The sequence below is a fragment of the Salvelinus namaycush genome, chromosome 8 (genome assembly GCF_016432855.1).
Source record: "Salvelinus namaycush isolate Seneca chromosome 8, SaNama_1.0, whole genome shotgun sequence".
NCBI lineage: Eukaryota > Metazoa > Chordata > Actinopteri > Salmoniformes > Salmonidae > Salvelinus > Salvelinus namaycush.
This window is the reverse complement of record NC_052314.1, coordinates 24744928-24889106: the sequence shown is the minus strand read 5'-3', so window position 1 is coordinate 24889106 and position 144179 is coordinate 24744928. Positions and strand designations below refer to the sequence as shown.

Sequence of the window (144179 nt, the reverse complement as noted above, 5' to 3'; positions counted from 1 at the left end):
TCATAACATTCTGGAGTAATTGCCATCATACAAACTGAGGCAGCAGACTTTGTGAAAATTAATATGTGTGTCATTCTCAAAACTTTTGGCCACGACTGTAGTTGCATAGCAAATGGCTATCCACGTTTCACATTACTACGCATATTTCTCTGATCTGAATCTGGAAATGAGAAATCATTCATTATTCCTCAAGAAGACCAAATTGGGGAAAAAGGGAAAGGGGATACCTAGTCATTTGCACAACTGAACGCATTCAACCGGAATGATTCAACCGAAAATGTGTCTTCCGCATTTAACCCAACCCCTCTGAATCAGAGAGGTGCGGGGGGCTGCCTTAATCAACGTCCACATCATCGGCGCCTGTGGAGCAGTTGTTGTTGGGGGTTAACTGCCTTGCTCAAGGGCAGAACGACCACTGGTCCACTGATCAGTGATCAGTGCATTGGTTTACTCACTACCGAAACAAAAGTGCACCCATATTCTAGCTAAAACTATGTCTATTTTGTTCTCTCCTCAGAGTTAGCTATATCAGCTGTTAGTTTATTTGCACCCCTTGTATGGAACAGTCTACAGAGTTCTCTACAACTGGATGTACTGATGCCTCTTGGGCAGTTCAACATGTATATTGGGGACCTCTTATGAGGAATGTGATTCTTTGTTTGTTTTTCTTGAGTGTGTTTGTGATTTTGTATTCTATTGTACTTTTGTGTGCATGCATGGCTCCCCTGAGAAAGAGACATTGATCTCAATGGGATTCCCTGTTAAAATAAAGGTACAATACAAATTGTCTGAAGCCTCATGTCATGTTCCCTGCTAAGCTCACTTTGTACAGCTAAACTGGTGATCATTTCAATGTACTGATTGTTAATCAGCCAACCACTTCACAACGTGGTAAAATGATATAGTTCAAGCCTGAAAATTGCAATAAGCATACTTGGTAATTTATCTAAATAAATTGAAGCCCAACCTAGCCTTCTATGAAAAAGGGTAACAATATGGTCACATTAGGCAACCTATTTGCAAGCTATACTGCCCCCAATGCATGACCATGGTCGTGAAAGGCATGTCCTCCTCACTTTTTTAGCAGTATGATGCTATTTCAGGAACACGTTTCTGGGTCTGAACAGATTCAAAACACTGGTTCATTTCCTTTCAAGAATTTTTAGTCAGCTCTGTCAGAACAGGTACTTAAACTTGCCTGGAACCCCGCCTAGAAGACCAGCATCCTGGAGTCGCCTCTTCACTGTTGACGTTGAGACGTGTTTTGCGGGTACTATTTCATGAAGCTGCCAGTTGAGGACGTGTGAGGTGTCTGTTTCTCTAACTAGACACTCTAATGTACTTGTCCTCTTGCTCAGTTGTGCACCGTGGCATCCCACTCCTCTTTCTATTCTGGTTAGACCCAGTTGGCACTGTTCTGTGAAGGGAGTAGTACACAGCGTTGTATGAGATCTTGAGTTTCTTGGCCATTTCTCACATGGAATAGCCTTCATTTCTCAGAACAAGAATTAACTGACGTGTTTCAGAAGAAAGTTATTTGTTTCTGGACATTTTGAGCCTCTAATCAAACTCACAAATGCTGATGCTCCAGATACTCAACTAGTCTAAAGAAGGCCAGTTTTATTGCTTCTTTAATCAGAAGAACAGTTTTCAGCTGGTAAATTTAAAAAAAACTTAAAAAAAAAACAAAAAACTATGAGAGTATTTTCCCCAGCTCTTTCTGATGCACCTTTGAAGTACAGACTACAGACCAGAGGAACAATAGAGTGCCAGCATCTTCAAACCTGAGTGTATCCAATGATGACAATCCTGACACCTGTTTCAAAGTCCTCATTTGCACAGAAATTAGGGAAACAGAACAACAAACAGTTTATCTCAGAGTAGAACATCTAATACTCTCTGACCTGGTCTCATCCCAATTTTCCATAAATAGCATTTGTTTCAGATACGGAGAGGGGAATGTTTTCATTCTACTCTCAGATTAGTGTCTTTGTATATGCCTCTTTAATGCTGCTTTTCTCAAAAGCTTCCAACAACAAGTAACACAAAAACAATTCCCCATCAAGCTTGAGATTAGAAACAAACATTTAAACTTACATTTTCCCATGAAACTCAAACAGCTTTCAAGGCATTGTTCAACATTCAGACTGAAGTCACTGAACTTATATACTTTAGTGTGGACTTGTGCCAAACTTGGACACATTACTAATAGGGAGAGAGGGTCTCACTGCAGAGGAAGTGTATCCCTCCTGGACCAAGATGTTTCTGGCAGAGTTGTTGATATGTTTGAAACGGTCTGGACCCAGCAGAATCCCTCCATACCAGCGAGACAACCACCTTCCGCACATCCAGGATCTGAGGTGGGACAACAGAGTGGTGTTGGCACAGTGGGAATAGCAGTGGCACATGATTTACAGTGCATTCCGAAAGTATTCAGAACCCTTGACTTTTTCCACATTTTGTTACGTTATAGCCTTATTCTAAAATTGATTGAATTTTCCCCCCCCTCATCAATCTACAAAGAAAACACCATAATTTTTTGCAAACATGTCTAAAAAAATGTTTTCATTTTGTCATTATGGGGTATTGTGTGTAGATTGATGAGGAAAATGTTTAATTTAATCAATTTTAGAATAAGGCTGGGACGTAACAAAATGTGGAAAAAGAATGCACTGTATATGTGTGGATGTTGGTGATTGTGTGTGCTTGTGCTCTGTTGTTAGGACAACATAGGTTTGACATAGACCCAACGAGGGCTGGGAAAAAATCACATCATCAAATGACAGATATTAATTACATATAATGGCTGTTTGGAGAAAGATTCGAAAACCGATGTTTCTCTCCCTCTACCGCTTCTCTCTCCCGGATCCGGGATCCTCCTCATCAAAAAAGCTGACTAGCATAGCCTAGCCTAACGCGACAGGGATATCATATAATATAATTTTCATGAAATCACAAGTCCAATACAGCAAATGAAAGATAAACATCTTGTGAATCCAGCCATCATTTCCGATTTTTAAAATGTTTTACAGCGAAAACACAATATGTATTTCTATTAGCTTACCACAATAGCAAAAGACTCAACCGCATATTTTCACAATTTTTCTACCGCATAGGTAGCTATCACAAAACCGACCAAATATAGATATAATTAGTCACTAACCAAGAAACAACTTCATCAGATGACAGTCTTATAACATGTTATACAATAAATGTATGTTTTGTTCGAAAATGTGCATATTTGAGGTATAAATCATAGTTTTACATTGCAGCTACCATCAAAAATATCACCAAAGCAGCCAGAATGATTACAGAGAGCAACGTGAAATACCTAAATACTCATCATAAAACATTTATGAAAAATACATGGTGTACAGCAAATGAAAGATAAACATCTTGTGAATCCAGCCAATATTTCAGATTTTTTAAGTGTTTTACAGCGAAAACACAATATAGCATTATATTAGCTTACCACAATAGCCAAACACACAAATGCATTTATCAGCAGCAAAAGGTAGCGATCGCAAAAACCAGCAAAATATATAAAATGAATCACTAACCTTGACCAACTTCATCAGATGACAGTCCTATAACATCAGGTTATACAATACACTTATGTTTTGTTCGAAAATGTGCATATTTTGAGCTGCAAACCGTGGTTATACATTGTGAATATGTAGCATCGATTCACCAAATTGTCCGGAGATATTTTGGACACTCACCTAATCTGACCAAAGAACTCATCATAAACTTTACTAAAAAATACATGTTGGACAGCAAATGAAAGATACACTAGTTCTTAATGCAATCGCCGTGTTAGATTTAAAAAAATAACTTTACCATAACAAACAGCTTACGTTATAGCGAGACAGCGCCCGCAAAAAGGGCGGAAAATAGGACTCAACATTTTCCACAGAAATACGAAATAACATCATAAATTGTTCCTACTTTTGCTGAGCTTCCATCAGAATCTTGTACAAGGAGTCCTTTGTCCAGAATAAATCGTTGTTTGGTTTTAGAATGTCCTTCTCTCCTGTCGAATTAGCAACCTTAGCTAGCCATGTGGCGCGAACATGCCCATCTTCTCCTGACGCAAAGAAAGGAAAATACCAAAAGTCGCAATAAACGTTGAATAAACTGATACAACTCGGTTGAAAAAAACTACTTTATGATGTTTTTATCACATCTATCAAATAAAATCAGAGCCGGAGACATCCACCGTGTATACCGAACGCTTTTCAGAAGCCAATGTTGATGTCCTTCCCGCGCCTAGGTAGAGAAAGGAAATTCTGGTCACGTCATTCCAAGAGCTCTTGTTCGACCTCAGATCAAGCTAGACACCCCATTCCACCTTCCACTGCCTGTTGACATCTAGTGGAAGGCGTATGCAGTGCATGCAAATCCATAAATATTAAGCAATTGAATAGGCAGGCCCTGGAACAGAGCATCGTTTTCAGATTTTTCCCTTCCTGTCTGGAAGTTTGCTGCCAAATGAGTTCTGTTTTACTCACAGATATAATTCAAACAGTTTTAGAAACTTGAGAGTGTTTTCTATCCAATAGTAATAATAATATGCATATTGTACGATCTAGAATAGAGTACGAGGCCGTTTAAATTGGGCACGATTTTTTCCCAAAGTGAAAACAGCGCCCCCTATTCACAAGAAGTTTTAAGCAATAAACAGAAGAATACAGACATGTTTTCCTCTTCCATGACAAAGATATTAGCATACAGAATCAGAATCATTTTACAAAACCACTTGTGGTCGTAGTAGGATTGTTCCCATGGCAAAATATAGATAGACTTAATAACTGACATTATCTTCCCTCAACAGATGGTTTATGTCAACTCTCTAAGTGGTCCAACAACAGTGTGCTTGGCGATTTAGAAGAGCAACATTGTAGTCACTGGTTCATGTACCCAAGCACCTCCTCATCTGTCATACCAAAGACGATGTGATGATTAGCAAGATGATTGACAGGCCACAAGTGACAGGGGATGACTAGTGAACACCCCCTGGATGTCTGGTTTCAGCTCTGCAGCTGACACAAGTTGCATCGCAAAGAATAAGCCTTTATCCGGGAGAATATCTGCCTCAACCCCTCTGCTGTCAATCAAGAGCCCTCCACACAGCATGGGAGACAGCGCCAATGCCATCTGCCTATTTACTGTATTAAAAAACGTGTCCCTTTATTCTCCGCTACACACTTCACATCCGTACCCCAGAGTTGAATAAACGCTCAATTCTAAATGAGGAAATGGAGAAGGGGACTGAGAGGAAAAGAGACTAGAAAAGAACAGATTAAGAATGAGCCCTCGAAGTAAATTGCCTGTCAGTGTTGAGAAGCGTGAGTAGAACATTAATCAGAATATTACCCAAAGGCACTTGAGTATGAGGGGGAGCATTAGACGGAAGGTTCTGCTCTTCACACGTTGGGTCAGATTCAGTGGCAATGAGAGGATGATGACATATGACCAGCTCTTGACCATCCCTCATTGACACACACATCATATCCCTTGTAGGAGGGAAGCACATTTGATATTCAATATTGCATATTTAGTTAGCAACATACCTCACTAAGTAGGCCTCCATTGAACAGACTCACTGCGACCTATAATCCAAAATCAGATTGTCCAGAGCATAGATAAAGCAAAGTCTTGTGGGGTTCAGCTCAGTACAACTTCCTCTCAAGATGTCTTCTCCCAATCAGACATGGTCCATTGCTTTTGTTTCTGGCAAAGGGCTACAATCAAAGGCAGATTTATCTGAGAAATGTGTAAACAAGGCTCTGGACTCCAGCAGAGAAATGCAATGAGGCATTTCACAGTGGTGCACTTCCACTGTCATAGTCTGACATTTGTCATTATGCCGGCTGATGATGTGCGTGCATACGAATGCATGAAACAGAGGGAATGAAAACGATTTGGAAATTATTTAATTGTTGGAGCCTCAGTCTGTACCAACTGGTATTGACTTGGACAGGATTGAATGCTTGCTTGAATGCAACATTTAGTTTGGATTACAGCATCTTATTTTGTTTCCACTGACACCAATTACAGCACAGATTGGCCTTCAAACAGTGACAGGGTAAAGTTAGTAGACGTGTATAGGTGAGCGTGTATGTTTGTACTGTATGTGTGTGTGTGTGTGTGTGTGTGTGTGTGTGTGTGTGTGTGTGTGTGTGTGTGTGTGTTATGGTGCCAACCCACAAACCACTGTGTAAGTTCTCTCTGTCTCTTCTGAAGGCCCTTTTGCTTGAAGCATGTTTATAATAACATATTTCTGGTTTGCATGAATGTCTCAAGGGTTTTCCTGGACCTTGGATTCTTAAAACCATTTCACACTTTTTTGTTGGATTTGATTTTACCTGTTTGCCTTTCAATGTTTGTTTGGTCATAGTTTGTGGAGAGAATGTATGCTTTTGACTGTCATTGGCCTTTGCCCATTTGAATACAGCGAATAGAAGGAGGTAGGCTAAGGATGATGATGATTTTGAGGATGACGATGGTAATATGTTGTTGTTGATGATGAAGGTGATGTTGATTATGTTTTTTGTTTTTGTCAGCACATTGTTGATATGTTGTTGACCAGATGATCTAAGAATGCGAAGAGCACTTTACCTATTAGGCAACTTTGGCTTGCTTTACTTTTGTGCTGCTGCTAATGTTGATCACTAGTAGGCCTACTGTATATATTAGTATTGATAACTGTCTTGACTTAATGTCCTAGCTCAGTGTATTCACTAGAACTGTGTGTCATTGTCATCCATGTGGATTTTATGTTCAATTATGTTTTTATGCTCCTTTGCTGCAAAACTAAACGTGTTTGTTCCTCGTCTCAAGCCATTATTTTGGAGTAAAAGTTTACATAAAGTCACCTTGCAGGTTTTCATTTGTTTCTGGTGGAAGGGTTGCCTAGGAACAGACAGAAGCCCCCTTCTATATCCCAGTCAGTTTAAAGGGCATCTCATCATCACTGCACCCTGGGAATAAGCGTGCTTGGAGATAACAAGGACACATTAAGAATGCAGTATCCAAGTGAAATATTAAATAGGAGATAATGTATTTTACCTTGGACTTGACATAATATTCAAGTATATATATATATATATATATATATACAATGAGGGTCAGTGAACCCCAAGACCACAGAGGGTTGGGTTGAAAACTTAAAATGGGTCCCTGAGCAGGCGGGATATCATGAGGTAACCATGTGAATACTGAATAGAGCACCAAAGGGAAGGAAGTAAAGTGGACACAGAGCAAAGCACCTGTAGTAAGTGAAGCAATTGTCCTCCTGCTGCCGTATCTCCATCATCCTCACAGTCTTGCAGGAAACTCTGCTTGTCCTCACAGTATATCCTACAATAGAGACAATAAAAGGGAGACAGGTTGTAGATGGTTGACTTTTAGTTTCAGAATGTCAGTATTGTAAACGGCATGTCTCCTCAAAGGAAACATTTGACTGCTCTAAATGTCACCATATCCTACCAGGTTAATGGCTACTTATAAAGCATATCAAGCATCTCATAAAGGCTCTTGATCTAATTAATTAAACCTAGCATAGCTCCGTTCTGCCTACTTACAGCACACACACGCGCACACACACAAACGCACGCACGCCCGCATGCAAGCACACAAGGACACAAGGACACACACACACCTGTCATACCTCTAATTTTCTTCTATGAAAGGCTGTTATTTTCAGCCCTGTTTGTACTTGACCTCTAAGAGCTGTAATGAACTCTGTTGATAGAAATTACACACCTGTCTTTCTTTTTATATTAGCCTTAATCTCAATTACCCTGAAGTAAAATTATTGTGAAAGTTTGTCACTTCCTGTTTTACACGCAGAATCTGTCCGCGACAGATTATATTATCATCAAATAACAAGTGATCAACCGTGTGATTAGGTTGATTTACAGCAACTGTGAATATTATAACCTGTTATTATCTATCCTGCGGAGGCAGCTTGTTTTTAACAGAGTACAGGTTCTCAGAAAAGTAAACTTAGAAAAGTTCGCCACTCTCATCTTAGAACACTTGTGTGGATGAGGGTAATCATTTTCAACACATCTGCTTGATTACTCTTCAAATGGATGGCGTATCTAACAGAACGACTAAGATAGGTGTCTGAAAGACTGACAGGTGCTGTTGACTTACACTCATGACAATATGTAAAATAACTTTATTTCAAAAGTTTATAAAAACAGTTTTTGTACAAGAATAGGCTATTGGGTGAGTATTGTAATACTGAAAATGTACAGCATGTAGAAAGAGAAGCATACAGTGGTTTAATAGTTAACTTATGGTACCATGTGTACTGTAATCACATTGACACAGTTCATGTACTCTCCAGGAAATTACATAATTATCAAATTGCTTATGATGGAAGGTGAGATATGTTTAAAGCAGCTCTTTCTGTTTTTAACCTGAGAGCATTGAGCAGCAAAGTAAAGCCTGAGGGTGTTAGTTTTCCATATCAGAGTTACATTAGCATTGAAACTACATCCTCCCCACATGAGCTTCACTGACAGCTACTTTGGTCTCCCACCAAGGTTGCATTGTCTAGCATGGTCTTTTGAATATTCTCAGGAAAGTAGCTCACAAGCCTAACTGTGAGATGTGACAGAATAGGAATATGTTATAGTCAGCAAGAGGAGCGAGACAGGGGAGGGCCTGCCCTGCACAGCAGCTGTCTAGGTGTTACCACAGTGGGTAGTTGTGGCTGGAAGGTGCTGCGTCTGTCTGTGATCATTCCCCCCTGTTTAATACAAGGTAGTTCCTCATCTACAAAAGATTTATAAACACAAACAAGAGGCCCAAGTAAGAACCAATTGTCAATGGATTAACATATGGGCAGTAAGCACAACTCAGCTTATACACAACATTGAAACTGTTACTTCATTCAGATATGAGTATTAGAAATTCCACTTGTTTTTCAAGAATACAGCAGTTAGTGCCATACCAATTGAGTGATTCTCGAAAAGGTGTACACTCTCTGTGTTCAGCTTTAGAACCCAGTTATCTGGTAACATTATTTCTTCATCATCCTCCATTTCTGTCGTCATATTTCTCACCTTTGGTTGGTCCACTGTGAGAAAAGTAGAAAGATGGACAGGCTGTGAAATGAATTCAAGCTGTGCATTTATGTGTCTTTGTTTCTCTCTGTTGAGACTTTGCCAGTTGTATGAGTTTGAATGTCCTCGAAGGCCTTTTTTGACTCTTCCGCTGAAAATGTCCATTTGGCTGCAATGTTTTCCAAAATGTTACGCATTAGCTCACCACACCGTTGACATAGCAACAGACGTTAACAGCTTATCGAATCATAATGTGACACATGGGGGTACACGAATTGGCAGGCAGAGAGTATTTGGCATGACAGGCCCCATTTACAAGGACACCTAATGCGCAGGTCCCGTCATCAGCTTATTACCATTGGATGACCTTAAAATTAACAAATGTTAAAACAAGACAGATAAAGCCAGATAAGAGTGGAATAGAACAAATCAAATGGTATTTGTTACATGCGCCGAATACAACAGGTGTAGGTAGACCTTACAGTGAAATGCTTACTTACAAGCCCTTAACCAACAATGCAGTTTTAAGAAAAATAAGTGTTAAGTAAAAAATAAAGAGCAGCAGTAAAATAACAATAGCGAGGCTATATACTGGGGGTACTGGTCCAGAGTCAATATGCGGGGGGGCACCGGTTAGTCAAGGTAATTGAGGTAATATGTACATGTAGGTAGAGTTAAAGTGATATGCAAAGATAATAAACAGAGAATAGCAGCAGCGTAAAAGTGTGTGTGTGTGTGTGGGGGGATGCAAATAGTCTGGGTAGCCATTTGATTAGCTGTTCAGAAGTCTTATGGCTTGGGGGTAGAAGCTGTTGAGAAGCCTTTTGGACCTAGACTTGATGCTCCGGTAGCAGAGAGAACAGTCTATGACTAGGGTGGCTGGAGTCTGACAATTTTTACGGCCTTCCTCTGACAAGGGTTACTTTGAATGTTAATATACTCAAACATTTTGTAAAAAGGTACATGTATACTATACTGAAAAGTATATTAATGCATAGCAAAATTATGTTGTTGCACTTTATGGTACTATAATGATTATGGAGTCTAAATGGACATCTTGTCACGCCCTGACCTTAGTATTCTATGTTTTCTGTATTATTTTGGTCAGGTCAGGGTGTGACGAGGGTGAATATGATTGTTTTGTATTGTCTAGGGTTTTTGTATGTCTAGGTGTGTGTGTGTAGTCTAGGCATATGTAGGTCTATGGTGGCCTAGATTGGTTCCCAATCAGAGGCCGCTGTTTATCGTTGTCTCTGATTGGGGATCCTATTTAGGTTGCCATTTTCCAGTTTGGTTTGTGGGTTATTGTCTATGTGATGTTGCATGTCTGCACTCGTGTCATTTAGCGTTCACGTTCGTTTTGTTATTTTGTATAGTTTGTTCAGTCTTCTTCGTTATTAAAAAGATGTATTATCATCCCGCTGCGCCTTGGTCTCCTCACTACGACAATCGTGACACATCATATTAGGCCTTTTCACCAAATAATCCCAAATTACTTCTGAGAGTTTTTAATCTACATAATATTGTATTTAGAATATTAGGAGTTAATTAAAGGGAAAACATTGCACTGAGAATTAATCTAAATTGAAGGATCAGAGGGCATTAGCACCAACCATTGCCCAAATCTATTTCTCATTATGGAAGAGGACACAAGCTGCAATTTGAACACATTTCCATTTTCGACTTGCGTTTATACTTTAATGAATGTGTCCCAAACTGACTGATTTCCTTTAAAGCAGGGATGCTCTACGACCTATACCCAGCGTCTCCTTTTCACAGCATTCACATTCTCGGCTTTTAACCCAACTGTATACAGAGAAAGCACATAATTAAAATGATAGGACTACATCCATATTGATGGATTCAATAGTCATTCATTTAAATAGTACTCCATGAAAGAACTATGCTAAATTAGCTTACAAAAGCTTAAAAGCTTTAGAAACAGTGAATAGAGTTTTATTAATATAAGATCCTGTCTTTGTGTTCAAAAAGGTGAATAAATGGCATTAAGATTCACCATACATAGAAAACCATTTTCAATGACACTAAAATGACCAATGTACTTCTCTTTCCTCCGTGTCTCTTTTTATCATCTTTGACAAAGGTTTCGCCACAGGCTCACAGCACAGATACTGATCTTCATTCAGTTAAAAATGACAGAAACAGGAAGGAGGGCTTTTCATACCACCCACCAAGTCTTGTGTCCATCTTATCATGATGATGCGTTGGACCTCAAAGAACTGAATGAAAGACCCCAATAAATCTGACTGTCATTTCCATGAAAGGAAATTGATTGAAATCAGGCCTACTCAATAGATTTTCTGTCTGAGCTCACGAACATGCATTGATATCTACCTGTATGAGGAAGGCAATGGGTGCACAATTTTGTCATCAGATTTCCTTAGTTGGGAAGGATTTATTTCTAAGCAAATACTGCGCTCTAGTGAGAAGATAAAGTATCACATCAATCAGACGTAGTGTGTGATTCTCACCTGCGTCTGTGCTTTGGGATTTCTCCAGGAGGAAAGTGCGAGTGTTAGTGCACAAATTGTAAAAAAACAACAACAATTGTCTGTGCTTCATGTAGCGAGTGATAATTAAATCCACTTACACATACATGTAAAGCTCCTCGAGACTATTGAACAGGGCCATTTTATCAGGACCTCACAACCATGCTTCACTACAGGAGGAGAGAACACAGAATAAAATGATTCAGATGTTGGTCTTAATAACAAGCATGTTTTATTTTATGCATGTTTATCTGAGGTAGTGTAAGTGTACTGTAAAACCAACATAGACTTACTATATCTGTTAGACAGGTGCTGCATTAGGGTAATCATGTGGGAGAATGGTATAATTATGGAAATGGTACTTGAGTAATTATTGTCATACACTGCTCTGAAAACTGTTATACAACACTTTAATGAAACAATTTCCTTGTAAATATGTTTTCAGTTTTGGGTGGTCTACATCAGTTATTTTTTTATACAAAATATTATTGCTGCTTCATCAATAACACACTATTTGTTACCATACAGTCGTGGCCAAAGGTTGAGAATGACACAAATACTAATTTCCACAAAGTTTGCTTCTTCAGTGTCTTTGTCAGATGTTACTATGGAATACTGAAGTATAATTACAAGCATTTCATACGTGTCAAAGGCTTTTATTGACAATTACATGAAGTTAATGCAAAGAGTCAATATTTTCAGTGTTGACCCTTCTTTTTCAAGACCTCTGCAATCTGCCCTGGCATGCTGTCAATTAACTTCTGGGCCACATCCTGACTGATGGCAGCCCATTCTTGCATAATCAATGCTTGGAGTTTGACAGAATTTGTGGGGTTTTGTTTGTCCACCCGCCTCGAGGATTGACCACAAGTTCTCAATGGGATTAAAGGTCTGGGGAGTTTCCTGGCCATGGACCAAAAATATCGATGTTTTGTTCCCCGAGCCACTTAGTTATCACTTTTGCCTTATGGCAAGGTGCTCCATGCTGGAAAAGGCATTGTTCATCAAACTGTTCCTGGATGGTTGGGAGAAGTTGAGTTGGTACCATTCTTTATTCATGGCTGTGTTCTTAGGCAGCATTGTGAGAGTGAGCCCACTGCCTTGGCTGAGAAGCAAACCCACACATGAATGTTCTCAGGATGCTTTACTGTTGGCATGACACAGGACTGATGGTAGCGCTCACCTTGTCTTCTCCGGACAAGCTTTTTTCCGGATGTCCCAAACAATCGGAAAGGGGATTCATCAGAGAAAATGACTGCCCCAGTCCTCAGCAGTCCAATCCCTGTACCTTTTGCAGAATATCAGTCTGTCCCTGATGTTTTTCCTGGAGAGAAGTGGCTTCTTTGCTGCCCTTCTTTACACCAGGCCATCTTCCAAAAGTCTTCGCCTCACTGTGCGTGCAGATGCACTCACACCTGCCTGCTGCCATTCCTGAGCAAGCTCTGTACTGGTGGTTCCCCGATCCCGCAGCTGAATCAACTTTAGGAGACGGTCCTGGCGCTTGCTGGACTTTCTTGGGCGCCCTGAAGCCTTCTTCACAACAATTGAACCGCTCTCCTTGAAGTTCTTGATGATCCGATAAATGGTTGATTTAGGTGCAATCTTACTGGCAGCAACATCCTTGCCTGTGAAGCCCTTTTTGTGCAAAGCAATGATGATGGCACATGTTTCCTTGCAGGTAACCATGGTTGACAGAGGAAGAACAATGATTCCAAGCACCACCCTCCTTTTGAAGCTTCCAGTCTGTTATTCGAACTCAATCAGCATGACAGAGTGATCTCGAGCCTTGTCCTCGTCAACACTCACACCTGTGTTAACGAGAGAATCACTGACATGATGTCAGCTGGTCCTTTTGTGGCAGGGCTGAAATGCAGTGGAAATGTTGTTTGGGGATTCAGTTAATTTGCATGGCAAAGAGGAACTTTGCAATTAATTGCAATTCATCTGATCACTCTTCATAACATTCTGGAGTATATACAAATTGCCATCAAACAAACTGAGGCAGCAGACTTTGTGAAAATTAATATGTGTGTCATTCTCGAAACATTTGGCCACAACTGTATATGGAGGAAAGTGCCTAGACCTTTGCAATTTGAAGAAAATAGTGTAATATTCTGTTATAGTAATAATAATGTATTAATCTACAGTAAAAGCAAATTATCTTTAAGCTTTCACTCACTTTTGATATTTGAGTCAAATATATAAAAGTATGAGTCACCCACCGGGGAGCCAAGCCCAGCCAATCAGAATGAGTTTTTCCTGAGAAAAAGGGCTTTATTACAGACAGAAATACTCCTGTTTCATCAGCTGTCCGGGTGGCTGTTCTCAGACGATCCCGAAGCCGGATGTGGAGATCCTGGGCTGGCATGGTTACACGTGGTCTGCGGTTGTGAGGCCGGTTGGACGTACTGCCCAATTCTCTAAAACAAAGTTGGAGGTGGCTTATGGTAGAGAAATGAACATTACATTCTCTGGCAACAGCTCTGGTGGACATTCCTGCAGTCAACATGCCAAATTGCACGTTCCCTCAAAACTTGAGATATCTGTGGCCTTCCTTTTAGAGTGGCATTTTATTGTCCCCAGCACAAGGTGCAACTGGGTAATAATCTTGCTGTTTAATCAGCTTCTTGATATGCCACACCTATCAATTGGAAGGATTATCTTGGAAAAGGAGAAATGCTCACTAACTGGGGTGTAAACAAATTTGTGCACAAAATTGTAGAGAAATAAACTTTGTGCATGGGACCAACACTTTACATGTTGCGTTTGTTCAGTATATTCGCTTCTTTAAAATGGTAAAAGTCACCCTCTCTGTGCCATGTTTTAGTGAGATAGATGTCAAAGTCATTGTCAGAGACAAACAGAAGAGGAGACTTAATCGTTAAGGATTGTAGAGTGCAAAACGTGTGGATGCATTGGTTGGAAACAGATTCATGGCATTTTGGTTGGTCCACTCCGCTTTGTATGGACTGTATTGGCTAGGAGTGGGTGACGTTATATGCCTGAGGATCAGCCTGCAGAACTGGCAAGTGATCTTTATTGTCCAACTCTAGGGTGCATGTTGTACTGCTCGCATTGCGCGTGCACAATAGACTTTCATTTGCTGATCAATTTCCTACTTTCATTCGCTGTCTGCATGTTTTCCGTTGGATACCATATTGCATTAGGCAGCTATTGAGCTATTACTTCTTTGAATTTTTATTGGCAGACTCTAAAAGGTGTATTGCTGCCACCTACTGGGTGGGGTGAAAACTGAGAAACTTTAACACAGGAAAAAAAAGGAAAGGGTGAAAAACATACTCAGTATGTATTCCTTCATTCAGTTTCAAATGTCAACTCAGATCCCTACACAGGCTCTGGAGCCTGAGAGGGGGAGTATCTTCCGACAGTATTCCCTGCAATGTTTCAGCCGTGAAGTCCTGAAGATCAAATAACCTTTTTGCTGCTTTCACGGTGATATCCAGTTTCTTAATTTATTTGTTTCTCCTGTACAATTAATCACCAGCACAACGAACGTATTTAAAAAATAAATAAATAAACCTTCACCATTAGTATTTCGTCTGATGAACAACATCAACATCAACATCAACTGCCATAGCATCATCTACTCTCTTAATTTTTACTGCCTCCGTATAGGAGACCTGCTCGGCAGCCCTGATCCTCACTACTTTGACCTCCTTCAACCTAACAGTGATCTCTGGAACATGATTCCCATCACAGTTGCAGCATCGTGCATCCTCAGACTCTTCAACACTGATATTCCATCTGCAAATACTTGACACTTGGCCAACGTTTTACATTTATGACAGTGTAGCGGTTTTTGTACATACGCTCAGACCACATATCGTTATATGGGTCGGGAGAGACTTTTTACCAAACATCAATAGTACAGAAATGTCTTTCCTCCTTTCCATTCACTGTATGGGTTAATCGACATGACCCAACTATTCCCGTCATGTTGTCTCAATAAAAAGAAGCCTCTATCCAGCGAGACGCCAGAGATGACACATTTCCTCGGTGCCCTACTCTGAAAATCATAACTCTACACTTCATAAGTTGAATGTTTATAGAGCTTTCTCTTTTTGCTCTTTCGATACACATGAAATCACTATCATACCGCTCTTGGTCACTCTGACCGACTCCACTTTTCCCAATTCGTCCTTCACCATCTTCATAACGGGTCTCCCAAATAAACATGCTTATTCATGGAGCGTACTCCAACCAGAAACTGCTGTTCATTTCCAACTTTAGTTTTAGCTCCATTCTTCTTTATTACCGTCGTCCAGTCATAATTACCAACTTCACTCACGTCAACAAAGTCAAACATTGCATCAGCTGCCGCCATTACAATACCTGCCACCATCGGACCAGATTCAAGTTTGTCCATCCACCTTCCATATTCCTACACTCCGGAACTCTTTATTCTTCTTGTCCTCTGGTTGTAGCTAGCTCGGGTCTCCATTCTGTACGACATTGTTCCAAATCGGCGCCGACTTTAATCCCAGTTGATAGGCCGGCTAAAGCAAACCCCTCTGTTCTTGAGTTTCTTGCACATTTAATTTTTTCTTTTTTTACGGCTAAACCTGCCCAGTTCTACACATTATTTTCTTAAAATCAGATTTTAAACCTGAACTCTAACCTTAAATTTACACTGCTAACCTTATGCCTAACCCTATTTTTTTGTAGCCAATTTTGACTTTGTGGCTGTGTTATACAGGGGATACCCTGTGGCCACGGATTGCAGTTTCAGCTAGATACCACAACGTCAGATTCCACAGCCAGAAATCAACTCAAATTTTATTTGTCACATGCTTACTTACAAGCCCTTAACAATTGTTTTTCTTAACTGCATTGATGGTTAAGTAATTTTTTTTATTAGATACGGCCTTGTGAATGTTGATCTGTTTAAAGGTCTTACTCACATCGGCTACGGAGAGCGTGATCGCACAGTCATCCGGAACAGTTGATGCTCTCATGCATGCTTCAGTGTTGCTTGCCTCGAAGCGAGCTTAGAAGTCATTTAGCTCGTCTGGTAGGCTTGTGTCACTGGGCAGCTCGCGGCTCTGCTTCTCTTTGTAGTCTAGAATACTTTGCAAGCCCTGCCACATCCGACGAGCGTCGGAGCTGGTATAGTACGATTCAATCTTAGTCCTGTATTGACTAAATAGATTTGTCGTAATTTAAGGTTAGGCATACGGTTAAGGTTAGGTTTAAAGCCAGATTTTAATGAGATACATTTTAGAAATAGGCAGGGTTAAGCCATAATTATGACTTTGTGACTGGTTATAGTTTTACACAAAATAATATTGTGTATTATTTATTTGATGAAAGTACCGACACAACACCGGTGCATTAGTCATTCGCACCAGCTTGTCGTTGTGCATCCTGAGGGCAGTGAGGTTAGCTAATTGTCATGTCACATCCATATAAATCCTAGCTAGCTGTCATCATAGATGACGAAACCAATTGTATGGTTAAAAATAATATTTTTTGTCATCGCGGATGGACTCTAGCTAGCTTACTACTAAACTAACTTACCTCGAGGTAGCTATTGCCATAGCAACGAAAAACGGCAAGTTGCTGTCTAGCTTCAAAAACGTCCAAAAACAGATAGTTATAAAAAAATCTTTGGTCCAAACTATCATGGTATTTCTATGGTAAATCTCATCTTTAGCAGTATTGAATCTAGTCACGACAGGGATGTAGCTGGGGAGAAAGTTAATTTACTAGGATCCCAGTTAGCTACGCGCAAAATAAGGTTTTAATTTGACGTGTAAAATAACAAAATTATATTTGAAAATGTTGTGTATGCTGAATTTCCAAGAGCAAGCCAAGCGCTACCACTAGGGTCAGTAGGGCTGTCAATTTTGTTTAAAAATAAAACACTGCAAACAAGCTGGTCATAATACACCATTATTTGTACGACCAATGGGAAAACATCTGAGTACTTGAAATAAGAGCAGGATCAAAAATGATAGTTAGGTAGGCTTGTCCAACATTCTCCCTGCCATGCAACCATCCCAGAGGCAGGGGAGAAAGGATGATGATCCTGCTGCCTTCCTGCCAGCCAGACATATCCCAAGTAGTTACACCTCATTCATCCTAGAGTCAAAATCAATTGGGGGTTCTTGCATTGGAATTATGCTTATATCACACAATACCAAAAATAAACTAAGTTAAAATGCAGAGACTTCGAGAACATTGAATGCTTTTGAAGTGACAGGTTGGCACAAAATCTCCGCTGCACTGTGTCAGCATCCTACACAGTAAACCAAGGCTGTTTTGGTAATGAATATAGGCTACAAGATACACTGAACAAAAATATAAAACGCAACAAGTGTTGGACCCATGTTTCATGAGCTGAAATAAAAGATCCCAGAAATTGTCCATACTCACAAAAAGCTTATTTCTCTCCAATTTTGTGCACTAATTTGTTTACATCCCTGTTAGTGAGCATTCCTCCTTTGCCAAGATAATCCATCCATCTGACATGTGTGGCATATGTGCATCTCACCAATAATGCAAACAAAAAATTATGAAAGTAGTAAGTAGCCTAGTTATTCATGCATGCAAGCAGTTTGGCTTAGAATACTGACAACTGCGAATGCGACCAAAGGAATGCGAACAGAACACGCTACCAAGTAGTTGGCCTAGGAAACAAAATATCACCTCGATAAAGGCCTTATACAACCTATATTTAGGCTAGTTACATTAAGCGTAAACAAACGCAGTAAACAAGAGGCGAATGGAGATCCAAATAGCCTAATACAGTAAGATGCAGCCATGAACAGCTGTCTTACCAAATAAATAGGCATATAGGCCCGCGTAAACAACATGTTGTGATGTGGCACAATACACAAATTTAACCCACGTAAAAGAATTTAGTAATGCCAGCCTACCATAAACATGTTTCTAAAACATACAGTTTCATTTAAAACCACGAAAACCAATAGGCTCACCGTCATTTGGATTGTTGCATTGGAATTATATTGAATTCTATTCATATAATGATATACCACAATAAACAGAAGTTCAATTCGCACAAAATCTCTGCTGAGTTCTGTCAACATGGACAGTGCCCTACACACTAAAGCAAGATTTTGATAAAAACCAAACAGCTTTTCAGAAGGAGTTGGAGCATCCTTGATGCTCTGTAGAACTTGAGAAATTGACAATTCCATTCTCCCGAAATCTTCTTATAGATCTCCCCCCCCCCAAATGCCAGTTGGATTAGTTGAGCTTTCCTCGGGTGTAGCATACTTCTTCTGTGCAGACTAAACACGTTTGTCACGTTCAATGTCCCCCTCAGTGGTTGCTGGTTTGAAACAAGGAACTCAATAATGTCCACAATTGCTGACACATACATGGGATTTCTTGCCAGCTGCCCATCATTAACAAGACCTCAGTATAGCACTTCAAACTTGTTTCTCTTTCCACAGTGCAGTGCATTTCAAATGCTCTGTGTGTCACGAACGTCAGAGAGGAGACCAAGGCGCAGCGTGATTATAATACATACTTCTTTAAATAAAGAAATATACTGAATAAACTAATACAAAACGAATGTGACCGCTATAAACAATGAGTGCAGACATGCAACATCACATAGACAATAACCCACAAACCAAACTGGAAAATGGCAACCTAAATAGGATCCCCAATCAGAGACAACGAAAAACAGCTGCCTCTGATTGGGAACCAATCTAGGCCACCATAGACCTAAATATGCCTAGACTACACACACACACCTAGACATACAAAAACCCTAGACAATACAAAACAATAATATTCACCCTCGTCACACCCTGACCTGACCAAAATAATACAGAAAACATAGAATACTAAGGTCAGGGCGTGACACTGTGCTTGCCTAGCGAATCCTTTCGATATTGGAAACAAACTGTAGATGTGGCATTAAGCGAGTATTCCAGACACTCTCTTCCTATGAACCAGTTGCTATTAATATATCTCAATCGAAGTAATTTAATAAAAAAATCCCAATCAAAATCAGTCAATTTAAGCTAGACATACACACAAACGTATGTGGACACCCCTTCAAATTAGTGGATTCGGCTATTTCAGCCACACCCATTGCTTACAGGTATAAAACGAGCACACGGCCATGAAATCTCCATAGACAAACATTGGCAATAGAACGGCCTTACTAAAGAGCTCAGTGACTTTGAACGTGGCACCGTCATAGATGCCACCTTTCCAACAAGTCAATCCGTCAAATTTCTGCCTTGCTAGAGCTGCCATGGTCTTAAGTGCGTAGAGCGTCTGTCCTCGGTCGCAACACTAACTGCCTCTGGAAGCCATGTCAGCACAAGAACTGTTCATCGGGAGCTTCATGAAGTGGGCTTCCATGGCCTAGCAGCCGCATATAAGCCTAAAATCACCATGCGCAATGCCAAGCGTTTCAGCTGGAGTGGTGTAAAGCTCGCTGCTGTTGGACTCTGGAGCAGTGGAAACGCATTCTCTTGAGTGATGAATCACTCTTCACCATCTGGCAGTCTGACGGACGAATCTGGGTTTGGCGGATGCCAGGACAATGCTACCTGCCCCAATGCATGAAAAGAGGGTGAGATCATGTAGTTGGTGGGAAGTTTAAACGATAGGTTACCTCGTTGACCCTCCGGTGGACCTTGAAGGGCCCCACAAACCAGGGGCTCAGCTTCCGGTAGGGCAGGCGGAGTGTGAGGTTCCTGGTGGAGAGCCAGACGCGATTACCAGGATGGAACACGGGAGCCTCACTGCAGTGGTGGTCAGCCTGCCCCTTCTGGTGGCGGACAGCACACTGGAGCCTCACGTGGGCAGTGTCCAAAACTTCCTCTGTGCGCTGGAACCGCTCGTTCACTGCAGGGGCGTCGGTCAGGCTCACGGTCCCAGGACGTACTGGAAGGCAGTGACTTCTAAGGAACCTCTACAGCTCCTGCTTAGTCCTCTCCACCTGCCCGTTGGACTGAGGCCGGTACCTGGATGGGAGGTTGGCCGTGGCCCCCAGCTTCTCCATGAAGGCTCTCCATACCCGCAACCTGAATTGGGGGCCACGTCAGAGACTATGTCCTCCAGAAGGCCATAGTGCCGGAAGACCTGCTGGAACAGTGCCTCGGCAACCTGGAGAGCGGTAGGGAGACCAGAGAGAGGGATTAAAAGGCAGGATTTAGATAACTTGTCCACAACAACCATAATAGTGGTGAAACAATCAGACAGAGGGAGATCAGTAACGAAGTCCATGGACAGATGGGACCAAGGCCGCTGAGGCATGGGAAGGAGTTTCCCCGCTGGAGCGTGCCAGGGATATATAGTTTGGGCACATAGAGCAGGAGTTGACATAGCGAGCAACGTCATGCGACAAGGTGGACCACCAGTACTTAGCGGAGAGGGATTGAATTGTGCGGGTGATACCTATGTGTCCAGCGGCGAGGGATGTGTGCGCCCAGGTCAACAGCCGATCCCTTAACCCTGTGGGAACGTAGATGCGGGTTCACTCTCCAGAGCCTGGCGGATGGAATGATGGGCACCTGTGGAACCACAGGGTAAGGGAAAGCAGGTCTCCCGACATCCTCGTGCCCAGGCAGTGATTTTCATCCTCAACCAGGATATGGTGGGGAGGCTGAGGATGACATTGTGTACTGGTGCAGTGATGAGGAAGGGAAGGCTTTCTTGGTGCACTGGTCCCACGGTGAGGGGTGCTGTGATGTGCGTGATAGTGCCGGATCCCAATGGCTTGGACCAAAAAAGGAAAGGAGCAGGTACGAGGTGATGTTTAGGGAGGAGGCGAAGGCCTGGTCGATGAAATTCCAGAGGCACCGGAGTCCACTAGAGCTGTAGAGACAACACCCGAGGGACAGCCAGTGAAATGGAAACCTCCTGGTCTTTGGCGGAAACGATGACGGAATACTCACACCTACCCTGGGAGACAGATGATCACAGGAGCATCCCTCTGCCCTAGTGGACTCATCTGAAGCTGGTGCCCATCCTGGCCGCAATAGGAACACAGCCCCAGTGGTTTCTGGTGATGTCGATCTTCCGCAGAGTGGTGTGTAGCCCCTACCTCCATGGGTTCAGGCTCTGCCTCAGAACGGCCAAGGAGGGGGCGAGGGAGGTACCAGCGCTCCCGAAGAAGTTTGGTGGCCATCGTGATGAGCACCTCCAAGGAAAAGTTGTCGTCCCGGTACGCCAACTCCATCTGGACCTCCTCACAGTCCTCTACGGAATAGGGTGCAGAGCACCTGTTCACTCGATCCCATGGAGGGTGCCACGGTCCGGAAGGTGAGAGCTTACTCAGAGGTCTGGGCACCCTGCCAGATTTTGAATATTTGCTCACCTCCCTCTTTGCCCTCCAGTGGATGGTCAAAGACCGCCCTGAACCTCTTGTATGAACCCAGCACTTCCTCTCCTCTCTCCCAGACAGCTGTAGCCCTCTCCAACATCTGCCCGGTCAGCAGGGAAATGGCCGTGGCAACCTTGGACCTCTTGGCGGTGGGGGATCCCGACTGAAATAGAGGGAGCACTGGAGTAGGAAGCCACAGCATTTGGATGGAGTTCCGTCATACTTGTTCAGGAGGGACAGTCAGGCATCACCTCCCTGAGTGGACTGCTGGGTAGGCTGGGGAGCTGGCTCGCCTCATGGTAGGAGGCCCTCCGCTAGTTGGAGGTGACACCTGTCGGGTGGCGTCGAGGGGGTGGAGAACGCGGAGGACCTCATCCATAGCCGCACCCAGTTGCGCCAGCTGATCGTGGTGTTGGCAGAGAAGGTATCCCTGTTCACCGACCATCTGGGACAGGTCTTTCTCTTCTGCTGCTTCTATAATATCTGAGGCAGTATTCTGTCAGGAAGCAGGTGTAGAAGGTGAGTTTAATGATGAGAGAAGGCAGATAAACAGAAGCGTACTGAACGTGACCAAAACCAATACTGCCTAATGACTGAGGGCTAAATAAATGGAGCGAGGTCCAGGTGTGTGTAATGATGGGGAGCAGGTGTGCGTAATATTGCCAGGACCGGTGGTTAGTAGACTGGCGATGTCAAGCACTGGAGAGTGGCAGCGGAAGTAGGAGAGACAGCCAACTATCCAAAAGGTCAGTTTGTCAAATTCTGCCCTGTTAGAGCTGCCCCGGTCAACTGTAAGTGCTGTTATTGTGAAGTGGAAACGTCTAGGAGCAACAGTGGCTCAGCCGCGAAGTGGTAGGCCACACAAGCTCACAGAATGGGACCATCAAGTGCTGAAACGCATAACGTGTAAAAGTCGTCTGTACTCGGTTGCAACACTCAAATCAAATTCTATTGGTCATATACACATGGTCAGCAGATGTTAATGCGAGTAGCAAAATGCTTGCGCTTCTGGTTCCGACAGTGTAGTAATATCTAACAATTCCTCAACAACTACCTAATACACACAAATCTAAAAAAGGGGTGAATGAGAATATGTACATATAAATATATGGATGAGCTATGGCCGAGCGGCATAGGCAAGGTGCAATAGATGGCATAAAATGCAGTACATTCATATGATATGAGTAATGTAAGATATGTAAACAGTAAAGTGGCATTATTTAAAGTGGCATCTTTTAAAGTGACTAGTGATCCATTTGTTAAAGTGGCAGTGAATGGGTTTCCATGTAGGCAGCAGCCTCTGAGTTAGTGATTGCTGTTTAGCACTCAGATGGCCTTGAGAGACTGAACAGCTTCACGGTCCCAGCTTTGATGCACCTGTACTGAGCTCGCCTGCTGGATGGTAGCGGTATGAACAGGCAGTGACTCGGGTGTTTGTCTTTGATGAGCTTTTTTGTCTTCCTGTGACATAGGGTGCTATAGGTGTCATGGAGGGCAGTTAGTTTGCCCCAAGTGATGCGATGTGCAGACCGCGCCACCCTCTGGAGAGCCCTACGGTGGTGGGCGGTGCAGTTGCAGTACCAGGCTGCAATACAGCCCGACAGGATGCTCTTGATTGTGGATCTGTAAAAGTTAGTTAGTCAGGGTTTTGGGTGACAAGACAAATTTCTTCAGCCTCCTGAGGTTGAAGAAGCGTTCACCACTGTGTGTGGGTGGACCATTTCAGTTTGTCATTGATGTGTACACAGAAGAACTTAAAACTTTCCACTTTCTCCACGGCGGTCCCTTTGATGTGGATGGGGGGGGGGGGGGGGGGGGGGGGCTCCTTCTGCTGTTTACTGAAGTCCACAATCATCTCCTTTGTTTGGTTGATGTTGAGTGAGAGGTTGTTTTCCTGACACCACACTCCGAGTGCCCTCACCTCCTCCCTGTAGGCCGTCTCGTCGTTGTTGGTAATCAAGCCCACTACTGTTGTCGTCTGCAAACTTGATGACTGAGTTGAAGGCATGCAAGGCCACGCAGTCATGGGTGAACAGGGAGTACAGGGGGGGGGCTGAGCAGGCACCCTTGTGGGGCCCCAGTGTTGAGGGTCAGCGAGGTGGAGACGTTGTTTCCTACCTTCACCACTTGTGGGCGGCCCGTCAGAAAGTCCAGGACCCAATTGCACAGGGCGGGGTTGAGGCCCAGGGTGCTCACTACCGAGTTCCAAACTGCCTCTGGATGCAATGTCACCCCAAGAACTGTTCATCGGGAGATTCATGAAATTGATTTACATTGGCCGAGCAGCCGCACACAAGGCTAAGATTACTATGCGCAATGCCAAGCATTGGCTGGAGTAGTGTAAAGTACTTAAGTAAAAATATATTTTTTCAGGGTATCTGTACTTTACTATTTTTGACAACTTTTACTTCACTACTTTCCTAAAGAAAAGTATGTACTTTTTACCTGACACCCAAAAGTACTCGTTACATTTTGAATGCTTAGCAGGACAGGAAAATGGTCCATTCACACACTTATCGAGAGAACATCCCTGGTCATCCCTACTGCCTCTGATATGGCGGACTCACTAAACACAAATGCATCTTTGTAAATTATGTCTGAGTGTGCCCCTGGCTATCCGTAAATGTTTAAAGCAAGACAATGGCGCCGTCTGCTTTGCTTAATATAAGGAATTTGTAATGATTTATACTTTTACTTTTGATACTTAAGTATATTTAGAACCAAATAGTTTGAGTTTCCCCGAGTAACTTTCTATAAAAAAAAAGTATCTATACTTTTACTCAAGTATGACAATTGGGTACTTTTTCCAGCACTGGAAACGCGTTCTTTGGAGTGATGAATCACATTTTACCATCTGGCAGTCCGAGGGACGAATCTGGGTTTGGCGGATGCCAGGAGAACGCTACCTGCCTGAATGCATATTGCCAACTGTAAAGTTTGGTGAAGGAGGAATAATCGTCTAGGGCTGTTTTTCATGGTTTGGGCTAGGTCAGAACCCTGACCTCAACCCCATCAAACACCTTAGGGATGAATTGAACGCCCAACATCAGTGCTCGACCTCACTAATGCTCTTGTGGCTTAATGGAAGCAAGTCCCTGCAGCAATGTTCCAACATCTAGTGGAAAGCCTTCCCAGAAGAGTGGAGGCTGTTATAGCAGCAAAGGGGGGGGACCAACTCCATATTAACGCCCATGATTTTGGAATGAGATGTTTAATGAGCAGGTGTGCAAATACTTTTGGTCATTTTGGTGCACACCTACAGTGCATTCGGAAAGTTTTCAGACCCCTTGACTCTATCCACATTTTGTTACGTTACAGCTTTATTCTAAAATGTATTAAATAAATAGTCCCCGCCCCTCACAAATCTACACACAATTCCCGATAATGACAAAGCAAAAACAGGTTAAGACATTTTTGCAAATGTATTACAAATTCAACTGAAATATGATTTTACATAAGTACTCAGACCCGTTACTCAGTACTTTGTTGCAGCACCTTTGGCAGCAATAACAGCATTGAGTCTTCTTGGTATGACGCTAAAAGCTTGGCACACCTGTGTTTGCGGAGTTCTCCCATTCTTCTCTGCAGATCCTCTCAAGCTCTGTCAAGTAAGATGGGGAACGTTGTTGCACAGCCATTTTCAGGTCTCTTCAGAGATGTTTGATCAGGTTCAAGTCTGGGCTCTGGCTGGGCCACTCAAGGATATTCAGAGACTTGTCCCGAAGACACTCCTGCATTGTCGTGGCTGTGTGCTTAGGGTCGTTGTCCTGTTGGAAGGTGAACCTTTACTCCAGTCTGAGGTCCTGAGCGCACTGGAGCAAGTTTTCATCAAGGATCTCTGTACGTTGCTCCGTTCATCTTTGCCTTGATCCTAACTAGTCTCCAAGTCCCTGCCGCTAAAAAAACATCCCCACAGCATGATGCTGCCACCACGCTTCACCGTAGGGATGGTATTGGCCAGGTGATGAGCAGTGCCTGGTTTCTTCCAGACGTGACGCTTGGCATTCAGGCCAAAGAGTTCAATCTTAGTTTCATCAGACCAGAGAATCTTGTTTCTTATGGTCTGAGAGTCTTTAGGTGCCTTTTGGCAAACTCCAAGCGGGCTGTCATGTACCTTTTACTGAGGAGTGGCTTCCGTTGGGCCATTCTACCGTGAAGGCCTGATTGGTGGAGTGCTGCAGAGATGATTGTCCTTCTGGAAGGTTCACCCATCTCCACAGAGGAACTCTGGAGCTCTGTCAGAGTGACCATTGGGTTCTTGGTCACCTCCCTGACCAAGGCCCTTCACCAATTGCTCAGTTTGGCCGGGCAGCCATCTCTAGGAAGAGCCTTGGTGGTTCCAAACTTCTTCCATTTATGAATGGAGGCAACTGGGTTCTTGGGGACCTTCAATGCCGCCAACATTTTTTGTTAACCTTCCCCAGATCTGTACCTCGACACAATCCTGTCTGAGCTCTACGGACAATTCCGTCAACCTCGTAGCTTGGTTTTTGATCTGACATGCACTGTCAACTGCGGGGCCTTATATTACCTATGTGTGAGCCTTTCCAAATCATGTCCAATCAATTGAATTTGCCACAGATGGACTCCAATCAAGTTAAAGAAACATCTCAAGGATGATCACTGGAAACAGGATGCACCTGGGCACAATTTCAAGTCTAATAGCAAAGTGTCAACACCTATGTAAATCAGTTATATTTTAATGCATTTGCAAAAATGTCCAAAAACTTTTCACTAAAGATTTTTTAAAACATTTAATCCATTTTAGAATAAGGCTGTAACATAACAAAATGTGGAAAACGTCAAGGGTCTGAATACTTTCCACTGTATATTGCAATATATTACTTTTCTATATGGGTTGCTTTCCCCAGCCCCCTTACACATACCGTAGCACGCTCTGTCCATTGTGCTGACAGAGCAGTGGAGATACACATTTTGTGGCAACCTTTCACTCAATCATTACATTTTTTTTTTAATATAGTGACAAAACTAATACTGCGGGGCACAAGTGAATAATAGGGCTAAGCCCCCTTGTGGAACCGGGCCGGTCAAAATACAGAATAATAATCAAGCATTTTGTCAACAGTGATAACAGCTTGTTAACTGGATGTAAAGCGGTCTACCTACTATGTTGACTTCAGTTTGCAGAATAACAAAGTCACTCACAAATAGCTTTGATTCCGATGTTTTAGCAACTTCTGGGGTAGCTAGCGTCAATGGAACCAGCCTGAAAACAATGACCAGAAACTGCAATAATTTGATTTTCTTAGCAATAAGCTTCCCAGCTACCTAGCCCTGTTGCCCCGAGATACACTTATAAGCATGGCTTGACCAGACCAGGTCTGACAATCTTCAATCAAATACAAAAACTGTCTTACAAAATTAGGGGTTCTTTAGATGATGACACCTAGCTAGACAGTTATGGTGCTTTCAAGACAACTGGGAACTTTGGAAATAAACGAGGTCAAATCATGACATCATTGATCTTAAGGTCAGAAAGTTCTAAACGCCCCCCAGAGTTGCCAGTCGTCCCAAACAAACTGTAGTTTGAAGTCAGATTCCCGAGATCCCTGTTGTTTTTAACGCGGCATTTGCATTCACATGCTAGTCTGAACTAGGAAACGTTCTATTTGCTAATTCGTTCAACTCGGCACATGTACAACTACAACCAGTTAGCAAGTCGTACATTTTTGAGTTTCCTAGTTCTGACTAGCATGTGAACGTGGGACATAACTATCGCTAATGCAACAGATGATGTCATTTTGCTAGGAAGTGTGTATCTCCCTTGTGCGGCAATGGCAGTTGTGCAACAACTTTACCAGCACATTGCATCACTGACATGAAATATGAGTGCTAGTGTAATCAATGTGTAAAGACGATGTAAAAAAAAGTATTGTGACGTGCAGTCATATACAGATCATGATTGGTCAACAAGCGTTTTGACATGTATCCTTTTTGACAAGCAAAGATCTAAACGGCATTCCACACATGCAGCAGCTACTCTTCCTGGGGTCCACAAAGGATGTGGGACAGTAGACGCAAGACCATAGAGATAGACAGAGGACTCATCTTTGCATCTGTGCCATTTAGCGTCGGACAGCATGTGTGACCTGTTTCAAGAAGCTAGGTGTATGTTGCACATCACTACTTCACAGGAGAGGCATTTGAAATTTTCCCCCACGTTAATACAAATACAATTGTTAAGGTACAAGGCTAGTTGATTTAGCCAGGGAAAAATACAGGAACCTTATCGCTAGCCATGATTTGATTAGCAAATGGATGGGCTGGACATGCCAAGAAAGGAGTGCGGGTTAGTATCAGTCTATAACATGAGCTGCTCAGTATGTGTGGATAATCCTTTCTACCACTGCTTTTTTTTTTAAGATATGAGGAACTGAAAAAGTTTTGCTGTACTTTGAGGATGATCGTGCCATGCTGACTCCAATTCTGAAAATGAATCAGACAATGATTAAATCCCAGATTTACGTAAAAATATTTTAATTGAACCAGAGATTGTAGTCTTCTGATAACAGTGGCGAAAAAGAAACGGTGTCGTTATGAATGAAGTTGACCGAGTTTTTAAATCAGTGGAATGCCCGGTGGAAGCAGAGAGATGATTGCCAAATGCGGAGAGATTTCAAAAGAGAACACAAAAGGCTGTTGTATAAAAAACCTGTCTCCGGATTACATCTTCAAACTAAGGGCAACCATGGCATCGATGACAGAGGGAGAAGTGTTCATCCATGTATACGGACGGGTAAACGTCTAGCAACATTTTCAGATATACGTTTCTAATTTTGTCAGAAAGTCGTTTTCATTGCAAGTTAAAGCAAATTGTTGCCAACGCTGCAATACTACCATGCATGACTCTGCAGGTAGCTAAAGCTAAACAACTAGGTTCAACATTAGACAGCTAGCAACGCAAATGACTAGCTGGTTCGCAAGCTAACATTGTGTATGATCTGTGTAGTCTCAGAAAGCCATTTGCGTTGCTAGCTAAAATGTAACCTAGTTGTTTAGCTTTAGCTACTTGCAGATTCATGCATGGTAGTATTGCAGCATTGAAAACAACTGGGAACTTAGAAAAATGCAAAGTCAAATCATGACGTCATTGATCTTCAGATCAGAACGTCAGAGCTCTAGAACGTTTCCCCGAGTTGGAATTCTGAGTTGGATGACCATTCAAGTACATTTTCCCCCCCAGTCGGAGCCATTTTGCCCCCGAGTTCCCAGTTGTTTTCAACACAGCGTTAGAGTTGGGATTATGGTTCATTGTTTGGCTAGCTAGCTACATGTCTAAACAAAAGACTTCACTATGAAAGTAAGAATTTAACTATACCGTTTACACTTTCTCGATCCTGTGCATATGACAAGTAAACCTTGATTCTATTTGATATAGCGTGTGTTTACCAGAGACTGTAATGTTAAGAACATAGCCTGCAACAAAATCAGATTAGGATATAGGTCAAGGATTAGATAGTGTATTTTTACAACTATCACCACTTAGTCTTGAAATCTTTGGTTGTTGACTACACTGTGAATCCTTAAAGAGACTAGTGGGGCTAAGGCTTAAGAGGGTGTGAACGATGCTGAATGGGTGTAGACAAAGAGCTCGCCAGTAGGTGTACCAAAACATTCCCAGGCCAATTTCTCAAACTTTTAGCAATTTTCAAAGCAGAATTACTTTCCCATTAATATACAATTTTCTAGTTCTGAGTTTACTTTTATCCAATGTAAAAAACACAATTTCAAATGCTGCTATATAGGACCCAATAAAGGTGGTGGGTCACATTTTGAAGTACTAAATGTTCTTCACAATTGGCTGATCACTCCTGATGAACCGGTTGGATATGACTCCAACAGGGTCACCAGGAGTCCCACCCAGTGGACTACATATAAAAAAAAATGGTGGAAGCCCTTAATGGCGCTGCCCATGCCAAAATGGACTTTTGGCCACTAGAGGCCTCTATCATTCTCTATGGACGAGACAGACTTTGCAGCCGTCACATTAATAGGGACATAATTACTTCCACGTAATGGTAGAGATCATCTTTGATCACATAATCACACAGCCTGGATGTTTTGTGTAACGGACACAAGACCTGCCTGTAAAAGGAAATATTTATGGTTTGGGAAGGGTTTACGGGAATAGCGAGTTAGCCACCTTGCTGGCTACTTTGTATGACATTTGGCAAGGATGCTACTACGGTGGATACGGCAACAGCTGGTAAGTAAAGTATCCTCGTTTACTAGCTAGAAATACTCGTTAACTAGCTAGAAATATCCGCTAGCAAGTAGACTTTGCTATTGAGAAAGACGTTGATGCACATGATTTGATTTTGATTTGATTTAGCTACCTAGTTGCTTTGAAGAGTTAAGAATCCGACCAACTGGCTGCCTGTGTAAATTCGCCGCTGAGCTAGCTGGCTTGTTTATTTACCAAAGATGAGCAGGGCTAGCAGCTAGCTACTGCATTAATCCAACCAGGGCTCACTTATACATTCTAACGTAACTCAAATTTATCTAGCAAGTTGGCTGTTCTGTTATGCACGATGAGCTAAGCTGTTGGCCAGTTAGTTATACTAAACTAGCTAACTATAATTAGTTACATTTGAGTCATTTAGCAGACGTTATCGAGAGTTAGTTAATGTTACTTACAATCAGTGTATTCATCTTAAAGTGGAACTGACAGCGTTTTAGCAACATGAACTCTTATTAAATCTGTTCATAATACACCCCAAGCCCAGGAAGAATGACACGTTTTGTACATTTGACACGCAAGCACTTATGGGCATTCATAAATTCATGGAATGTTTGGGAATGACAAAGGCATTTGAAAATTCTATTGCAATACAGAGTGTGAACGCAGCCGTGCATTTGGACAATTAGACGCTAGTGGGATATTAACAAATTATGAGGATGTGAGACCCACGTATAGGTGCGGACCACACAGACGACAAAGCGTGTTTCACTTTTGTTACCTAAAGAATAACAAATATTTATATTACAATATTATGGGGAATGAGATGGCTACTTACAGTGTTGGGACGGGATTACAGCAGTGATTGAATGAGGGAATGAGGCATGAGTTGAGGTGTTCAGATTCTTGACTTTAGTTGAGGAGTTTATACTGTAGGCTTCAGTGCAGGACAGGCTCATCGTGGATGGTGTTGGAGAAGAGCTCAACTCTTCCACTGAGGGCAGGACAGGATTTGACTGGGAAGACAACAATAACACACATTTAGACCAGGGCTAATAATGAGTTAGTCCAAGCAAGGAGTAAAATAATTTGTAATGTGATTGACTCTACATACAGTAATGAGAGAATTGACAGGCCTACTCAGTGCTTGGAGAGGAAACAGTCAATGTGCCAGTGGATGAGAGAACACATGTGACCTTAAGTTCTTGTCAGGAGAGAATTGACAATGGTAGTGGATTGGAGGGGTAATCACCTCTTTAAAAAAAATAATAATCAGGGAACAGGAGGGGACTTAAATACAAATAGCAGACATTCCATTACAGCAGCGCCATGATAGGTTTGGGCAGCAACTTTCCATGAAGTTAAACTCAGACATCTCAGAATTAATAAAGTCTAACAGGCTGCGCATCGCTACCCACTTGACACAAAGTAGCCCAAGAAACCTTCCTGGGTAAATCCCTGATCATCCACATAGTGCATTCGGAAAGTATTCAGACCCTTTGCCCTTGCTGCACAGCGAAAAGCGTTGCTGCACAGCTTTTTTCAGGTCTCTCCAGAGATGTTCAATCGGGTTCAAGTCCGTGCTCTGGCTGGGCCTCTCAAAGACATTGATACTTGCCCCGAAGCCACTCCTGCGTTGTCTTGGCTGTGTGCTTAGGGTCGTTGTCTTGTTGGAAGGTGAACCTTGGCCCCAGTCTGAGGTCATGAGGGCTCTGGTTGGGTGGTATTAAGGATCTCTACTTTGCTCCAGTCATCGTTCCCTTGAGCCTGACCAGTCTCCCAGTCTCTGCCGCTGATAAACATCTCCACAGCATGATGCTGCCACCACCACCATGCTTCACCGTAGGGATGGTGCCAGGTTTCCTCCAGACGTGACGCTTGGCATTCAGGCCAAAGAGTTAAATCTTAGTTTCATCAGATCAGAGAATCTTGTTTCTCATGGTCTGAGAGTCTTTAGGTGCCTTTTGGCAAACTCCAAGCGGGCTGTCATGTGCCTTTTGAGTGGCTTCCGTCTGGCCATTCTACCGTGAAGGCCTGATTGGTGGAGTGCTGCAGAGATGGTTGTCCTTCTGGAAGGTTCACCCATCTCCACAGAGGAACTCTGGAGCTCTGTCAGAGTGACCATCAGGTTCTTGGTCACCTCCCTGACCAAGGCCCATCTCTCCTGATTGCTCAGCTTTAGGAAGAGTCTTGGTGATTCTAATTGTCTTCCATTTAAGAATGATGGAGGCCACTGTGTTCTTGGGGACCTTCAATGCTGCAGAAATGTTTTGGTAACCTTCCACAGATCTGTGCCTCAACACAATCCTGTCTCTGAGCACTACATACAATTCCTTCAACCTCATGGCTTTGTTTTTGCTCAGACATGCACTGTCAACTGTGGGACCTTTATATAGACAGGTGTGTACCTTTCCAAATCATGTCCAATCAATTGAATTTACCACAGGTGGACTCCAATCAAGTTGTAGAAACATCTCAAGTATGATCAATGGAAACAGCATGCACCTGAGCTCAATTTCAAGTCTCATAGCAAAGGGTCTGAGCATTAAAAACCTGTTTTCACTTTGTCATTATGGGGTATTGTGTGTCGGTTGATGAGGAAAACAATTAATTTAATCCATTTTAGAATAAGGCTGTAACATAACAAAATGTGGTAAAAGTCAAGGGGTCTGAATACTTTCCGAATGCGCTGTGCCTGACGATTACTGACAACTGCGAGCAGACTGGTGGCACCATAGGTCCCAGAGTGATGGGGCAATTCCCCCCCCCCCCCCCCCCCGGGGCCCGGAGTTTTTCCTTATCTTGTAACCTAACATTTGAAGCTGCACAAAAAACTGTAAGTCGTGGCTAATATAGCCGACAGCTATATATTTTATTACTTTACTAGTGTATCATGTAGGCTAATGTAACGTTTAATCAATGAGCCTCCACACGGTCAGTCAGTGCGGGAACGTTATCATTGCACCCAAGATTGAGCTACAACTGGCTAGGCAGTTGGTAGCTTAAATCTTGCCTGATGTTACTGCTGTTCCTAAAACCATTGACATACGTTAGCCTGCTGTACCCACAGAGAGAGAGTGTGTGTAAGGCTGGGCGATTGTGTACAAGCCTACATCGCCCGATTGCGCCCCATAGCGATCCTCGATAGTCGATCACTATGGGGTGTGTGTGTATGTGTGTCTCTTTCTCATGACTACCCATGTATTTCCATGTAAATATATAGATATTTTTTAAAAGCATTCATGATTTGCGTAAATGTAATATGCTAACTATTACTCTTGTTCAAAATATGAAATGGTATTACATTTGGTGAAGAGCACATTATGACTTGTTTAGGACTCAAAACTCAAAGTTTTGGACTTGAGACTTGACTTGATACTTGACGGTCTTGACTTGAGACTTGACTCGGACTTGTCTGTCTTGACTTGGGACTTGAGTGCTAAGACTTGAGATTTACTCGTGACTTGTAAAACAATGACTTGGTCCCACCTCTGTTTTATACTAGACTAACAGGGTTTATTCCACACAGAGACCACAACTGATGGACAATAGAAATCACAGGGCTGAATTTGCTTTATGCATGTTTGCGTCATACATGTCACTGTAGGTCTATGTCACTGTAGGTCTAATTAAAAATTCATTCAGTTTGTCATCACTATGTTGATTGATTCATTCCAGTTAATAATTTTGGATTGAAAAGGTATAGGCAGCCTAGTCAGCCCAAGTTTGAATATAAACCATTTTTTTCCACATTCACATTTCCTCCTGACAAACAAATGGACTATAAATACATAACGTTACCAATTTGTTTACCCTAGCCAGATGGACATGGCGCATAGGCTGTATGCAGCTGTTATTATTAGTAGCCTACAGTTGATAAGACTGAAAAATCATCTTGATTTCATCCCATACAGCATGTCAGATCTCTAATGTTTAGGTGTAATCTAGGCTGCTGCAACATTTATGTAAAGAGTGGAAAGAGAGTGGAGGAAAGTGGAAAGCCTACTTGAGCAAAAAAATGCGCTGCGTCAACCTTTTTAATCTCACTTTTAATGGAAGTGATCAAATCTTTCTGAATTGATTTCGAAAACCTAGAGAAGACTGTAGGGGCTTCCATATGCTCAGAAAGTAAAGCATCGTAATGTGCAATTACCTCTGCAAGCTCCTTGTATTTCCCCTTGTTAGCTGAACTTTTCCTCTCCTCTTGCCGATAAGCTGCTTGTGACCCTGACATGCTGACCACACCGCGCGCTCGCACAAAATACACCTGAATGGATTTCTTCAAATATGTTACATTGGGAACTTTACAGTCCTATTGATCAAACAACCTTGAAAAGGTAGGCTCTCGCTCCCTCAGTTATGCACATCAACAACTAATGCTATCCAGAGCGAGATCCAGAGCGAGAACAAGGGAACATTAGATAAACCCTCTCAAACTTTTTCAGCTAGTTGGCTGTCAAAATTGCACTTATAAACGATGGGGAATAGTAGCCTGCTCGTCTTTCTGCCGCTTGCCTGCCAATGCATGCTTGTCCCAACCCACGTTTTGACAACTGAATGGGAACTTGCCTGCCTGCCCATTTGATCGATGACAAGTACATTTGATTGACAACTAAGGATCCATTTGTAAATTGCCTCCTATGTGTTAGTGTGCCCTGCATTCGTGAATTCAGAGTGTTGTCACATTGTCTGTTCATAAATTCAGAGTGTACACTGCACTATTGACACTGGACGCTCTGGTTGAGGAGTATGGTTGAGCCAAGTGTTCCTAAACCAGAAATCAAGGACCAAGCTAACTGGCTAAAGTTGGCTAGATTGCTAGCTTATTCCAGACTCAAATGAGACAGAACATCACTGACCATTTTACTCGCCCTAGCAAAGCCAGTTTACATGTTATCTAGAGCTTTAGTGACTAACTGTGCTGCAGGCAACAACTTTTTGTATAACTTTTTTGCTGAAGTTTACTGACACCGGTCATATTCAGCGTGTGTTCGTAAATTCATCAGTTATTCTGCGCTCATGCACAATCAGATGAGTGCTCAAATCTGAGTAGATAGCTAGTGAATTTACGAGTGCAAGAGATGTGCTAACTGGATAACAGTCATTCAAGTTCAGCATAGCTAGCTAGCAAAGCGATTCACATTTCTTGCCAGCTAACCAAATAACACCTGCATCTCTAGCAGTAGCCACTAAAAAACGAGATGAGGGGAAAAGGTTGGTCAGACACCCACTCCTCCAATGACATGACATCCTCCCAGCAGATAGCTAGCTGGCTAATGTTAGGCTCCGTGTTTTTAGCTTGCTACATAAATAGATATTCTAGCCTATTAGCCACGTTATGACTGACTTATTATGATCATTGCCCTTGCTAGTTTGATTGTATTGACATTCCCAGCCTTAGTTACATTTGTCTGTTTTTGTCAAAAATATTGAGTAATTGAAACGGTGCATCCCGAATGGGTGGAGGCAGCAAACAATGTACCAGGCCAGCTGTAATTTACAACCTGATAGCAATTTTTCTGGACTACCAAGAAATGTATTGGTGAATTATATTAATCATACATTGAACTGCATCCATTCATTCTGCAAATAATGCCTTACTGTACATCATGGAATTTTGTCAAATATTACCTTTTTTGGGGGGGGGGGGGGGGGATTTGATATTTTTGACGGATTATGATTGTTTAATATCTTCAAAGTAGTTAAAATGCTGTCAATTCCACTTAAAGATCGATAGCTAGCTGGTAGTTATTAAATACATGCTATGGAACTTTGGCGACTACTAAGTATTTTTTTTAAATCCCCCGCTTTGGGCTGGATGTGTCAATGTGTAGTTCATAGATGCATAATCTATTAGCAGAATTACTGTTTTACCTCAATTAGCGAGTGTTTTTTCTGGAAGCTGTACAGCGCCACTTTTTCAAAAGATTTCCCCCACGTGGGCGCAGCCCCCCACCAATTCAAGTTCAACTATTGAGCTTCAGCTCCTTGCTATTTGAGTGACAGCTAGCAAGAGGCACACAATGCACCCTTTAAAAAAATATATCATAATTATAAAATAAAAATATTAACAAATATCAACAAACAAGAGGAATAGTCACATGCAAACAAGCATACATACAAACTATTTACATTGCCAGGAATCCTAAACAAACAAATCATATTCATTAATAATACAAGTTTTAAATATTGTTTAAATTCATTTATAAAATTTAAAAAAGTTAGGTTTTGAATTAGACCATTTGCTTTGTGAATATGAAATTTACCTAGTATTATTAGCAGTTGAATTAAATATACTACATTTTTATGTCAACATTTCTGAAATAAAGCATTATATCAAAACCATTAAATAGTACCGCCGGTCCTATTTTTTTTGTAACAAAATTCTGTATGTCAGTTGAAACAATTCTACTATAAATACAGGCAAAAAACAAATGCAAAATGGTCTCCTTCTCCATTCCACAGAAATCACATTTATAGTCAATATTCAACTTGAATCTTTCCAAAACATGTTTCACAAAATTTATCCTATGTAACATTTTAAATTACATTTCCTTTACCTTGTTACTGATACAATATTTGTTAGCATTTTTCCATGCTTTCCCCCATTGTGTATCACCATAGATATTTGACCAAAATAATCTTGCTGTGGGAATTGTAGTATCTGAAACAATATTCCTAATCTGTTTATTACTACATTTATCTTTGATGTTAATATTGCCAATGAGGGCCTCCCGGGTGGCGCAGTGGTCTAGGGCACTGCATCGCAGTGCTAGCTGCGCCACCAGAGTCTCTGGGTTCGCGCCCAGGCTCTGTCGCAGCCGGCCGCGACCGGGAGGTCCGTGGGGCGACGCACAATTGGCATAGCGTCGTCCGGGTTAGGGAGGGTTTTGCCGGTAGGGATATCCTTGTCTCATCGCGCTCCAGCGACTCCTGTGGCGGGCCGGGCGCAGTGCGCGCTAACCAAGGAGGCCAGGTACACAGTGTTTCCTCCGACACATTGGTGCGGCTGGCTTCCGGGTTGGAGGCGCGCTGTGTTAAGAAGCAGTAATACACACACACACACACACACACACACACAGAGAGCTCTGGAAAAAACAGTTTCTCTGGTTTTACTGTTTATAGGTATGTGTTTGGGTAAAATATTTTTTTTTGTTTTATTCTATAAACTACTGACAATATTTCTCACAAATTCCAAATAAAAATATTGTAATTTAGAGCATTTATTTGCAGAAAATAACAACTGGTCAAAATAGCAAAAAAGATGCAGTGTTGTCAGACCTCGGATAATGCACAGAAAATAAGTTCATATTAATTTTTAAACAACATAATACTAATGTTTTAACTTTGGAAGAGTTGAAATCAATATTTGGTGATTTTCAATCACAGCTTTCATGCGTCTTGGCATGCTCTCCACCAGTCTTACACATTTATGTTGGGTGACTTTATGCCACTCCTGGCGCACAAATTCAAGCAGCTCGTTTGATGGCAGCTTTGTTTGATGGCAGCTTTGTTCGATGGCTTGTGAGCATCCATCTTCCTCTTGATCACATTCCAGAGGTTTTCAATGTGGTTCAGGTCTGGAGATTTTGGCTGGCCATGACAGGGTCTTTATCTGGTGGTCCTCCATCCACACCTTGATTGACCTGGCAGTGTGGCATGGAGCATTGTCCTGCTGGAAAAACCAATCCTCAGAGTTGGGGAACATTGTCAGAACAGAAGGAAACACGTTTTCTTCCAGGACAACCTTGTACGTGGCTTGATTCATGCGTCCTTCACAAAGACAAATCTGCCTGATTCCAGCCTTGCTGAAGCACCCCCAAATCATCACCGATCCTCCACCAAATTTCACAGTGGATGCGAGACACTGTGGCTTGTAGGCCTCTCCAGGTCTCGCACCCACTGTGAAATCTGGTGGAGGATCGATGATGATCTGGGGGTGCTTCGACAAGGCTGGAATCGAGCAGATTTGTCTTTGTGAAGGATGCATGAATCAAGCCACGTACAAGGTTGTCCTGGAAGAAACTGATCATTTTGCAGTGGTCTCTTAATTTTTTTCCAGAGTTGTATTTCCTGAGCTTTAAAAAAAAAATGTATAGGAAAAACACTTCAAAACCTTGTTTCCTATGATTTATTTTTTTATATTATTGTTTTTTCATCTATGAATGTTATTCAATGGGTCTCTCTGGGCTATAGTAGTAGAGGCCAAATGTATTTATTTTTATACCTAAAGGGGTCCTAAAATACTAAATCAAATAGCTAAATGATCCATAGTTTGATCATCTTAACAATTCCATATGTCCCTTCACTGGAACTAAGGGGCCTAGCCTGAACCATGAAAACCAGCCCCAGGCCATTATTCCTCCTCTACCAAACTTTACATTTGGCACTATGCATTCGGGCAAGTAGCGTTCTCCTGGAATCCACCAAACCCAGATTAGTCCGTTGGACTGCTAGATGGTGAGGTGTGATTCATCACTCCAAAGAACTTGTTTCCACTGCTCCGGAGTCCAATGGCGGTTAGCTTTACACCACTCGGGCTGACGCTTGGCATTGCTCATGGTGACCTTAGGCTTGTGTGCAGCTGCTCGGCCATGGAAACCCATTTCTTGAAGCTCCCAATGAACAGGTATTGTGCTGACGTTGCTTCCAGAGGCAGTTTGGAATTCGGTAGTGAGTGTTGCAACCGAGGGCAGACAATTCTTACGCGCTTCATTTCTCAGCAGTCCCATTCTGTGAGCTTGTGTGGCCTACCACTTCGCGGCAGAGCCGTTGTTGCTCCTCTACGTTTCCACTTCACAATAACAGCACTTACAGTTGAGCGGAGAAACTCTAGCAAGGCATAAATGTGACAAACTGACTTGTTGGAAAGGTGGCATCTTATGACAGGAGACACTGAGCTCTTCTGTAAAGCCATTCTACTGCCGATGTTTCTTTGTCTATGGATATTGCATGACTGTGTGCTTAAATTTAAGCAACCGGGGTGTCTGAAATAGCCAAATCCACTCATTTTAAGGGGTGTCCACATACTTTTGTATACAGTGCATTCTGAAAGTATTCAGACCCCTTCCCTTTTTCCACATTTTGTTACGTTACAGCCTTATTCTAAAATGGATTAAATACAATTTCAAATCCTCAATCTACACACAATACCCCATAATAACTCAGCGAAAACAGGTTTTAGATTCGTTTTTGCCTATATATAAAAAATGAACAGAACTACCTTAACATAAGTATTCATACCCTTTGCTATGAGACTCGAAATTGATGTTTCTACATCTTGATTTGGAGTTCACCTGTGGTAAATTCAATTGATTGGACATAATTTGGAAAGGCGCACACCTGTCTTTATAAGGTTCCACAGTTGACAGTGCAAGTCAGAGCAAAAGCCAAGCCATGAGGTCGAAGGAATTCTCCGTAGAGTGCTGAGACAGGATTGTGTCGAGGCACAGATCTGGGAAGGATACCAAAACATTTCTGCAGCATTGAAGGTCCCCAAGAACACAGTGGCCTCCATCATTCTTAAATGGAATAAGTTTGGAACCACTAAGACTCTTCCTAGAGCTGGCTGCCCGGCCAAACTAAGCAATTGGGGGAGAAGGGCCTTGGCCAGGGACCCGATGGTCACTCTGACAGAGCTCCAGAGTTCCTCTGTGGAGATGGTTATTCTTCTGGAAGGTTCTACCATCTCTGCAGCACTCCACCAATCAGGACTTTTTGGTAGTGGCCAGACAAAAGCCGCTCCTCAGAAGGCAGATGAAAGCTTGCTTGGAGTTTGCCAAAAGGCACTTAAAGGACTCTCAGACCATGAGAAACAAGATTTTCTGGTCTGATGAAACCAAGATTGAACTCTATGGCCTGATTGCCAAGCGTCACGTCTGGGAGGAAACTTGGCACCATTCCTACGGTAGAGCATGTTGGTGCATCGTGCTGCGGGGATGTTTTTCAGCTGCTGGGACTGGGAGGCTAGTCAGGGTCAAAGGAAAGATGAACGAAGAAACGTACAGACAGAACCTTGATGAAAACCTGCTCCAGAGCACTCAGGATCTCAGACTGGGGCGAAGGTTCACCTTCCAACAGGACAAAAACTCTAAGCGCACAGCCAAGACAATGCAGGAGTGGCTTCAGGACAAGTCTCAATGTCCTTGAATGGCCTAGCCAGAGCACGGACTTGAACCCGATCTAACATCTCTGGCGAGACCTGAAAATAGCTGTGCAGCAACGCTCCCATCCAACCTGATAGAGCCTGAGAGGATCTGCAGAGAAAAGGCGAGAAACTCTCCAAATACAGGTGTGCTAAGCTTTTATCATACCCAAGAAGACTCAAGCCTGTAATCGCTGCCAAAGGTGCATTAACAAAGTACTGAGTAAAGGGTTTGAATACTTATGTAAATGTGATATTTCCGTTTTTCTTCCTTATACATTTGCAAAAATTATGGGGTATTGTGTGTAGATTGTTTTCCCCCCTCCCTCAATGTAATCCATTATAGAATGAGGCTGTTACGTAACAAAATGTGGAAAAGTCAAGGGGTCTGCATACTTTCCGAATGCACTTAGTATACAGTATATTATATCAAATCCTGACCTAAATCATACCTTCAATAAGATTGACAGACTTAGTATTAAAACAGGCACATTTAGAGAGCGTCCAAAGAGGCTGAAAATGTCATCTCTACAAATAATTTACAGGACACCTGGATTACTATTCCCAACTACAAAATACTATTCTTTTTTTCTCAAAGTAAGAAAAGCTATTCAAGAATTAACTATATTTTTATTTCCTAAAATGGATGTAACAATTTTTGGGATTAAAAATGCATGCTTTATTACTGTATCATTCTTAATTACAGCAATAGAAAATATACTTAGTGACAGAATTTGGAGAAGGTACAGAACCAAAATGTCTTTTGGACCGAGAAAAGCCGACCCCTGGTGAATATCTTGCAGCTCTCGCAAAACAAATCCACACTAAGCCAGTTATAATTTTAAAAGATACAAATGCGGTAATTAGAACCAACGCAATTAATAACAATTGTAAAAGCTTCATGAAAAATGTATGTAAATCAGAATTAAACAGAAGGACGGATCCTATAGCCTTCTTAGACTCAACAACCCTGAAGCAATTATCAGTAGACAAAGACTCACTAAAAACCAAAATCACCCCCCCGCCCCCCCCAAAAAAATATTATATACTGTTAAAACATTCACACGGAGAAAAGCACCAGGAATGGATGACTTTCCGATTAGAATTCTATTCAACATTTTGGAACAAAGTCCCTATTTACATTTTGGAACAAAGCCCCTATTTACACACAACAACATCAAGCAGTTTATTTCAGTTATATTAAAACCAGTCCCCTGCTGATTATAGACCTACATTTTAATACATTGTGACAAAATAATGAAAAAACTTATAAGCAATAAGATGGCTGAAGTCTTACCAGACTTGATACATATCAAACAAGGTTTATTAAAACTAGACACTTACAAACAAATACAATAACATGTTTCAGTTTAATACAATACGCAAAGAAACTGGATATAGATCAATGTCTGATGCCGAAAATAATTTTGACCCTCTTGAATTACCTTTGTTTTATTCCAAACTTTGGAAGCTTTCAACTTTCCAGTGGAAATAATAGATTTTATAAAAATTATTATAAATGTCCTTAAGCAAAAACATACACAAATAATGTATTCTGATGAATTTGCTTTAGAAAGGGGCACAAGACAGGGGTGTGCCCTCTCCCCCTTCCTGTTTGCACTGGCCATTGAACCGGTTGCAGAAATAATTAGACAGGACAAAAAAGTAACAGGTATCAGTATTGGTAAACATAAAAATAAACTAAACTTATTTGCAGATGATCTCTGGATTTATACCTGACCAATATTTTCTGAATACTCTCTAAAATCTCATTTTAAAAAAATGTAACCTTTTTTATTTAACTAGGCAAGTCATTTAAGAACAAATTCTTATTTACAATGATGGCCTAGGAAAGGTGGGTTAACTGCCTTGTTCAGGGGCAGAACAACAGATTTTTACCTTGTCAGCTCAGGAATTAAATTTAGCTAACTTTTGGTTACTGGCCCAACACTCTAACCACTAGGCTACCTGCCTCCCCTCAATTTTATTTAATTTTATTTTAAATATAAAATATATGTGGGGGGGAAAAAACTAATGGCAATAGGGGAAAAAACTCACAATCTACAGCAATCCTTAGTGGTGATACGTTCCCCAGCAAGAAAGGAAGGGGGAACTAACAAAGTCACTGACAACAACCAAAACGAAACAGGTGGGGTTTTAGGAGGGGTTCTGAAAGACACTCATGGGGGGTGTCCACTGAACGTTGATGAGCAATATGTGGGACTGAAGACACCATGAGCGCCCACAAACTTTTCCCAAGAACAGGCAAACAAAATAAATAAAAAACACACCAAACTTAAAGACAGGAAGCAAAGCAAAAACTGGAGCACAAAAATACCAGTGAAGACATTCTTTAAAAAAGTATGATTGGTCATAACAGATTTTATGGGCATATAGAATAAAAAATAAAGTTTCACATCTACCTAATCTGAGGGTGGTTTTAACCTTCCAGACTTGAAATTGTATTAACTTGCTACCCAAGGCTTTTACATGGGACATATAGTTAAACTTCTTTGGGCTGCAAGCCCGAAGCCGGGCACAGTATGACAACAGCCACCTCAAGTGCAGGGCGCGAAATTCAAAAGATATTTTTTAGAAATATTTAACTTTCACACATTAACAAGTCCAATACAGCAAATGAAAGATAAACATCTTGTGAATCCAGCCAACATGTCCGATTTTTAAAATGTTTTACAGCGAAAACACCACGTATATTTATGTTAGCTCACCACCAAATACAAAAAAGGACAGACATTTTTCACAGCACAGGTAGCATGCACAAAACCAACCTAACTAACCAAGAACCAACCAAACTAACCAAGAAACAACTTCATCAGATGACAGTCTTATAACATGTTATACAATAAATCTATGTTTTGTTCGAAAAATGTGCATATTTGAGGTATAAATCAGTTTTACATTGCAGCTACCATCACAGCTACCGTCACAAATAGCACCGAAGCAGCCAGAGTAATTACAGACACCAACGTGAAATACCTAAATACTCATCATAAAACATTTCTGAAAAATACATGGTGTACAGCAAATGAAAGACAAGCATCTTGTGAATCCAGCCAATATTTCCGATTTCTTAAGTGTTTTACAGCGAAAACACAATATAGCGTTATATTAGCTTACCACAATAGCCAGAAACACAAGCCATTTACCAGCAGCAAAAGTTAGCGATCGTAACAAACCAGCAAAAGATATATAATTTTTGACTAACCTTGATAAGCTTCATCAGATGACAGTCCTATAACATCAGGTTATACATACACTTATGTTTTGTTCGAAAATGTGCATATTTAGAGCTGAAATCAGTGGTTATACATTGTGCTAACGTAGCATCTTTTTCCCAGAATGTGCGGATATTTTTATGACACAACTATTCTGACCAAATAACTATTCATAAACGTTACTAAAAAATACATGTTGTATAGGAAATGATAGATACACTAGTTCTTAATGCAATCGCCGTGTTAGAATTCTAAAAATAACTTCATTACGACATCCAGCTTAGTTATAGCGAGAGAGTGCCCAAAATCTGGGCGCAAGCTACTAGTACACATGTTCGACAGATATATGAAATAGCATCATAAAATGGGTCCTACTTTTGATGATCTTCCATCAGAATGTTGTACAAGGGGTCCTTTGTCGGGAACAATCGTTGTTTGGTTTTAGAAAGTCCTCTTCTCCAGTCAATTAGCACGGAAAGCTAGCAAAGTGGCGCAAAGCTCTCCTTCGTGAACAAACGCAGACAAAGCAACACGCCTAACGTCCCGAAAAAATTTCAATAATCTAATAAAACTATATTGAAAAAACATACTTTACGATGATATTGTCACATTTATCAAATAAAATCAAAGCCGGAGATATTAGTTGTCTATAACGACAGCTTTACAGAAGGCAATACCAGGTCCCTTCTCGCGCGTTCCAGAAAACAGGAAATTGGGGTCACGTCATGCCAAGAGCTTTTATTCGACCTCAGATCATGTTATACACTCCATTTCTTCTCTCACTGCCTGTTGACATCTAGTGGAAGGCGTATGAAGTGCATGTATACTAATAAATATCAAGCACATTTATAGGCAGGCCCTAGAACAGAGCATCGATTTCAGATTGTCCACTTCCTGTCAGGAAGTTTGCTGCAAAATGAGTTCTGTTTTACTCACAGATATAATTCAAACGGTTTTAGAAACTAGAGAGTGTTTTCTATCTAATAGTAATAATAATATGCATATTGTACGAGCAAGAATTGAGTACGAGGCCGTTTGAAATGGGCACCTTTTATCCAGGCTACTCAATACTGCCCCTGCAGCCCAAAGAGGTTAAATGCACTAAAGAGGAACAATGGGTACATATTGAAGAATGCATGCTCATGCCCAGAATATTTGTACGTGTCCATTTTCAAACGGTAAAGCTAAGAACATTAACAACTTCATAGTTAAGCGCTAACAATATGGAAGAAAATTAAACATATTCTACAATAATCAATATCACTCCCTAAAAACACAACCCTATGGAACAATCCTTGGATATCTTTTCAGAATTCACAGATAAATTGGTCCACATGGAAAACTAAAGGCATAGAAACCGTAAATTACTTGGTAACAGGAAATAAATGTATTTCCATGACACAATTAAAAAGCAATTTTGGATTGACAAATGTAGATATAAAATACATATACAAATACATGCAACTTAAGCTACATATCACAAGCATCCTTAAGGGAGTGTTATTTAAGTCAGAAAATGCTTTTCATATGATAGGTAAGAATGTGTAAATCTGCAATTTAACACAATGGAAAAATCTAATGATTTATTATGCACATATTGAAATAGCATGGGCAACCAACGAAAAACAAATTAGTACAATTTAAGTTCATGTGGTAAAATATATTGCAGGCACTAGGAATGGGGGTGTGAGCATGCAGTTCTGGGCAGATGAGACGTAGTCGCTGTTTGTGTTAATCTGTAAATTGATGTTCTTGTGTGTATGTTTGTATCTTGGGTACTACAACAAATATGGCTGCCGTTCCACCCACGTTGAATGTCAACTTTATATGGTCATGTCTATTCTATTATTTATATGATTTCAATAGGTTTCCTATGGAGGATTGACAGTATATAAAAAATAAAATAAAAAAAAACAGGTATTCCCATTCAAGTCATCATTCTCTGATGTGTAGACCTCCATCTTTTTGGTACTATTTTTGAAATTCGATATTTGTATTTTGCTTAAATTTTAGTACATTTATTAGCCAAAACATGACACCCACCCTCTATTCAAGAGCATGTTGTGTCTCAACCGATGGCGGGCACAACCCAAAAACCTTAATGTAAAATGGGCAAATATGTATGGAAGGTTTCATTCTGTATAGCACTTTGAGATATCAGCTGATGTACGAAGGGCTATATAAATAAATTTGATTTGATTCAAATCGAAAGGGGTGCTGTCAAAAAGTGATTGAATTCAAATGGATTTACCCTGTTTGATTTATTACAGCTCCTCATTCATTATCCCCTCTATGTAGCTGGGCTCTGGGGGTTCCCTCAAGATATCATGGGAGTTGTAGGCTTTGTTAGAGCATGAAATAACTTGACAGTTATTTGGCGAATGAGGGGCACAACAGACCAGGTGACTAAAGCAATTTTGTTCAAGTAAGTAGTAGTTTGTCAAAGGTAGTAGGCCAAACCTAACAATAGAACATAATTATCTCAGAACAAGGAGTTACCGTATGCAGATGTCTATCAATGAATTAACCGTGTTGATGAGTCACTCATTCCCTGGCCCAGACAGCCATATTGACACTGATACTGGTTACACAAGAACTTCCAGAAACTCTGTCAACATGCCTGCCTGGTGAAAATATAACTGTACTCTTTGTAACATTGTCGGCTCCTCCCCTCTGACATTCCCCACTGCAGCACATTCTGTACACATAGCCTATGATTCAAACTAGTGACCACAGATGATGATGTTTGATCACCAAGGAGGACTAAGACTGTGCTTGGGGCTTAGCAGCACAGGCAGATCATAAGATGAGAGATTTTGCCTGGGTGCAGTGAACATGGCCAAGATGGGGAGTGCGATGTGTGAGAGTGTTGTGCAAACACAAAAGCCCATTGAGGAGGGCGGGCTGGGACAGTAATTGAATGCATGTGTTGATGTCTGGCATCGGTGACGTGGCCCACTCATTCTCAATACTCATGAGCAATGGACACACACAGTCTGTCTTCATTATTGTTCCCCATCATGTGACCGGGATTCATTTACTCTTTTGAAAATTGCGTACAGAAATGTAATTTTAAGATACGGCTAGCCTATAGCATTCTAGGATTAGACTTCTGGGATTTTTTTTCAGTTCCCTGCAATAAGGAAGTTATTGACCAGCCCACGAGAGAAGTGTCATTGACTTGAATAGGCTCATTTCAAATCAATTCAAATTGTATTTGTCACATGCTTCGTAAGCAACAGGTGTAGACAAACAGTGAAATCCTTTTCCAACAGTATGCGTGTGTGTCAGTATGCGTGTGTGTGTGTGGTTGTAAGTCGTGTTTGTGTGTGTGTGTTGGGATGTAAGTGTAAGTGCATGGTGCATGGGTAGAGTCCAGTGTGTGTGCAAAAGAGTTAGTGCAAAAAAGGGTGAAAGCAGGGAGTCCAGGTAGCCATTTTGATTGCTAAATAGCTAGTCTTCTTTAGTTGTCTTAGAAGCTGTTCAGGGTCCTGTTGGTTCCCGACTTGGTGCACAGGTACCGCTTGCTGTGCGGTAGCAGAGCGGTAGCATGGCTGGGGTGGCTGGAGTCTTTGACAATTTTTGGGCCTTCCTCTGACACCGCCTGGTGTAGAGGTCTTGGATGGCAGCTCGGCCCGAGTGATGTACTGGTCCGTACTCACCACCCTCTGTAGCACCTTGTGGTTGGGTGCCTTGCAGTTGATGCAGCCAGTCAAGACGCTCTCAATGGTGCAGCTGTAGAATTATGCTAATTCGGTCAAAGATATTTTGTTCAGTACAATGCTTGATCACTGGCTACAGACTATAATCAGGATATAATCTAGCCTGTGTGTTTCTGACAGATAATCAGAGTGCAAAGTAGTGTTTGCATTCAACATGTCTTAAATATAGACTTACAGACACAGTGCTCTTCAAAAATGGGCTGTAATTTTTCTGACCAGGCAGTCTCTAGCTAAAAGTTGTCCATATTGGTTCTGAGTAAGTTGTATAAGTTTGACCTGTTGCTTAACCTCTCTTCTCTCTCTCCTCCAGGGCTTTGACCCTCCCCATCAAAGTGATACCAGAACGGTTTACATCGCAAACCGCTTCCCTCAACATGGCCATTATGTCCCTCAGCGGTTTGCAGACAACAGAATCATATCATCCAAGGTAAGGCAGAGGTGTTGAATCCCTAGCTTTTGTGTCAAAAGTGTCAACAAATGTTCAAGTTACTCAACCACTTAATTTCAGTGTCAAACAACTCACACTCTGACGTTTCTGTTCTCCCCTCCCCCCTCTTTAGTACACCGTTTGGAATTTTGTTCCCAAGAATCTGTTTGAACAGTTCAGAAGAATAGCCAATTTTTATTTTCTCATCATATTCCTGGTCCAGGTAAGGGCTTTCCTCAGCACCCAGTCGACCATGTTTCTAATTGTTGCTGGCCTGTGTGACGTGACTCAGTTCTATTCAGTGGGCAGTAACCAACAATTGCTGTGTGCTGTTGAGCATACTGTGCCTGGAGGTCCCAAGCAGCTAACCTTCAGTATGTATCAGGCTACACAGAGACCACACGGTTTCTTCAGATATTCTGAAGCTTTCTATGGCCACTACTGTGTCCAATTCTACATGTGTTAATTCATTATACTTATTCATGATGCATTTTCTGCGATAGATGGCCAGAGTGTTTTCAGGTTATATGAGGAAACCACATTATTGCCAGCTGTTGTTTCCTTTGACATAATCTCTTTATTTTCCAGCTAATGATAGATACCCCCACTTCCCCTGTCACCAGCGGACTTCCTCTGTTCTTTGTCATCACAGTAACTGCCATCAAACAGGTGAGAGTATTAACATGTTTAATTCCTCTTTTTTTCTAAAACATCAACCGTATATTCAGCAAATTAAATATGGCTGCTTATCATATATACTTTGTCTAGATGTCAGAATGTTTAGATCAGGGCTGCCCAACCCTCTTCCTGGAGATCTACTGTCCTGTAGGTTTTCAGCCCAACCCTCATTTAGCATATCAGATTCAGCTAGTTAAGGTCTTGTTGAGCAGCTAATATATGTAGAATCAGGTGTGTTAAATTAGGGTTGGACTGAAAACCCACAGGACGGTAGATCTCCAGGAAGAGGGTTGGCCAGCCCTAGTCTAATCTCATCCCTTCTTTCCTTCCCTCCCCCCACCACTCAGGGCTATGAGGACTGGCTGAGGCACAAGGCGGACAACGAGGTGAACGGGGCGCCTGTGTTTGTGGTTCGCAGTGGCAGCCTTGTGCAGACTCGCTCAAAGAACATACGAGTGAGTCACCTCACTGTCATAATGAGTCCTGCCTTGTACAGCACACCGTCCTAACACTTAGCAAACCTTACAGCCACACACGGATGTCGCACAAATGGTTATATTTCATATAACTCCCACCTTTGGCTGGTGCTTTGTACCACTGTGTTAACAATTTGTCAGTAAACCAATTGGCCAGGCCAGGAATGTGAAAACAAGGTACCCCCCACAGACAAGTCTCAGTTGCTACATTATTTGCCTAAATGTTGGTTATCTACTCACCAGATAGTTATTGAATAAGAGGATTTGTTCCCAATTAACAAATGTTAGCCAGATGTAGCTAGCCAACTATACGCATAGTTCCCCGATTTCAAATGTTTAAGATGCAAGTGCATCGGTCCGCGGATTCCAAAATCAGTCAGAAAATAGATTCAAACCGTACGAAATTGCTGGGTTACACTTTTTCTTCTCATTACATTTTCTACCTCATCTTTTGTGACAACTGATGCGTCCTCTCCTCTTCATTGTCGAATTGCATGTAACTGTGTTGACAGTAATTGATCTACAAGTCATTTTACGTGACGAACAATCCCAGGCAATATCAGCAGCCTAGTCAAACTGCTCACTGTGCCCAGCTTTGCGCGCTTACCAACGCAAGGTACACCTGATATCAGGCTTTATTGAGTGACAACCTTTCTAATTTTCTAGGTTATTGTTATCTGTGCGCTATTGAAAATGGTGTTTTACCGGAATAAAAGTAAGCTACCGGAGACATAACTCATCTGTCTATACTGTACCTGCTGAACGGGGCTTAAAATACCTGTACCTGCCTCCCGGGTGGCGCAGTGGTCTAAGGCACTGCATCGCAGTGCTAGCTGCGCCACCAGAGTCTCTGGGTTCGCGCCCAGGCTGGGCTGGGTTCGCGCCCAGGCTCTGTCGCAGCCGGCCGCAACCGGGAGGTCCGTGGGGCGACGCACAATTGGCATAGCGTCGTCCGGGTTAGGGAGGGTTTGGCCGGTAGGGATATCATTGTCTCAGTATGTAAAAATGAAATGTAAAAATGTAATAAAATGTATGCACTCTACTGTAAGTCGCTCTGGATAAGAGCGTCTGCTAAATGACTAAAATATAAATATAAATATAATATATAATATAAATATAAAATAGATTTTATTTTGATTGTTCAGGTTCACAATCAGCAAATAGTTTTGGTAGTTTTGCTTTAAACAATCAATGTATATGGTCATTTTTAGATATACAGGGTGAAGTTGATCATTTCATAACGAGGACACCAATCTCTTTTGCGAGGCACACTGCATGGCCGAAGCGAGAGGAGAAAATCACTCCATTAAAGACTTCCAAACTTCAAGACCATTCGATTTTGAGAGAGGGGGTGTAATCCAAAGTTGTGCTATATATTCATTGGCAGTACCATAGCTATTTTGTAAACAATAAATATTGATACATTACGAGCTAAAACACTTAATGTGCAAAAATGACAAGTTAATTAGTGGGTGACGGTGATTTCAGAACCAAACTGTGGGTACAAAGGCTACATTGCCCCCTGTAATCTGATAGTGGTAGTGGGGTGGTAGATGCCTAGTCCAGCTTCGGTGCCTACATAGTGCATGCACCATAGACATACATCATTTACACACGCGCGCACACACACACACACACACAGTTAGAGAAGTCGGCTCAGACAGATCCATTTCATGAGTTCCAACAGCAACAGATTTTAATTTAGAATGGAAAATGAATGTGTTTTGCAACAAATGTTAGTATATCGCATCGATTCATTCTCTAATCAAACCGAATCTCACTGAATTGTTTCAAACTAAAACGCATTGTTCCTGTATCGTATCAGAGCGCATGTATTTAGATGCATATTGAATCATCTTGAAAGGGAAAGATTAGCACTAATATTTCGTTTATTTTGATAATCCATTTTGAAGGTAAAATAAATCGTACATTAAACTGCCAGAAGATTCCAGAAGTGTATTCAAGGGCTGTTTTAGTTTATTGTTTTAACAGTTCTGCAGCTGGAATGTATCAGTTTCCACATGGGAAAAACTGTACTATTTTTTTTAAACAGTGTATGGTGGCATTCACTATTGAACTACACTGTCCTTGTCTTCAGAAAAGATTGGATCCTGAGGTCGTGGATTTCATGGGGGAGTTTTGCTTATCATTCATCTGTTGTGACGTGTCTTTCTGTGCTGTCTGCTCAGGTGGGGGATATAGTCCGGGTGGCCAAAGATGAGACATTCCCAGTGGACTTGGTCCTCTTGTCATCGGACCGAGCCGAGGGGACATGTCACATCACCACAACCAGCCTGGACGGAGAGACTAATCTGAAGGTTGGGCTTTAATCTTCTTTCCCCGCTCTCGCTTTCGTTCTCTCTGAGCCCTAAAAGGATTAGCTTTCCCCTCTCATAGAGGGAGGACAAACTGCTCTTTTCATGGCCCGTCTCCTTCCTTTCATTTCCCTGAACTAGTACTTATGCATTCTATCGAGATATCGTGTTTTTGCCAGAGGCAATATCTAATTATCTGCTTCTAATCAAAATGCTTCTGCCATATAACTTATTTATCTATTTTTTTTATTTTAATAAGTTGGTCATATTATTAAAAGTATCAGGGAGCCCACTCTGTAAATGTGACGTTTGAAGAGTATATTGCCACAAACAGAAGATGTTTTGGACAACTGCAATGTATTCTTTCTTGTGCAATCTCAGGAGTGCAGCCTATGTCATCTTTCTGTGCCAGCTACTTGTCTTTTATGGCTGTTTGTGTTGCTGTAATGACATTAGAATCCAATGGGGGATGGACTAGCTTTCTCACTGAGGGGGTTAGAGCAACGAAAGGTTGCACATGGGTAAAGGCGTCAGCATGCTTCTGTTCGCCTGGCGCCTAGTCGACCTCTGCTAAGCGAACGAGTGTGCTCGCATACTCCCTTAAAAGACCTTCGCTTAAAAACAAAAAAGCGTAAATAATACTGTTTGTCAATCTTGAGACGCCGTAGCCAGTCCCTGCCACAAAATAGTCTATATTAATCTTAGACAACTCAAGAAATTTGTCATTGATGTTGATATTTTTGCAGATTACATCATAGTCACGCAATTTTACATCTAACACAATATGCTTTGGTGCAGTATTTCTCAAGTGCAAAAATTAGCATGAGAATGATTCAATAAAACACTTAATTGAAGAATCCCTACTGTTGACCAATCACCGACGAAGGGCCATAGACCTCGGCTACCGAATTCGGCTTGCCTCCATTAAAATGTTTGTGTGCACCAACAACTGAAAATGTCACAAAATGTCATCATAATATATGCACAAACTGTTTCAGCAGGAAAGCATGCGGATAGACTCCTTTAGCCACCAGATTGGATTTTGCCCCTCAAGCAGTCATAGAGTGGTTCAGTTCAATTATAAATGGAAACCTAACAAGCCTCGTGGCCTTCAACCTGTCAAACAGTAGACAGAGGCTGGAGCTGTGGAACGGTTGCAATTTGTACGGCACTATTAAGCTACATTCATTGGTAAATCATTACAATGTACTAGGCTATTTCTTTGTCGTCTAGGCTCACTGCGTCATTGTAAATGTTTTTATTTATATTCTATAAAAGTGCCATCTTTGTCCCTTTCCATGAAGATATCTCTACTCTCTCTTTGGTCTTGTAGACTCATTACTCTGTGCCAGAGACATTGGTGTCTCAGTCGGTGTCCAGGCTAGAGGCCCTACATGCTGTGGTGGAGTGTCAGCAGCCAGATGCAGATCTTTATAGGTACGGTATAGTCACAGCTACAGCCCAGAACAGAAGACCTTGCTCTTACTGGCCAGTCAGAACTCTGAGCTCTCCTTTCACTGTCCTCATAACTCAGTGTTACTCACTATTTTTTGTAACACTTTGAGTTGAGACAATCATTCAGAGGGCTGCACAGATCTTTAATTTGTTGTACTTTTTCTTCCAATATTATCAATTATAAATTGAGAGCAAATTCAGAGCAATAGAGCACATGCAATTGATTTGATGCCCAGCGCATCACAAATGTATACATACACACATCAAATAGGCTACATCACATGTATAAGACCCATATCAAGGGTTACCTCAGTAGTTGGATGAGCGAAAATGTCCCTTCTGCTCCTTGAATGAATTCATTATAAATGTATAGTCTGTTGCTGCTATCCTTGTGAGGTGATCCAGGTGTGCATTGGTCAGTCTGTTTCTCTGTTTTTGTTTCAACATGTTCATTGTTGAAATGTTGCTTCACGTGAATAAGTGCTGACAAAATGTCACTCTTTGCACACACTGCTTCAGAAGTGGATACTCTGTGTCTGACACAAGGCTCCAGAAATGGGTAACACCTGATCTTAGTTCACCTTGCAATGTGTCATTTGCCTGCAGCTCCACTATCTCACTCTATTCCTGCACGGTCAGGACAGAGGACTGTGATGACTGGGGCCAGAGATGACACTGGCACATGAAATGGGTTCTCAATGAAGTTGAAAAACTTCATGATATCCTTGAATCTTGACTTAAACTCCCAACTTCAACTCTTCCAACACACGCACAAATGCATCATAGATAAAATGTTGCAGTATGTCTGGGTTGGATGTGGTGACTGCTCTGAGTTTTGGGAAATTAACAAACTGTCAAGTATGAAGAGTGTGGTGATTTTATTTTGAAACGCTGTGACCACACGCAGCATTTTGCCCGGAGTTTTAGCTTTACCTTGGAGCTGGAGATTCACAGTGTTCGGGTGATGTCAGTCAAAAAAGCCAGCTTTAATATCCACTGTGGATCATCCAGCTCTGGCTTCTCTCCCATTGCTTGCAACAAATTCACAGATTTGAGGGAGGAGGGATGTTTCCAAAACTCTGCCACGAGACAGCCATCTTACCTCATTGTGAAATATCAAGTCGCCGTATTCTGTCTGATATTCCTCCAGCAACTCATGGAATTGCAGGTGATTCCGTGACCTCGCAATAATAATGTTCACCATGCGCACGACTTGCTGCATCACATTCTGTAAGTCACAGTCTTTGAGTTTAGCCACAAGTGCTTCCTGATGAATGATACAATGAAAATTAACAAATTCGGGAATATCCTCTCTTTCATCAGGCCTATGAGTCCCTTCTCCTTCCCTCGCATGTTTGGGGCGCCGTCAGTGCACACAGATAACAGATTTGACCAGTCAATATTATTGTAACGACCCTGGGTTTATAAGCGCGGAAATCGACTCTGCCGCACGAGCATGCTTTTGCGGCCCAGTCGATAGCGCGCTGGACTTCGGGCTAGAAGGTCGAGGGTTCGAGACCTACTCCCTGCTGTTTCATTACATTGGTGTCAGAAGTGATCGGACCTTGCATCCACGACAGTGCGTGTGCTTGGCTGGTGAGCGCGTTCCTGTAAGATGTAGAGTCGCAAGCTAGCGTGAGGACGCACTCTTTGAAAGGAGGGAGTAGTGTAACGAACCTGGGTTTATAAGCGCGGAAATCGACTCTGCCGCTTGAGCATGCTTTTGCGGCACAGCGCGCCGGACCTCGGGCTAGAAGGTCGAGGGTTCGAGACCTTCACCCTGCCTGTTTTATTACATTATTATCGGCAAAAAATGTAACAAGGGCTTTCAGAATATCCTCTCCTCGTGTTTGTTCCTGAAGGGGAAGGAAACTTAAAAGTTCCTCTCTGAACGACTTGTTTTTAAGGGAAGCGGACCCAAACACATAATTGGGCAATGTCACTTAAATCAGTGATTTCGTCAACCGCAATACTAAAACACGGCGCCACGGATATGTCAGTAATCAGTTGCTTACCGATGTCCTCGCCAATGTCTTCTGTGCGTCTTGTTATGGTCGAGTCTGAGAGTTGCAGTCCCTTCATTTGCTTTAAAATAGCTTCCTTGTTTGTGAAATCAGCATACAATATTTTGTCTAAGGCCAAAAAACATCTTTGACAATCTCCGCGTCTGTGAAGACCTTCTTGTTTCTCGCGAGTATCTAAGTAATCTCATATGTTGCCTCTGCCGTTTTCTCTGCAACAGTGCTAGATCTGTCCATCGTTTGTTGCTGTCCTTTGAGTTGCGCTATTTTGTTATTTCTGAGGTTGCCTTGTGGCGGATATGTTTTGTCAAAGTGGGCATGGTGTGACTGGAAATGTTGCTCTAAATTTGCTCGTTTAAAACAATTGACTGCCTTCTGGCAAATAAGACAAAACTAGTCCCAGCATGCAGTACAAAAAAATACTTGTCTGTCCATTTCTCTTGGAACTTTCTGTGTTCTTGAATTGACCGTATCTTTTTCTTAGGCACCGGAGCTACGTTAGCTAGCTGCATTACCCCGCCGCCATCTTCCTGATTTTCCTGGTTCTCCGGTGGTTGTTCGTTCATTGCTGTCATGTTGTTCTCCAGCTCTTCCCCCTCATTTTCATTGTCAATAGATTTACGTTTCTTTTTTGCAATAAATCGATCCATATCAACAGACTGCAAAATTAGCTAGTAGCAAACTGATATGTGTCGGTCGCTGTAGCTGAGCAGTTGCGTTCTATTTTGGCAAACGTTCTATTTCAGCCTTTCTGTTCAACAGCTGCGCTATACTGCCATCTATCTGCCATCCAGGGAACAATAGATATATTCAGTTAAGTGATTCAGGACTGCATTAAACACATTGAATTGAAATTGTATGTATCATTGTTATGTATTATGAATGAAACAAAGGAAAATCACCGCGATGGGGCTGCGCAAAGAGGCCCACTGCCATAACTGAAAAGAACCACTTATTATTTTTCACATTTCTACTGGCCGGAATGGAGGTATTTTTAGGGATCGTGGGTGTTGCAGTTTCTATGCTACTCTGTAACTCTTCCCACTCAGAAGAAATGCCTCTACTTTCAGGTTTGTTGGGCGAATAACAGTAACACAACAAGAAGAAGAGATTGTAAGGTGAGATTGCAAAATTCGCCAATTCTAGTTGATTGGATTTTTATCTGGGTTGCATGGATTGAATAGCACATTGTTTCCATTTGCTGGTGAAAGAAAAGTTATTATGTTGCACCTGCTTCATTAGACCCCTTGGACCTGAAAACCTGCTGCTTCGAGGAGCAAGATTGAAAAATACCAAAGAAATATTTGGTAAGTGTCTTCTTGCTCTCACTGTTGTCGTCATATTGCTTTCTGTCCTCAGTTATCCTCTTTTGTCCCTAGTTGACCAGTTGGTTGTTGTCTATGCATGGTTCACTAAAGTTCCACTCTTGATTTGCAGGTGTAGCAGTTTACACTGGGATGGAGTCCAAGATGGCCCTGAACTACAAGTGCAAATCCCAGAAGCGCTCTGCAGTGGAGAAGTGAGCATTAGGATATTCTGCACCTCTACAGCAAAACTGAACACTTCTGAGTTTCTTCTTCTCAGATTTCAGGTTCAGCTTTACAGTAAGTATATCAGAGAGTGTGTATCTTTGGTGTTTTTTTCTCAGGTCCATGAATACCTTTCTGCTCATCTACCTGGGCATCCTGCTGTTTGAGGCCATCCTCAGCACCATCCTGAAGTACGCCTGGCAGGCTGAGAACAAGTGGGACGAGCCCTTCTACAACCAGCAGACAGAGCAGGAGAGGAACAGCAGCCAGGTCAGTCACTGTCTGAGACACTTTATTCACACTGGTAAATCACTCTCTATGATCTTTAATTTCATAGTATTCTTGGATACGTATTCTATATTTACAAATAGTTTGTTGTTTTTGTGGATAATGCAGTGAATGAGTGAAGGTGGGAAGATGTTTTCACTAGGGCGGTAACGGTCATGGGTCTTTGTATGATGGTAATTGGCCAGCCAAATGACTATGGTCACTGTCATAACCATTTGAATAGCTAAAATAATAATTTAAGACGCACATATTCTCCTCCGCTCCTGACTGCATGTGCTGCTGTAGAAATAAAATGAATAGAATGGGTGTCCCCATTCAAGTCATTGATGGCATAATGGGGGGACCGGCGGCCATTGCGAGGAGCAATGCAGGTAGAGGTAATTTGCTTATAAATCAACTTCTGTTAGGCTAAATCAGAGGACTGCGGTATCAGGTTACATATCCATACCTTGATGAAATGAGGCTGTTCTGAGGGCGAAAGGGGAGATTTGAGCAGTGCACCAGAAAATGAGTTGGAGTTTCCCTGAACACTAGTTGTATGCATGTATGTATGTGTGTATGTACAGTGGGGCAAAAAAGTATTTAGTCAGCCACCAATTGTGCAAGTTCTCCCACTTAAAAAGATGAGAGAGGCCTGTAATTTTCATCATAGGTACACTTCAACTATGACAGACAAAATGAGAAAAAAAAATCCAGAAAATCACATTGTAGGATTTTTTATGAATTTATTTGCAAATTATGGTGGAAAATAAGTATTTGGTCACCTACAAACAAGCAAGATTTCTGGCTCTCACAGACCTGTAACTTCTTCTTTAAGAGGCTCCTCTGTCCTCCACTCATTACCTGTATTAATGGCACCTGTTTGAACTTGTTATCAGTATAAAAGACACCTGTCCACAACCTCAAACAGTCACACTCCAAACTCCACTATGGCCAAGACCAAAGAGCTGTTAAATACTTTTTTCCCCCCACTGTATGTGTGTGTATATATATGTACAGTTGAAGTCGGAAGTTTACATACACCTTAGCCAAATACATTTAAACTCTGTTTTCACATTTCCTGACATTTAATCCTAGCAAATATTCCCTGTCTTAGGTCAGTTAGGATCACCACTTTATTTTAAGAATGTGAAATGTCAGAATAATAGAGAGAATGATTTCTTTCAGCTTTTATTTCTTTCATCACATTCCCGTTGGGTCAGAAGTTTACAATACACTCAATTAGTATTTGGTAGCATTGCCTTTACATTGTTTAACTTGGGTCAAACGTTTCGGGTAGCCTTCCACAAGCTTCCCACAATAAGTTCTGTGAATTTTGGCCCATTCGTCCTGAAAGAGCTGGTGTAACTGAGTCAGGTTTGTAGGCCTCCTTGCTCGCACACACTTTTTCCAGTTCTGCCCACAAATGTTCTATAGGATTGAGGTCAGGGCTTTGTGATGGCCACTCCAATACCTTGACTTTGTTGTCCTTAAGCCATTTTGCCACAACTTTGGAAGTATGCTTGGGGTCATTGTCCATGTGTAAGACCCATTTGCGACTAAGCTTTAGCTTTAACTTCCATGCCATCTATTTTGTGAAGTGCACCAGTCCCTCTTGCAGCTTAGCACCCCCACAACATGATGCTGCCACCCCTGTGCTTCACAGTTGGGATGGTGTTCTTTGGCTTGCAAGCCTCCCCCTTTTTCCTCCAAACATAATGATGATCATTATGGCCAAACAGTTCTATTTTTGTTTCATCAGACCAAGGGACATTTCTCCAAAAAGTACGATCTTTGTCCCCATGTGCAGTTGCAAACCGCAGTCTGGCTTTTTTTGTCGGTTATGGAGCAGTGGCTTCTTCCTTGCTGAGCGGCCTTTCAGGTTATGTCGATATAGGACTAGTTTTTACTGTGGATATAGATACTTTTGTACCCTTTTCCTCCAGCGTCTTCACAAGGTCCTTTGCTGTTGTTCTGGGATTTATTTGCACTTTTCGCACCAAAGTACGTTCATGTCTAGGAGACAGAATGTGTCTTCTTCCTGAGCGGTATGACGGCTGCGTGGTCGCATGGTGTTTATACTTGCGTACTATTGTTTGTACAGATGAACGTGGTACCTTTGGGCATTTGGAAATTGCTCTCAAGGATGAACCAGACTTGTTGAGGTCTACAATTTTTTGATTTCTTGATTTCTGGCTGATTTCTTTTGATTTTCCCATGATTTCAAGCAAAGAGGCACTGAGTTTGAAGGTAGGCCATGAAATACATCCACAGGTACACCTCCAATTGACTCAAATGATGTCAATTAGCCTATCAGAAGCTTCTAAAGCCATGACATCATTTTCTGGAATTTTCCAAGCTGTTTAAAGGCACAGTCAACTTAATATATATTAACTTCTGACCCACTGGAATTGTGATGCAGTGAATTATAAGTGAAATAATCTGTCTGTAAACAATTGTTGGAAAAATTACTTGTGTCATGCACAAAGTATATGTCCTAACCGACTTGCCAAAACTGTAGTTTGTTAACAAGAAATGTGTGGAGTGGTTGAAAAATTTGTTTTAATGACTCCAACCTAAGTGTATGTAATCTCACGACTTCAACTGTGTGTGTTTGTGTGTGTGTATGCATGCACTACCGTTCCAAAGATTGGGGTCACTTAGAAATGTCCTTGTTTTTGAAAGAAAAGCTATTTTTTTTGGCCATTAAAATAACATTAAATTGATCAGACATACAGTGTAGACATGGTTAATGTTGTAAATGACTATTGTAGCTGGAAACGGCTGATTTAAAAAAAAATAAAAAAAATAAAAAGATTGTACGCCTATGTAGATAGAGGCCCATTATCAGCAACCGTCAGTCCTGTGTTCCAATGGCACGTTGTGTTAGCTAATCCAAGTTTATACATTTAAAAGGCTAATTGATCATTAGAAAACCCTTTTGCAATTATGTTAGCACAGCTATAAACTGTTATGATTAAAGAAGCAATAAAACTAGCCTTCTTTAGACTAGTTGAGTATCTGGATCATCAGCATTTGTGGGTTCGATTACAGGCTCAACATGGTTAGAAACAAAGACCTTTCTTCTGAAACTCGTCAGTCTATTCTTGTTCTGAGAAATGAAGGCAATTCCATGCGAGAAATTGCCAAGAAACTGAAGATCTCGTACAATGCTGTGTACTTCTCCCTTCACAGAACAGCACAAACTGGCTCTAACCAGAATAGAAAGAGGAGTGGGAGGCCCTGGTGCACAACTGCGCAGGAGGACAAGTACATTAGTGTCTAGTTTGAGAAAGACACCTCACAAGTCCTCAACTGGCAGCTTCATGAAATAGTACCTGCAAAACACCAGTCTCAACGTCAATAGTGAAGAGGCTACTCCGGGATGCTGGCCTTCTTGCTCGGTTGTGCCCCGGGGACTCCCACTCTTTCTATTCTGGTTAGAGCCAGTTTGCGCTGCTCTGTTTATTTTAAAAAGTATATCCCATATTTGCGCAAATACACTCTCTGTTACAACTCCTGCTTGCAGACACACATGGGCTCTGTTATTTGCAACAATTTTCCTTACTCACTCACTTTTCTCATCAAACTTTCCTAATCAAACAAAACACACAGGCACCCCATCTTCCAACACCCGTACAGCCCCCACATATACACCCATACATACCCACATACTGTGCCTTCTATGTCCTCTCTTTGAAGTTTTTTTATTTCTGCCCTGTTGATTCCTGCCTAATTTCGGGCTTTGAGTCCTTTCGTTTTCCAGTTCCTTGTATTTGGGGATTTTTTTATTTTTAAGAATTGTCTTTTATCTATTTATAAATACTATAAATAAAAAATAGAATAGAAATTATTTAACATCAGTCTTAACTCCAATAAAATACACTATACTATTATTTCCCCGTTTTAATTATTTTCCACCCACTTCCTTGTTGACAGATCCTGAAGTTCATCTCTGATTTCCTGGCGTTTCTGGTCCTGTACAACTTTATCATCCCCATCTCACTCTACGTCACTGTGGAGATGCAGAAATTCCTGGGCTCGTTTTTCATTGGCTGGGACTTGGACCTCTATCATGAGGAGAGCGACCAGATGGCTCAGGTCAACACTTCTGACCTCAACGAGGAGCTGGGACAGGTCTGGACATAAAGCACTTCATTACTGTATGGCGCCCCATGCTCAACGTCATCGCAGAGTTTGTGTGTTATGATCAGCCTCTGTGTGTGTGTGTGTGTGTGTGTGTGTGTGTGTGTGTGTGTGTGTTCTAGGTGGAATACGTGTTTACGGATAAAACCGGCACCCTGACGGAGAATGAGATGCTGTTCCGTGAATGTTCAATCAATGGTATCAAATACCAGGAAATCAATGGAAAGCTTATACACGAGGGGATGATGGATGACTCGCCTGACGGACCTGTGCCTCCTCTAGTAAACACCATTAAAACCTCTCATATCGCCCAAGTGACTTGCAATACATTATTTATCCATGTGTTGTCTGTGCATTCATTAAATATACATGGTTAGGTCTGCATTTCCAATCATGTGTTAAACAATTATTAATTGACTGTCCTCATGGATTTGGACCCTCGCACTGGTTTGATGACTCTGTCTCTCTCGCTCTCCGTCTGTCTGCCACCTCTCAGAGTCGGGAGGAGTTGCTGTTCCTGAAGGCAGTATCGCTGTGTCACACAGTGCAGATCAGCTACGAGCAGCCAGGCGACGGCCCGGGGAACCCCTTCTCCCACGCTAATGGCTTCTCCTCCCAGATGGAATACTATGCCTCCTCGCCGGATGAGAAAGCACTGGTGGAAGCCACTAAAAGGTACCCAGGAGGATAGCTGTCATGTTTCGCTGTTCAACCCATTTATACTGTTGTTGGTAAATCAGATTCATATATATGTAGCTATATGACCAATGCTGGTCACACAGGTCTTTATGGACATACAAGCACTCAGACAAATTAACATTTATTGAGACAAATAGTTTGAGGTTCACCACATTCCAGACCACAGTCTGCATATTACAGTTATGGTCATGGGTTATGTATGGGCGACAGTCTGCATGTTACAGTATTTATGGTCAGCAATGTCACATGAAACAATTTAATTGCAGGATGGGGGTAACCTTTATTGGTAGCCATGGAGAAGTTATGGAAATAAAAACATTTGGAAAGTCAGAAAAGTAAGTATAATTTTCTATGGTTAAAAAGACGGACATTTAATGTTGATGATGAACCTCTACTGTGCATAGAAAGTGATGTAAAACCTATTATTCCCGTGTCCCACAGGTATAAACTACTCCATGTACTAGAGTTTGATGCAACCCGAAGGAGAATGAGTGTCATATTACAGACACCCTCAGGTACAGTGATTTCTCTCCATATTAGACAAATTGCTCATTCATAAACATTGTATTAGGATTTCATTACATTATGTAACCCACCTTTGATTTGGTTCTGCAACATTGTTCAGTTCATTTCCCTAACTGTTGCTGCTACCCTGTATTTCATATCTGGCCCATACTCACTATGACAATGCAATATATTTTATCTATTGCTGTAGGGGGGAAAGTACTATTTACAAAGGGAGCTGAGTCCGCCATTCTTCCCTTTACTAAAAGTGGAGAAATTGACAAAACAAGAGTACATGTAGATGAATTTGCCTTGGTGAGTATACCACATCACATCATATTAGACAAGGCACTATTTCCAGCCCTTAAGTACAGCAGATTTTTGCTATGCTGAATGCCATCTTTTATTGTCTGTGCTGAAGAGCACCAGTGCAGCTGGGTTGCCTCCCGTCCTTTTTTCCATGCGAGGGCTCTCGTGGCCGATTTTTGACTCTTGTATTTATTTATTTTTTACAACAATGTAAATATTACTTGTGGTCCTTTCCCCCAGAAAATCAATAAATCCTACAACTTAACAGACAATTTATCCAGACATCAGGATCTACAGAGATTTGTTTTTGATTTGTGATTGGCAGGCGAGTGTTTGTTTGATATAAAGCCAGTCCCTGTCAGCTCCTCGTTTCTCTTTCTTCCCCTTCTTCAGAAGGGCTTGCGGACGTTGGTGGTGGCCTGCAGACACTTCAATGTGGAGGAGTATGAGGAGGTGGACCGGCGGCTCCACGAGGCCCGCGCGGCCCTGCAGCAGAGAGAGGAGAGGCTGGCCGAGGTCTTCAGCTTCATAGAAAAGGACCTGGAGCTGTTGGGAGCGACCGGGGTGGAGGACAAGTACGTCAACAACACTGTTTGGTGTCTGTCTGGTCAAGGGTTAGCTCATTATGAGCACCAAGCAATGATATCAGAAAGGTGTCTGAATACTTTCCGAATGCACTGTATATACACTGTACTTCATGTTTTTGATTTAACCGACCTGGAAGACCAATCAATTTCAACTTTTATTCTGAAGTAACTTCATATTTCCGAGCTAGATATTAGTTTAGAAAGACTTGAAATTGGCATGGGCGTTAACTAGGTGGCAATCTAACAGCTAGCTGCTTTTCAAAAGTCGATAACTGGTTAATTTGACCCCCCTCCAAAAATGTTTTGGGGACCTAAGCATTTCTCAATGTTTATCAACATTACTGTAGCTTGCAAATTAATTTGATCATGCTTTGCGATACACCTGATTTTTATGCTGTTTTAGTCCAGACAACGTCGCCTTGTCACCTACAGTAGAACCTGATGAACAACAAAGTTGGTCATGCTTTTTTGTCCTACCAGATCCACGATAAGGTTCTAGCTAGTGTATCCCTCCGGTTTATCAGGTCCCAGGCTCCCGTGACTGTTATGATTATTTATTTACAAGTCAATTACAATTAGCTTTTTGGTTTAGCCCCATCTGTACCTGATAGAGCAGATCTAGTCTCACGTGTGGAAGTAAGCTGTCTGGCAAGTAAGCCGTCATGCAAGAGACTCAATGTGATGGAGACTAGAGCACATCCAGAAGTTCTGGCGGAATGGACACACATTTGAGTGCCCCAGGAATGGTCTATTTACTTTGCCGTTAGAATTTATGCTATGCAATCCTCCGAATTCATTGGGGTAGTTCCATCCCATAGCAAATAGCTGGAAAAACAATTTAAGCATTGTTCACACGGCCTGTGCACCCACGGAGGAGGAGCTGCTTCTGCTGGTAGTCACTGAGGGGCAGAATAGTAAGTAACTAAACTGCTTGTTTTGAACGATATATTTTTGAAACAGGAAAATGTACACATTTGCCCCACTTTTATGAGCAGTTAAAATAGAATCCATGAATTACAAATATACTGTATGTATGTACGTACAGTATCAGTCAAAAGTTTGAACACACCTACTCATTCAAGTGTTTTTCTTTAATTTTTACTATTTTCTACATTGTAGAATAATACTGAAGACATCAATACAATCCTTGATTAAAACTTCTTAGGGATAGGGGGCGACATTTTCACTTTTGGATGAATTGGTGCCCAAATTAAACGGCCTCGTACTCTGTCCTAGATCATATGATATGCATATTATTATTACTATTGGATAGAAAACACTCTGAAGTTTCTAAAACTGTTTGAATTATATCTGTGAGTTAAATAGAACTCATATGGCAGGCAAACTTCCAAACAGGAAGTGAAAATTCTGAAATGGGTCGCTGTGAAAGGCATCGCTTATTCAATTCTCCTATATTTATGGATCTGTATGCACTTCATACGCCTTCCACTAGATGTCAACAGGCAGTAGAACGTGGAATGAACCGTATAGCTTGATGTGGGACCAAATGAGAGCCAATGGAGTGACTGGTCAGGCATATTGCCAGTTCTTTTGCCACGCACACTACGCATGTGATGTCCTTGTCTGCAATGTGTTAGATAGACATGAAGAAATGCTCCATCTGGGACGTTATTGGATATATATGAGAAAAACATCCTGAAGATTGATTCTCAACTGAGTTTGACCAGTTTATTCGATTTGTAATATCACTTTTTGAAGTTTTCGTTCATTAGCGTAAAGTTCGATGGACACGTGAACTACACATGCTAGCCAAAGTTGCTAATTCGACAGAAGTAATGGACATTATAAAACAAAAAAACGATTTATTGTGGAACTAGGATTCCTGGCACTGCATTCTGATGAAAGATCATCAAAGGTAAGGGAATATTTATGATGTAATTTCGTATTTCTGTTGACTCCAACATGGCGGAGAATGGCTGAGCGCTGTCTCAGATTATTGCATGCTGTGCTTTTTACTAAAGTTATTTTTTTAAATCTAACATAGCGGTTGCATTAAGAACCAGTGTATCTTTAATTATATGTTAAACATGTATCTTTCATCAAAGTTTGAGTATTTCTGTATTTCACGTTGCTATCTGTAATTACTTTCGCTATTTTGGAGCCATTTCTGAACATGGCGCCAATGTAAAACCACGATTTGTGGCTATAAATATGCACATAATCGAACAAAACATAAATGTATTGTATAACATGATGTCATATGACTGTCATCTGATGAAGTTGTTCAAAGGTTAGTGATTAATTTTATCTCTATTTGTGGGTTTTGTGAAAGCTATCTTTTCTGTGAAAAAATGGCGGTGTGTTTTTGGATATTGTGGTGAGCTAACATAAATATATGTTGTGTTTTCGCTGTAAAACATTAAAAAAATTTGACATGTTGGCTGGATTCACAAGATGTTTATCTTTCATTTGCTGTATTGTACTTGTGATTTCATGAAATTATATTATATTATATCCCTGTGGCGCTAGGCTATGCTATGCTAGTCAGTGTTTCTGATGAGAATGATCCCGGATCCGGGCTGGGTAGTCCAGAAAGGGCTACCCCTCAAGGGGCCCCTCAAGGACATTCAGAAACTTGTCCCAAAGCCACTCCTGCATTGTCTTGGCTGTGTGCTTAGGGTCGTTGTCCTGTTGGAAGGTGAACCTTCGCCCCAGTCTGTGGTCCTGAGCGCTCTGGAGACGGTTTTCATCAAGGATCTCTCTGCACTTTGCTCCGTTGATCTTTTCCTCGATCCTGACTACTCTCCCAGTCCCTGTTGCTGAAAAACATCCATACAACATGATGCTGCCACCACCATGCTTCACCGTAGGGATGGTGCCAGGTTTCCTCCAGATGTGACACTTGGCATTCAGGCCAAAGAGTTCAATCTTGGTTTCATCAGAATCTTGTTTCTAATGGTCTGAGAGTCTTTAGGTGCCTTTTGGAAAACTTCAAGTGGGCTGTCATGTGCCTTTTACTGAGGAGTGACTTTCGTCTGGCAACTCTACCATAAAGGCCCGATTTGGTGGAGTGCTGCAGAGATGGTTGTCCTTCTGGAAGGTTTTACCATCTCCACAGAGAACCTCTGGAGCTCTGTCAGGGTGACCATCGGGTTCTTGGTCACCTCCCTGACCGAGGCCCTTCTCCCCCAATTGCTCAGTTTGGCTGGGTGGCCAGCTCTAGAAAGAGTCTTGGTGGTTCCAAACTTCTTCCATTTAAGAATGATGGAGGCCACTGTGTTCTTGGGGACCTTCAATGCTGCAGAAATGTTTTGGTACGCTTCCCCAGATCTGTGCCTCAACACAATCCTGTCTAGGAGCTCTACGGACAATTACTTCGACCTGGCTTGGTTTTTGCTCTGATATACACTGTCAACTGTGGGACCTTATATAGACAGGTGTGTGCCTTTCCAAATAATGTCCAATCAATTGAATTTACCACAGGTGGACTCCAATGAAGTTGTAGAAACATCTCAAGGATGATCAATGGAAACAGGATGCATATGAGCTCAATTTCGAGTATCATAGCAAATGGTCTGAATATTTATGTAAATAAGGTATTTCTATTTTTATATTTAATACATTTGCAAACATAAAAAAAAAACAGTTTTTTCGCTTTGTCATTATGAGGTATTGTGTGAAGATTGCTGATAATTTTTTTCTATTTAATCCATTTTAGAATGTCTGTAACCTAACAAAATGTGGAAAAAGTCAAAGGGTCTGAATACTTTCCGAATGCAATGTATAAAAAAATATGTGCACACCCCTTCAAATGAGCAACGGATGTAGCTATTTCAGCCACACCCGTTGCTGACACTTCGAGCACACAGCCATAGACAAACACTGGCAGTAGAATGGCCTTACTGAAGAGCTCAGTGACTTTCAACGTGGCACCGTAATAGGATGACACCTTTCCAACAAGTCAGTTCGTCAAATTTCTGCCCTGCTAGAGTTGACCCGGTCAACTAAGTGCTGTTATTGTGAAGTTGAAACGTCTAGGAACAACAACTGCTCAGCCGCGAAGTGGTAGGCCACACAAGCTCACAGAACGAGACCGCCGACTGCTGAAGTGCATAGCGCATACAAATCGTATGTCCTCGGTTGCAACACTCAGCAGCTTCATGAAATGTGTTTTAAAGTTGGGACCAACTCCATGTCAATGCCCATGATTTTGGAATGAGGTGTTCGAGGAGCAGGTGTCCACATACTTTTGGTCTTGCCTACCTCTGTGGTAGGCCTATCGACACCCCAAAAAATGCTGGTGGGAATGGGCTTCCATAGTTTTATGTGGCTCAGTGCAACCAGCAGGCGGCAGCTACTGTTACAATTTTAGTATTTAACAGGCTGTTACTGCAATTTCAGCTGTTTCAAAAACATTGCTCTGGTATTACCAATTATACTGTAGGAGTGTTGAGCTCAATGAGACAATTCTGTTTGGAGCCTGAACGATATATCGGTTCACCAATATTATCTGCTGATAGTGGCTTTTCACTGCTATATCGGTATCGGCCAATAATTCCACCGATATTCAATAAATAGTATGGAGAGAAAAAGCAATCTCATGCTTATCTGAATGAACACTTCTCATGATATCATTCATTTCACAATTTAAGAAATCAACATTTGAAGCATATTTCTTGGACTATTGCTGATTTTTAATGACAATTACTCTTTTATTTCACTGGCGTCAAACAGTACATCGTTACATACAGTGAGATCGAAAGGTATTGGATCAGTGACACAAACAGCAAATACATCCAACATATGTGTAGAGTCACAAGCTTGATGTAGTCATTGCGTGCAATGAATATGGGACCAAATACTTTACTTTTTACTACTTTAATACACAAGTGAATTTGTCCCAATACTTTTGATCCCTTGACGGGGACAGACACACACACACACTATGTACAAAAAATGCTGTAATTTCTAAACTGTTCACCTGATATGGATGAAAATACCTTACAATTAAAGCTGACATTCTGCACTTTAACATCCATAGTCATTGTACAATTTCAAATCCAAAGTGCTGGATTACAGAGGCTAAAACAAAATTCCCTGTCCCAATACTTTTGGAGCTCACTGTATATCGGTTTCGGTACATTTTGTCCCCCCAAGAATCTGTATCGGACCCAAAAAACCATTTGGTCTGGCTCTTTCTGTTTGCACTGCTCTGCTCGGAGGGGGGCAACTGTCAGGTGAGTGTGATGCCCGACCTCTGGACGTGCTAATTTAGCAGCTTTACACAGCAGTATTGTCTCTCAAGAATTAATCTCTCTAAATGTCCCTTTGCTATTGTCAATGTGAAAACAGTCTTGAGGCTCAGCCATTGTTAAGATGGGCACTAGTGGCAGATCGCGTCCTCCTCTGTTCCTTGTCAACAGATTTTTTTTTTTTTTTACCTTGACAGCACATTGTGACTCACCAGCACCGTGCAGCAGCCTCCCTGTGTAGGGGTCAGGGGCTGGGCTCAGCCCTCCTGGGTCTAATGCACTTAGCCACTTAAAACATGACTCATGCCTTTCTACATGCAGCCATGCCTAGTGTGCTGCTGCTGAGCAAAATTGTGTTAGAGGGGCTTCAAGGCAAGCCTTTACAAAGGCTCAGGATCCAACATTGTAGCTCGTTTTTTGCGATTGTGTTGAGGGGGCCGTTGCAATGAAATGTAATGGGACGTATCCATGCTCCATTAGAACAATTATGTCACAAGGGCTCACTTGCCATTAGCTGCCTCTGGGTTAGATTTGCATGCATCTTAAAATGACGATCCACATCTACGCTGATTACTACATGTATTATATAGAATGCCTCAGACTTGTCTGGTGTACCTCCATGTCATTCACACATACTGAACAGAGTGGCCGTGGAGACACTAAAGCAGAGGCAGTCTGGATTTGATCATTGGTCAGTGAGTGGCAGTCCGGGAGAGACTTTCTGTTGGCATTTGTGTGTGTGTGTGTGTGTGTGTGTGTGTATGCGCGCTTGCTCTGCAGTGAGACACAGACACCATCATATTCTCTCTCCCTCCCTCCAGTAGTAATGGTACTTAGAGGATGCTGCTCTGTTCTCCCCCAAAAATCTTCAAAGGAACAAGCTTCTGTATGATTAATCTTAAGCACCCACTCTTTAGACTCTTAATCAATCTGGCTTTTACCACTTAACTTTAACATTTATATCTCTGTATTCAAATTACAGTGTTTCTAGTGTACAACAAGCTTAGGGTGAAGGATATTGACTGTAAGATTAAGTCTTGTTAGTTAGTCAGACCAGGCCATTAGTCAATCAACTATGACATCTCATTGATGCCCTCGTTACCTCTGTTGATTCTGATATCATATCAACATCCATAGCAAATTAAATGGTAAATGAAACTGAATTAAGTGATTGGTTTGAGTCATGATGAACCACACCCTACATGTTTACTTCAGGAGGATGATCTCAACACACTCCTATGGAATATGGATGTGTGCCAATTAGCTGCAGCAGCATAAAAGGGTCAATCTGCAGTTGCTACTGTACATCCATTTTTGGACTTATAAATTACTGAAATAATGTAAAACTTAAATAAAAACGACAAGTATCAAAGAGCCGCCTGTCCCTTTTTTAATAACTGGGCATCAGCATACATTTCAGCAAATAACCACCTGTTTCATATAAACGTATGGTCTAAATTAATTGGTTAGGAGTGAACTTCATCGAGACGGTGCAAAAGAAGAGCAATGGATTTTTTTATTATAATGTTTATACTGGTCACAATTAAGTTTGGTAGCAAAAGCTGTGTGGATTAAGGAATTAGACACCTGGCTCAATAGAAGCCTCTAAGCGCAGGTTGTGAATCAAGCAAATAAACGCCCAGGCTATTAATTGAAGTTTTACGGTATACCCATTGTAGTGCTGAGCGATTTAGTGCTTTTTGAGGTCGTTTCGGTTCGATTATAAAAATTATCACGGATTTCGGTTTTGATAAAAAAAAAAAAAAAAGTCTACATAAAATGCATTATGAAATAATTACAAAATTATTCCAAAGCCCAAAATAGGAAACATTCAATTGCCAAAACATTGAAAATATTCCATTGTCTCAGGTCCACATTGGGTAGATATCAATAGAAAAATAGGAAATTGCAATGAAATAATAAAATATTTCAGTTGTGTGTGTATATTACTTGGTTTTTATTTGATGGCTTTATTCTTTTTTATTCCTTAAAGTCATCATCTCATCTCTTCAGGCAGTAGCAGCCAGCCAGCCAGACGTTATTTCTGTGCTCCCGATATTGTACTGTCTTTAGTCATCCTATTTAGCTAGGCTAATCTGCCTAAAGTATGCTGCCGAGCTGTCTGATGAAATCCTTTTACTAGTTCTTCAAAGCAGATAAGTCGTACTTTCACAAACTGTCTCTATCCCTCTCATTGTTGTGTACATTCTTCTCTCATGCAGTATGTGTATCTAACCTAACATAGCAGGCTTAAGTGTATCCATCTCTGAGGCGGAAAGAGCAGGCACAATGGATGATGGTCATTGTCATTAATTACCATGTTTCTGCGCTGAACTAAGTTGAATATTTGCTTAATGAAAACTACAACTCCCTTCACCCCATCATCCCACATAGTACTTGACTTCATTTCTCTCGTGAATAATTTGATTTCGCTCTAGAGAAACGGCACATTGGGCTCACCCACCCCAAAAATTGGGGTTAATCGCTCAACTCATAAATGCCTTGTGAACTTAGTTCAACTGTCGAACGCAAAATATAAGCTTGTTTTTCTGCAATGTTTGTCAACATTTGTAAATGTAAACAAACTGTATAGCCTCAACATGCTTAACTATAATGTTTATATATTGGACAGAGCTATGGATGCTAGGACTGACAAGGCATTTGAGTGGTTTCATTTCTCCAGCCTCATCCCTCAGATTCTTAGCAAAACAGAGGCGGGGAGCCTGCTTTGTTATTGTTTCAACTGTGGATTGGCCCTTTTAAAGCTAATCAGATAGGTTAAAGGTGAAATCAATCATTTGTTTGCATTATGTGGTAGCGGGATAATACATTTGAAGCTGAAAGAAAGACACACATATATAACTAACATTATTCCTTTTTCTGCAATCATTGTGCAGTGCACTCGTACAGAGCCTCCCCTTAGTCATACCGGGGCGATTATGTTTACTGTAAATTAACCCACCTCTGGGGCTACCTTTTTAGTTCTTCATATGGCATGGAGGCTAACGTGCTGTGACTGGTGTGTGTCTGTGTCCCCAGGCTGCAGGAGAAGGTCCAGGAGACCATTGAGGCGCTGCGCCTGGCTGGGATCAAGGTGTGGGTGCTGACCGGGGACAAGCACGAGACGGCGGTCAGTGTCAGCCTGTCCTGCGGCCACTTCCACCGCACCATGAACATCCTGGAGCTGGTGCAGCAGAAGTCTGACAACGAGTGTGCCGAGCAGCTCCGACAACTGGCCAGGAGGTAGGACACTGTCACTAACATCTACCACCATGTCTCCCCATGCCATTCACGTCAGTCACTCACCATGTCTGTAGTCCATGTTGTGTCCTTCTGGGTTAACTAGTCTACAAGCCCTCATCAGCATGTTAATGTATTCAGGGTAATATACAGGTCTGGGTGCAATAAAGAACTATAGGAGGCAGAGTTTAACTTCATATTTATCATAATCAGTTATGAGTGTTAAGGACAGTGCTCCAATTAAGAGAATCACTGTGTAGCCTAGCCAAGAATTCTGAACTCCACGATCCCCGATGGAGTTGAGTGGCGAGGAGTGTAGTCTACGTCCGACTACATCGAGTCGGCATCAGTCGATACTTAAAAAAAAAAAAAATGGAATTCTTTCATGCGTAACTTGTACCTACGTTTGTCCTGTTTAGTTGCATTATTTACTTTGGGTGCTGCAATCCATAGTTTATTTATAAACCTCATAGCCTCGGCACTCCACTCCATCGGGGATTGTGGAGTTGAGAATTCTGGGCTATGTGTAGCTTAAACATGTCAGGATGTTGCCAGAGCAGCTCTGGGAACCTTCTGTTGTTTATCACCACTGATATATAGAGATGTCTTCTTGCCCACGGATGCAGTCCCTTTTCCAATGGTCCTTGGCTTATTAATGGTGAAGGAGTCTTGTTTATGGTCCCCTGGGGGGGATAGTGTCATTAAGCACGATGCATTGCAGATGACTCAGTCTGGAAACCAGGGAAACCACATTTTTTTGGTAGTCACGACGCATCCTATATACCACCCGCGTCGTGTGACAAAGTTTCGAAATGGTTATGAGAAATCAAGACAATTAAGGTTTTTATTATACTCCATTTAAAATAAGTGGATTTATGTTGGGAGATGATGCATACTCATTCTAGTGTGAGATGCACTGTAGACTTGTGTGTGTGGTTTTACTATCCTGGTGGTGACCAGAAGGATAATAAAACAAGGAAAATTCTGACAAGTGGGGACATGTCGCTGATCCCCACAAGGAAAAAGCTTTTTTATAGTCAGGGAAAATAGGATTTTGAATGAGAATCAATCAATTTTATTTTGTCCCCACAAGGATAGTAAAACAAAGGTGTGTGTGTGTGTGTGTGTGTGTGTCGAGGACCTCCACGTTAGTGCTGTATAGTTATACCTGCTCTTCTATGTGTCCCTTTCTCTGTCTGCTTGTGTGTGTCTGCCTGTGTGTGTAGGATAAGAGAGGACCATGTGGTCCAGCATGGCCTGGTGGTGGACGGGGCCAGCCTGTCTCTGGCACTGCGGGGGCACGAGAAGCTCTTCATGGAGGTGTGCAAGAACTGCTCTGCCGTGCTGTGCTGCCGCATGGCGCCTCTGCAGAAGGCCAAGGCAAGTCCCCTCACTGTCACTCCCAGCCTTTTAGGGCTTTCCTTTATGAATGAATCAGTCAACAGCGCCAATCTCATATCTCTCATGCCCTCAAGTATTTAAAACAAATATATTGTTCATGTAAAGATAATTGCCTAAATAAATTAGCAATAATAGTATATTAGTATAAATCATTTTGTAGTAATACATAACACCTGCTAGTAGAATTAACATGATTGAAGTAGATGATTTATGATTACAACAGTGGTCATTTACCGTATGTGTGCGCCTGGGTGAATCAGGTTTTTTGGAGCAACCTTTTGATGACATGATGCCGGTCCGTCTTTCCTAGACTCCCATTCACAAGGGGGCGATAGCAGAGTTTATTTTTAATTTTTTTGTCTTCTCATTTGTGGTGAATAAAACTAAGAGTGGTCTTCCCTTGCTAGTAGTAGCTAGTGGGCATTAGCCTAGCTAAAAACACAGCAAAACAACTACCCTTTTTAGATTCAATGTGAAAAAATGAGATTTATAATTAAATAATGTGCCCTGGCAAATATTGTTATACTTACCAGTGTAACCTACAACATTATCGGAATTTGATATGCTCCCATCAGCTAAAAATAGAATGTCATCATATATTACGGAGAAAAGGTACATGGCTACCAGCTGTTTTTATTGTTTCACTTCTCAACAAAATACCTTTTTGTTGGGGGGATACTAATATTTGGTTCATGGTTTAAAGTCCCAGGGCAGTCCAAAATGTGATTTGTCGACATAGCAACATAGGCAGAACTATGTTCTTCAAGGAACCGCCCATTTTGTGACGCAAAACGACATTCAAGTACTCTGTTGCGCTGTGTTTCCGCAGTTTGCATAAGGTCTATAGACTCCTTTACAACTCACGTACAACAGTGCACTTACGTGACACTTACTGAAATTGTTTAGAAAAACTTCCTTAAGATGGCTAGCAATTTCAGTTTTGTCTTTGGGTTTCTCAGACTTTTAAAGTTGTGGTCATGGCTAGGGAGAGTAGAGTATCTGGCCAGTGCTGTGGTTTTATCTGAAGTAGCAGGTGTTACAGTAAAGGCTAATTGCCATGGACATGCTCCTGGTCTCATTTGGGCTGCTTAATGAGAATTCTGTGCTTGGCAGGTGGTGAGATTGCTGAAAACGTCTCCAGAGAAACCCATCACTTTAGCCATTGGGGATGGAGCCAATGATGTCAGCATGATTCAAGAGGCCCATGTTGGTATAGGTAAGTCCTCTACCCTAGAGGAAAAAGAAACGCACACCTATTTAGGCGAAGTGCTGGCTAGCGGAGTGGAAAACTTGAAAATAAAGGAGAGCCGCACACTCTCAGATGCAAAAATGTAATGTCCAACGTTTCGACAGGCAAGCTGTCTTCATCAGGGTATAATCACAAACACTGCAGGGTGACTTGTTTATATAGTGTCAAAAGACACACAGGTGTCGGTAATCATGGCCTAATATCATTGGTTAATTCTCAAATATTAAAATGACATACAAAGAACATACAAAAAACCAAATGGATAGCATACGATCATAGATTCAATTTAGACTACATAAGCCTACAAACAATTACAATGGCAAAGCCACAATAATCACAAGAATGGCTTCAGATCATTCAAAAATAGTTTGCCCTACAGCCAATTCTGTCGAATCAAAAGAATTTGCAAAAAACAATCAGATTTCGACAGAAATATGTCTGAGACGCAAAGAAAATTCTAGGAGAGGGGTTACAAAAATGATCAGATTAATATTTCCATTGAGAAAATTCAAAACAAAACGAGACATGACCTTTTTCAAGGTCAGTCTCGCAAAAAGAAGCATTCTTGCGTTCTAACTACCCGCTATTCAAAGTGCTCTGAACAAATTAAGGGAATCGTTCACAAACATTGGCACATTCTAAGATCCGATGATGGTCTCGGTAATGTGTTTTCGGACCTTCCCTTGGTCGTATTCTCGCGGGGCAGAAATCTCAGAGACCTATTTGTACACTCTGATTTACCACCCCAAGATATCCCTGAACAACGTGTATTTGCGCCCCTACTGGATGGAAATTACAAGTGTAATGGCTGTGCTCAACGCAATGGCACTTATAAATGTAGGTCCTTCAAACACCCCCAAACAGGAAAACAGATCCCAATAAAAGGTGTCATTACGTGCTCCACTAAGGCAGTTATTTATCTTACAACTTGTCCTTGTGGTAAAAATGATGTGGGTAAAACAAAGCGTGAATTAAAAGTACGTATCTCCGCATCGTAGCACCGTAGGTGCAAAAACTCGACTTGCCCAGTTGCGGCCCACTTTTTGGAAGCAAACCACTCGATTTCGTCTCTGCGTTATATTGGCATCGAACATGTCACCCTCCCTAGGAGAGGGGGTGACCTCGATCATTTATTGTTAAAACAAGAGGCTGCCTGGATCTTTAATTTAAAGACCCTTGCTCCCTTCGGTCTCAACGTAGACTTTGATCTGAAGCCATTCTTGTGATTATTGTGACTTTAATTGTTTGTAGGCTTATGTAGTCTACATTGAATCTAAATTGTATGCTATCCATTTGTTTTTTTTGTATGTTCTTTGTCATTTTAGTATTTGAGAATTAACCAATAATATTAGGCCATACTTGGCCATGATTACCGACACCTGTGTGTCTTTTGACACTATATAAACGAGTCACCCTGCAGTGTTTGTGATTATACCCTGATGAAGACAGCTTGCCTGTCGAAACGTCGGACATTACATTTTTGCATCTGAGCTCTTAGAGTGTGCGGCTCTCCTTTATTTTCAAGTCCTCCACCCTATCAAATTACAATAACCCATTACTCAATAGTGCATTTTGCTTGTAGTTTCAGAACAAAGTGACTAGTAACAGACTTTAAAAACATTTCAGGTATCATGGGCAAGGAGGGAAGACAAGCAGTACGAAACAGTGACTATGCAATAGCAAGGTTTAGATTCCTTTCCAAGTTACTGCTCGTCCATGGCCACTTCTACTACATTAGAATTGCAACCCTTGTACAGTACTTTTTTTACAAGGTGAGTTCTATGTTCAAGGATACGTTGCGGTGTCTTACACAATGAAATCAATACAGGAGCTAGATGTGCTTGTCTCGGGTCTAAATCCCTTTTTGTCTTCTTTTAGAATGTGTGCTTTATTACGCCCCAGTTTTTATACCAGTTCTTCTGTCTGTTTTCACAACAAGTAAGTGTCTTTCAGTGTCTCATTAGTTCTATCTGTTCATTTTTTGTGGTCCCTTATTACTGTTGCTTTGTGAGTGTTGTTTCAGTGTACCTTGTTCTGTGTGATAAACATGCCTGTTGTTCTGAAGGTACCACGTGTAGCTATATCTCCCCCTGAGGGATCATCAACTCGAACTGTCCATCTCTGAATCATCAACATACAGAAGGAGTTAGCCAAATCTAGGCCCTTGTTGACAGTGGGGGGGAAAAAGATTTTGGCAGGTGTGAGTGTGTGCTGTGTTGTACATGGCCCAGGGTGATGTGCCAATCTTGTCCTACCTCGTTGTTGCCTCCCTGTTTCCCCAGACTCTGTATGACAGCGTTTACCTGACACTCTACAACATCTGTTTCACCTCCCTGCCCATACTGGTGTACAGCCTGTTTGAGCAACAGGTCCATCCACACATGCTGCAGAGTAAGCCAGTGCTCTACAGGTAGGACATGGTGTTCTATTTTGCATATTTTTTCCATACAGAATGAGGCTGTACCTCCGTTGGATGCAATTACATGAAAACACAACAAGCATTTGCTACGGACAGAACCATGTTGCTTTGTATCCTTTCACACCAACAGAGACATCAGCAAGAATTCCCTCCTCTCCTTCAAGACCTTTTTGTACTGGACACTGCTGGGCTTCTGCCATGCCTTTGTCTTCTTCTTTGGTTCCTACATCCTGATGGGGGAGGACACGTCTCTCATGGGGAATGGGCAGGTGAGGTGGGCTGGGCTGCATGTACTGTACTATCTGTTCTACCTCTGGTAGTGGTTCTGCCGTGGAAGGAAAGGGTAAGGAGATCCACACCCCCCACCTGGCTTGGCTCCAAGGGGAACTTGACTTTGAACCTGATTTTGAATGTTCTGTGTGGATCTCTGGGAATATTGATTGGGTCTTTTACCAAGGTGCACAGTAATATGAAATATTTCCTTTTCAGTTTAAGTTAGGCAGTGTGATGGCAGTAAATTCCAGACTGTTCTAGGAGGCTGTGCTGTTTTTTATTTTTCTATTTGGGCTGCAGCCCTCTCTCTCTCCTGTCTCTATTCTGTTTGTGTCAGTCTTTCTACTAGATTGATGTTGTTGAAAAAGCACTCGCCATGTTGCTTTTTTTTGTTCATTTCTCTTCTTCACCTCCTCCCTCTTTTCATGCTCTGCATGTCATCAGATTTTGAGAGCTAACAGACAACTGGTAAGAGTTGACTGAATCAGTTGATGCATAGCCCTGTCATAGTTACCCCCCTAACATCTGTTGCTGTCATTGGTCCATTCTGTATGAACACCCTGCTTGGTTATGCTTTTGATGTGCCATGTTTCTCAAGGGGTGAGTGATGACGAGTCAGTAACTTCCAGTGTCTCCACAAGTTTGTCAGCAATTTAGCTTAGAAGGCTTAGGCCTAGTCTTCTAGAAATATGTGACTACTAACACGTGACTCCATCTACATTACTATTAAAGCAGTTTTCCTATGATGGATGTTAAGCCATTGTATTGTCTCTTTGAAAATTCTTAAATGTTTTATTTAATTTTTCTTGTAGATGTTTGGAAACTGGACCTTTGGCACTTTGGTATTCACAGTAATGGTTATCACTGTTACATTGAAGGTAAATAATGTCAGTGGAGTTTTTGCAATTCTTCAATTCATAAATAATTCTTAAAGCAATCCCACATGAAATCTGTCACTTTTTGATATTGTTGTCAGTCACCTCACTCTCCTATGACCTTTCACATGCTTTTCTGACCAAACTATGTTTCTTTTTTTCACTCTGTCGACAGCTGGCCTTGGAGACCCACTTCTGGACGTGGATGAATCACTTTGTTACCTGGGGCTCCATCGCTTTCTACTTCATCTTCTCCCTGTTTTATGGGGGAATCATCTGGTGAGCTGAGCTGCCATCTCTTTCCCACACAACCTGTGTATCTCTAATACACATGACATTTCATTATATAGTATGTGATAAGACCAACAAGTGTAATTGTACTGCATGTGGCATACAGTCTACTTAGAATTTCACCTCAGGGACTGTCTATCCCAGACAGTCAAACCTTGAAGTTCTATTCCAGGCTCTACTCAAAGGGTGTTCTACACACAGGGTTAGTTAAGCCTGAACAGATGTTGGCTGGCTAACAGTGTGATTCTCTGACCTTTGTCCCCTGCAGGCCTTTCCTCCACACCCAGGACATGTACTTTGTCTTTGTCCAGCTGCTCTCCAGCGGCTCTGCCTGGTTCGCCATCATCATCATCCTCATCGCCTGCCTTTTCCCCGACATCATCAAGAAGGTGATCTATAGGCACCTCCAGCCCACCAGCACCCAGAAGTCTCAGGTAGGACACCCAGGGACAGGGGAGAGGAGGGGGGAAGGGGTGGGTTGCGGTAATAAACTATACACTGACAGGAAATGCATGACACCAAAGCATGGCTTCTCACCTCACAGACAACACAAGAACAATTCACTGTGCAACTGACAAAGGCATGCTCCAAACAAAGCGGGTGCATCTCTGTTCCTGATCTTAATCTACTGTAGCGTGGGAGAGCTAGACAGTGGATGCCATATGGTAGCAGCATATTGCTGAACAAACTGTTTTTTGAAAAGAGCATCTTGAACAGTTCCATTTTTGTGGTCACAACTTCCTATTTTCTTAAAAGGTTGATATTAACACGCCCTCTTTTTGTTTGTTTACTTACACGTATTAAGCCTTTTTTTGCATCAAATAGTTGGCGAGTCAGCAATTCTAGCATCTGTGATGGAGAAAGTTAAGTGTTAAAGTGCTGCTCAGTGGGTCTTAGAAGATAAAAGCTCTTTCTCAGGATTGAGTCTCATTTCCTGTCTCTGTGATAGATGATTTTCTTCCTTTCTCAGGCTGGTGTGTGTCCGTGTGTGTCTGTACGAGTGTGTTATGATCAGCCTCTGTTTGTGTCTACTGTGTATGTCATCTTCCCTCCTAACTGACCTTCTCTGTGTTGCGCCCTTGCCTCCTTCCCTCTGCTCTGTAGATGTACTCCAATCGAGTCGTCATAGGTGATGACTTCATCGCACTGCAGCCTCTTTCCAGAGCCAAGAATCAGCTGGGCAAAATTAGGTAGAGTAGGAGGGGCCCTGCTACATTTTTATTATAAGATTTTTTTATTTTTATTTAACTAGGCAAGTCAGTTAAGAACAAATTCTTATTTACAATGATGGCCTACCCATGCAGATGACAAACTAACCAAGCTTTCTAGGAAAAAGGGATAGGGGTAAAAAAGGGAAAGATAAGGCATTTTGTTATGCACCCCTGCATGTTGGCTCTAGGAAATCATCCATCAACTGCATGCCACTTTAGTTTAGCCTAGTGCACTATGCATTGGGCAGAGCAGCCTCTCACTGCAGCAGCCCTGATATAATGTTCCAGTCATAACGGCATGTGGAGCACAGCTTGAGACTGTTTAATGTATGCTGCTAATACAGTAATTCTGAGGCCCAACATTATAGTGAGCAAAAGCTGGTGAATGCTATTTTCATAGTAGTTTATTCACTGTATCTCCGGATCATATTCTGGACAGCATGCTTTTAAACAATAGCATTATTTTCTTAAGATATGCACAATGAGGAGAGAAAATGACAACCACTCCATCCAAAAGCAAGTGATCAATTTCCTAATTGGATTGACATGGGTACAGAATAATTGCTAAGCCAAATTGCTAAGCCAAATCATCCAGTTAAAATTGATACATTTACATAATTGAGAGTACACTGAAATTACTAAACTGGCTCATTGGTTCTTTGGAACATCTTTGTGCCTAGTCTCCTAGTTAAAATGTTAGTGTACACTAATTGTTTTGGACACAAATTGATTGGTGTGGCTATCCTCTACCTCCTATGGATGTGGGAGTGGTTTTTGTGCTCATTTGTCTTGTTTTCTTCCGTGCATGAGACTTAATGGGTTGTTTTGTGCTTCCAGATGGAAGCGGATAAGAGTTCAGTCAGCTCAGAATATGACTCTGCTGAAGGCAGGAGCCGAGGGGAGGACAATTGGCAACTGCTAGTTGCTTCTCCTCCCCCCGTCCAAGGCCCAGCCCTATGCTCCCCTAGGTAGTATTTGTATTTATTATGGATCCCCATTAGCTGCTGCCAAGGTAGTAACCCTACTGCTTCCCTGGCCCAGCCAGGCCAGGCCTCTGTGTGTGTGGATCCTCCCCTGTCTACCCATCCCCATATTGCTCTGTTTTAATTTTTTTGTATTTTACCCCCTTTTTCTTCCCAATTTCGATCTTGTCTCATCGCTGCAACTCCCTAACGGACTCAGGAGGCAAAGGTTGAGTCATGCGTCCTCTGAAACATGACCCGCCAAACCGCACTTCTTAACACCCGCCCCCTGAAGCCAGCCGCACCAATGTGTCGGAGGAAACACTGTTCAACATATGACCGAGGTCAGCCTGCAGGTGCCCGGCCTGCCACAGTCGCTATAGCGCGATGAGACAAGTAAAGTCCCCTGGCCAAACCCTTCCGTAACCCGGACGACGCTGGGCCAATTGTGTTCCGCCCTATGGGACTCCCGTTCACGGTCGGTTGTGATACAGCCCGGGATCAAACCCGGGTCTGTGGTAATGCAGTATGCAGCCCATTGCTCTGTTTTTTTATCTGACATTCTACTGCTTGCATAAGTTACTTGATGTGGAATAGATTTCCATGTGGTCATGGCTCTATGTAATACTGCCCCCCCCCCCCAATGGGTGTCTGAGCTGTGTGCAAGTAGTTTAAACAGACAGCTTGCTGCATTCAACATACCTCTCACACATACAAGTAGTGATGAAGTCAATCTCTCCTCTACTTTGAGCCAGGAGATATTGACATGCATATTATTAATGTTAGCTCTCTGTTTACATTAAAGGGACACTGTGCTGCCCTGTTCTGGGCCACTGTAATTTTCCTAAGTCCTTCTTTGTGGCTCCTGACCACACGACTGGAGACAGTAGTCCAGGTACGACAAAACTAGGGCCTGTAGGACCTGCCTTGTTAAGAAAGCAGAGCAACACTTTATTATGGACAGACTTCTACCCATCATAGCTGCTTAGTCTCCTCAACTTGCTCCATTTCCACAGTATTCATTACCAGATTTAGTTGAGGTTTAGTGAATGATTTGTCCCAAATACAATGTTTTTAGTTTTTAAAAACAAAACCCAACCTTACTTAATCATGACTCGTGTCATTTTTCACCTGTCTGTCTGTGTATGCCTTTAAACCAGCAAAAGTCATTATATCAAACAATGTTTTTTCTACAAATCTGGAAACACTGGACGGTTACTTGTCAATCATCACCACCACCTCCAACCATGTTAGTCGTCCCCTAACTACAGGTCAAGGTGGAAACATGAAGGATGTTTGTGTAATCAGTCCTGTTGAGAAGAATATACATATCTCCTGAAAACTGGCTTGCCTTTGCACATCAGATTCTCATACAGTAGCATTTGGAGGACAGTGTTTAATGTAGGATACAGTAGAATGATACATCCATGGCAGTGTAGCCTAATACCTATTTTGTTCTCACTCTTCTTACCACTGTTTCTGCTGCTGTTGCAAATATGCAGTAGTTTCTGAGTGGTAGGGAGAGGAGGGAATTGAGCGTTGTAACCCCAAACCAGTGTCGATAGTCTTTGGATGTGTTCAGGACTGCCTTTTTAGCAGTGCTCAAGCACTCACTGCGCAAGTGCTTACTCGGGAAAAATCAAGAATTGCCTAGGAATCGACTTTCCTCCACTTAATGCTATGCATTTTATACTCACAAAGTTCTCTGCCTTCGCCATTCATTTGCAGCCGTAGATTGTCTTTGATTGCGAGTGAATCACCGTTATTTATCATTTTTATGTGGAGCTGAGCTGACTGAGATTAATGTGAGAATAGGATTTTAAGCACACGTCAGACTGGCATGGCAACTGCCTGTAACTCCTGTGTGATTTGATTAGTGCCTTCAAGGCTTGGTCAGGCCAGGGACAAGGACAGCCTGGCCTTGGAAAATACTGCATTGTTTATAACTTTTTTGAAATGTATAGATTTGAGTTTTTTTCATTTGATTGATTTTCACCTCCAGCTTGGCCATGTACATTTGTGTCCGACACCTTGTGCATCATCACCCACCTCTTATTGTTTTGAAGAGCTCCAAATCCCCAAAATCCCCTCCCGGCTCCCTGGACAGTCATTGGGCTGTTTTATGGATATTGGCGTGACCTGTGTTCTGATTCTAATATTCTGTTGTGCTCTGCCACCCCTCTGTCTCCCCTTCCTCGCCATTCCTGTTTCTCTCTGCAGCTTATTGAGACTAACTACCAGGGCATCGGCTGCGTGGACTCCATGTGTTGCTACTCAGAGGGGCAGAACGGGTGCGCCCGGCTGGGCCGGATGGTGGCGCAAGTGATGGGCTGCTGCAACCCTGCCTACGCCAACAGGTGTGAACCCACCCTCTGTAGCCTCTGTTGCTGCAGGCGCATCTCCTACAAGCTGGAGCAGGATGAGTCCACTGCTCCCCAGGAGTAGTGAAGGCCTAGCCTAGTAGAGAGAGAGGTAGACTAGACTAAGGTCTTACTGGTAGGACAGGCACCCCAGTGACAGAGAAAGGTTTGTAGGGAGGGAGACTAGTATCTGGATCCTGGATCTTAAATGTTCTTTAATACATGTTTATCTCGTATACTATGATCGACTTCATGGAGTCCTTCTAGTCTATTTGTCTTCTATATTCAGTGGGACAACATGTTCACCAATGTAGCCATGTGTCTATGTAATCTCTCCTTCTAAGTCTGTACTCGTATGCAAGTCTTCTTTCACTCGGGGCTTTCTGTCACCTGTCTGAAGTTTTGTGCTGTTAACTTTTCCAAAGCCTGCCGAGTCAGTGTGTTTGTCCTTCACAGTGTAGGCAAAGCCCAGGTTCAGAGTCTAAGTCTCTATTGATCTATGACAATGTGTTTATGCTGCTAAATCTATTCAAGAGAATGCTAACGGAGGTAACGCTAGATTTATTTGACCATTGTTAAAGATGTAGCATTCTCGTTCTGCTTTTTACTTGTACAGTCATGACCAAAAGTTTTGAGAATGACACAAATATTAATTTCCACCACGTTTGCTGCTTCAGTGTCTTTAGATATTTTTGTCAGATGTTACTATGGAATACTGAAGTATAATTACAAGCATTTCATAAGTGTCAAAGGCTTTTATTGACAATTACATGAAGTTGATGCAAAGAGTCAATATTTGCAGTGTTGACCCTTCTTTTTCAAGACCTCTGCAATCTGCCCTGGCATGCTGTCAATTAACTTCTGGGCCACATCCTGACTGATGGCAGCCCATTCTTGCATAATCAATGCTTGGAGTTTGACAGAATTTGTGTGTTTTTGTTTGTCCACCCACCTCGAGGATTGACCACAAGTTCTCAATGGGATTAAGGTCTGGGGAGTTTCCTGGCCATGGACCCAAAATAGATGTTTTGTTCCCCGAGCCACTTAGTTATCACTTTTGCTTCATGGCAAGGTGCTCTATCATGCTGGAAAAGGCATTGTTTGTCACCAAACTGTTCCTGGATGGTTGGGAGAAGTTGCTCTCGGAGGATGTGTTGGTACCATTCTTTATTCATGGCTGTGTTCTTAGGCAAAATTGTGAGGGGCCCACTCCTTTGGCTGAGAAGCAACCCCACACATGAACGGTCTTAGGATGCTTTACTGTTGGCATGACACAGGACTGCTGGTAGCGCTCACCTTGTCTTCTCCGGACAATGTTTTTTCCGGCTGCCCCAAACAATCGGAAAGGGGATTCATCAGAGAAAACGACTTTACCCCAGTCCTCAGCAGTCCAATCCCTGTACCTTTTGCAGAATATCAGTCTGTCCCTGATGTTTTTCCTGGAGAGAAGTGGCTTCTTTGCTGCCCTTCTTGACACCAGGCCATCCTCCAAAAGTCTTCGCCTCACGGTGCGTGCAGATGCACTGTACTGGTGGTGCCCCGATCCCGCAGCTGAATCAACTTTAGGAGACGGTCCTGGCGCTTGCTGGACTTTCTTGGGCGCCCTGAAGCCTTCTTCACAACAATTGAACCGCTCTCCTTGAAGTTCTTGATGATCTGATAAATGGTTGATTTAGGTGCAATCTTACTTGCAGCAATATCCTTGCCTGTGGAGCCCTTTTTTGTGCAAAGCAATGATGACGGCACGTGTTTCCTTGCAGGTAAACATGGATGACCGAGGAAGAACAATGATTCCAAGCACCACCCTCCTTTTGAAGCTTCCAGTCTGTTATTCGAACTCAATCAGCATGACCGAGTGATCTCCAGCCTTGTCCTCATCAACACTCACACCTTTTTTCTTTTTTTTTAACCCCTTTTTTCTCCCCAATTTTGTGGTATCCAATTGGTAGTAGTTAGTTGTCTCATCGCTGCAACTCCCGTACGGACTCAGGAGAGGCGAAGGTCGAGAGCCATGCGTCCTCTGAAACACAACCCAAACTAGCCGCACTGCTTCTTGACACAATGCACATCCAACCTGGAAGCCAGCCGCACCAATGTGTCAGAGGAAACACTGTACACCTGGCGACCTGGTCAGCGTGCACTGTGCCCAGCCCACCACAGGAGTCGCTAGTGCGCGATGAGACCAGGATATCCCTGCCGGCCAAACCCTCCCTAACCCAGACGACGCTGGGCCAATTGTGCGTCACCCCATGGGCCTCCCGGTCACTCACACCTGTGTTAATGAGAGAATCACTGACATGATGTCAGCTGATCCTTTTGTGGCAGGGCTGAAATGCAATGGAAATGTTTTTTGGGGATTCAGTTCATTTGCATGGCAAAAGAGGGACTTTGCAATTAATTGCATTTCATCTGATCACTCTTCATAACATTCTGGAGTATATGCAAATTGCCATCATACAAACTGAGGCAGCAGACTTTGAAAATGAATGTCATTCTCAACTTTTGGCCACGACTGTACTCTTGGTCTCTGACTTGTTTGTTATACTGTATTTTTGTATCTATGGACAATGACAGCATGATGCCAGTGTAATGCTTTCTCAGCCCACACATCTACTTCACACCCTCACTCTCAACAGAGGTGAGATGAGCACTCAAAGAAAATAGTCAGTGAGACTTGTTCCGGCCTTAATGCTAGGATACTGCCAGTGCACAGGGGGAGAGAGAGACCCCACCATCGCTGACTGGTAGCATGGCAGTACATCAGCCCTACTTTACCGTACCCTGTACTGTTACTGAATGATGCTTGTGTTTTGACATGCTGCAGTGTTTGGTGTCGGTGTGCCTCAGCTGAAACATGGGGACCACACTCCCTGACAGATGTACTAGAAAACCGTAGTCTCAAAATGAGAATAGGAGTCTTTTTGCTATTTATTTGATAAAGTGAAGTATTTGAAGCCTTAGGTGCTTTTGAGAAGAGAACTGTCTTGTTGCATGGGGCTGCCTTTGGTATTATGTATGCTGAGTAACCAGACGTTATGTGTTCATGTGTGTCCTCATCTTTTCTATAACGTTACTCCTCCTGCTTAGCTGCACTTTGTCTTAACCTCTCTCGTCGTTGCCGCTCTGTCTAAAATCTAGATAATATTCAACTTCCCCCATCTACGTTATTCATAAGCAGCTGTTATATCACCTTGACGTCACTATTCAATCTAATATTCTGCTACTTGCCTGGTTTTCTGTTCTGATAGATCGCCATAGACAATGGACTAATAGCTTGATATCAAGTGGGAGTACCACTAGACAAGACAATTCACACCAACATACAAATTTATCAAGAAATACCTATTTTTGAAGTCATACAGCACCATGTACATACAAGATCTTAAAACGGTTGTCTTTGTCTTATAATCCATATAGCACGTATAGGATATTGCTACTTGTGATGCAAAGATGATAAAATGGGTATAGTGATGAACAAGATGATTTATATTATATTCTATAGGAGTCTGAATATGGTTGAGATGTGGCAAGTCCCTACTATGCCCCCTGGTGGCAATGTTAATTTATACAGGCTAGAGATAGGGAGGGGTTTGTGCCTTTCCTGAAGGAGAGTTGAGAGCCCTCTTTAAGGGCTCTTTGATATTAGATATGTATTTTACTATAAATATGCACATATTTAAGATGTCTTCGATATATTGATTATATGATATTTTCCTATTAGCAGTAGGTAGTCAGTGTAAATTGTTCACACATATACTTGTATAGCCAAGGTCTGAGCATCATATCATTCAAAGAAACAGTATTTAGTATACCTGGTTATGCATATAGTGACATTACTGAGAGAAGGAAGTTGACTGTGTCATCCATGTTAAATCATCCTGAAGTTGACTGTGTCATCCATGTTAAATCATCCTGTACTAACCCTCACTGTGCTCACCCTATTCTCTCTCCTCTTTTTGAGTTTAACTCTGTTTGCTTGTGCTGCTACCCCTGTAGGTTGAAGTGTAGGGCAGGAAACGAGTCTGGTGACAGGGCAGGAAGCCAGTAGAAGATGAGCAGAATGACAGGGTTTCAGTTCCAAGGCAGGGCCTCCTCATATCAATACAGATAAGGTCTTCAACTACTCCTGTACCATCACCCTACTGTACCATGCCATGGCAAGATGGATGTCACATCCAACAGTAAATAAAAGGGTATTTTAGGCAGGTCCGAGATGGATTGAAGCACTCGAGGCAGGTTTTCAGCCTAGTTCTCCTCCCACACCCCTCACTCCTGTCGTTGATGCTTTTAGATCATGGAGCGACTCGGACCCCTTCTATTCCAACGATCGGAGCATCTTGACGCTCGCACCCATGGAGGCCGTTCATTGCTAAGGTAGCAGAGAGCAGTAGTGCCACCCTGTCACACGGAGAGGAACTACTCACCACAGCCCAGGGCTGACCAGCAATGACATGAGGCTTTGCACCACCACTTTGAGAGAGATGCTACATGGGCCTCTGTTCTCTTCCTGTAAATAATAAAAGGGAATAAGATGCTACCAAAGATAAAATAATTTGACTTGAGTGAAAAAGAACATGGTCTACTTTACACCTGTAGGTTAGTGTTGCTGCTGCTTCACCTGACTGTGGAAGGTTTGCCATCTTTCCTGAGGAAATTAGGTGGGCCTCGTGATAGCCATATCCTCCATTTTTACAACCTGATTTTTCAAGGTTTGAACATGTGAAAGCAGTTGGATCAGGTCTCGAGTCTGCTTTTTTTGGAAACTGTCCCTAAAATATGCCTTTTCTGCACAGATTGTTAGTAGTACGTTTGTTCAGAAATGTCAAGAGAATGTTCATATAATAGCTCCCAATGAGATATTAAATAGCTGTCAATGTATAATATGGCTTGCACATATTAGTTTGTTTAAAATCCCAAATATTGTTTTTATTTTCCGTTCATTGCTAATTACCATTGAAATCATGTTTCTGTGTGTCTTTCCCCCTATGCTATTAACCACTTAATGTTTGTTTGCGTATTTATTTCCATCACATCCTATCTTTTGGGGCCTTTGGCCCACAATAACGGAAATGCCAGATTCGAGTCTAGAGGGTCATTGAGACAACCGTTTTAAACTTGCTATCAATGACCATGATTTATTCGATTATGGCCAAGTTCATATAAAATCGTGGGAATTATTTGGTTGCCTCATCAGCTTGAAGTGGGAGACACCGAAATGCCCATCAAGTAGTCAGTGGAGCTTTTTTTCTTTGCACAGCACGATTTATCAAAGTCAGCATTGGTCACTCTGGCGAAGTATACTTATTGTACTAGTATGCTACGGTTGTCATTTGTCAGTTTTATATATGCAGCTTTAAGTTCAGATTGTCAAATTTGGCCTCGAGCCAGTATTCACCAAGAGCTTCTAATCATGTCAGTCAACAAGAGGTGTTTGAATATGGAAGTCTCCATTTTCATTGGCAATAAGGATGCATCTGCACTAGGGACAATGAAGTCAGGAACATGAACAGCATCTCTTGATCATGTTAATTTAAAAAAAGTTATGTTACTCACCTGTCAGTGAAACGGTTTCATTGCTGATGTTTAAAGCAAATTCTGTTTACGGAATAAATGTTTTTAAAAAGCATGTAACCTTTGTCCTTTCCAGCAGACCGTGTATGCAACTAATATACACACACACACACTACTGTGACCAACATAGTAGTATACCTCTATAAAACCACAAAATGAGACATTTGGAGAGAATTTATCTGAAATTATCTTTTAGAAAAACAATGACAACCCTCAGCTAATTACAAATCAACGTGAATAATAGATGCACTACTGAATGGATGACCGCACAGGTTAGTAGACATTCATAACTCACCACAGGAGTGTGTGCTTGCGGGGATTCAACACTAACTGACATTACAACACCTATAAAAACATGTGCTCTGGTTATTTGATGGTCAATCTATTTTGTATGTCACACGATAAGAGAGCTGGCAGGCCATCTTTGCCCTGGTATTAGCTATTGGACTGTAAAGTAACCAGATTCTGGTCATTAAACACAACATGGTAGGCCTGTGAGGCAAGGCTGTTAGCAGCAAATGGCCCTTAATTGAATCTGAATCATGAGATGTAGCCTGGGTGCTATGCCAACTCCTTATCATTAAAACATGTTTGACTTGACAAGAGCACATGGGACCAGGCTATAGTGAAGCTAGAAAAAAAAAGAAGTTTGAAGGAGAGGAAGAACACCCAGCAAAAAGCTAGTGGTTTAGTGGTTACAGTAGTACCATGAGCTAAGCTGCATAGACAAACGGACTACAAGAGAACTTTGCAGAGGACAGTACAAAAGCCAAATGTCTACTTTTATACAGCCATTTGAAAATTAAGATAAAATAACCCAAAGCAAATATACCAGTATTGTTAAATCTACATTTGCCACAACTCGAAGGGAATTTTCTGGCATCTCATACTGTGTACAGTGTGATCCACATGGACCTGTAGGATGGTACAGCAGTTTGCGACTCCTATAGTAAATTCCTCTTTCCTATGATTTCTACAGTAACTCTCACAGCTTCTGAAAATTCACAAGACATTATTCCTCTTCAGCGGCTTCCTCAAACTCCACCAGGGCTGCGTGTCGGTTGGCCTGGGAGCCCTCTTTGAAAAACACCTTCTTGATAACTCCAGCTTTAGGTGCTCGGATGGTGTGCTGCAGAGAGCGAGAGGACACAGTCTGAGGACCAGTTCATTTACAGCACAATGTAAGTGGCTACAGGGTTCGAAAAGTCAACGTGGTGAGCGAGTGTGTGTGTGGTTGGGAGTGGACTCCTCCGTGTAGGAAATGACAAGCTCACCTCCATTTTCATGGCATTCATCACCATCAAGGCGTCTCCCATTTGCACAGTGTCTCCTGCCTTCACAAGCACCTAGAGGAAGAGGAGATATTAAGGACCTTACCTATAGATTATAAATGGCCCTGTTAATGTTAGGACAGGAGTCTCAATGTCTGTTTTTCCACAACTGACATTTATCAAGTGGCACATCTGAACGATGCACACCATGTCATCAATAGGAGGTACAGCTTAAATAATGTGCCGACATTAGCTGCTGAGTGAGCTAATATCCCATGAATCAGCATGCCTGAGTGATAACTGACCATCTGGCAGGAAATCATATCCCAGAGCAACATATTAAAGATCATCTGTCAGAATGGCTAGGTCAGCTTTTATAGACAGAAATAATGGTGGTGAGAGAAAAAATGGATGATCCATAATTTATTACCTTCTCAATGGTTCCGGTCATGGGTGCCACAGCTCCTCCCTGTGCTCCTGTGCTCACACCAGCCAGAAACTTGGGCACTGGAATGCTCACCTCTGCGCTGCCCTCCTGATGGGGAGAAGAGGATGGTTAGAAGACCTGAGAAGGAAAGTGACAGTGTTCTAGAGCAGGGTCCTGGGGCCCTACCTGGGTGCACGTTTTGTTTTATGCCCTAGCACTACACAGCTGATTCAAATAACCAAGTCATCAAGCTTCCAGGGGGCCCCAGGACCGAGTTTGAGAAACCCTGCTGTAGTGGAGCGAGACTCACCATAGAGAAGAGGTGTACTGTGTTATCAAGGATGACCAGTTTGGGCCGGGACTTCACCCCGTTGACAGAGCAGTGCAGGAATGATGCCTGTCCCTCTGTCTCCACCTCCCCTGACACCTGGAACATTTCCCCTCCAATCTGATGAAGGGGACAGAACCCATCAGTTGTAAATCATGTGCCACAGAGAACTTAGACATATGTATGGCAATTTTTACAACACACACAGAACATGTACCTCCATAGAGTAAGTCCCATCTGAATTGTATGTAACCGTTACTTCCACTTCTGCAGAGAAAATAAAAAAACAAGTTCTGTGTGAAGTCTTTCCTCTGCCACTTGATTCATGGACTCATGCATTTTCTATAAAAGGCAAATCTATGTGTCCTATTCTAAAGATTGTTTTGTATGACAAAATATGAATAACTTTTATCCTCAGTGGAAACTACGTATACATTTCATGTGACAAGTAAACAAAAAGCAGATTTAAAGCTCTTAAAGTACTTTTCTCTGTATTAAAATAAATATTTTCAGCAAAAGTGAAACATGAGGATGAGAGTGACTAATGATGTCATATGGACTGCTGAAAGTTCAATTATAGATGATGGGCTTGCTGATAGACTGATTAATTAGTGTCTGATTCCTCCCAATGTCATTACCACATGAATTATTTAAAAACAGTCATTAGAATAAGGTCTAGGAAGACAGACTTGGGCTCCTCATCAACATGAAGATTGACTTAGCATTTCAATCAAACCAGGTTTTACTGGCTGCTTTCTCTATGACAGTGGTCACCAACTAGTCGATCGTGATCGACCTCCTAGGCATTCCTAGTTGATCTGCAAACATTTCTGTAAAAAACCCAACGATAAAGCCTTGCGTTACTATTAATTTTTTTGTCTCGCATTGTTGGCAGTAAGTTCACCCGATTCAGCCGCCCTGTGCATCGGGTAGGCAAAGTATTCACATTTATAACCATTTTCATGTCTGAAGGCATCAACTCTGCCTTCCGGCGGTCCCAGAGAGCAAATCAAGTGCACTATAGGCCTTCCGCTGGCCAATTGGTTGGATGACTCAGAATACCGTGTCTGCAGTAACGTAGCAGGCGTAAAAGAAAGCTACAGCACAGTTGATAGCCTACTGTGAGATTTAGAAACGTTTAAAACCATGACTAGAGAGAGACTGTCAACGAATACAGGAAAGAGCTGCTGGTTTTGAGTGACTGCATGGTTTAGGTTTTTACTTGGCCCCGGCAACACTTTTTATTCAACACTTATATAAGGAATCAAATGCGCATTCTTCCTGCTACAACCAGCACTGCAGCTGTAATGAATGAGTAGGAACATGTATCGATAGGCTTGTTTTATTATTGGTGGCTTGGGTCTTTTTTAATAGAGAAACCTTCTCTGTTCATAGGAGTAACAACATGAATTTGTGTAATAATGCGAACTCGAATTGCGCCATCAGCTGGAAGATAAGTGTCCCTTTTTGGTTAGTGTCAGCAGAGAAAATGGAGAGCGGAGGGACATTGAGAGGCGGACCCTCAGTCTGCTGCGCTTTCCCTTCGCTGAGACTGATGATGACACCATCAGCCCAGTAAAATAAAAATGTATGCTCACTCAGCTGTGCCTAACAAGTAATACAATAACTGATCTATTACCGGTGTGATCATACTGTCTACATCAAATTTTGAAATATATATTTTTAAATGGTCTGAACAACAATGCACTGGCAGGGCAATTCAAGCACAGCCAATATGTGGTGAGAATGTATTGGGCCTATAGCCTACTGCAGGGTTCCCCAAATTTGGACCGCAAGTGGTTTTATTTGTCCCCCCAAGTTCTGAGAATGTATTTATTTTGCATGAGACTAAAAACACCAGGAAATCAGCTCTAAGTGATAATAATTTTGTAAATAGGTTCCCAAGTAGTCACACATAATAAAAGAGACACATGATCGTATACAAATGTCAGCAAGGTTTGAGAAATGATCATGTTTTAGTCAAATATTATATTTGTTTGGGCGTCTTGCGTTCAATTTGCAGTCTACAAATTATTTGTAATTCTGATCCAGCTGAAGAATTTATTTTAAAAATTGTCCCGCGGCTGAATTTACAGTAGTTGATGATGAACCCTGGCCTACTGCAAACCTCAATGCTACAATACTGTTTTCAATAGGATAACGTTGCATAGGCTTACGCTTTTTATGTCATGAACAAAAAAACTGAGCTGTAGATCTGGGAATTCATTTTAACTCAGAAAGTGAACTTGACTCAGAAAAGGCTGGTGACCACTGGTCTATGACCTAGTGAAGGAGGTTCGGACTCACTAGTTTCACCCAGCTGGAGGGTCATATTCCTACTGTATAGGATGTTCACCCTCCGGCCGTTACTGGAGGCAAAAGGAGAGAAGGGATCTGCGATGGGAGAAGAGAAGAGACAGTTTAGGATCTCCTCCAACAGTTGAAGAAATCAAATCAGAGTTTATTAGTCACATGCACAGGGTCGCAGATGTACTGTAATTGCAGGGTTCAGTGAAATTCTTAAGCACCAACAATACAGGTCAGAGATGTGAGTGAAACAATAATACCAAGTAAAATAGAATTGTGTGTGTGTGTATATATACACACACGAAAGTTTGGACACCTACTCATTCAAGGGTTTTTTCTGTATTTTTACTATTTTCTACATTGCAGAATAATAGTGAAGACATCAAAACTATGAAATCATGTAGTAAGCAAAGAAAAGTGTTAAACAAATCAAAATATATTTTATATTTGAGATTCTTCAAAGTAGCCACCCTTTTCCTCTGACAGCTTTGTACACTCTTGGCATTCTCTCAACCAGCTTCATGAGTAATGCTTTTCCAACAGTCTTGAAGGAGTTCCCACATATGCTGAGCACTTGTTGGCTGCTTTTCCTTCACTCTGAGGTCCAACTCATCCCAAACCATCTCAATTGGGTTGAGATCAAGTGATTGTGGAGGCCAGGTCATCTGATGCAGCACTCCATCACTCTCCTTCTAGGTCAAAATGTAGCCCTTACACAGCCTGGAGGTGTGTTGGGTCAATGTCCTGTTGAAAAACAAATGATAGTCCCACTAAGCGCAAACCAGATGGGATGGCGGATCGCTGCAGAAGGCTGTGGTAGCCATGCTGGTTGAATTCTAAATAAATGCCAGACAGTGTCACCAGCAAAGCACCCCCACACAATCACACCATCTACTCCATGCTTCATGGTGGGAACCACACATCAAATCAAATGTTATTTGTCACATGCGCCGAATACAACAGGTGTAGACCTTAGTGAAATGCTTACTTACAAGCCCTTAACCAACAATGCAGTTAAGAAAATACCACAAAAAAAGTAAGAATAACAAATAATTAAAGAGCAGTAGTAAATAACAATAGCGGGGCTATACACAGGGGGTGCCGGTACAGAGTCAATGTGCGGGGGCACCGGTTGGTTGAGGTAACATGTAGGTAGATTTAAAGTGACTATGAACAGATAATAACAGAGTAGCATCAGCTTAGAAGAGGGTGGGGGCAATGCAAATAGTCTGGGTAGCCATTTGATTAGCTGTTCAGGAGTCTTATGGCTTGGTGGTAGAAGATGTTTAGAAGCCTCTTGGACATAGACTTGGCACTCCAGTACCGCTTTCCGTGCGGTAGCAGAGAGAAGAGTCTATGACTAGGGTGGCTTGAGTCTTTGACAATTTTTAGGGCCTTATCTGACACCGCCTGGTATAGAGGTCCTGGATGGCAGGAAGCTTGGCCCCGGTGATGTACTGGGCCGTACACACTACCCTCTTTAGTGCCTTGCGGTCAGAGGCTGAGCATTTGCCATACCAGGCAATGATGCAACCCGTCAGGATGCTCTCGATGGTGCAGCTGTAAAATCTTTTGAGGATCTGAGGACCAATGCCAAATCTTTTCAGTCTCCTGAGGGGGAATAGGTTTTGTCGTGCCCTCTTCATGACTGTCTTGGTGTGCTTGGACCATGTTAGTTTGTCGGTGATGTGAACGCCAAAGAACTTGAAGCTCTCAACCTGTTCCACTACAGCCCCGCCGATGAGAATGGGGGCGTGCTCAGTCCTCCTTTCCCTGTAGTTCACGATCACCTCCTTTGTCTTGATCACATTGAGGGAGAGGTTGTTGTCCTTGCACCACACGGTCAGGTCTCGGACCTCCTCCCTATTGACCGTCTCATCGTTGTTGTTGATCAGGCCTAGCACTGTTGGGTCATCAGCAAACTTAATGATGGTGCTGGAGTCGTGCAGTCATGAGTAAACTGGGAGTACAGGAGGGAACTGAGCACGCAACCCTGAGGGGCCCCCATGTTGAGGATCAGCGTGGCGGATGTGTTGATACCTACCCTTACCACCTGGGGGCGGCCCGTCAGGAAGTCCAGGATCCAGTTGCAGAGGGAGGTGTTTAGTCCCAGGGTCCTTAGCTTAGTGATGAGCTTTGAGGGCACTATGGTGTTGAACGCTGAGTTATAGTCAATGAATAGCATTCGCACATAGGTGTTCCTTTTGTCCAGGTGTGAAAGGGCAGTGTGGAGTGCAATAGAGATTGCATCATCTGTGGATCTGTTGGTGTGGTATGCAAATTGTTGGTGCGGCATGCAAAACGTTAGCTAGCAGGACGGAAGGCAAAGGCAGATTAGCCACTCGTCACCTGATCCTCACAAGGCACCCTGATCTTTTTCCACAAAATCTCAGTTTCCTTCCCCAGCGAATGAAGGCGATCTGGACTGGTCAGGTGTCTGTAGTATATCCCTCCCATCCGACTCATTGAAGAAAAACGCTGTGTAATCTGAGGGGAGTAATCCCAGTTCTGATGTCCAGAAGCTCTTTTCAGTGATAAGAGACAGTAGCAGCAACATGTACAAAACAAGTTACAAAAGCAAAAGAAAATATATATATATAGCATGGTTGGTTAAGAGCCGATAAGATGGCAGCCATCCCCTCATGAACATGTGGAGATCATCTGTTCACCTACTCTGTCTCACAAAGACATGGCGGTTGGAACCAAAAATCTCAAAGTTGGACTCAGACAGATTTCTACCAGTCTAATGTCCATTGCTCATGTTTCTTGGCCAAAGAAAGTCTCCTCTTAATATTATTTGTGTCCTATAGAAGTGGTTTCTTTGCAGCAATTCGACCATGAAGGCCTGATTGACACAATCTCCTCTGAACAGTTGATGATGTGTCTGTTACTTGAACTCTGAAGCATTTATTTGGGCTGATATTTCTGAGGCTGGTAACTCTAAACTTATCCTCTGCAGCAGAGGTAACTATGGGTCTTCCTTTCCATTGGCGGTCCTCATGAGAGCCAGTTTCATCATAGCGCTTAATGGTATGGTTTTTGCGACTGCACTTGAAGAAACGTTAAACGTTCTTGAAATTTTCCAGATTGACTGACCTTCTTGTTTAAAGTAATGATGGACTGTCGTTTCTCTTTGCTTATTTGAGCTGTTCTTGCCATAATATGGACTTGGTCTTTTACCAAATAGGGCCATCTTCTATATACCACTCAAACTTTGTCACAAGACAACTGATTGCCTCAAACACGTTAAGGAAAGAAATTCAATAAGGCACACCTGTTCATTGAAATGCAATCCAGGTGACTACCTCATGAAGCTGGTTGAGAGAATGCCAAGCATGTGCAAAGCTGTCATCAAGGCAAAGGGTGGCAACTTTGAAGAATCTCAAATATATTTTGATTTGTTTAACACTTTTTTGGTTACTACATGGTTCCATGTGTATCATTTAATAGTTTTGATGTCTTCACTATTCTTCAATGTAGAAAATAGTTTTAAAAAAATAAAGAAAAACCCTTGAATGAGTAGATGCGTCTAAACTTTTGACTGGTACTTACTGTATGACGTACAGTCAACCACTCCACAAATGTCTTGTTAACAAACTATAGTTTTGGCAAGTCGGTTAGGACATCTACTTTGTGCATGACACAAGTCATTTTTCCAACAATTGTTTACAGACAGAATTTCACTGTATCACAATTCCAGTGTCAGAAGATTACATGCACTAAGTTGACTGTGCCTTTAAACAGCTTGGGAAATTCCAGAAAACTATGTCATGGCTTTAGAAGCTTCTGGTAGGCTAATTGACATTTTATTCAATAGGAGGTGTACGTGTGGATGTATTTCAAGGCCAACCTTCAAACTCAGTGCCTCTTTGCTTGACATCATGGGAAAATCAAAAGAAATCAGCCAAGACCTCAGAAAAAAAATTGTAGACCTCCACAAGTCTGGTTCATCCTTGGGAGCAATTTCCACACGCCTGAAGGTACCATGTTCATCTGTACAAACAATAGTACGCAAGTATAAACACCATGGGACCACGCAGCCGTCATACCACTCAGGAAGGAGACGCGTTCTGTCTCCTAGACATGAACGTACTTTGGTGTGAAAAGTGCCAATCAATCCCAGAACAACAGCAAAGGACCTTGTGAAGATGCTGGAGGAAACAGGTACAAAAGTATCTATATCCACAGTAAGACGAGTCCTATATCGACATAACCTGAGAGGCCGCTCAGCAAGGAAGAAGCCACTGCTCCAAAACTGCCATTAAAAAAGCCAGACTACGGCTTGCAACTGCACATGGGGACCAAGATTGTACTTTTTGGAGAAATGTCCTCTGGTCTGATGAAACAAAATAGAACTGTTTGGCCATAATGACCATCGTTATGTTTAGAGGAAAAAGGGGCAGGCTTGCAAGCCGAAGAACACCATCCCAACCGTGAAGCACGGGGTTGGCAGCATCATGTTGCTAAGCTGCAGGAGGGACTGGTGCACTTCACAAAATAGATGGCATCATGAGGTAAGAAAATTATGTGGATAAATTGAAGCAACATCTCAAGACATCAGTCAGGAAGTTAAAGCATAGTCGCAAATGGGTCTTCCAAATGGACAATGACCCCAAGCATACTTCCAAAGTTGTGGCAAAATGGCTTAAGGACAACAGTCAAAGTCAAAGTATTGGAGTGGCCATCACAAAGCCCTGACCTCAATCCTGTGGGCAAAACTGAAAAAGCGTGTGCGAGCAAGGAGGCCTACGAACCTAACTCAGTTACACCAGCTCTGTCAGGAGGAATGGGCCAAAATTCACCCAACTTATTGTGGGAAGCTTGTGGAAGGCTACCCGAAATGTTTGACCCAAGTTAAACAATTTAAAGGCAATGCTACCAAATACTAATTGAGTGTATTGTAAACTTTTGACCGGCTGGGAATGTGATGAAATAAATAATTCTCTACTATTATTCTGACATTTCACATTCTTAAAATAAAGTGGTGATCCTAACTGACCTAAGACAGGGAATTTTTACTAGGATTAAATGTCAGGAATTGTGAAAAACTGAGTTTAAATGTATTTGGCTGTGTATGTAAATTTCCGACTTCAACTGTATGGATATATATGCACACACACACTATACAAAAGTATGTGGACACCCCTTCAAATTAGTGGATTCAGCTATTTCAGCCACACCTGTTGCTGACAGGTGTATAACATCTCCATAGATAAACATTGGCAGTAGAATGGCCTTACTGAAGAGCTCAGTGACATTCAACGTGGCACCGTCATAGGATGTAACCTTTCCAAGTCAGTTTGTCAAACTGTATAACCCCGGTCAACTGTAAGTGCTGTTATTGTGAAGTGTAAGTGTAAACGTCTAGGAGTAACAACGGCGCAGCCGCAAAGTGGTAGGCCACACAAGCTACAAAATGGGACCGCCGAGTGCTGAAACACGTAAAAATTGTCTGTCCTCGGTTGCAACACTCACTACCGAGTTCCAAACTGACTCTGGAAGCAACGTCAGCACAATAACTGTTCGTCAAGAGCTTCATGAAATGGGTTTCCATGGCCGAGCAGCTGCACACAAGCCTAAGATCACCATACGCAATGCCAAGCGTCGGTTGGAGTGGTGTAAAGCTTGCCGCTATTGGACTCCAGAGCAGTGGAAACGCGTTCTCTGAATCAAGCTTCACCATCTGGCATTCTGACGGACAAATCTGGGTTTGGCGGATGCCAGGAGAATGCTACCTGCCCCAATACATAGTGCCAACTGTAAAGTTTGGAGGAGGAATAATGGTCTGGGGCTGTTTTTCATGGCTCGGGCTAGGCCCCTTAGTTCCAATTAAGGGAAATCTTAACGCTACAGTATACAATGACATTCTAGACAATTTTGTGCTTCCAACTTTGTTTCCTGTTTCAGCATGACAATGCCCCTGTGCAAAAAGTGAAGACCATACAGAAATGATTTATCAAGATCGGTGTGGAAGAACTTGACTGGCCTGCACAGAGCCCTGACCTCAACCCCATCAAAAACCTTTGTGATGAATTGGAACGCCGACTGTGAGCCAGGCCTAATTTCCCAACATCAGTGCCTGACCTCACAAATGCTTGTGACAGAAAAGCAGAAAGTCCCCCGCAGCAATGTTCCAACATCTAGTGGAAAGCCTTCCCAGAAGAGCGGATGCTGTTATAGCAGCAAAGGGGATCAACTCCATATTAATGGCCATAATTTTGGAATGAGGTGTTCGACGAGCAGGTGTCCACATACTTTTGGTCATGTAGTGTAGTTCTCAGTGACCTGTAGAGACAGGCCTGTTGTTGTTCCTCACCGTTGGACTGGTCTCTGAAGGTCTGGGTGCTGGCCCTCTCTCTGAGCAGCAGGCCCAGGGCAGCCTGACACAGTGTGGCCCTGGAGGGAGGGATGGGTTTAGGGAACAGCTGCTCATAGTGCTGGGGGATGAAGCTGGTGGTCACATTCCCCGCCTCAAACTCTGGATGCCCAGACAGACTCAGCAGGAAGTCAATGTTGGTGTTGAGGCCTACGATCTGCCGGGATCAGTGGTCAAAGGTCAATCAAAAGTCTCTGACAGAAACGGGATGTGTCCAGTGTGTGTATAATGCTCTTACGTTGTACTGGCGTAGACCGTATCTGAGCTTCTTCAGAGCAGCAGATCGGTCTTCTCCCCACACCACCAGTTTAGCGATCATGGGGTCATAGTGGGCTGACACTTCATCTCCTGAGAACACAGACCGGTACATCATCACTATGTGGTTAAGAGTTCTGTCTGACAGTCTAGTGTAAAATAGTTGTAAGTAGTTACAGGTAAGCTGGGTGTACTGTACCTTCCCTGACGCCCGTCTCGATGCGTGTGTATTCGTCTGCCAGGGGTGTAGACAGATGAAGGAGGGGTCCTGCCCCAGGGAGGAAGTCATTGTTGGGGTCCTCAGCGTATATCCTGGCCTCAAACGAATGGCCCATCAGTTTGATCTCCTCCTGCAGGAGGGGCAGCCTCTCGCCTGCAGCCACCTGAAAGCCAAGTAGTTTATAGTTGACTCGGTTTGTCGTCTCTCTCCTGTTGCGGCTGCTTCCCACACACACACAAAGCCTCGCCCTGTCACTCAAGCAACACAGTAACTCCTCCTCGCTGTTAGATTCACTATAAATGTGCATGCTGTCAACAGATTGATCCAAAGAAGAACGATGCTGCTTTCCACTTTGCTTTTTAATATACACTGAGTGTACAATGCTCCCTTATTGATGTCACTCGTAAAATCCACTTCAGGGGAGGAGACAGGTTAAAGAAGGATTTTTGAAGACTTATGCCAGTATCCCTGTGGAATGCTTTCGACACATTGTAGAGTCCATGCCCCAGCGAATTGAGGCTGTTCTGAGGACAAAATATTAGTTTGCATTGTATGAACATTTGGTAATGGCTGGGGTGAATTATCTCATTGATGGTTAGCTTATCTTTAGGACTGCTGTGTGATAGCATTACTGCTCTGTAATCTAACGTGGTAATCTTGTGGCTAGCTATCATTACCGCTGTGCTGCGTAACCTCAGAGAGAAAGCCCATGTTATTAATGATCTACTGTACCTCAATGCTTACAGTGGTGGCCAGGCTACATCACGCTCCCTCAGCGTGTTGTTAATGTTTTGTACATTCAGTGTAAATAATTATATTACTATGATTCCAACAATTCACCCAAGTGTTTTGATCTATATCACACATCGAAAATAAAAAAGTTTGCTATAAGATTTTCTGTCCATATCGTGGAGCCCTACATCAGGGTGGTGCTTTAACAAATTGTTCATTTAATCTTTAATCTCTGGGATTATGAGGCCTTCTAGAGGAGCTCATCCATGTTGACTCCAATGCTTCCCACAGTTGTGTCAAGTTGGCTGGATGTCCTTTGGGTGGTGGACCCATTCTTGATACACATGAGAAACTTTTGAGCGTGAAAAACCCACCAGCTTTGCAGTTCTTGACAAACTCACACCGGTGCGCCTGGCACCTACTACCATACCCCGTTCAAAGGCACTTAAGTCTTTTGTCTTGCCCATTCACTCTCTGAATGGCACACACACAATACATATCTTAACTGTCTCAAGGCTTAAAAATCCTTCTTTAACCGGTCTCCTCCCCTTCATCGACACTGATTGAAGTGGATTTAACAAGTAACATCAATAAGGGATCATGGCTTTCACCTGGATTCACCTGGTCAGTCTATGTCATTGAAAGAGCAGATGTTCTTCATGTTTTGTACACTCAGTGTATTACAACACATTGATGTCCCAAACCCCCTCTTTCTGAAGGCATCCCTCTTTCCATCTTACCCTGAGCTGCCACTCCACCAGGTCAGTTCCAGTGATCATCTCAGACACAGGGTGCTCCACCTGCAGACGTGTGTTCATCTCCATGAAGTAGAAGTTGTGCTGTGCATCCATGATGAACTCCACAGTGCCTGCATAGAATCAGGGACGTACTGTAAATGTGGTTGTCACACCGGTACACAGGGTAGTGCAAAGGATGGGAAAGCATCTATTTAAAACATTACAACAACAGATCATGTTTTCATAACCCTCTAGTGAGTGAGTGTTCAAAGCAACAATGTTTGAGGTCCATTTTCTGCTCACCTGCTCCCACATAGTTGACGGCTTTGGCTGCTCTCACCGCTGCCTCACCCAGTTTCCACCTCACCTCCTCGCTTATACCAGGCTACAAAGCACAGGTGCAAACACAAACAAAAAATTATTAAAAACACACACACTCGAATGGCCTAGGTTGTGCAAACCACAGTGCAGTCAAGTCTCCTATTCAGCATTTACACAGGAAACCAAGACATGTTACTTTAGCGCTGAGAGCAAAAATCTAATGTTATTGGTTGCATGTACATATTTTGCTGATGTTATCACGGGTCAGTGAAATGCAGCTAGCCTAGTGGTTAGACCGTTGGGCCAGTAACCGAAAGGTTGCTAGATTGAATCCCGAGCTGACACGGTAAAAATCTGTCGTTCTGCCACTGGACAAGGCAGTTAACCCACTGTTCCTTGGTAGGCCGTCATTGTAAATAAGAATTTGTTCTTAACTGACTTGCCTAGTTAAATAAATAAAATGCTTATGATTCTAGCTCCAACAGTGCAGTAATACCTAACAATACACACAAATCCCAAAAAGGAATGAATAAATATGAGAATGAGTAGTGTCAGTGTCCGGAATATAAATATACACTGAGTGCTCTCTCCATGGCAGACTGGCCAGGTGAATCCAGGTGAAAGCTATGATCCCTCACCTGTTAAATCCACTTCAATCAGTGTAGATGAAGGGGAAGAGACAGGTTAAAGATGGATTTTTAAGTCTTGAGACAATTGAGACATGGATTGTGTATACGTGCATTCAGAGGGTGAATGGGCAAGACAAAATATTTAAGTGCCTTTGAAAAGGGTATGGTAGTACTATAGGTGCACCAGTTTGACAGTTTGAGTGTGTTTTTCATGATCATCAATTTCCAGTGTGTCTCAAGAATGGTCCACCACCCAAAGAACATCCAGCCAACTTGACACAACTGTGGGAAGCATTGCAGTCAACATGGGCCAGCATCCCTGTGGAACGCTTTCAACACCTTGTAGAGTCCATGCCCCGACAAATTGGGGCTGTTCCGAAGGCAATATTAGCAAGGTGTTCCTAATGTTTTGTACACTCAGTGTATATGTATATATGATGGTGTGTATAGACATTGTGGACAGTATATGAATAGAAAAGGTGTGTACTGCAGTAGTTATATAGGATTAACTTTGACTATAATACAGTATGAAATGGGTAAAACAGTATGTAACATTATAAAAAATACCAGTGTCGAAGCAGTCTAAGGTGCAGGGTAGAGTACCGGGTGGTAGCCGGCTAGTAACAGTGACTAAAGTTCAGGGCAGGGTACTGGGCGGAGTCCGGTACCCTGCACTTACCCCTGGTGCTTCCTCAATGATCTTCTGGTGCCTTCTCTGCACGCTGCAGTCCCTCTCAAACAGGTAGACAGCATTTCCATGCTGGTCCCCAAAGACCTGGACCTCCACGTGTCTGGTCAGGGAAGGAATCTGGTCACACGACATCTAAACAAGGCTACTGTCTGAATCTCTAAAACAAATAGATATACAGCGTCTTCTACATACCTGGGGTCCTCTACAAATTTCTCCACTAGCATGACGTCATCGTTGAAGGACTTGCGAGCCTCTCGTCTCGCAGACTCAAGCTGTTCATGGAAATCTTCAGCGGTGTGTGAAATGCGCATTCCCTAGATAAACCAATCAGAACCATAGGAGCCTTGAAACACAAACCACACTATCATTCCATGAAACAACCATTTTGGTTTGTACATTGAGAGGTTCAAAACCTAATTTACAATATCTTACTTACTTTACCACCCCCGCCACGCACAGCCTTTATCATCACTGGGTAGCCAATCCTGACAGCCTCAGCTTGGAGCTTCTCATCTGATTGGTCCTCTCCGTGGTAACCCTCGATGATAGGAACACCCGCAGCTGACATAATGTATTTTGATGTACTAGGAAAAAGAAAAGGAGTAGATTTAAGATTTCACTTTTGAATAACCCTAATTCAGATCAGACTTACAACATACAAAACTGAAAAGTGACTTGAAAAGAGATGATTCATTTAACTATACCTTTTGATACCCATGTCTCTGATGGCAGATGATGGAGGACCAATGAAAATGATACCCTCCTGTTTGCACGCCTCAGCAAACTCTGTGTTCTCTGACAGGAAGCCATATCCCGGATGGACAGCCTATAACAAAAACACAATTACAAACACCAACTTATTCTTCAGTGATAGCCGGTATGGCGACTTTGAGAAACAGTGGATTGTCATAATAAATGAGAACGAAAAATACTATAAATACAATACTGCACTTGACATACATGTGATCCAGATCTCTTGGCAACCTCCAAGACTTTCTCCATTGACAAGTAACTCTGCTGGGATGCAGCTGGCCCAATGTTATAGGCCTCATCTGCCTAAGGAACATGAGAGAAACCTCATCAATACAGTTGCATCTACAAACATAACACTGAGGGGTCAAAGTTGACAGCCTTGACATACCATGGCCACATGCATGGAATGACGGTCTGCATCACTGTATACTGCCACAGAGCGCACACCCATCTTCTTTGCTGTTCGCATCACGCGGCAGGCAATCTCTCCTCTGTTGGCAATGAGTACTTTCTCTATCCTGCCTTGCCCTAAAGGAAAAGAGACCTGATCTATGAGTGATGTAACACGTACCAATTTAGTAAATTAAACTCAGCAAAAAAAAGAAACGTCCCTTTTTCAGGACCCTGTCTTTCAAAGATAATTCATAAAAATCCAAATAACTTCACAGATCTTCATTGTAAAAGGTTTAAACACTGTTTCCCATGCTTGTTCAATGAACCATAACAATTAATGAACATGCACATGTGAACAGTCAGTAAGACACTAACAGCTTACAGACGGTAGGCAATTAAGGTCACAGTTATGAAAACTTAGGACACTAAAGAGGCCTTTCTACTGACAAAACACCAAAAGAAAGATGCCCAGGGTCCCTGCTCATCTGCGTGAACGTGCCTTAGGCATGCTGCAAGGAGGCATGAGGACTGCAGATGTGGCCAGGGCAATAAATTGCAATGTCCATACTGTGAGACGCCTAAGAGAGTGCTACAGGGAGACAGGACGGACAGCTGATCGTCCTCACAGTGGCAGACCACGTGTAACAACACCTGCACAGGATCGGTACATCCGAATGTCACACCTGCGGGACAGTTACAGGATGGCAACAACAACTTCCCGAGTTACACCAGGAACGCACAATGAGAGGCTGGACAGAGAGAGAGAGAGAGAGAGAGAGAGAGAGAGAGAGAGGCTGGACAGAGAGAGAGAGAGAGGCTGGACAGAGAGAGAGAGAGAGAGGCTGGACAGAGAGAGAGAGAGAGAGAGAGAGAGAGAGAGAGAGGCTGGACAGAGAGAGAGAGAGGCTGGACAGAGAGAGAGAGAGAGAGAGAGAGAGGCTGGACAGAGCGAGAGCGAGAGCGAGAGCGAGAGGCTGGACTGAAAGAGAGAGAGAGAGGCTGGACAGAGAGAGGCTGGACTGAGAGCTCGTGGGCCTGTTGTAAGGGAGGTCCTCACCAGACATCACCGGCAACAATGTGAAGAGCCCGGATCTCAATCCCATTGAGCACTTCTGGGACCTGTTGGATCAGAGGGTGAGGGCTAGGGCCATTCCCCCCAGAAATGTCCGGAAACTTGCAGGTGCCTTGGAAGAGTGGGGTAACATCTCACAGCAAGAACTGGCAAATCTGGTGCAGTCCATGAGGAGGAGATGCACTGCAGTACTTAATGCAGCTGGTAGCCACACCAGATACTGACTGTTACTTTTGACCCCCCCTTTGTTCAGGGACATATTATTCAATTTCTGTTTGGCACATGTCTGTGGAACCTGTTCAGTTTATGTCTCAGTTGTTGAATCTTGTTATGTCCATGCAAATATTTACACTTTAAGTTTGCTGAAAATAAACACAGTTGACAGTGAGAGGACGTTTTCTTTTTTTTGCTAAGTTTACAATGCTTCCTCTGCAGTTCAATCTAGATGGAGAGTAATAACTTGAAAAAGAGACCACATTAAAGTCAGCACTTCTGTGAATATTATTGTCCCATGTTACTTACCAACTGAGGCAAACCGTACTGATCCTTTGGTCCATATACATTTCCTAAGATGAGACAATCACAGGTCATTGCAGGATACAGACCTTGGTTGGACAGGTCATGTCAAGAGAGCACCTACAGTAGTTACAGCCGTTTACATAAATGAATGGCTTTCAAGGGCATACATGCTAATTGCACCATGTACCACAGTGCAGGTGGCTGCCTTCATCACAGCTGGATAATACTACAATGCATAATGACCATTGCTCAAAGATAATGACTATTATCTAACTAGCTAGCTAGCTGATATATATGCATTAACTGAACTGCCCATTGCTTTGGAAACAAAACATTTCACCATTCAAATTGTTTAGCTAGCTGGTTTGTTAGCTGTTATGCTAAGTTAGTTACCTTTATTTAACCTTGCACAAAATCGGTGCATATTAAAAAGTAATTAGGCTAACTACGTTAGTTATGTTGAAATACACGACGCAAGATAGTGACTTAGTCGTTGTGGCTATTTTGGCTTACTTGTTTAACACTAGATGATAACTACAATATTCTGATGCACGTTCGACTTGCTGTCCAGTGGCGCTAGCTAGTTAGCTAGCTAGCCAACTGTCTAGACAAAAACTATAAACATTTTTATTTTCTTCTTAGCAGTTCATTTATTGTGAATAGATAACTTGCAGTAATAGTAAACATAACATATGACAAGCATTATCGACTTACTGTTGAAATATTCTTAGACCCTGTAGGGTTTGAACTTTCAGGACAGCAAACATGTCTGCTGTCGAACAAACTGTCTAGTAGCAGCCGAATGAGGAAATTATAAGCGTTTGCCTTTATGAAATCGATTATTTTGATTTACCAATTAAGCCTTAGCTAGTTACGATACTGCATTTTATAATAAGTATTATCAACTAGAGTTGATCGATGGAACTGGTATTCTATGAAATTATAAAACTAAAACATGCTCTAGTTTGGTGAAAATAACAACAAATACAGAGTGATGTCAAAAATGAAGTTCCATTTGCTAAGACTGTCTCTCTTTTGTACCCGTAAGATGATCAACCAATAGAAAAAGTCGAGACGGAGGTGGGGTCTCTGCGTTTCCGCTAGTTACCACAGCCACAAAGTAAAATCGGTCTATATGGTAAAAATGTACGAAAACCTAAATTTACTTTTTGGTCTTAATTTAAGGTAAGGGTTAGGAATAATGTTAGCAGTGTGGTTAGGGTTAGGTTTAAAATCAAGAAGATAAATTGTAGAAATAGACGAGGTTTATGACTTTGTGGAGTGTTTTATCTAGTGTCAACCGGGTCTCTGGACTGGCCGTGCTTTGCGGGATCCTTGAGTGTCCCTACACTATTGAAGTTGACATGTAAAATGGTTATGGTTAGTGGTTATGGTTAGTGGTTATGGTTAGTGTTTAAGGTCGGGAAATACTAAGGATCACGAATAGCACTAACCCTCAGGAGAGGTCACAGAGAGGTTCAAGACCGAATTAATAACAATGTCTTACAGAATTATATGTTTTTGGGCAGTGTGTTTTTATAAAAAGGCATTCAAGACATCTATACTTATACGTGCATTTGAAGATAATGGATTTCAATCCAACTGGATAAAGCCACACGGGAATACATGCAATGGATTGCAATCCAGTTGGATAAAGCCACACGGGAATGTATGCACTCTTCAAACCAGAATATAATTTCCAAACATTAGGAAGCATCAAAATTCTATTTGCTAAAATAAAGCCACATTATTCAGACCATATTTGCTGATTATGATTGAAAACTTACAGAGCTTTCCTATAAGTGTTAACCACATTCACATATTTTTTACTGTAATAATGTTATTTATATAAACAACAATAAATAGTGTATAATTGAGCAATGGATAAAAAAACATTTAGGAAATACAAAACATGGCTATAAAAAGTGTTCATGTTTTTTGCATGAAGCGTTCTCAGATCCTGTCATAGCCAGCTTGTCTGTGGTGGTCCCGGATTATCAGGAAGGACAGGACAGCAATCAGCAAGAGTCCCACAACCGTGGCACCAAAAATAATGGGAATGATCTTCTTGATGAAATCAGCCCTGCACTCAACCTCTGAAATGCCATAAGGGAGACATTAGAAAACAACATCTGGATCTTAGCACTTTGAATAATTGTTTTTGATGGGCTGAAAGGGAAAAACATTACCTTTACAATGTTACATTTCAAAGAGCATTAAACCATATATAACCCTACAGTAAAATCATAAGTATAATGGTTTTGTAAATCGTGAACAGAAAGGCCCCAGTTAAAGTGACCTACCCTCTCCAAACTTCCCATTGGTGAGTTTGAAAGCTTGGAACTGAAGAGACACAATCTTCACTCGAAGGTTTTCAGACAGATGAAACTCGGTCTGAGAGTAGCACTTGAGGCTGCGGCCAGCGGCAGTTGGGAACAGCTTCTCATGTTCTATTACCCCAGCATAGTTCTTAATTCCTAATTGTGGAAGAATAAGATCAGCCTTGTTTTTCTGACAATGACATCTGTAGAAAAATCTATATGCATTTGTTTCACATCATGTGTCTATTTTGTGAGATCATGATGGTTTACTTACCTTTGCCTGGTGCCAAATTAGCTGTGATCTTTGACACATAGGTCAGGTTCCCTTCCTGTGGGTGGACAAATACTTAAGTGTTTATTCAAAGCCAAACATGCAAATCATCATGCAAATGTATTTGAATGAGTATGCTTCTACTCAGAGCCATGTATAATCTATGGCTCTGCTTCTGCTCGTTATGGAAAAGTACTGTGGTCAACCTGTGAATTCACAGTCATTATCTCAGTATGAGTCAGAAAGATATGGGGCTAAAAAGGTTTTCCAGTTATAAAATGTGGTCATGTGTGTCAGACATGAGATAATGGAAGTCTCTGAATTTGTACCTTTTCAAAGGTGAGATTCAGATAGCCTCCCTTTCCTAGAAAAGCCAGGGAGAGAACTGACTCTTTTTCAGCACATCTACCAGTAGTCTTGGTGGTGGTAGGGTCTAAGTTGAAATAGGAAGGTTTCTGAAAAAAAATAAGAATCAACGTAGCATTGGATTGGAAAAGGACAAAAGCAATAGCAAACAAGTGATGTTGTAGGATTTACAGCTACTTATAATATAATATTAATCTGTAGCCTTTTTTTGTGTGACTGTTGTCTATTTTTCACAGCTTAGGTAGCAACCCACATGAGATCTCACCCCTGACAAAGAAGTGCTGAAATGTACTAAACAAAAAGTGCTGAGAAAGTGACTGCCCCTACCTTCTTCTCAATAACTATGTACTCAACTCCCACGGAGAGTTTGATGCACGACGTGCCTGCAGGGTCTTTCAGCACATAGTTTCCGGTGACAGGAACAGTCTCTTTGGGCTGAAGGACAGGCCTCTGTGGTAGGTTGGCCTGTTCAGTGGGCTTAGGATCCAATGCTGCAGTCATGAGGCTGTTTCCTGTAAAGGGGTATGCAGTGAAGTGTAAAGTGAAACAGTTTAAAGAAACCACAAGGCACCATTGACAAGCACCCTTTGGTTTCAGCTGCTTCTTTTTTTACAATAAACCTAAATAAGCTATTCTAACAACTTGTTTGGTATTACTACATGTGTTGAAGTGGTCATGATTATGTTTGTAAAATGTCATGAAGTTTACGAGCAATGTTTTACACTCTTAGAAAAAAGGGTTCCAAAAAGGTTATTCGGCTGTCCCAATAGGAGAACCCTTTTTTCCCCAGGTAGAACCCTTCTGGGTTCCATGTAGAACCCTCTATGGAAAGTTTTTTTTACATGGAAACCAAAAGGGTTCCACCTGGAACCTATAAGGACAGCTGAAGAACCCGTTTAGGTTCTATATAGCACCTTTTTTTATAAGAGTGCACTCAACAGACCACTGTTATAGAGTACCACTGTTATCATCTCAGAATCAAAATCAGATTCAAATGGCCTGTATTATTCTGTTTGCGGATTAACGATTCCATACTTCGTGGTTAACTGCATTGCAGCATTGTCCAGTTTCAATTTATTTCAGACTACCACTAACACTGAATAGATTAAACATTATTAGACATTATTAGATAAAGGTGCATGTAACTCACCCATTATGATCACAACCAGTAGAAAAAGTATTGTTTCACGATGCATGTTGTTGCTGAGTTTGTCTGTCTTCTTGTGTGTTCAGTTAGGTGTTTGTCACCAAATGTGGGTTGTGAGATGTGATGTGGTGAATTCCTCTCCAGAAGACCAAAACGTCTTGTTCAAGTGATGAGCACATTCAAGGGGAGGGGCAAAGAGTGTTTAATTTGTTTTATTATTTAAATGGCTGATGGGCAGTATATGATGTAACTAACTGCACCTTGTGCTGTTGCAGGTCAGATATGTTCTGTTTTGTGTCTACTCAACTCTTTAGCCTGAAGCTAACTTTGCTAGGCCCATCTCCCGGCTATCCAAAGAGGTCCATCAGCCACTACTTGGGCTACAATACCTCTTTTTGCCAACTGGCTTTACCGACTCATCACGACTGGACCACCGACGTGATTCGCCCGATGGGGTTTTTCTCAACTGGCTCCGCCGTCGCTTCGTCCCCCTGAAATCCCATCCGCTAGCATGCTAGCCGCGGCCTGCTAGCTGTCCCGAGCACATCAGACCGTTAGCTTATGAGGCCCCCCGGACAAATTCTTTGGCCACTATACCTATTCTGCCAATTGGCCTGGTTTACCACACAGAGCCCTGCTGATCCGTCTGCCGATGTAATAGCACGAGGGGGCCACAACAGACTTTCTTCCGTCGTGACGTCCCTCCAAGGCCCTCTGTTAGCTTGCTAGCCCCGGCCCGCAAGCTGCCTGAAGCCACTCACTGGACTCATATGATCACTCGGCTATGCATGCCTCTCGCTAACGTCAATATGCCTTGTCCATTGCTGTTTTGGTTAGTATTTATTGCCTTATTTCACTGTAGAGCCTCTAGTCCTGCTCAATACACCTTATTTAACACTTTAGTTCCACCTACCACACATGCGGTGACATCACCTGGTTTAAATTATATTTCTAGGGAGAATATCTCTTTCATCGTCACTCTATGCACAGGTTTACCCTCACTGTATCCACATCCTACCATATCTTTGTCTGTACATTATGCCTTGAATCTATTCTACCGTGCCCAGAAATCTGCTCCTTTTACTCTCTGTTCTGAATGTACTAGACGACCAGTTATTTTAGCCTTTAGCCGTACCCTTATCCTACTCCTCCTCTGTTCCTCTGGTGATGTGGAGGTTAATCCAGGCCATGCAGTGCATAGCTCGAATCCCATTCCCCAGGCGCTATCATTTGCTTACTTCTGTAACCGTAAAAGCCTTGGTTTCATACATGTTAACATTAGAAGCCTCCTCCCTAAGTTTGTTTTATTCACTGCCCAAGCACGCTCTGCCAACCCAGAAGTCCTAGCCGTGTCTGAATCCTGGCTCAGGAAGACCACCAAAAACCCTGAAATTTCCATCCCTAACTATAACATTTTCCGACAAGATAGAAATGCCAAAGGGGGCGGTGTTGCCATCTACTGCAGAGATAGCCTGCAGAGTTCTGTCTTACTATCCAGGTCTGTACCCAAACAATTCGAGCTTCTACTTTAAAAAATCTGCCTTTCCAGAAACAAGTCTCTCACCGTTGCCACTTGCTATAGACCACCCTCTGCCCCCAGCTGTGCCCTGGACACCATATGTGAACTGATTGCCCCCCATCTATCTTCAGAGCTAGTGTTGCTAGGTGACCTGAACTGGGACATGCTTAACAACCCGGCCATCCTACAATTGTCACGTTCGTCGTAGTGAGGAGACCAAGGCGCAGCGTGATATGAATACATACTGTTTAATTAAAACGAAGAAACACTAAACAAACTAACAAAATAACAACACGAACGTGAAGCTATAAACAACGAGTGCTTAAACAGGCAACTACACATAGACAATAACCTACAAACCAAACTGGAAAATGGCAACCTAAATAGGATCCCCAATCAGAGACAACAATAAACAGCTGCCTCTGATTGGGAACCAATTCAGGCCACCATAGACCTACATATGCCTAGACTACACACACACACACCTAGACATACAAAAACCCTAGACAATACAAAACAATCATACCCACCCTCGTCACACCCTGACCTGACCAAAATAATACAGAAAACATAGAATACTAAGGTCAGGGCGTGACAACAATCTAAGCTTGATGCCCTCAATCTCTCCCAAATTATCAATGAACCCATCAGGTACAACCCCAAATCTGTAAACACGGGCACCCTCATAGATATCATCCTAACCAACCTGCCCTCCAAATACACCTCTGCTGTTTTCAACCAAGATCTCAGCGATCACTGCCTAATTGCCTGCATCCGTAACGGGTCTGCGGTCAAACGACCACCCCTCATCACTATCAAATACTCCCTAAAACACTTCAGCGAGCAGGCCTTCCTAATCGACCTGGCCTGGGTATCCTGGAAGGATATTGACCTCATCCCGTCAGTAGAAGATGCCTGGTCATTCATTAAAAGTGCCTTCCTCACCATCTTAAATAAGCATGCCCCTTTCAATTTTTTTTAACCAAGAACAGATATAGCCCTTGGTTCTCTCCAGACCTGACTGCCCTTGACCAGCACGAAAACATCCTGTGGCGTTCTGCATTAGCATCGATAACCCCCGTGATATGCAACTTTTCAGGGAAGTCAGGAACAAATATACACAGGCAGTTAGGAAAGCTAAGGCTAGCGTTTTCAAGCAGAAATTTGCATCCTGTAGCACAAACTCAAAAAGGTTCTGGGACACTGTAAAGTCCATGGAGAATAAGAGCACCTCCTCCCAGCTGCCCACTGCACTGAGGCTAGGAAATACTGTCACCACCGATAAATCCACTATAATTGAGAATTTCAATAAGAATTTTTCTACGGCTGGCCATGCTTTCCACCTGGCTACCCCTACCCCGGTCAACAGCCCTGCACTCCCCACAGCAACTCACCCAAGCCTCCCCCATTACTCCTTCACCCAAATCCAGATAGCTGATGTTCTTAAAGAACTGCAAAACCTGGACCCCTACAAATCAGCCAGGCTAGACAATCTGGACCCTCACTTTTAAAAATTATCTGCCAAAATTGTTGCAACCCCTATTACTACCCTGTTCAATCTCTCTTTCGTATCGTCTGAGATTCCCAAAGATTGGAAAGCTGCCGCGGTCATCCCCCTCTTCAAAGGGGGAGTCACTCTAGACCCAAATTGCTACAGACCTATATCTATCCTACCCTGCCTTTCTAAGGTCTTCGAAAGCCAAGTCAACAAACAGATTACCGACCATTTCGAATCCCATGGTACCTTCTCCGCTATGCAATCTGGTTTCAGAGCTGGTCATGGGTGCACATCAGCCACGCTCAACGTTCTAAATGATATCATAACCGCCATCGATAAGAGACAATACTGTGCAAACGTATTCATCGACCTGGCCAAGGCTTTCGACTCTGTCAATCACCACATTCTTATTGGCAGACTCAACAGCCTTGGTTTCTCAAATGATTGCCTCGCCTGGTTCACCAACTACTTCTCTGATAGAGTTCAGTGTGTCAAATCGGAGGGCTTGTTGTCCGGACCTCTTGCAGTCTCTATGGGGGTGCCACAGGGTTCAATTCTCGGGCCGACTCTCTTCTCTGTATACATTAATGATGTCGCTCTCGCTGCTGGTGAGTGTCTGATCCACCTCTACGCAGACGACACCATTCTGTATACTTCTGGCCCTTCTTTGGACACTGTGTTAACTAACCTCCAGACGAGCTTCAATGCCATACAACTCTCCTTCCGTGGCCTCCAACTGCTCTTTAATGCAATGAAAACTAAGTGCATGCTCTTCAACCGATCACTGTCTGCACCTGCCCACCCGTCCAGCATCACCACTCTGGACGGTTCTGACTTAGAATATGTGGACAACTACAAATACCTAGGTGTCTGGCTAGACTGTAAACTCTCCTTACAGACTCACTTTAACGGGATCATTTTCGTAAACAACTGCTGAATTGCAGAGCGCCAAATAAAAAATAAATACTACAAATATTTATTTTTATGAAATCACAAGTTAAATATACCAAAACACAGCTTAGCTTGTTGTTAATCCACCTATTGTGTCAGATTTAGAAAATATGCTTTACAGCGAAAGCAATCCAAGCGTTTGTGAGTTTATCAATCACTAGACAAAACATTACGAACAGCTAGCAGCAATGTAGATTGGTCACGAAAGTCAGAAAAGCAATAAAATTAATCGCTAACCTTTGATGATCTTCGGATGTTTGCACTCACGAAACTCCCAGTTACACAATAAATGTTCCTTTTGTTCAATAAATATTATTTTTATATCCAAAAACCTCCATTTGGTTGGTGCTTATGTTCAGAAATCAACAGGCTCGAGCAGTCATGAAGGGCAGATGAAAATTCCAAATAGTATCCGTAAAGTTCGTAGAAACATGTCAAACGTTTTTTATAATCAATCCTCAGGTTGTTTTTAACATAAATAATAATAATAATTTATTATATTTCGATAATATTTCAGCCGGACGGTAAACTATTCAATAAAAGAGATAAAGAAAATGTCTAGCTACAACTTTCGCGCGCATGAACTAATCGAAGGACATTCAGCTATCCACTGACGCGTTTTGATAAATCTCGCTCATTTTTCAGAATAAAAGCTTGAAACTATGTCTAAAGACTGTTCACACCCTGAGGAAACAATTGGAAAAGGAATCTGGTTGATATCCCTTTAAATGGAGGAAAGGCAGGCAATGGAACAGGGATTTTTCAAAATAAGAGACACTTCCAGGTTGGATTTCCTCAGGTTTTCGCCTGCAAAATCAGTTCTGTTATACTCACAGACAATATTTTGACAGTTTTGGAAACTTTTGAGTGTTTTCTATCCTAATCTGTCAATTATATGCATATTCTAGCATCTGGGCCTGAGAAATAGGCAGCTTACATTGGGAACGTTATTTTTTCCAAACATAAAAATTCTGCCCCCTAGCTTCAAGAGGTTTTAAGCATCTCCAATCCAAAATTAAATCTAGAATCGGCTTCCTATTTCGCAACAAAGCATCCTTCACTCATGCTGCCAAACATACCCTCGTAAAACTGACCATCCTACCGATCCTCGAATTTGGCGATGTCATCTATAAAATAGCCTTCAACACTCTACTCAACAAATTGGATGTAGTTTATCGCGGTGCTATCCGTTTTGTCACCAAAGCCCCATATATTACCTACCACTGCGACCTGTACGCTCTCGTTGGCTGGCCATCGCTTCATACTCGTCGCCAAACCCACTGGCTCCAGGTCATCTACAAGTCTCTGCCAGGTAAAGCCCCTCCTTATCTCAGCTCACTGGTCACCATAGCAGCACCCACCCGTAGCACGCGCTCCAGCAGGTATATCTCACTGGTCACCCCCAAAGCCAATTCCTCCTTGGCCGCCTTTCCTTCCAGTTCTCTGCTGCCAATGACTGGAACGAACTGCAAAAATCACTGAAGCTGGAGACCTGTATCTCCCTCACTAGCTTTAAGCACCAGCTGTCAGAGCAGCTCACAGATTAATGCACCTGTATATAGCCCATCTGTAAACAGCCCATCCAACTACCTCATCCCCATGCTGTATTTATTTATTTATCTTGCTCCTTTGCACCCCAGTATCTCTACTTGCACATTAATCTTCTGCACATCTACCATTCTAATTGCTATATTGTAATTACTTCGCCACCATGGCCTATTTATTGCCTTACCTCCCTTATCTTACCTCATTTGCACTAACTGTATAAAGATTTTTCTTTTTCTACTGTATTATTGACTGTATGTTTGTTTATTCCATGTGTAACTCTGTGTTGTTGTATGTGTCGAACTGCTGTGCTTTATCTTGGCCAGGTTGCAGTTGTAAATGAGAACTTGTTCTCAACTAGCCTACCTGGTTAAATAAAGGTGAAATATTCGTATTTTTTTTATTACCTAAAAACATAGCCTAAAAGTAGGTTGGTTCATTTAAAGGTCATATGTTGAAACAGAGCGGACTGGTACCAGAAATCGTCTCTGGTATTTCTGAGAAAAAAAACCTGTAAATGTCTTTCCTTGAGGCCCACATTATTAGCCAGATAATGATAATATTGTGCAACCCCCCCCCCCCCCCCCCCCAAAAAAAAATTAGACAGGCCCACTTGGTCAAAAAGGGACCAGACCATCTGGTCTGTTGAATTCACATTTTTTATGACAATTACTTGTTTGCATTAGCCAGGAGTTAAAGATGTTAGCCTCTAAATTGAAAATATGTTTTCCATTGGTTAATCAAAGATTGCATTTGTATTATTATTTGTATTATTATTGCACCAGAGTTGTAGTTGGTTTCTGGGAATGGCTAAGCTGGGGAAATCAAACTGTGCGTAGGCAGGCATTGGAGGCAATCAGGGTCAAAGGTAGAGAGGGACAAAGTTTCTCCTAAAATACACAGTACTGCAGCAGTGTCAATGCAGGTCAGGCTTAACTCTGCATTGACAAACTGACAATTTTTTTTGGAAAGTGTCTGGTTAGGCGTGATATTTACCCATCCAAAGTCTTTATTGTTGTAGAGAGGTTGTCTTATTCCTTCCCCATTTACATCTAAATAGCAGAGACCTTTATTATTGTATTACCGTATGACACCCACTTAAAACTAAACTAATATTTATGTTTACTTTAGGGATAGACAATTAGTTTTCATTAGACCAAAAGGTTTTGATATAGTCATTGCATAATATGAAGTGGCTACTACAGGTCATTCATTTGGGATAATGTGTCATTTGACCAGCACATTCACAGCACAGTAAGATAGGTTTAATTCCTTACATTATAGAGGAGACAGGAAGATAAACCCTCCTCAGGCACGCGAATCTAACATAGTTGACCCGTACACTTGACTCTTACATAGTTCGTTATCAGTCATGTATGGATCTTTTTAGATGTGTCAAACAAACTGGTATCACAACAAGTGACTGTAGGAGGATAATATCTACTTAAACATGTCCATTATTTTTCTTGCATGCCATAAACTCTCTACAAGTCAGAAAAGGGTATTGCTTTTTAAAGAGTGCAGGCATGGTGGTGACAGCAGATAAGTAAACATTTACTCTGTTGTCACTGGGACTGCCTGGATGGCTTTCTGATTGTGCACAGTCTCATTTTATTTGAACAGGTTTGTGTAGGCGAATAGACTACAGTCAATCATTTCAGAGGTAGGAGTCCAGTAGGGAACGAAATCTGGTCTCACATTTTATTCTCTCTGGACCTGGGACATTCATTATGAAACTTGGAGTGAGACTGTGTGTGCTGGTGGTGTTCTCTCTCCAGCTTTGGGCTCCAGGACAGGGGCAGGAGCTGGAGCCGGAGCAGGTCCTGGCGTTCTGTGATGACAAAGATGTGGAGGCAGCTGTGGACATGGCCCTAGTCAAGTATAATGAGAAGCTTCCTTCTGGAAATCAACTAGCACTCTACCAGATTCTGGAGTCCTCAAAGGTAGGTGGCTTAGTGATTGAGAATATTGTAATTTTATATTTAGTTATTTATCCTGTCCTATTTGCATACATCTTGAGTTCATTCTGTTGTTGAAGAGGGAATACGAACATTCCTACACCGAGTCACAGTCCAGTATTGCGTTCCTCTCTTGTAGGCTCAGAATGACTCTGGCACTCAGTACTTTGTGGAATTCAATAGCAGGGTCACTGACTGTCCAGCAGGGGGAGACAAAGTCTGGAGAGACTGTGACTACCTCCCCACCGGGAACAAGGTAACTGTACATTTTAATAATTTCACTAGGTGAAGAATGCATTGTTATTAGATTACATCTCTTGGCAATTAACGTTTTTTTCCACTTTTTCTTTGTTTATCAGGTGCCAAGGCCTTGTAAGGCAACAGTCCACATGTCAGAGACAGATAAAAAGGTCCTGGCAGTTTTCTGTGACCCAGGTGGTTAGTTTTTCACTTCACACCAAGTAGACCAAGCCATACAACACCGACAAGTCTATTTCTAGATAACCCAATAAATATTGACCATAGAATGACTCATGCTGCAGAATATGTATTTACAGTGACTAGAATCACCCAGAATATGTGGCTAAAATAATTTTCTATTGAGCAGCTGAGACAAACTGTGATACTGACAACTCTCTCTGACTTCCAGTGGAGGCCCCTGTTGTTGCTGGACGGTCCACATGTCTGGGGTGTCCTAGGGAGATTGATGTGGAGAGTGAGGACCTGAAGGATCCCTTGACATACTCCATCACCAGGTTCAATGCTGATTCTGACTCCAGTCACCACTTCGTCCTGAACAGTGTTGGTTTCGCTACTAGACAGGTAAATCAATTGCAAATCTCACTGGGAGTTATTGAACATTACAAAGACTAGCCAACTACACCCCCTGGTGGAAGGTTAAGCACCATGACTCTAAACACCTAATTCAATTCAAGCCTGATTCACACTATAGGGCCCAACCAAGTCAAATCATGCTGAGCTTAACTATTCCAGGGCTGGCCTGGTTACACATCCACCATAGCTTCTGAACCCATGCTGGAAAGAAACTTGTGAAAAGAAAATATCAGAGCCAGCATTGTACTGTTGGCGCCCTATAGTGTGAATCAGGTAACAGCGTAACTAGTTGGGATCGGGGGTAATGGGCCTTACAACAATGACAAACAACACAAAGAAACAGAGATTTATAAAAAATATCATATTTTGTAAGAAGATAAGTATCTTTGCTCATCCCTTCCAATGGAAATACACCAAATCATCACCTTGGTTCTGGCATTGGGAGGTGTGGTGCGTGTGGCGGAATGTATCTTTATGGTTGTGACCGTTGGACTACAATGCACTTGTTCGCATTAGGAGTGTCATTCCAGAGTTCATTGAGTGGGAGGGGGGGCTCAAACTATTGTATTTGAATAACTTCTACATTCTTTCACACGCTCTTCTCAGGTGGTTGCTGGATTCAGGTATAGACTGATGTTCGATATGAGGAAAAGCAATTGCTCCAAAGCGGACCACAAAGAGCTGAACGACGAATGTCATCCAGATGCTGATGTGGTAAACTACATTAGAGCTCATAGTATTTTTTAAATAACCTACTGTATTTGATCTAATATATGATTCTGGTGTTGTAATACTTCTGTACGTAAATGAAATACATTTCATAATTCACTGTCATGTGATGTATCATGAATGCTTGTCCCTGGCATCGCTATCATCTTGTATGCTATCTCACTAGGAACTCGCTCACTGCAATTCCACTGTAGATGTGGCACCTTGGAGGCATGAGACTGCAGAAGCAAATGTGGAATGTGCACCGGGTCCCCTTGACAATTTTGTGAGACATTGTGCAAACAGTACTACTATAGCATATTAATGATGTTCAGAAAATCTGATAAATGAATAGGGTAGTGATGTGTAGCTATACATTTTGGGGATTTGTACTAAATGATGGAGGATTTTGACAAGAAAAATCTTTCCATTCATAGGAAGTCTTTAGAAGAAGACCTCCTGGATGGTCTCCCTTGAGGAACTTCAACAGTTTTGCTGAAGTTAAAACAACCCAAGCTTCTACTGCTTCAGCCAAAGAAGAGTCATCAGAGGAGTCTCAGGAGCGCAGCCCGACTGCTGTGACCATGGCTAACACAGACCCAGAGCCAGCCCTGCCCTCTGTGGCCCCCACCACTGCTGCTGAGAGCCCCTTCCACTGCCCCTCCAAGCCCTGGAAGCAGTTTGTCCCCCCAACAACCCCGAGGCCTGCACAGGACAAAAGCACAACACCTTTGCCAGTGGTAGAGGAGGGCTTAAGTGATTTAGACGTGCTGTGGAAAAAATAAGTGCACGCTGTATAGTGCATTTGTATCATAAGCACACCTGCTGATTTGAAATAAAAAATTACCATGCTTTTATTATCTCTTTCTGACAATGCAGTTCAATCTTGCTTTAGTATTCCTTCAAATTTGTCAAAGTGCATCTTGACTGTTTAGCCATTTGATACGAAAAACAAATAACTAAATGAATTAAATTGTGCTGGGTGCTGTTGTTCTGTAAAGCAACACACTATCCACAAATGCAAGTACTTAACTGAGAAGTTTATTTGTACACTGTCACATAATACTCAAATAATTCTAGTCAGTCTGGATACAATGCAAGTATTTAACTGAGGAACAAACTGAAACACAAAGTATACTGTATTTAATAATGCAGATGTCACTGGTTAGAAGTATTATTAGTTGTTCCTATAGCGTCAAACTTTATTTACAGCTGTTTAGCAGAATGACTAAAATAATATTATTTTAACCAACTCTCATGCAAGCTGACTGCGTAATAAATACAATCATTGTAGCATTGTTGATAGCAATGACAAAATACAGTATATTAAAAATATAATTCAATATGTCTATAAACCTGTCAGAATAAAAGTACTGTATTAAATAAAGAGGAGTAACAAAGATGGCCTTTGAACCTTGTTCTTAAATAACAATTGCACCATTTACACATCAAAATGATTATTTCCTTTTACACCAATGTATAGCCCAATAAGTTGACACATATCTTAGAATTTCCTTCTGCCCCACAGAGGGCAGGGCTGGCTCTGGGTCTGTGTTAGCCATGGTCACTTGTTTGATGACCAAATTATTTGAACATTCACAATCGGGATAGGATTTCCCTGTGCTAACACTCCGTGCTATATATCAAATGGCCATGACAACTTTGTTTTCAACATACAAACGTGGTTTAGAACAATTACATTTCAAGTCACTTTTGAAGCTGAATATGAAAGTGTTTTTATTTCTTACAAATGTTTCAAGTACAGCATCACAATGCCTTCCCTGGTGCTGTTCAGCAAGTGGGAAATATTTACAACCCGTTTACCACACTCACTGTATTATATTTACATTTCTGACAAGGTGGTGCAGACATAGGACTAAGGGAAGGGGGGGGAGATCTGTGAAGCCCTCTGGAAGTTGGACCCCCTCAGTGACTACACATTCTTCTAGGTTATATTAAGTGGTAATGATTATTCTAATATGCGTCTTTACGTGGACAGTCTAGTGAAAATGTAAACTGCTTTCTTTTCCGGAACAGCTCTCTCTGCCATGAGTCTCTTTCCGTCCACGAACGCAGGTTTCTTTGCTAGTCAATGTGCTTGCGCCTAACACCGTTGCGGAGATCAGAGCATGTTCCGCCCACTAAATATGCTACACAGTTTCTGTTCCTGAACGAGTGTATGGTGCAGCTATTTTACGAGTGAAAAGCAGTGCAGCAGGCTTATTAAAAAAAAAAAAAATTGTATAGTATAAGCTTGGTATCGTACCAGTGTACTTTGACCTCGAATTGTGTGCCCACGATACTCAAAATGGATACAGGTTGGCAGGTCTACTATAAGCTTGAAATGAATGCATCTGACAAAATTTAGATGGAAAGGGATACAATTGCTTATAAGACAGTCTGTGGAAAAAGTACCCAATTGTCATACTTGAGTAAAAGTAAAGATACCTTTATAAAAAATGACTCAAGTAAAAGTCACCTAGTAAAATTCTACTTGAGTAAATGTCTAAAAGTATTTGGTTTTAAATATACTGAAGTATCAAAAGTAAATGTAATTGCTAAAATATACTTAAGTATCAAAAGTAAAAATAATTTCAAATTCTTTATATTAAGCAAACCAGATGGCGCCATTTTCTTGTTTTTTATTTAATTACGGAAACCCAGCGGCACATTCCAATGCTCAGACATCATTTACAAATGAAGCATGTGTGTTTAGTGAGTCTGCCCGATCAGAGGCAGTCGGGATGACCAGGGATGTTCTCTTGATAAGAGCGTGGATTGGACCATTTTCCTGTCTTGCTAAGCATTCAAAATGTAACGAGTACTTTTGGGTGTCAGGGAAAATATATGGAGTAAAAAGTAAAATATTTTCTTTAGGAATGTAGTGAAGTAAAAGTAAAAGTTTTCCAAAATATAAATAGTAAAGTAAAGTACAGATACCCTTCACTGGAACTTCACTAGAACTAAGGTGCCTAGCCCGAACCATGAAAAACAGCCCCAGACCATTATTCCTCCTACACCAAACTTTACAGTTGGCACTATGCATTCCGGCAGCTAGCGTTCTTCCGCCAAACCCAGATTAGTCCGTCGGACTGCCAGATGGTGAAGTGTGATTCATCACTCTAGAGAACGCATTTCCACTGCTCCAGTCCAATGGCGGCAAGCTTTACACCACTCCAGCTGACACTTGGCATTGCGCATGGTGATCTTAGGCTTCTGTGCAGCTGTTTGGCCCTGGAAACCCATTTCATGAAGCTCCAAACGAACAGCTATTGTGCTGACGTTTCTTCCAGAAGCATTTTGGAACTCGGTAGTGAGTGTTGCAACTGAGGACAGACGCACTTCAGCGGTCCCGTTCTGTGAGCTTGTGTGGCCTACCACTTTGCAGCTGAGCCGTTGTTGCTCCTAGACATTTCCAGTTCACAATAATAGCACTTACATTTGCCCGGGGCAGCTCTATGGCAGAAACTTGACAAACTGACTTGTTGGAAAGGTGTCATCCTATGACAGTGCCACATTGAAAGTCACTGAGCTCTTCAGTAAGGCCATTCTGCTGCCAATGTTTGTCTAGGGAGATTGCATGGCTGTGTGTTCGATTTTATACACCTCTCAGCAATAGGTGTGGCTGAAATAGCAGAATCCACTAATTTGAAGGGGTGTCCACATACACAATATATACAAAAGTATGTGTTAGGCTTTCTATGGTAATGCAGATACAACCATGAGCGATTCACATAACATAAAAATAGACACAAAACTGACTTTCATAGAATCAACAAAAACTGTTACAAAAGGCAAAGTGTGTTTTTTTTCTTGATCACTTTCTGAGAAATTTGTTGTCGTTGGGGAAAAATCTTCCATAAACAGCCACTAGTTATGCTTGAGAACATTATTGAGAATTCAGAGTTTTCACTTGAAAATGAATGTCCTTCATATGAAAGAGGCTTGGACTTTAAGATGCCATTATGGAATGAAAACCGTATCCCACAGCTTTTATTCAGAGTTGCCTAAGTCAAACTATTATCGAAAGGTTTACACTAAGAACACAATAGCAAACAGGGGGCGGAAGATTCTAGTTCACACACACACAAACAGTGCTGACTAGCTGCCTCAGAACAGCCATTAAATATCTCACATTCACTGATCAGACTTCATCCACCTCCCAACATTTACAAATAAAGTATTATGTTCACAATGTACTGCCCGATTCTCCCCATTCTAACCTATAGCACTGTGACATTCATATAGTTCACAATCCAGCTGCATCATTGACATGATCAAAACATCAGTTACAAGATGTGACTATGACTGTCTAGCTTAATGCACTTCTCAACATTCATTATGACCAAGCTCAACTGAAGGCGTCTCACTGAGCAACAGAGGTGTGTTACCATTGACCTCAAAGACACAAGAAGGAGAAATCCAGCCCTTGCTCATTGTATGTCAACTACATTAAGGTTTCCTTTCTACACGGCAAGGATTTCTTGACAGCACATTCATTACTTCCAGCACTGCTGTAGTATCACACACAGCGTGTGTGTGTGTCCCAAAAATAAACATCTGCACAATCTGCTAAATATGATGGCAAGAGGAGTATGACAATGGATTCAAAAACTGTGGCGCTAGAAATGACCACCAAATAGAGCCATTGGGCCTCAATGTAACACTTTTACTTCCAGAGGTGACTGAATTCATACCTTGTTTTTTGGGGGGGGAGTTCCTATGTACCGTGCATATTCAACAGGCATTTACGTTACAGGAAGACACCTATACCCCGTGACCCTGTAAAGGTGACAGGCAAATTCTTCGCTTTTACAAAAATGAAAGGAACAAGAAAAATAAATACAGAGGGAAGGTGTCTCTTAGAAGAGAAAAGTGTACACAAAAGGTTCAAAGAAAATGTATGGACAAAACACTAGTGACGCAGCGGTCTGAGGCACTGCTTCTCAGTGCTAGAGGTGTCACTACAGACCCTGGTTCGATTCCAGGCTGTATCACAACCGGACGTGATTGGGAGTAACATAGGGCGCCGCACAATTGGCCCAGCGTCGTCCGGGTTTGGCCGGGGTAGGCCGTCATTGTAAATAAGAATGACTTCTTAACTCACTTCCCTAGTTAAATAAATGTTAAATAAATAGTAAAAAAAACAACGTTTTTTGAGAAGGTGAGTTAGTTAAGCTGCTGCAGGAAACAAATACAGTAAAAAAAACTAAAATATCGCTCTGGATTGTTAAGTGCTCGGTAAGACATCACCCATCAGTTCATGAGGTTTGGATGTGCTGCTCACAGTTGGCAGGTGTGTCCGGCAGGTCTGGGCTGGGTGAAGGTATCCCTGCCTGGGCTCAGTTGAGTGCGTGCTGGCAGATGGTGTGGAAGATCCAGTCCATCTTGGGGGTCCAGCCGCCGTGGTGGGCGTCGTTCATCCGCTTCATGATGTAGTCCAGGGCCTCCTGTTCAGTCTTGTCCAGTGCCAGGGTCTTACAGATGTAGGCAATGTAGGAAACTGCAGCTCAGGCATCCCAGAGCCCAACATCATGGAGAACAGGTTGATGAAGAGGTTGGCATGTTGCCTGATGGCCAAGTAGGCCTTATAGCACATCTCCTAGAACCTGAGAAACAGAATAGGAGGGAAAATGCAGAAGAATCAGTATATACCATTCCCCTTGTTGCCTCTCAATTCTCTAGCCTCAAAAAATCCATCCCAAGCATAAATTTGGCCATTGAAATATATAGTCTATGTTGAAAATGGTTGATTTAGCAGTAGATACTGATATCAATCCATTTGTTAAAGCAGTAGTATGGAAGAGAGTCTGTAATAAATCATGACAATAGCTTGTTGAGAACTCAGGTCCTACCTGCCCATCGTCCTTCACCATTATGTTACTGTTGTGTCTGTCACCGATGCCTAGGATGAATACCCAGCACAGGATCGTGTAAACAAGCCAATGGCCAGGTCATACCTACATACAGAGTTACAATGTCAAATCTGAGCCATGACACACTATGATTTACGATTTTCAAACCAATACAATTGTGAAGGAAAGTGCCCATACCACATATAGTTTCTTCACATCTCTCCCTTGTTCTTGTCTTTGAGCCACTTGTGTAGTTCTGAGCTGTTGTACTGTAGTGCCCCCTTCAGGCCACCTTTACACTGGATCTGAATGATGTTGTGAGAGCTCCGCACCACGTTGATCAGCCCCACACGGTCACCTAGAGACATGCAGTTGTACGGCAATATCCTCAGGTCTAGACCCTGGTTCTGTCAAATGTTCTCCATGATTCTGATGATCTGAAGTGTTAGCATGTTCTGTCGCAGGTCTGAAACAAACAAAGTCATATTCAGTGTGCCATGGTAGAATTTAAATACATTCCATTCATTTAACCAAACTGATCCAGTACAACATTACAAGGTAAAGCTCTTCTTTAGAACGCAGAATGAATATGAAACCTGACTCGGACTCAACATCTCAATTTTTTAATATGATCTCATTGTTCTGGAAGAGGAGCTCAGACATGATGTCAGGGTTTTCCCAGTTGAGCCACAGTGGCCTTTTGGCAGATTACATGATTCTGCACTTCTCAAGCCTGGGGGTGTCAGAGCATTTTACAAGGTGCAAGCAACACATGCAGCTGCATTAATTTCATTGATAAATTGGATGAACAGTGTTAGAGTGCAAGTCGTCCGCACTGAGGGGCCCAGCGGCTGAGCACTTCGGTTTACAATCGGTTTACCGATGACATTTCACATTTTCATGCATGAGAAGAACGTTATGATGGGGAACTAGAAAGGTTACCTTCTCTCTCTTAGATCAAATTAATGTAATATTCCCACTAGGGCCATTTAAGAGAGATTGCTGACCATTTTAGCCATTGAAACAGAATGCCCCATCTACAGTTTCAATAGTGTCTATATTCAGAATGTGGGTAAGGCACAGGAGTGCCAGTGTGGCATGCTCACCGTATGTTTCCCAGCTGGTGTGCAGGGTTGAGGGGGAAGGTGAAGTTCTGCAAGGCATCTATGTAGTCTGGCGTCCTCATCTGCTCCACCAGGAACTTCATCTGCACCTGCAAGGGCCACACAGAGCAAGCTGTGAAGATAGATGTCCTATTTGAAATGTGAAGCCTAGTTTTCACAACATTAGGTAAACAGAGCCACTGATGTCAGTTTCAGAAGTGAAACAGAAACGTGGAACAGTAAGCTGAAACCACAGAGATTCTCTAACAGATCATCATGTTGCACAATAAGCCTGAGTGTATTAGAGAGAGAGGGAGTGCTGGGTTACTTTCTGAGTCTCGTCCTTCTCCTGTTTGAGGATGTCAGTGAGGTTTCTCCATGGCCTCCACCTGTCTGCATAGGTGCTTGAGGTACATGCCACAGGCGTGGAAGTAGGACTCCAAGAGCAGGCCGAACCGCTGGCTCACCGTCTTATTGTGCATCTCAGACCTAGGGCACATAATGGACAGTGAATGTGGATGAGTTATAGGGCATTAGCAATTAGTCAACTCTGTGAAAGTAATGGAATTGACTCAGTAAAGTAACTATTAGTAACTCACTTTAAGTGCCAGAAAAATAAGTCCTATTGTGTGGTTAGTCAAGGCCTTTTTCAGCAGAAATCGTACCAGTGGGTTATCAAGGTACTGCTCATATTTCAGAACCTGACAAGAGAGTATGGAGATTATAGTCATTATGACATTTTATATTTGACAACTGTCCAAACAATCAAAGAAACGTGAGAGGAAGTCACTCTGGAAGCAAAAGCCAAATAAATCCTACCTGGACCAACTAAATGAGGTACTGAGAGAGTTTGTCATCGGTCAAGTACTTCAAGGCACCGAACTGCAAAGTCACGGGTCATTGGGTCTGAATAGTTACAATCCAGCAGCTCCATGGCTTGCTCTGATTTTATTGCTGGCCAATCCTTCAGAAGGCAATACATCTAAGAGCAAGAAAAACAACAGTAACTTCCCACTATTACATTGGTAGAAGTGCTGCAGTAGAAGAGGATTCAATTCCAACAAGAGCTCACAGAAAGGTGACTGAAGACTTTCAGAATACATTTTCTTTCATTGTCCATTTTTGAGAGAAGTGTCTTTAAAAACTGTTGGCTCCGTAATGTTAAAAACAAACATGTCACCTGTGCTACTTCATCTCTTGAGTTCCACTTGACAGCCAGTAGGATCTTGGGAAGGATTTCAGGTATATTTACACACTATTGCCTGGTGAGTAAGCGACAGTAGACATGCTAGTCAAGGCCTCACTAGGAGGTTCTGTCCAGGTAAAGTGTGGTGGTGACTACTGATTCTAGGTCTGTGGTGGTGACAGTACTGCTTCTGACAGTACCTGTGCTTCCAGAGGAAGTCCTTCTCCTGCTCGGTGATCTCGGTTGCACACCTGTCTCAGCTGCTCGCTATCACTGTCTGTTAAGGTGTGGTCTCGCGCCACTCTTTTACTCTGCAAAGGATCAGACATCACATCAGACCAGCTACCATGCACATTGAGTGTACAAAACATTAGGTACACCTTCCTAATATTGAGTTGCACTCCTTCTTGCTCTCAGAACAGCCTCAATTCCTCAGGTGAATGGACTCTACAAGGTGTCAAAAGCGTTCCACAGGGTGCTGGCCCATGTTGACTCCATTGCTTCCCAAAGTTGTGTCAAGTTGGCTGGATGTCCTTTGGGTGGTGTACCATTCTTGATAAACACGGGAAATTGTTGAGCTTGAAAAACCCAGCAGCTTTGCAGTTCTTGATCCCCTAAAACCAGTGCGCCTGGCACCTACTACCGTACCCCGTTCAAAGGCACTTAAATATTGTCTTGCCCATCCACCCTCTGAATGGCACACACACACAATCCATGTATCAATTGTCTCAAGGCTTAAAAATAATTATTTAACCTGTCTCCTATCCTTCATCTACACTGATTGAAGTGGATTTAACAAGTGACATCAATAAGGGATCATAGCTTTCACCTGGTCAGTTTATGTCATGGAAAAAGCAGGTGTTCCTAATGTTTTATACACTCAGTGTATATCTATGTATGCTATTACCTGGCCTGACTGGTAGTAGTTGAAGCCCAGCTCCCTGGATATTGTCCAGTTAGCATGCTCCTCCACAGTGGTCATGTCTGGGAACTTGACAGGATAGTTGAAGTAGTCAAACTCCAGCTCTAGACAGGGCGTTTCCTGTGTGTGCGGAATATAGGCATTATACTGTAATAGGAACTGAAGATCACAGAAATATAGAGTGGTCATATTAACATGCTAACTAACATGATTACCTTGTTGGGGTTGGAGCCTGTGACTTTGATGGGGTTGAGTAGGTCCTCCAGGCCGTGGGGTACAGGCCACAGGTTCAGAGCCATCTTCCCAGACACCATGGTGTGAGTACAGTCATAGAGGTTGACGTTCCCCCATGCCAGTGGACAATGCTCCTGAGGAGGATCATGGTCAAAGGGTGGCTTCGGTTACTAACACACATATTGTGAATGGCCATCCTTCCACAAAGAATAGTGAATGCATTCCTACAGGCTTGAGTTAATGTTATATGGGGTACTTGTAACTAACAACACAAACATCCTAATTGCCCCCTTGTGGAATAAAAGTCGTACTAAATTGAATTGAAAAGAATAGGAGGCAAACAAACAGACTATGTTTTAGTTCAAGTTAATTGGCTTCGAGGTGTAAAGTAGGTTGCTCGCAAAGGATGGCCTTTAGAGACATTTATCTCTAATTCATCATAGGCACGAAAACCCATCTCTCCGACCTTCAGGTGATATCACTCAGCCCAGGTGTTGGTTACAGTTTTCATGCCTAGGTTACACAGCCATGATCGCTCCACGCCACAAGTCGATAAGTAATTCAACATGCACATAGAGGACACCTCGGGTCATTCAAGTAAGACCATTCAACACTGTTCTAGCCAGTGGGTATCATTTATACTCTTAAAGGTCTGGGGTGTCGGATTAAACTGAGTGCTTGCCTCCTTCTTCCGATTCCTGCCTTTCACAGAGCAGATGGAGAGACAGAGGCGAGCGCCCGTGGCATGTCTGGAATGTACATGTCGTAGGTCAGCCACTCGTTCCACCTAGGAGACAAGCACAGCCACGGTAAATCACCCTGAACCAATTAGAAGTGTAAAAATCACAGATCAACACATTACCATCGGATAAATAGCAACAATATATATATATTGATGAGTGAGTCACTGTCTGTGACACCACGTGTTTTGTGTGTGTGTAAAACTTGGAATTAGAGCATGGCACACGTTGCGTGTTCACATTGTCACAAATCTGCTCCCCTCCATGGTAGATGCCGATTCGCACATAAATCTTCATGGACAACAGGAAGAATAGACAAAAAAAAAATAGGGAGTCGCCTCTTCACGTCAACAGTGAAGAGGCGACTCCGGGATGCTGGCCTTCTAGGCAGAGTTGCAAAGAAAAATCCATATCTCAGACTGGCCAATAAAAATAAAAGATTATGATTGTCAAAAGAACACTGACACTGGACAGAGGAACTCTGCCTAGAAGGCCAGCATCCTAGAGTCGCCTCTTCACTGTTGACGTTGAGACTGGTGTTTTGATGGTACTATTTAATGAAGCTGCCAGTTGAGGACTTGTGAGGCGTCTGTTTCTCAAACTAGACACTAATGTACTTGTCCTCTTGCTCAGTTGTGCACCGGGGCCTCCCACTCCTCTTTCTATTCTGGTTAAATCCAGTTTGCGCTGTTCTGTGAAGGGAGTAGTACACAGCGTTGTACGAGACTGATGAGTTTCAGAAGAAAGTTCTTTGTTTCTGGCCATTTTGAGCCTGTAATCGAACCCACAAATGTTGATGCTCCAAATACTCAACTAGTCTAAAGAAGGCCAGTTTTATTGCTTCTTTAATCAGAAACAACAGTTTTCAGCTGTGCAAACATAATTGCAAAAGTGTTTTTATAATGATCATTTAGCTTTTTAAAATGATAAACTTGGATTAGCTAACACAACGTGCCATTGGTTGCTGATAATGGGCCTCTGTGTGCCTATGTAGATATTCTATTAAAAATCTGCCATTTCCAACTACAATAGTAATTTACATTAACAATAGTCATTTACATAACATTAACAATGTCTACAGTGTATTTCTGATCAATTTTATGTTATTTTAATGGACAACAAATTAACTTTTCTTTCAATAACAAGGACATTTCTAAGTGACCTCAAACTTTTGAACGGTAGTGTATATATTTATTTTTTCTTCTCCACACTATGAGGTTGGAATACTGTGAAATTGTGACATTTCAGCCTGTTGTAGTGGGATGGAGCTGTGGCCTGCCTGGTGAAATCACCAGGTGGTAAATTAGTTAATAGACCAATAAGAACGAGAGTTCCAAACCTCTGTCACGCCCTGACCTTAGAGATCCTTTTTATGTCTCTATTTTGGTTGGTCAGGGCGTGAGTTGGGGTGGGCATTCTATGTTTTTGTTCTATGTTGTCTATTTCTATGTGTTTGGCCGGGTGTGGTTCTCAATCAGAGGCAGCTGTCTATCGTTGTCTCTGATTGAGAACCATACTTAGTGTTTTGTGTCTGCACCAGACAGGACTGTTTCGTTTGTTCCGTTTTGTTATTTTTTGTTCTAGTGTTCAGTGTTATTAAAAGTCATGAACACGTACCGCGCTGCACCTTGGTCCTCTCCTTCTTCCTCAGACGAACGTCGTTACAACCTCTCTGCCAATAACAGCTAGTTTTCAGTTTTCCCCTCCCCACTCAGACCCCTACCAGACAATCCTAGCCAAATTCTTGCTTAAGAAATTGCTCTGTGCTAAGAAACAGTTTTTAATAGTTTTTTTTACCATTTTAATTGAAGACAGTCACAGTAAGGTACTTAATTGCTACTCAAAAATGATTTGATATTGAGATAAAAATGGCTGCATTGGACCTTTAAGATATAGACCTGAGTCAGAACTAATGTTAGGCTTCAATGTATATGCATTGGTTACATGCAGTGCTCACTAGGGCCCAACAAACCTTATATTGACTCAGGGAGAATTTCTCCAGGAGGTACTCGTCACAGCCGCACACTTTGAGCATGTACTTGCCCTGGTACTCCTGTACACACATCTTGAGTTGTTCGGGGGACAACAGCATGTTCCTGGTTTTCTTCCTAATGGCCTCGGCTATCACCTGTTCTGGCACACAATCATGGTTGATCTTCAAGGTGTATTTCTGCTTGTCGTTGTTGGGAGAGACGATCACCCAAATCACTACAATGATTTTACCTATAAAATATGGAACAGAAGAGAATAATCATTACCACACACAGGCTGAAAACAACATCGAAAGAGATTATCATGAAAAGGAATAAGGATAATTTTGTTTGTTGCTTATTAATGTGTTTGCATATGTGTTGACAAAGTAAAAACAGGTTGTTGTTTGACACCCACTAGATATGCCTTAGGCATCTGTCACATTCTGACCTTAGTTTTGTTGTTATGTCTTTGTTTTAGTATGGTCAGGGCGTGAGTTGGGTGGGTAGTCTATGTTCCTTTTTCTATGTTATTCTGTTTCTATGTGTTTGGCCTAATATGGTTCTCAATCAGAGGCAGGTGTCAGTCGTTGTCTCTGATTGGGAGCCATATTTAGGTAGCCTGTTTGTCATTGTGTGTTGTGGGTGATTGTTCCTGTGTCTGTGTTTTACCATACGGGACTGTTTCGTTTTCGCTCGTTCACTTTGTTGTTTTTGTTTCAGTGTTCTATTTCTTTATTAAAATATGGACACTTACCACGCTGCGCATTGGTCCTCCGATCCTTCCTACTACTCCTCCTCAGTAGAGGAGGAGGACGAGCGTTACAGCATCTTGCAGCATCATGACATTACAATCACATTGCTTGATTTTAATTGATACAACAATGCCTACATTTGTCCAGTTTGCCATGGATGTGCTTTGGAAGTTCTTGTGTCGATTCCACATTGGGAGGGTAAACATATTGCGAATCCTGAAACAAAAGAAACTCACTTACTGATATGATGTTTTAGAAGATATCTAATATAAACGTAAGCCTGTTTAAATGTTTTTTTTTACTCTCTACAAAGAGGAGGCAGGGTAGTAAGTAGCCTAAGTCTTACCAATTTCTCTGTTAAGAATTTTCTCCTCTCGGTTGCCAACCGGTTCCATGACCTTCAGAAAAGGCTGAAAGAGCCTGAGATCACAGTCTCCTAGTTTCATCGTAGAACTCCTCTCGCTCTGCATCCTGTGTAACACTGACAAAGATGTAAGAGGTCTCTTCCTGTAGTAGGAGATGCAGGGGGTACTTCCTGGCCTCCTTGAACAGTTAATGTTTGATGGCGATGAGCGTGGGCTCACGAAGGCACTCGAGGGTCAGGATCATCCCGTTTGGTAACAAGCAGTCCACAAAGATCCTGGGGGGGCATCAAATATAATTCACCAAAAGATGACGTAAAGATGACGTCATATACTTACTACCCTGCCTCCTCTTTGTAGAGAGTAAAAAAAAGGAGGCATTTCTACAGTCCACACTCAAAGTTCATAGAGAATAGTTCCTTATCTCCTGAAGAAGAAAAAAGAGAGCACATTCAATTTATGAAAACAAACATCATACAGTAGCTTATATCCAACCCCGCCTCTTGCTGTAGTGTGACTGTGTAGAGTTCCACACCCCTTCTGGGCAGCAGAATAACTAGCCACGACTCACCAGACCCTAATGCATGAAAACACTACACCTAATGACAAACTAACCTATGTTTTGATAACAGCTATGCCAAATCATGTTTATTTCCATCAATGTCCATGATGATCTAGCCTACTCAGTCTGTGAGTCACATGACAAACAGAAATGCATCGGTCTCCGGGAGTGAAGTTATTTCTTCTCCACATACAGCGAGAGCCTACAACATTTGTCACCAAATACCAGAGTTTTCCCTTTCCCTGAGAGTGCAACAACAAGTAGCCCTATGCTATACAAGGTAAGCTCTACAAGACCTTTAACTTTTTTTGCTATCACTGTCTAAAACCATTAATGGCAGTAAACATGCAGCTAACAATGACCACTACTGTATGGCAAGGAAAACAGTTGTGCTCTGGTCAATGTGAAAGGTGAGTCTTGTCATCAGGGTGTAAGCCAAATGAGGGAGCTTCCTCAAACACAGGATGTGGAGAAAGGAAACACTAAACCTAGTGTATTTGAATACAGAAATGGCTGAGGATATAGACAAAAAAAAAGAGATTAAGCCTTTGGTAATTGACAAATCAAGCAGATTTGGCTTCTTACCTTAAAAAGAACTGGGGCCTCAATTATTAAAGGTGCACACACACGAAATTAGACTAAACCTTGCGTGTGCCATCTTTCCCACAAACTGTTTTTATTTATCAAATTTGAACTTGAAAGGAAAGTGTGCCTATCTCTACTCAAATCTCAGACCATGAGTACTCACAACTTAAAATGGTTTAAGAATTGTATTACAAGCAAATATTGTTATTTTGGTGGAAATGGAGGTGTTTGACACACAATAATAAAAATTATGTTTTAAAAACAATAAAAAATAGCATAATGATAAAACGGATGCATTTTCCGTTGGTAAGAAGATTGCATAGCAACATGTAGCCGAATATGTTTGATTGACTTATTGTATGGTGCTAAAATCAATCATATTTTCTGACATACTGGTTTATTCCCGCTATACAACAAATATTAGGCTACCATTTATGCATCGCTCATTTAATAGCCAAGCATGCTCGAAAGTAAATAGACCTGTAGCCTGGACAGTATGGGTAAGCCTAGGCTGTAATATTGCTGTGAGATAAGAGCACAACATCATATAGCCTACTATTTCATCTCAGAGCCTATACCAAGACAGGAGATAGAAACACAATCATCTATTGATAAACAAAATATTGAACAACAATTCCTCTTTTACAAAGAAGTGTGGCCTGTAGCATTTTGGGGAGAACCAGGACGAAAGTTTTTTTCCCTAATTACATAGAGATCGAGAGAGCTAGAGACACCATATTTTATGACAAACAACGTATATATGTCCTCTAGCATAAGGAACTGTAATTTCATTTCTAGGGTAAATTAGTTTAAATTAAATAGACCAAGAATAGAACTACCGCAATGTTACTTTTGTACCTCCCGGCGGGGCGGGAGTGAAACAGCCTTGAGACATAAATAACAGCTGGCGAGAAGGGCACAAAATCTTTCTTATCTTCATGTTTCTGGTTTGTAATGCTCTTTACTTTCAACACATGTATTATTAGCCATAATTTAATGTTCGTATCAATTTAATAATTAATGCTATAGTTTCGAAATTTATAAAAAATAAACCATGCGTCAACATCACAATGTGGCGCAGCAATTTTATTTGCCTATTTTGACTAAAATGGATCACATAATAGCTATATTAACAATAATTTTCTCAACTCACTTTAATGGGAATGTAATCGATGTTTTCACCATTTTCAATGACTATTCATGCCTAGCCCTACCAGTCAGGTGCACTCCAGCTGTCCTTGTCAAATCAAATCAAATGTATTGGTCACATGCGCATATTTAGCAGATATTATTGCGGATGTAGTGAAATGCTTGTGTTCCTAGCTCCAACAGTGCAGTAGTATCTAACAATTCACAACAATACACAAATCTAAAAGAAAAATAATGGAAATAAGAAATATATAAATATTAGGACGATCAATGTCGGGCTGGCATTGACTAACTACAGTAGAATAGAATACAGTATATACATATGAGATAAGTAAAGCACTATGTAAACATTATTAAAGTGACCAGTGTTCCATTATTAAAGTGGCCAGTGATTCCAGATCCACTATGTTACGTCTAGTCTGTGATACCAGACTGTGTGAAGACAGAGGGAGGAAGCAGAATCGTTATCATCACAATAAATACCCCACATCAAACTCTGTGATACAACCCCTCAACAAATGTAGGTAACTAGCTCGAGCAAGAAAATCATGCAGCAAGGAGTGGGTGTGTGTAGCTGGCTTACCAAGGGATGAGGGAGATAAATAACAGTCCAATCATAATCATGTAGCAAATTTCACTAACGACTCTGCTGGTAGTTCCATGATAAGATAGCCGACTGTTATTCTAATAACACCAAGTTATAGCATAAGGTTACAGGCCTCGAGGTCGACCCGGAGGACGAGGCGCAGGGCGATCCGGATGGAGGCGATGGAAATCCCTCAACATTGACGGATCCAAAATGTCCCCCACCGGTACCCAGCACCTCTCCTCCGGACCGTACCCCTCCCAGTCCACGAGGTACTGCAGGCCCCTCACCCGGCGTCTCGAGTCCAGAATGGCCCGTATCGTATACGCCGGGGACCCCTCGATGTCCAGAGGGGGAGGAGGGACCTCCGGCACCTCACCGTCCTGCAGGGGACCAGCTACCACCGGCCTGAGGAGAGACACATGAAACGAGGGGTTAATACGATAATAGGAAGGGAGTTGTAATCGATAACACATCTCGTTTATTCTCCTCAGGACTTTGAAGGGCCCTACACACTGCGGCCCCAGCTTCCGGCAGGGCAAGCGGAGGGGCAGGTTTCGGGTCGAGAGCCAGACCCTTTCCCCCGGTACAAACACGGGGGCCTCACTGCGGTGGCGGTCAGCGCTCCTCTTCTGCCTTCTACTAGCTTGTTGGAGGGACTCCTGGACGGCCCTCCAGGTCTCCTTGGAGCGCTGTACCCATTCCTCCACCGCAGGAGCCTCGGTCTGGCTCGGATGCCATGGTGCCAGGACCGGCTGGTACCCCAACACACACTGAAAGGGGGACACGTTAGTAGAGGAGTGGCGTAGTGAGTTCTGGGCCATCTCGGCCCAGGGAATGTATCTCGCCCACTCCCCTGGCCGGTCCTGGCAATACGACCGCAGAAACCTACCCACCTCCTGGTTCACTCTCTCCACCTGCCCATTACTCTCGGGGTGATAACCGGAGGTCAGGCTGACCGAGACCCCCAGACGCTCCATGAACGCCCTCCATACTCGCGAGGAGACGGCAGGACTTAGAAAACCGATCCACAATCACCAGAACCGTAGTGTTCCCCTGAGACGGGGGAAGATCGGTCAGGAAATCTACGGATAGATGAGACCATGGCCGTTGTGGAACGGGGAGGGGTTGCAACTTCCCTCTAGGAAGGTGCCTAGGAGCCTTACTCTGGGCGCATACCGAACAGGAGGAGACATAAACCCTAACGTCTCGAGCTAAGGTAGGCCACCAATACCTCCCCCAAAGGCTCCCCACTGTCCTCGCCACTCCAGGGTGACCCGAGGAGGGTAGAACGTGAGCCCACCGAATCAGTTGGTCCCGAACACCAAGCGGCACGTACTTCCGCCCCGCCGGACACTGAGGAGGCGCGGGTTCCGCCCGTAGTGCCCGCTCGATGTCCGAGTCCACTTCCCATACCACTGGTGCTATCAGCCTCGAGGCGGGAAGGATGGGAGTGGGTTCGGTGGACCTATCCTCCGTGTCGTAAAGGCGGGACAGTGCGTCAGCCTTTACGTTTTGGGAGCCTGGTCTATAGGATAACGTAAACCGGAACCGGGTGAAGAACATGGCCCACCTTGCCTGACGTGGGTTCAGTCTCCTAGCTGCCCGAATATACTCCAGATTCTGGTGGTCGGTCCAGATGAGAAAGGGGTGCTTAGCCCCCTCAAGCCAGTGTCTCCACACCTTCAGAGCCCTGACCACCGCTAACAACTCTCGGTCCCCCACATCATAGTTACGCTCCGCTGGGCTGAGCTTCCTCGAGAAGAAAGCGCAGGGGCGGAGTTTTGGTGGCGTACCCGAGCGCTGTGATAGCACGGCACCCACCCCAGCCTCGGACGCGTCCACCTCCACTATGAATGCTAAAGAGGGGTCCGGATGCGCCAACACGGGCGTGTAAGAAATTGTAGTAGACACTGGTAACTGGTTTTAACAAACTTCTCAACACAAGCTATACTTGACACAACAGGCACCCATCCCCCTCTTTTCCCCACACATGTTGTTCTCATCAGATAACAGCCACAGACCCACACACACAACCCTCCCCCATGAACAGGAATCTGCTAAAACAACCACACACACACTATATTCAAGGTTGGGACTCAAGACAAAGAACTATGTTAAGAGCCAATGGAACGTCGATACCAGGCCCGAACAGGACTACCCACGTCCCAGATCGACCAATCAGAAGGCCAGACTACTAGATCAACCTACTTCATTCAGTGTATAATGAACTGCACAATATGTTTAGAGGCTCTTCTCCGACGATTCCATATGAATCAGACAGAACGGGGCCGTGCAGCACGCTTTGCCAGATATCTTTACCATTGAATAAACTGCCTTATTATACAATTATCCACCTAGTCCTATGTCTCAACTTGATCTCCTGTCTCCAGTAAATGTTTTATCAACAAACTTGGTATGCAGAGGATGGTTGGTTAAATCCTTTGAATTCGGTCCATAAAAAGTTGATCAGAGAGGAGACAAAGTGGAGAAAGATTCGAGAAGGAGGGGTGACTTGTAATCAGGAGCAATTCGGTGATTCAGCCCGCCTCAGGATACTGATCAAAGAGCTCGATAAATAAAAGGTAAGCAGAACCTGTTAAATCGAAATCTGCATATTATATTATAGTCAATACCCAAATTAAGATCAGTGTTTCTGAGGGCGAGTATGGATTATTGTTAAATTTTATGTGAAAACTGTCAATAACCGAAGGCATTGTGTAAAGATATCTGAGTAATAATAGGTCAAGACTTGTTCACATAGTCTGGCACTAGTCGATTTGATCGGCTAGATGTACAGTGAGGAATAAGCTTTATAAGGATTCATATAGTCGGGCCATAGTTGATAGTTGATCAGCTAGGGGTTACCGTGAGGAATCCATAATTAAAAGAAAGGATTCATATAGTCACGCCGTAGTTGATAGTTGATCAGCTAGGGGTTACCGTGAGGAATCCATAATAAAAAAATAAATAAAAATAAGATTCATATAGTCGGGCAATAGTTGATCTGCTAGGTGTTACCGTGAGGAATCTAAATTGATATTGTATGTTCAAGTTGTATTAGCAAATCTGGGCCTAGCGGGAATGGCATCCCACTAGAAGCATCAGCAATAAGTCTGAGCTTGACATTTCGAGATTAATGGTAGAAGGTATTAAACCTGAAACTCTCCAAATTAATGTGAGTGATTGAACGTTCCACGAGACTGATTGCTACTAATTACTGATATGCTAAATTGAGACTGTGTTGAAAGTGACCGCTGAGTCAAAAAGTTTAGGTCGTTGTCCAGCCGCCGCGCTGAAAGTTGACTTGATTTTTCCCTCTTGTGCTGTTGGTAATTCCTTAAGGGTTAGAATTAATTTGACAATTATTTTAGAAGCGCTAGAATATACTAATATATTGTCCCAAAGGGAAATTTCTGAAATGTTTTGCCAAAGTATTTAATTAATCGAATAAGCGAAAAATAATAATAACTTTTGAATAAAAGTTCCTAAAATTGTCATTCCAATTATTATAGAAGCGCTTGAATTCACTAATATATTGTTCCAAAAGGAAATTTCTGAAATGTTTTGGCAAAGTATTTAATTAATCGAATAAGCGAAAAACCAATAATAACCTTTGGGGAAAAGTTCCTAAAGTTATTATTCCAATTATATCAGGAGCGCGTGAATATACTAATATATTGTTCCAAAAGGATATAGCTGAAATATTGTTGGAAAACGGAAAAATAATTTACTGAAGATACGGAAATTACATCGCTGGTTTCGACCAAGTGATGGGCTAAGTGCACCAAAATAGTATAGACCCAGACATAGCATAACGACAAAATGGCCACGACCACCGTCCCCAAACACAAATTCAATGAATACTTAGATCAGAGAATAAAGGACAGAGCAGGGGGAAAAATACAATATAAAACAATAAAGAAAGTATGGGAGGAAGTGAGGCTAAAATGGACACAGGCAGGTTACCTTAGTGGAGCTGCCCCATCAAAAGGGCAACTCCTTACTATGGAGAAAGAACTAGAGGAAGCAGTGAAGGAAGGGATAGAAAGTGAAGTTGAAAGGAATAAGAACCACTTATTCAAAAAGGAAGGTACAAAGCATAGGGAAAGAGCAGAGGCTGAGCTGAAAATAGAAACGTGGGCAATTGAAGAAATCAGAAGGGCACTCCCATACACAAAACCTGGATGAGTGCAGCATTTGTGGTAGCCATAATCCAAAGAAACCATATCAAACGCCCATGGGTTCATACCCAGTCCCTAACGCTTGTTTTCAGGACATCAGCATAGATTACACAGATATGGGGCAAGACAATGTGACAAATGGAAAAAGGTACCTGTCAGTTATGGTAGACAGGTTCTCTAAATGGGTTGAGGCAATACCAACAGCACGTGAGGATGCCAGGTCAGTCATTAAGTGGCTGCAGACTGAACTCATACCAAGGTATGGAGTTCCAAGACAAAACCGATCCGACAACGGGTCCCATATCAGTAACCAACACCTAAGACAGGTGGAGGAAAGATTTGGCATTGTGCACAAGTTTGGGTCAGTGTACAAGCCACAATCTCAATGCCTCGTGGAACGCGCCAATCAGACTTAAGGCTAAGATAGCTAAGGTATGTGCAGGTTCGAAGTTGACATGGGTCGAAGCCCTGCCCCTGGCGTTGATGGCCATGAGAGCCTCGCCAGGTGCAGGCACCCATCTCTCTCCTCATGAGATAATGACTGGTAGAGTCATGCCTGGTCCACCAAGGGAGGGAGGTCATATGCCCGCCCTTGATGTACAACAAATTGTAATGTACTATGGGAGAAAATTGACGGAACTTTCTGCAGCTCTCTCCAAACAGATTCACAAGGTCCAAGAGGGGGAGCTGACGGGAGATCCGGCATCACTGAAGGTAAAAATTGGTGACTGGGTGAGGGTGAAAGTCCACAAGAGAAAGTGGCTAGAACCCAGGTGGACTGGACCGTACGAAGTGAAGGAGGTTACTTCACACTCAGTCCAGGTCAAAGGTAAATCAGGCGCACCTTGGCACCACCTTACACATTGCACTCCAGCACCAACTCCTTCCAGAACTTTGACTGAGGTCAGGGCCGATTTGAACGACCTGAATTCGATTCTAATCACAGAAACCTCAAGTAGTGAGAATGTGGGAACGACTCCCAGTCACACGAACTAAGGAATCTCGCCGGGGGACGGGTTATCTCCCGCCCTGGGCGAGATTGGGGATATCTGGTCCCTTGTTTGTTATTTTCATTATAATCACTGGAGTTTCCTAGGAACTTTCACATGGCTAATACAGCACCTGGCACATCCACCTGTCCCACGCACCAGCCAAACTAATGTCACATCCAACACCACTTCACACATCTACAACCACAAAATATACAAACGACATACTGTAACTAGTAACCATACCTGTACTACAGACCGAGTTAGAAGTACCACCCTATGTGTCCCCATAAACGCCACCACCACTGTCACGGTACCCTGGGGAATGCTGGAAAGTTCTAGGGACAGTGCTGAAGACAAGACATTATGGCAGACCGGATTTCATTGGTATATGACATTGGGGGGTTTAGATAAATGGTCCTGGAAAAACCTTGTCGCTGAGACGGGTCCCGATTGGTCGAGTTATGCTAAAGGACGGGACGTCTTATTATGGCGAAAGGAACTTACATTGACTAAACTATAAAATGGTCTGAGGCTGGTTATCCCACCAGGTCTGAGGGAGGGTTGCCAACCTTATGTGTTGGCTCCATGGATGGACGCCAGTGGTGCTCCATTATCAAGGGACTTTGTTAAGATAAAGGGTTCTTTTGGTATGTCTAGATATGGTATGGAACACGAATGTAGGTGTAACCTTTTGACCTGTTTTTCATTGCATTTTCCTGTGACTTGATCACTCACGGGGGGATGTAGTGAGAATAATGAATTTGTGGTCATTGGGATGCTAGTTTTGAGTTAAAATGATTATAATAGAGTTTATAACTCTTGACCATAAACTTACCTAAGTCATTATTTAGAGTAGGTAAGGTTGATACCTGGCCAGAGCCAGGTATCAAATGGGGGAGGGGTACATTGTGGTTTAGGATAGGATGGGGCCTATTGGATAATAAACTAATTTAAAACTAAAAATTTCTAGCTAACAAATAGGCATAGAAGTTAAATATATAATCAGATAGAACAAATGAGAAACTGTTTGTTAACCAAACCTGTATGTCCAAGATTTTATGCATTACAGGTGAATTAAAGGAGAAGGTGATTCACTAGATCTGGGGGCATATCGCATTTGGAGGGACTGCTTGTAGTCCTGAGCTGTCTGATTAGGATACGATGGGGGTGTTACCATCACAGTACTGCCAGAACCACCACCAGTTCCAACGGACCAGGGTTCAGCCGGCCTCCTCCACCACTTCAAGACCAAGACCAAGTCCCACGCCATCACCTAAGCTCTCCAATCTGGTACAGGTAATAAATGTAAAAGACATCTCAGATAGTGACCAATTGGGGACTGAAACTGGTTATGAGGGAAGGGAGAATATGTGGTTGGCCTACAAAACACTTAATAGAAAGGACTGTGTCGTATGTGGACATGCCAGACCTATTCTGGCTGCTCACCCATTTGTCCTAAGTAATGGGGGAGGTTGGATGTGCATATTGGAAAGCTTAAGCCAAATTCAACCCTGTGTAAGACTCTGAGTCTTGTGTTCCCAGAAGTCCCTCCCCAGAAGGCAACGTGGGGAGTTAAGGCATATGGGGGATATTACAGCTGTATCACTGGTACAGGTAGAGGTATAGACTATGGGAGGCTCCCTACTACTGCCTGCATCACTAATGTCACTATTAACTAGAGGTGTTGCTGATGTATGGTGGATGTGTGGACCTGCCAGGCGGTTGACCCCATTGTGAAAGGAGATTGTCAGGGCACATGTGCTTTGGCCAGTCTGATAAACACCATTGCCTATTATTGAGGTTACAGCTAACCAACTTCTGGGAGCCGCACATGACACAGAGGCTTGGGACCAACCCAGGAGACGGCAGAAACGTGACGCTCCTTGGTCCGAGGGTACAGATAACATTCACACCAACCTGTTGGGGGTCCCAATAGGGGTCCCCCACGAATTCCAGACATTAAACAGGAAAGATGGCCTGTTTATCATTGGCCCAGCTATTGTTGATGCTAAAACAAAATGTCTGGATCAATTATATCTACTATAATTAATAATGATTTGTTAGATACACCCACACAGCACTTACAGGGATGGCTGAACAATTGGATGCTACCTCTCAAACTAGTAGACACAATAGACTAACACTGGACATGATTCTGGCCAACCAGGGAGGTGTATGTAAAATGTTTGGAGAACAGTGATGCACGTTTGTCCCTAACAATACTAGTCCGGATGGGAGCATTTCAAAAGCTCTGAGTGGGTTGGCAAGGTTATCAGTGGAGATGAAGGGTCTTGCAGGTGTGGAGGAGAGTGGACTGTTCCCCTGGCTGGGTGGTTGGTTTGGTAAGTACACTGCAATGATGATACTGGATTACTGACCCTAGTTGTTGTTTTAGGGTATGCTCATGTGCTGTGCTGCCTGTATCATACCTTGTTTGAAGAAGTCTGTTACAGATGTGGAAAGGGCCTCTGGTATGATGCCGTTGCTTGATGCTCCAGTTGGAGAGGCTGATACGAAATCAAGCTTTCGCAGGAGAGTGGGCCTGACAGAGGAGGACCCTTGGTTTGCTGCAGTTGAGGTTGTCAAATGAATAAAAAGTGATGTTTGTCCTCCCTGTTGTGAAGGTTTGAAGTTCCCGGGTGGCGACGAGCCCACCTGGTACAGGTTGTATAGAGGGATGGACCTGAGGGTTTAACATGATCTCGTTTTTTTTGGTTACTAATGTGTGATTGGCCACTCCAGGTGTAGCACTTGGAGTGGTCTCCTTTTAGTCCTTGCTCATTTACCCATACTTGAGGGGGCTTATTGTTTTCATTATATCCTTATTTTTTTTCTTTGCTTGCGGCAGATGAACCAGATCTAGCTTTTATGTCACGTCTCTTGTGAGACGTGAAGAGGGGGAATTAAAAATTTGTCTTCTGACAAATTTTCCCCTGTTTTGTTATACTTTTATGTCACGTCTCTTGTGAGACGTGAAGAGGGGGAATTAAAAAATTTGTCTTCTGACAAATTTTATCCCATAGCTTTGTTTTTTACTTTTATGTCACGTCTATAAAGACGTGAAGAGGGGGATTTGTAAGAAATTGTAGTAGACACTGGTAACTGGTTTTAACAAACTTCTCAACACAAGCTATACTTGACACAACAGGCACCCATCCCCCTCTTTTCCCCACACATGTTGTTCTCATCAGATAACAGCCACAGACCCACACACACAACCCTCCCCCATGAACAGGAATCTGCTAAAACAACCACACACACACTATATTCAAGGTTGGGACTCAAGACAAAGAACTATGTTAAGAGCCAATGGAACGTCGATACCAGGCCCGAACAGGACTACCCACGTCCCAGATCGACCAATCAGAAGGCCAGACTACTAGATCAACCTACTTCATTCAGTGTATAATGAACTGCACAATATGTTTAGAGGCTCTTCTCCGACGATTCCATATGAATCAGACAGAACGGGGCCGTGCAGCACGCTTTGCCAGATATCTTTACCATTGAATAAACTGCCTTATTATACAATTATCCACCTAGTCCTATGTCTCAACTTGATCTCCTGTCTCCAGTAAATGTTTTATCAACAGGCGCATCCGTGAACAGCGCCTTCAACCTGTTGAAAGCTCCCTCCGCCGCTGCTGACCACCACAACCGCACCGGGCCCCCCTTTAGCAGTGAGGTAATGGGAGCCGCTACCTGGCCAAAACCCCGGATAAATCTCCGGTAATAGTTGGCAAAACCCAAAAACTGCTGCACCTCTTTTACCGTGGTCGGAGTCGGCCAATTACGCACGGCCTTAATGCGGTCACTCTCCACCACCACCCCCGAGGTGGAAATGCGATAACCCAGGAAAGAGACGGCTCGTTTGGAGAACACACACTTCTCAGCCTTGACGTATAGGTCATGCTCCAGCAGTCTACCAAGCACCTTGCGTACCAGAGATACATGCGCGGCGTGAGTAGCTGAGTAGATCAGAATGTCATCGATATACACAACCACGCCCTGCACGTGCAGGTCCGTGAGAATCTCGTCTACAAAGGATTGGAAAATGGCTGGAGCATTCTTTAACCCATACGGCATGACGCAGTACTCATAGTGGCCCGATGTGGTACTAAATGCGGTTTTCCACTCGTCTCCTTTCCGAATACGCACCAGACTGTACGCGCTCCTGAGGTCCAGTTTTGTAAAGAACTGCGCTCCGTGAAATGATTCCACCGCCGTAGCGATGAGAGGTAGTGGGTAACTAAACCCCACTGTGATGGCATTTAGACCTCTATAATCAATACACGGACGCAAACCTCCCTCCTTTTTCTTCACAAAAAAGAAACTCGAGGAGACGGGTGAGATGGAGGGCCGAATGTACCCCTGTCCCAGAGACTCCGTGACATATGTCTCCATAGCCAACGTCTCCTCTTGGGACAAGGGGTACACGTGACTCTTGGGAAGCGCAGCGTTTACCTGGAGATCTATCGCACAATCCCTTCCCGGTCGATGGGGTGGTAATTTCGTCGCTTTCTTTTTACTGAAAGCGATTGCCAAATCGGCATACTCGGGGGGAATGCACACCGTGGAACCCTGGTCTGGACTCTCCACCGACGTGGCACCGATGGAAACTCCCAGACACCTTCCAGAACACTCCTCTGACCACCCCTGGAGAACCCCCTGTCTCCACGAAATACTGGGATTGTGCCGGGCCAGCCAGGGAATTCCCAGCACCACTGGAAACGCAGGCGAATCAATAATATAGAGACTGATACGTTCCCTATGATTCCCCTGCGTCACCATGTCCAGTGGAACTGTGGCCTCCCTGACCACCCCTGACCCTAATGGCCGGCTATCTAGGGAGTGCACGGGAAAGGGAGAATCTATCGGCACAAGCGGAACGCCCAACTTACGGGCGAGTCCGCGATCCATAAAGTTCCCAGCTGCACCTGAATCGACTAGCGCCCTATGCTGGGAAGAGGGGAAAAATTTAAGAAAAAAAATCAAGACAAACATGTGACCAACAGTGGGTTCTGGGTGAGTTTGGTGCTGACTCACCTGGGGTGATCGAGAAGTGTTCCGCCTGCCATCTCGACTCCCAGACGGACCCCCCCAGCACCGATCGGTCGTGTGTCCTCTCCGACCACAGCTGGT

General features: G+C 42.5%; 4 protein-coding genes and 1 pseudogene across 4 annotated transcripts; 2 read left to right on the top strand and 3 right to left on the bottom strand.

Annotated features, from left to right (window-relative positions):
• Window positions 1–29915: 29915 nt before the first annotated feature.
• Window positions 29916–87758, top strand: LOC120052536 (probable phospholipid-transporting ATPase IF). Its single transcript, XM_038999509.1, has 30 exons — window positions 29916–30150; window positions 47536–47652; window positions 47786–47875; window positions 48241–48321; window positions 48678–48785; window positions 50996–51124; window positions 52455–52558; window positions 55668–55715; window positions 55840–55904; window positions 56035–56116; window positions 56246–56396; window positions 60333–60530; window positions 60662–60820; window positions 61036–61214; window positions 61505–61573; window positions 61680–61753; window positions 61954–62057; window positions 62445–62626; window positions 70891–71094; window positions 72318–72471; window positions 73606–73708; window positions 75368–75513; window positions 75620–75679; window positions 76024–76151; window positions 76291–76429; window positions 77246–77311; window positions 77484–77587; window positions 77868–78033; window positions 81993–82129; window positions 86424–87758. Exons 1-30 carry the CDS (start codon window positions 30121–30123, stop codon window positions 86503–86505), a joined length of 3459 nt encoding a protein of 1152 aa, XP_038855437.1. The 5' UTR covers window positions 29916–30120; the 3' UTR covers window positions 86506–87758.
• A 104-nt stretch (window positions 87759–87862) lies between these two features.
• LOC120052537 (methylcrotonoyl-CoA carboxylase subunit alpha, mitochondrial-like) lies at window positions 87863–105753 on the bottom strand. The gene is made up of 19 exons (XM_038999510.1): window positions 105449–105753; window positions 104738–104781; window positions 103139–103278; window positions 102958–103053; window positions 102702–102823; window positions 102434–102581; window positions 102190–102311; window positions 101986–102097; window positions 100660–100741; window positions 100360–100487; window positions 98867–99050; window positions 98651–98760; window positions 98353–98569; window positions 92037–92123; window positions 89947–89996; window positions 89712–89849; window positions 89405–89509; window positions 88978–89049; window positions 87863–88832 (listed from the first exon to the last, which is right to left on the bottom strand). Exons 1-19 carry the CDS (start codon window positions 105499–105501, stop codon window positions 88716–88718), a joined length of 2127 nt encoding a protein of 708 aa, XP_038855438.1. The 5' UTR covers window positions 105502–105753; the 3' UTR covers window positions 87863–88715.
• A 263-nt stretch (window positions 105754–106016) lies between these two features.
• Window positions 106017–109625, bottom strand: LOC120052535 (lysosome-associated membrane glycoprotein 3-like). The gene is made up of 6 exons (XM_038999508.1): window positions 108843–109625; window positions 108020–108204; window positions 107656–107781; window positions 107330–107384; window positions 107038–107211; window positions 106017–106830 (listed from the first exon to the last, which is right to left on the bottom strand). The coding sequence occupies exons 1-6, from the start codon at window positions 108886–108888 to the stop codon at window positions 106688–106690; spliced, it is 729 nt and encodes a 242-aa protein (XP_038855436.1). The 5' UTR covers window positions 108889–109625; the 3' UTR covers window positions 106017–106687.
• A 6325-nt stretch (window positions 109626–115950) lies between these two features.
• Window positions 115951–119254, top strand: LOC120052534 (kininogen-1-like). The gene is made up of 7 exons (XM_038999507.1): window positions 115951–116295; window positions 116450–116566; window positions 116670–116745; window positions 116960–117132; window positions 117751–117858; window positions 118040–118138; window positions 118290–119254. The coding sequence occupies exons 1-7, from the start codon at window positions 116083–116085 to the stop codon at window positions 118635–118637; spliced, it is 1134 nt and encodes a 377-aa protein (XP_038855435.1). The 5' UTR covers window positions 115951–116082; the 3' UTR covers window positions 118638–119254.
• A 3940-nt stretch (window positions 119255–123194) lies between these two features.
• Window positions 123195–131262, bottom strand: LOC120052075 (annotated as a pseudogene).
• Between the last annotated feature and the right edge of the window lie 12917 nt (window positions 131263–144179).

Bases quoted from the DNA above. Each gene is read 5' to 3' on its own strand.
- LOC120052536 (XM_038999509.1), top strand. From the start codon at position 30,121: ATGCTACTACGGTGGATACGGCAACAGCTG. The intron at 60,531-60,661 runs GTCTGGACATAA...TGTGTGTTCTAG, and splicing joins TCAACGAGGAGCTGGGACAG to GTGGAATACGTGTTTACGGA. The intron at 76,152-76,290 runs GTAGGACATGGT...TCACACCAACAG, and splicing joins AGTAAGCCAGTGCTCTACAG to AGACATCAGCAAGAATTCCC.
- LOC120052537 (XM_038999510.1), bottom strand. From the start codon at position 105,501: ATGTTTGCTGTCCTGAAAGTTCAAACCCTACAGGGTCTAAGAATATTT. The intron at 104,782-105,448 runs GTAAGTCGATAA...GTCTCATCTTAG, and splicing joins GGTCTAAGAATATTTCAACA to GAAATGTATATGGACCAAAG. The intron at 103,054-103,138 runs GTATGTCAAGGC...CATGTTCCTTAG, and splicing joins ATTCCATGCATGTGGCCATG to GCAGATGAGGCCTATAACAT.
- LOC120052535 (XM_038999508.1), bottom strand. From the start codon at position 108,888: ATGCATCGTGAAACAATACTTTTTCTACTGGTTGTGATCATAATGG. The intron at 107,782-108,019 runs GTAGGGGCAGTC...ATTTTTTTTCAG, and splicing joins ACATAGTTATTGAGAAGAAG to AAACCTTCCTATTTCAACTT. The intron at 107,385-107,655 runs GTACAAATTCAG...GTCCACCCACAG, and splicing joins TGAATCTCACCTTTGAAAAG to GAAGGGAACCTGACCTATGT.
- LOC120052534 (XM_038999507.1), top strand. From the start codon at position 116,083: ATGAAACTTGGAGTGAGACTGTGTGTGCTGGTGGTGTTCTCTCTCCAG. The intron at 116,567-116,669 runs GTAACTGTACAT...TTTGTTTATCAG, and splicing joins ACCTCCCCACCGGGAACAAG to GTGCCAAGGCCTTGTAAGGC. The intron at 118,139-118,289 runs GTGAGACATTGT...TTCCATTCATAG, and splicing joins CGGGTCCCCTTGACAATTTT to GAAGTCTTTAGAAGAAGACC.